The 144,179-nt window shown below is 30.1% G+C and overlaps 2 protein-coding genes across 2 annotated transcripts; one reads left to right on the top strand and one right to left on the bottom strand.

Annotated features, from left to right (window-relative positions):
• The first annotated feature begins 30,733 nt into the window (after positions 1-30,733).
• LOC121118546 (protein O-mannosyl-transferase TMTC1) lies at positions 30,734-85,851 on the top strand. Its single transcript, XM_040713124.2, has 13 exons — positions 30,734-31,233; positions 34,247-34,424; positions 43,565-43,638; positions 43,702-43,897; positions 44,071-44,174; positions 48,328-48,532; positions 49,591-49,724; positions 64,846-65,019; positions 66,885-66,998; positions 67,052-67,195; positions 77,534-77,801; positions 77,869-78,156; positions 84,544-85,851. The coding sequence occupies exons 1-13, from the start codon at positions 30,890-30,892 to the stop codon at positions 84,760-84,762; spliced, it is 2,442 nt and encodes an 813-aa protein (XP_040569058.1). The 5' UTR covers positions 30,734-30,889; the 3' UTR covers positions 84,763-85,851.
• Positions 85,852-96,950: 11,099 nt separating this feature from the next.
• On the bottom strand, positions 96,951-119,867 carry LOC121119060 (SET domain-containing protein SmydA-8). Its single transcript, XM_040713671.2, has 6 exons — positions 119,550-119,867; positions 113,560-113,781; positions 101,169-101,299; positions 100,977-101,105; positions 98,989-99,262; positions 96,951-97,760 (listed from the first exon to the last, which is right to left on the bottom strand). The coding sequence occupies exons 1-6, from the start codon at positions 119,817-119,819 to the stop codon at positions 97,551-97,553; spliced, it is 1,236 nt and encodes a 411-aa protein (XP_040569605.1). The 5' UTR covers positions 119,820-119,867; the 3' UTR covers positions 96,951-97,550.
• Between the last annotated feature and the right edge of the window lie 24,312 nt (positions 119,868-144,179).

Here is a 144,179-nt window from a genome sequence, read left to right as displayed (position 1 = left end):
AATTTATATGATGATTCATGTTAAAGTTGGATCTAATAGTTTGAAATTCTTTATTAACTTATGAATCATTATCAGTAATAACCATCATCTTTTAAAAGTAAACATAAAGATTAATTAAAAATCGATTACAGTATAACTTCACTAAAAGTAGATCACAGTATAACTTAACTAAAAGTAGATCAGAATATACACAATTATTACTTGTATCACACAGAATAAAACCATTTATTGTGCAAATGTGGTGAGCCAATTAGAAATGCAGCTAGAAGGATTTTTTCCCAAAAAAAGTGCAGGATGGATTTGTATTCTTCAACTAATTATCTTCCATTTCTCTGAATAAATTATTCTGATTAGCCCTACACAATATATATATTTTAGCCCCACAGAGGCCCAATTTTTCTTAATTAAAGATTGCAAAAATTTACGGTCACAATAAAATTTAAAAAAACAACAACATGTGGTATCACTGTCATATATGTGCCGTCTATATTGAACATGAATGAAGATAAAGAAAAAATCCCAACTAATTGTTTTACTTTAATTTTTGATAACGTAATTATACGATCCTCGCGAGTCGATGATATAATTTAATGATAAACAGAGCTTTTGAGTTGCTAATCTTCAATGAAACACTTAATTTGGACATCTTTGTTAAAGGGACTTATCCTCTTCACTTTATATCATTTGATGTTCGTAGTCGATATTAAAGAGTGGGAAGCTCTTTTGACTATTGTATACTTGAAATACAAATAATAATACGAATGTCTTGACTATTTTTCTCTGCCTTTTGCACATGCCTTCCAATATTTCCAATGAATCCTCTGAATCCCATCACTTCAATTTCTGCTCTTTGATATTTATTGATTATTATTGAGAGGAATATCAAATATGAGTTAGGATCTATGCCCCAAATTGTCTTTCGAGGATGAGGAGGACGGTGATTCCTTAGTTCTAAGCATGCAATAAGTGTTTATTGAAGCTGCTAATAAGATGTTTTTGTATTCATAATTTCCTTCATGTCCTCAATGTTGTAGCATTGAATGTTTATATTATATTTTTATTTATGACGGAAGGGTTTTTTCCCACTCATGTATGATATAAATTACATTACGGACGGAATGAAGTAAAAATACGAAGTTAAAGGGTTGTTAAAAGAATGGATGGTACGAGAAGATGTAGACTGTGAGTTACTTTATTTCAGTAATTTCAAGAAGCAAATGACGATACTTTGGATCTTATTAGGTAATACATCTATTTAATCATCCCTTTGATGAAATGCGTTCTTTACCATAAACTCAATTAATATATACTACTTGTGAGTCCTCCATCTTTGGGATGAGGAAAATTAATATTGAATATAGTTTATGATTATTGAGGATTCAGATTTCCCTATGTTTGTAAAGAGTCCAAACTGATTCGATAAACCTGTACAATAGGATACATTTGGAGATTTCGGTTTTGAGTCCATAACTTTCATTTCAATGTGGAATAGAAAGGGTTTTAATTTTTGCGCATATTAAAAGATTTAAAAAAACAAAAAAAAATATTAAATTCTATTTAACTATATATTAATGATTTACGTATGAATTTTTTGGCACTAGGATAACTACCATGGGGGAAATTGCCAGTGGACGATTGCCCTGAAGAAAATTGCCAGTGTTTTCTTGAAACTTTATGATGAATAATAACACATTATAAATTTTCTTAATATTATTTATGAAAAATATCTCAAAATATTTGTTTGTTACATCACCCAAGGGAGTATCTATTGTTATTAGTATTATTGGAATACGATTTCCTAGCAAATTTTTTAAATTAAATCCAATCTTCTAAGAAATGGATCAAAAGGTTGTAAGGAGGGGGATACATAGTTTACACTTCCCTGAGCATCGAGGTACCCTTCTAATATCCCAAAATACACTTCCGCCCACATATTGCACAGGTGAATTGCTGGGCCTCGAAACAGTTTAAAATCCACCGCCACTGCGTTTCTAAGCACCAAGGAACCCTTCTAACATGTTATAACATACTTTGGCAAACAGGCTGTGCAGGTGAACTGATATAATGTTGGAAAAATTAAGCTTGGTTTGAAAGTCGGGCTAGCTTCGGAGTCACATTTTTTTTTCTTTGCGCCCATTATGACACCTCTAAATAACAGCACAATTAGCATTTGCCTATATTATCTATGCCAATGTTCAACCTTTCCATTAAATAAGGTAACTCAGAAACAATAGGTCGGTTCAGCTATTTTTTAAAGGAGGGAGTCGAGGTTGCCTAGAATAAAAATACCGCCTCTATTTTGAGGATATTAAAAAAAAATCGGAGAAATTGGACACCATTTAAAAAAAATGGTGAGTATCATTTTAAGAACCCTGGGATTGCCTGTTTGCTTCTAAGGCCACACGTGTTTAATCTTTAAAAAAAATCATAATGATTATATTGCATATGCCATGATGGAGAGTTAAAAAAAATGTCAACAATATCTGCGTGACTTTTTTTCTTAGTGTGCTAAAGAGAAGAGTCGTATTTTTTTAGCCTCTTGTGATTTATTTCAATTAAAGTGGTTTTAAAACAGTTATATTGTCCGGAAGGGCGTCAATAATAGTGCTCTTAATACCTAGTATCAAAATGGTAGCTCCTAAATCGGCTTTGGACATGGAAAACGACCGAAATGATAAGTCATCATACTCTCAGGTAACGAAGAGCGATCACGATACTTTTAAGAGAAAGAATAATCGGGAATGGAGAAGAAGACAGATTAATACGTGGGCGAGAGAAGGGAGTGAGCGAGTGAGTAAAGGAATTTTTGTATTTGAATTCACAGACGACAATATGACATTACTCTGAATATGATTATAATAGCTCAAATCCTCATCGAGATAGGTATTGAGTCAGAAGATATGATATCATATTCTAAATTTTGGAATTATGGAGAAATAGTAAATGAAGTTAAAAATATCAAAGAAACAATTGAAAAGATTGATGACAAGGGAAACTGCTTCAAGATTAAATGTTTTGACAAGAGGAAGAATGAAGGACAAGTGGTGGCGGGAGTGAAAGATTAAGAGCTTATTAAATCTGCGACATGATTAAAAAACAACTTTTATGATTCCGAATGCAGCCAGGATCCCAAACCTAGAAGAGGCCAAATCAATGGCTGACTGTTTATGTGAAGGGGGGAACCCCGAGATGCAAAGAGTATGAAGGGGGTTTTGCAACAAAAGTTTTTAAAGAGCCTTTTAGATCGATGAATATAATTGTAAAAATTAAAACTATGATTGTTATTACTCAATTTCTAGACATTGGAGGGAGATTAGTGAAGGTAGAACGTAGTCTAATTCAAAAGCAATGCTCCTATTGTACAGAAATCGGGCATAAGGTTAATTAATGTAGAGGTAAAAAAGATGGGCTCCCCTAGAGTTTGCCCTGAAAAATATTTAGAAAACCTCAAAAAGGTTTATAAGACGAAGAAAAAAAAATGGAACAAATGCTTCCCGTTAATAAATAGCTTCATCATATCGTCTTTTTCATATATTCAAGGAAAATGTCGAAGAACACACATTTTGAGAGAATATACATATGGAAATTGGCAACCTCTCAAGGAATTATCCCTACGAAATCTAGCTTCTTGTGGATAAAACCCCTTAGGATATTATTGGATTTATGTTCAAATTTGAAGGAAAGAATGAGGTGCTTAAGAATATTAGCTTTAATTTAGCCAAACCTCTCTTTTCCCAGGATTCTTGTGGTCCTATTTAGTAATTTACAACGTTTGAAAACTAACTTAATAATACTCCAAGGAGTGCTATATATATATGGAGAGTGCACTTCTATTCAGAAAAAAAAATAGGTTGACATAAACAATAATTTTTAGTATATCTACGTGGCGTTTGATTGGATAAAAGATTATAGTAGAGGTTCCTGAATAATAATCATAATGGTGTCTAATTGTAGCAGAGATAATAATAATATTTTTCCTCTCAGAATAAGGCTACAACGGATCATCTCACTTTATTTTTATGACAACTCCGTTTTAATAAATATTAACAAATATATGAGGATATGAATATTACCAATTATATTTAAAAGGTCATAGCGGAGGCCAATCAGAGTCACATTAATTAATAAAAGGCTCTAAATTAAAGCTAATATTCTTAAGCACCTCATTCTTTCCTTCAAATTTGAACATAAATCCAATAATAGACTAAATACTTATATAAACTTTTTGGCCGTTAATATTTATTAAGTAAATAAATGAAAGGGGGATTTCTCAATAACTTAATTTTTACTCAAGTATCATTTTTAGTTGACTCATCACATATTCCTAAAATTTCAAAAAAAAAAAAATGTTCTGACACCATAATACATGTTTCTGAAGTAAACTTATTATAAAATATATAATAGTATAATTTAAGATTTATATATGTACATGAAATGATATCATTTAAAAAATCAAACATTTTAAATTGAATAGGAATTGTTACAAATGTTAAGCCATCCTCTGTGATACATTATAGAAATTCCATTATTCTCCGAAATTTCTCTAAATGTAGAAATAAAAATAATATATCATATCGTGGGAGAGAGGAGGCTCAGATGACGATTTACGTTAGGTCTTTTACGGATTATTTTAAGTCAAACACCTAATTTGTGCACTCTACAAAGGGTAAATTAAAATAAACTCCATCTGACCTAGGAAATGTTATTGAATTCCATTTATATTAAGTAGTATAAATCTCTCCCATGTAGAATGAATTCAAGAAAATTCTTTTTCTTTTGAGTTAATAGAATATGGCAATGCCTTGCAGAGATAGTATGGTTACCCTGTACAAAATTTGTTTCCAAGATGTTCAAAGATATTTAATATTATAGGACATGGATTTTGCTTCTCAGTATTACCGTTTCTTCCAGGAATGATTTTAATAATTGCTTATTTTGACATTTTGCACATGATAATAAATTATCCATGGACCGTTGTCTTCTGAGCTTCATCACTCTTTATTATAAATCCATTAACAATTTAATGACTAATAACAGGGTTGAATACAAGTCTATGTATATCAAAGTGTAAAAACTTTTAGCATTATTTACTAAAAATTTGTTATATTATTGTATAAAATTGATGTTTTATATAGTTACATTTTTTTAAGTACATAGGTTGATTATGAGCTTTTAATCAAATAATAAATTCATTCTTCAAATTATTAATTCCAAGAAATTGGGTCAGTTAAAAAATTCACAAAATTTACATCACTGTATATTTATAAACAAATGTATATTTATATATATAATATTGGGAAAAGAGTTGCCTTACAGAAATATCATTAATAAATACAGGGTAGGACATCAAAACGTGGACTCCAGAGATGGATTTAGAAATAAATCAATAATTTATATTTTTGATAATAGGCAAAAAATAGTGCTATAAAACATGTAGACAAAGTTTTGCAAAACTTTTTTCAACAATATGGCTACCTTAATTATAAATCCCAGCCTTTACACATCACCTGAACGCCATGTAGGAGTTGATGAAAAACTCATCTGTCAAGTTGTCCTATGCAACCACAATGGACGATTCAGTGAGTCCACATTTGGGTCTGAGGTCCAATTAGTTTACCTCTCCAAAGTTCCCCATATAAAATAGTAAAGTGGGTTCAAATCTGGCGAGGAAGGGAGCCATACCTCCTGGGATCAGAATCGAGCCATGTTATCTTAGCAGAAGTTTTGGCACATGGTGGACGTGTTAGAGGGGGCGCCGTCCCGACTCAATTAGTTACCCAAGGTTAGTTTGTCTTCAGCCATGGAAAGATGGTGTACCTAAGCACCTTATAGTAGGCCTCCTGGCCGATGTTTTTTCCAACCTTTGCTGAAAGTTTGCTGATTGTCTTTACATATTGAAATCCATCCAAGACTGAGATACCACAGCTCCAAATACTGATCGTATTGATGGTATCGTTATGCTGCTTGAGCAAAAATTTGAAAGAAAATGCTTTTATTTGCTTGTCGTCATGATCTTCATTGATTGATTTTAAAAAGGGTTTTTGAAGTGAAAATCAAACATGTATTAACAACTCCAAATATTCCTCTCTTTCAAAAATTAAAAGATTATTCGAAAAATATAGATTCCTTCAAAATAAACTCATTATAGTCATTAGTACAAAGTAACCCATCAGTTTCGGGAATTGAAGATTTATTAGAATATTATCGCAGTGAGCTATAAAAAGAAAGTGTGAGAGATGATTAAATGGAGCTCATACAGCTATGTATTATATATTTTTAGGTGGAGACAATGATAGAAAAAAAAAAAATTAAGATTAGATGGCTAGAGCAATATCTCTCTGAAAATATCTTTATTAATTTCACAGCTTAAAATAAATAAATATAGCGTTATTACAAGGTTAATAGAAATATAATTAACCTGTTTGTTTATTTATTGTAACCAAATACGTTTAGCTATGGCTTCAATGTATTTCAATAGTCAGAGCACTATATAATTATTTATGCTTGTTAAAGCTAACGAAATAATTAACGAAACAAAATCAAAAGCTAACGAAATAATTAACGAAACAAAATCAAAAGCTACCTCAAAGAAACTTACTCATCATTTATGTTATTGACAAAATAAGGTACTGTCCTTTCATTCTTCAATGATGATGTCAATCAAGAAGCTAAAGAATTATAGTCGTAAATTTGGCATATGAAGATATCTCGGGACATGGCAAAATATATGTTGCATCGAATGGAGCATTTGATAGTTCTTTGTTTGATACGTGATTTTTTAAAATCTAGAGATAACTTTATTTATTGTATCATTGACAACTCGTCTATCATTATATGAAATTTGATTTTAGATATAAAAAAAAATATTACTTCATATCGATGAAAAGCATGAGACCGTTTTTCTGTTTCAAAATTGATGAATATTTTCTTCGTGAAGCTCAATCTTTATAGTAATTCGACTAGACTGAAGCCCCAAATAAATTGTCACTGTTTCGAATAGTTAATGATATGGCTGAGATATACTTCAAAAGTTTACAAAAGACTTCCATGGTTTAATTACAGTGGATGATGAACAAAATCAATTTCTACTACGTTTCGTTCATAAATACAAAAAGATATATCCTGATTTTATGTAATATAAAACACTTCAAAGAAAATATATCTAATAACATTAATTTATTGCGTTATTAAGTAAAGTTAATCCTAATATATGAAATAGAGTCCTATTATTTATCCATTCTGAAAGGTAAACTCAACATTATCAGTTTATATTTAGTAGATCAGAATCCAAAGAAATTAAAGAAAACAATCCCCTCAAGTCCATAAGGGCCCATGTAAGAGATATCAGGTTTACACACCAGACTGTCTAGAGAGCTATCAAAAAAGTGGGTGGAAAGAGCCTTGTGAGGGTGGAGAAGCCACTTTTGACACCAACAATGAAAGAAATCCATCTCATCTGTTGCAAGGATTTTTTGAAATAGTCTTTTCAGTTCTTTTCAACATTTTTTTGAAACTTTTGTTCTCCCTACACCCCATATATCAACACCTTTTGGGTGCATGTCGAGGGGAAGGCCTGCAGTATCCATCATCCAAACACAGAGGCAAATCAAAGCCAGACTCAGCCAGTACTGGGACGCCACGATACTGGACTACATCCGCAGAAGAAGCCAGGCCTTCCGTCGCTGCCTGGAAGTCATCATTGCCACTAAAGGCAGCTACATTAATGATTAAGAAAGTTTAAACACAAATCTAATTATAGAATTATGTTTGTTGAAGTTCTATTGTTAAAATGTTAAATTATATCTAGTTGAGTTTTCAAATTCAATGGGTTCATATTTTAATGGACCACTCGGTTTATGAATAAAAAAATTGATTTTTATAGAAATTATAATAAAAAACATTATCAGAACGAATACGTTTATTATGTTTTTTTAAAGCCGAAAAGCATATTGTGAATTTAAAATATACATTTTTTAAATCAAAGTAAAAATTTAACTTAAATGCATAACTATTTTCATGTTCTGAGTAAAAAAACAAAAAGGCACAAAAAGGGCGAATAAATGAATAATTTATTTACAAATGCTTAATACTTACAGATTGTAATACTTTTGTCCATAATTTTTCTTTATTTTCTCATTTTTTATAAGGAAATCCAAAAGTAGTACCAAGCTGCAGACTTTTAAGTAACATGTACTTTGATATATTCAACTCTATATCAAATTTATTTCCTATCCATAACTTTTTGTTCGTCAATGATGCTTAATTGAAAACTATAAAAAAATCACATTACTTCAAAGTAACTAAGAAAAAAGAACCGAATAATTCTTTAATAATGGTAAATAAATATTTAAAGCGCAATAGATATTTATAACGAAAAGTATTTGATCGATTTCGTAGAAAATAATAACCGACGCAATTGATCCAGTTTATTTATGCTTAATACTTATGCTTAAATGATAAAAAAATATTAACTAAAATTTTATAGTATACTTATGCTTAAATTAACTATAGAATGATAAAAAAATATTAACTAAAATTTTATAATATTCAAATAATGAATATGTATATATGTGTATTTTAAACGTACCAAACTGTAAGGGCTGTACCGAATCGAACTGCAGTACAACCTCGTACCGTACCAGCCCTAATATAAATATATACATATACAAAAATACCTTTTCTTGATATTTTACAAACTTGAAATTTCTTGACTTTTCCTAAATAAACCTAAAGATTAGGGATAGTTAATTTTTTTAAAAGTTAAAACCAAAACGGCCAATTTGAACTGTAAAACGACACGAGGGTTTTGTCTAAAGGTCAACTCTAAATTTTTAATTATCTGAAAATAGTCATATAGTTACTATTCAAAATCATTAATTATGTTATGATAATTATTGTTTATTATTAGTTATTTGTATCATTTGACATTTACTGTATATGGTACCTATATTAATTATGTATGTATACTTAAAATAATAAGTAAGCTAATGGGAAATAAACTAGCAAAACAGCTAATCGTATTATCACATGACTATCAAAAATTGAAATATAATGATTAAAATGTGTACACTTTCATTTAAAAAAATGATCATATCTATCATATTTATTTCAATTTCACATAAGAAATTATTACGAAATAAGATTACAAAATATACTTGGCAAATTCATAATAAAATAAACCTTCTGAGAGAATATATTAATTCATATATTGTATAACATGATTATCGGATGTGGCAGGAAAATATAAAAAAATAATAATAATTGATAACGGATTACCGTACCCTAGAGATATAATAATTACATTGAACATGTAAATATGATGACATGGAAGGAGATATGATAAAACTACAAATAGTAGAGAGCGGAAGAGTATTATTAGAAAGCTCAAGTATTCCTTTCAACTTTATATATATTCTCATTAATTCTCAATAATAATAATAATATATTAGCCCATATTATTAAACAGTTTTGATTCAGACATATATTCTAAGCACGGTCTGACTCATTTATGGCAACAGTGTTGACAAATCAACGTAATGTCCATTTAGTACTAACCTTTAAAGAGTACGTGTCAGATTTCATTCTGATAGTTAGCTTCCAGGTAGCTGGTGTCCTTTTAGGTTCTCCAGTTTTGTAAACGACTTGTCAACTCAACTGACGACCTCTAGATTCAGGCTTGTAGTGGTGGAACCATATTTTATCCATTGTCACACAAAACCTTAATAAATCCTTCTTATTATGCTTCAATATCTTGAAACCAGGCTCTGAACCGTCGATGTGTGGTTGTTTCTAGTATGGTGTGAGCAAATGCGCCAAATGTCCTAATTTGTATGTAAAATTGCAGAAACACTATCTTCTAATATGTTCAATGTACCTGTTAGCTCATGTAACTTCACTTGAAAGTCTTTTAAAACTATTTTGAGGACATTTTGTGTGGTTTCCAAAACAATTGCCAATTTTGGGCAAGGTGAGGGTTTAAGATCATTGGTGATTGTAAGACTGCGTTTGAATTCAGTATACCAGGCACTAATAGTTGATTTAATAGCTGCAGAGTCCACATAATGTTCATGAAGCCACTGTTTGGCTTAATAATATTAATTTAAAAAAAATCAAAAACAGTGTTTGATCAACGCAAGAACTTTCTCTCTATCCATTGTCATCAGAATTAAACTAAAACGACATTCACTTCTAAACTAACGCTCAAAATGCAATTCATTTTTGATAAGTACTGTTTGAAAAGTTAATAATAACCGGAAAGTACTGTGAATAATATTGAAATCAAAGTGTCAGGCCAGTGACTTACTGAGTGATGTGGTTCATGTATATACTATTAATTCAAAAACATAATTTTTTCTTCTACGTCCAATGAACTAAAAAAATATATGAAAAACATTCAAAACTTTATTTAATTAGATTTGACGTATCTATATTATATACATATATGGCGTAGCATAGAATGTATCTTAATATATTTTTTTGTGCTCATTTCAGTGTTAAAAGGCAATATAAAATAAATTCAATTAAATGATGTTTTGATGTGCTTTCATTTTATATGTAAAGCATTTATATTATATATGAAAGATTGTTTGGCTTTCTAAAAATTATTTCTTATTTAATATGTGTAAATTAAGTTTATTTTTTATCATCATCAAATATTAGTAGAAATGCTCTATGTGCATTGAAAGAGATATCTATTGTAGATTAATCTATCTATATATGCTATGGTAGAAAAATATATGTCTTATTAAGGAACTTTGTGGAAAATTGTAACTCTCCTTTAAGAAAGTTGTAAGAATCTATGCTCATTATTTTTTTATATCCCCCCTCCCCCAAAAAAAGCTTAACAACCTAATAAATCATCAGAATAAAAACAAATTTATATGGAGATGAAAAAGCTAAAATAATTGTAATATTGTATTTGATTAAAAAACTCTATTTTATTTATTATTAATATACTGTTAATCAAAAATCTCTTTAATTAATGATGAAAGTCTTTTTTTTATTCTTTCTTCTAATTTAATTGAGTTGCTTAGTAAGGCATTCATTATAAATGTTGTATACTAGTATTGACGTATACGAGCAAACTTTCTGTATATTTTTTGAAATAATTTAATATTGTAATAGTAATCAAAATTATGTTTAAAAAAGTAAATAGGAGTTTTTTCAAAATCCATTTGTTCTTTTGTGTCATTGTGATATATGAAATATTTGCCCATGCTTGATATTTATTCATGTTCAAAATTACTTCCAATTTGAACGAAATTTTGTGAACAAGGGTATTAAAAAAAAATTATGCTAATCAAAAGAGATTTTTAATGTAGTTAAGATTGTGGAGGATATAAATGATTATAAGTAATCATAATAATAAGGAAAAACCTCACTTAATTCCTTATCATGAGAGTTTGATATTTGTAAAATAATTATCACAAAAATATGCAGTAAAAATAAGTGGGATGTAGAAAGATACAGAAAGATATAGGAGGAGACAGAGGGAAGGAAATAAATATAGAAAACGTGAAAGAAAAGGAGGTTTTATTTTGGGTCAAAAACAGGATCTTAATAACCCCTGAAGCCAAAAAAACCCTTAGAACACGCTTGCTTATTTATACATCTACTTGATACATTTGTGACTGATCTGTTCTACCATTTCGGAGTCCATATGTGATAACACAAAAAAACGGACTTATAAATATGACATGAAATTGTTTTTGGGACCTTCAGAAGCCCAAAAAGGGGCTAGCCACAACACTGATCCACACACAGATTTTGTACCACTAGTGATGTAAACAAGCCAAATTTTTACGAAGCCCGACCTTTTAGCTTGGTATGAATGCTTGAAAAACCCATACCAATAACAATAATACATAATTGTAATTATTTGAGTACAGAAAGAGAAATTGTTCGGCTCCAAAATAATGAAAAAGGTATTCTGAGTCTCTTATTCCATTTTCTAATGAGGATGAGTAGAAAAAATTAAAGACACAGATTGGATGCACCTTAAATGATGTCTAATCTTTTTCGTTATTAGAACTGTTATTTGAACCCCAAGGATTTAACCATTTTCCTCGCTTTGATCAAATTGGGAAAAATATACTTAGAACAGAACTAGCCAGATCTTCAGGACTCCAGGGGAAAAGTGAACAGAGAAAGAATTCATGAAAAACGACATAAATACAAGGGAAAGTAATTAGTTATTTCATCTTTTCGTTTTTTCATTCAGAGAGCACTAATTAATATATATATATATATACTTGGAGAGTGGAGGATCTTCAGGAATCTACAATATATAGTTTTGTGTCTGTGCTTATTTATTTGGTCTAATCCAGTCTTAGGACAGGTCTTTAAGACTGTTGACCCTTTGGACTGTCAGTTAAACAATAAGTTATATTTTTGACTAGGCAAAATTATATTAATAATTATTAAAAGATTGTTATTACTTAGGTTCTCATTTTCAATCTTCATCTTAGGTTCAAAAATAATGAAATTCATTTCTAATCAAATATTTGAAGAACTGTTGCAATCCTCAACATCAGTTTTCTTATGCACTTCATCTTCCCTAAGTTATAAAATTGTTATCATAGTGAGGAAATCAAAAATAACGTGGATATCTTAGCTAATATTCTAATATTCAAACAAGTGATTGGAAAGAAAATAGATTTAAAAGAACCCTCTAGATATCATCGGTTACATATGTAATAAATATTCACATTGTATGAAGAAAAAAAACTGAATAGTCAAATTGAAACAAAGTATGAGCATCTAATTTAAAAATAATTATAAATTTACGACAAATTATTGATCCACAACTTTCTTGTATCTTTTGAAAAGGTAACCATTTTTTAGACAAAAAGCCCGACTACTTTTTATCCGTGACGGACCTATTTTTATAATGCACTGGTATGTATATTTGACATTCCCATTATGATTTTTTTGCAACTATTGGCTATTTGTAAATAATAATTTAATTATTACCTTAAAAAAGTAAAGAGAACGTCTCCAAGACTTTCGAAATAGTTATCCTGTCAAGTTGCTAATTTTAAGTTAATCAGCAACAAGAAGTAAAAAACATGTTCCTCTTCTACTGAGTGTCCACTCTTTCCCTTGAGTCCTTCATATAAAACTAATAAACACTATTAAGAAGTATTATTTCATGCATGACGTCATTATTAACCGAAAAGACTGAATAAATGGTTATGCCACTAAGAATTGAGGCATTTCGGGGGATTCACCTTCAAAAACAGATATGCCTAGTCATCTTACTATTTATTAATATTTTGCTAAATAAATTTCAAAAACAAGGCGATATTTGGAAGTCCTAGCCAATGCTTTTGAATATTTTAACAGTCTTTTCACTAACCAAGACAAGTAACAGGCATATTTACTATTCTAGGTTTTACGCATTGTTGACTCTGGACGATGCAACAATTGTCTCCACCCTCACTTTGGGATTTTGACTTCCTCATGATTTATATCATGATTCAATTTCTTTAATTCAAAATTTTTTTAAATGTTCAAGAAATATTGATCGTATTAATTGCAATAAGTTATCAAACAGAACGGGGCATACTTGGCTTAAATTGGATGATTTTAACATTTCTTATAAAGAAATTAATTAAAGCAAAAAATTCAAAATTAATTTTTCCCTCACCTATTATTTGCATATATTAAAATCTCATACGGTACAATGAGAAATTATAAGCCCGAAACAAGACGCTCAAATAGTCTATTAGAGAAACAATATTAAATTTTAAAAAAACATCATGAATATAACCATTTTTCTTAACGGCATCCATAAATTTTTTTTTATATTCTTTGGATGTCTCTTTAAGTTAATATGCCACATAATAAAGTCAATTGTAATTGTGATAAATATATTGCTGTTAAGTGAAAAGTATCCAATCCAAAAAAAATCTCTTCAAAGTGATATTTATCTGTTAACATGTTGGGTCTTATATCATTCCTTTTTTCAGGAGAAAATAATGTTCAAAACAATTTAGCAAAAAAAGATTTACTAAAATACCATATATATTATGCAAAACAAGCTTTAAATCAAAAACAACTTAGTTAAATAAAAATACAATGAAATTTCGACTGACGCTAGAGAATGTAAAAATAAATAATATTCTTTATTTAACCTGATAGTTTTTTAAAGAGATTTAATTATAAACCTTTAACAAAAAAATTAAATCTTTCTAAGACAATATTTACTTCTGCATTTTGTTCGATTATTTTTTTTTTTTATGTCAAAAACACAGTCAGAATCTATCCAATTAAGAATTTTAAATAAAAATTTACATAAACCTAGTTAAAGTGTGGGATGTTTGTTTTTTATATCAAAGAATAATTTATCGAAGGAAAGATTCCACATTATGAAATGTAATTATCTACCTATATATTTATCGAATTATATATTTGTTTGCTTTATACACCATAAATCTATGAAACTCCCCAAAAATTCCTATCTTATACATATATCGATAAATTTATTAAAGCCACTGTTATTTATGTCTTTTTGTTTTAGACAACGTTTTGCCAAGTAAGTCTCTTACTAGATGCGTCTGGAGTTTAAAAAAATTATGTATTTTTAGCATTGAAAAGTCGTTGATAGTAAAAAATGACAATGAAAATGTCAACAACATTAATTCTTAAAATTATATATTTAACTTCAAAATTATATCCCTAAAATAATTGATTTACTTTTATATAAAATATATTATATTGAATAATATTTGATGTGAAACTATTGTATGATATTGCAAAAAGGTTAAGACAATTACTATTTTGAACAACTTGGGTGTCTTAACTTTGTCCAATCAAGGTGATTTTTTAAAATCTTTATGGCATTGACTATGATTTTAATTACATATCTTTACAATTTCACTAATATGTATTAATATTTACTTCCAATTTAAGGGCGAGGAAATTTGGAAAAAATGATAAAATACTATAAAAAATACATTTTTGTATTTAATTTACGGAACTATTTGTTGTACTAGATATCTTTTTCAGAAACATTTGTAAGTCTGTTCCTAAAATAATGCATATATTTGAATCTAGGGAAATTTAAAAAAAAAAAAATCTCTATGAATTGGTAAGAACCTGTGGATGGGAATGCAATACTTGACTACATGACGAACTAATCAATTAGAGAGAAACTAGATTTTATGGGAGAGATTTTTCGTAAAAACCACTTTTTTTACATTTAGTGAAGAATTGGAAATGAGGAAAATTATTATATTAATAGGAGGAAATTTGGCCCGAGTGATAAATTTTTTTATTACGTGAAAGGGAGGAAAAATAAAAGAATTCCATAATTATTTATAGCAGAAAAAAATAAAAACACTTCATTTGGTTGATTGAGAGAAAGATCTAACGACTATAATTAAAATACCATCCAATAGATGTTTTGAGGAATCTCCGGAATTTAGGGTTTGATTTTTCCTTATATTAGTTAAAATATCGATTTATTACGAGCCCTCTCCCGCTTGGTAGTACTCAGGAAAGTTCTATTGAAGAAAAGATTCAATTCTTTTGTGAGAACAATATAGAGACATCCAACCACTTTCTAATTGAGTGTAAAACAATTACAACAAACTATTTAAGTTTGTTGTAAGTTTGTTAAATTTGTTCAACTTGATTTTAAGACCAAAATATTTTTTTATAAATATATTGGTCTTGGCTCACGCATCCATCTTACTATCTAATTTAGGCTTCCAGCAACTAATGTCCGTTCGCAAACATAAAAAATGCTTCCCGTTAAAAAATTTTACTACGAAGAAAAGATCATTGCTGAAACTGAGGACTATTTTGAGGTATAAGAAAAAAGCAACTTATGAAAGTAGTATTGAAATGTTAGAGCAGCCCTGGAATTATTATCTTGCTCTTGATGGAGATTATATTAATGAATAAAGCCATTTTAGAACCAAAAAAAATGTTAAGCCATGGACTTTTCAGCCCATATGTTGTTAGGTTCATGTACAGTATACACAAAGAAGCAAAGCGTTATTTGTCAAAATTGAAGAACTTATTGGCCAACAGCCTCAACCTAATGTATACTTATATCAAATATAGAAACTTGTCCTAATTAATTTTTAGTATTTGCATAATTTATCAAATATGGGTTAATGGTAAAAAAAAAGTAACTCATCATTTCTTTTCATTCTAGAATTTTTTTATTATGATTAATTTTCATTAATACTCTTTTAATTTATGACACATAGAAATGATGATTAAGAAAGATACATCTTTAGTAAAAGAAAGAAAGCGATAAGGGAAGAAAAAAAGACATACTACATCATAAAGGTAGATTAAGAAGCTCAATTTATCAATTTGATCTCTTAACGAGAAGTTGCTCAGCATCCTTTGATAAATACGTTTGTATGTTCATATTATATGCCTATATATGGTATATATATAATTAATTATGTAAGATCGTTGTAGGTAATTGGTATCTCTATATTTGATTGCCATAGTTACGTCTTTTCTCCGATACATTTCACATTTAATGTAACATATTAGTTATTTCATGATGGAAGAAATATTACCAAAACAAACAAATTATGAAGGGAGACATCATTTCATAGATTACCTTAAATGCAGAAATGAAGATATTTTTTGTCTTCAGGATCAAACAATTAATAGATTTTTTTTAAATGGTCGGAAGGTTTTAGCAAATACGACCCAAAATAATTTAAACCCTATAGAAATTCTGTTGATAACAAATGAGGGACGTAGACTATGATTAGAAAATAGCCTGGCATACTTTATGCTAAAAGTTTCGGGTATCGAAAAAATTATTGTAGCAAACATTTATGGTCCTAATATAGACAGAGCGAAATCTTATAAATAAATCTACAACACCCAATGCAACTTAGGAATGTCAAAATAATAAATATAGGGGATTAAATTTATTATTAATAAAACTCTGATTCTCTCAAGTATGAAGGAGAATACAACTTAAAATCTAGGGATGTATGAGAGTTTTTGATGGATGATTTCGGAATTGTTGATACAACTAAATTCTGGGAGAAGGACAGCTTAGTTGTTACGTGGTCAATTTGTAAAAATTTACAAACTCCTATTAACACCAACTCTTTATTGTGTATTCATTTTATCAGAAAATTGCTGGGAGAAAGCTGATTCTCATTTAAATGTGGAAAAGTGGACACACAATTACACATTTCACGGATTGTGTTAAAGAATGGATTTCAGGAGACATGGTACAAAGATTTTAGAGAATTTGGATTTACTAGAAAAGTTTTTTTTTTTTTTTTGAAGGAGGCAGAAGTGCAGCTATCGGAATAAATTTTTTGAGACAGATTAAAAAAAAAAAGTTATAGTTGGTAAAATGGATGAACGAATAAAGCCCATAGATATACTGAAGAGTCGTTTTGTGTTTTATTTCCTGTCAATCAATTATTAAAAAAAAAAGAAGAACTTTGCTTTTTAATGGACGCATAGATTCTACAAAGCTTTATGGTTTGCCTGTAGTACCGGGTATAAAAAGTTCAAGAAGAAAATCATTCTAATGAGGAAGTGCAAACGCCTTTATTAATGTTGTCACTGTACCTAGTTACATTGGTATGAAAGAGTATATAATATAAATATATAAGAAAAAACTACGACTATACATAATAAATAAAATAGGAGTTAGCCAAACTTAAAAGATATTCTCCGAATGGTGACGTGACAGTATGAAAAACATTGGCTGAAAGGTCAGCTTCTTAACAAAGAAAATACTTTTTTTTGTTCAAAATTTTTTTTTTTTCTCTAAAACAAAATCCTTTATTCAGTTATGTGTATATGGAGAGCTATTTATAAAATAATAAGTAAGTTTTAAGTTTGTGGATAAAAATTCTCTCATAGAGCGTTGATAAAATAGAAACACACACACAAAAAAAATAACAACACAAATACTAAAAACACGCACAAATACACCGGCACTCACACATAACCACAGCAGAGGAAAACCGGGTAGTCTGAAAAGGAATAATAAAAAAATCCGGAAAAAGAAAAGAGATAAAAGACACAGAAAAAGAAAAAAACAAGGAAATAATATCACAGCCTAATTGTTGAAGTTGATAAAAATAAGATTGCCTGTACTTTATTTAATTCAAAATCCCTAGGAGCTCCCATTAATTATTACTACATCATACCATAGAGATCAATGCTTGGAGTGGAATAATTACATTGATTGGCCACACGAAGTTTCCCTCAAAATTGGGTTTTTTTAAATTATTTATTTATTAATGATTTTATTCATTTTATGGAGTGAAGTAACTATAACTTTTTCTAGCCATTGCTTAGCTTTTACAATAAATTTAAAATCAAATCACCAAATTGTCATGAAAATTAGGTTGCTGTCTATTAAAGGTTGGTACTAACTGAAAATGAGGTGAATTTAAAAAAAAAAAAGCGTTATCTATATGTAAAGCAGGGGACTTTTTTTTATGTGTTACAATAGGACGGTTTATATTTCAACTTTTCCTTATTTTCGTGTAAGACTATTTCGGAAAAGGAGTGATATATTAAGGAAATAGCCTATGCAAAATTTCATTTTTTTACAATGTCATCTTTAGGTAGCAGCTCCGAGTATAACATAGCTCAAAGTTTCAAAGGAGACAAAAGTTATTTATTTCATCAATAAAAATAAAAATACAGTTTTAATCATTATTTTGCAAGTACTAATTATGATAGAATTTATTTTAGCCCATTTAAAGTCTTCTTCGAAAGCTATCTGATGGTGCAAAAAAGGAGAATAACATAAGAAAATTATGATCTTTATTTTCTTAAAATGGAAAAAAAAAGTACATTGTTCAGCCTCTGCTACTAATAAACAGAGCATTAGTCAACTCAAGAAATCCCGAGCGCAATCCCACTCAGTTACTAATTTTGTGAACGCTCCCTCGCTCGTTTTTTAAAACAATTAGCGCGCCCCTGCTCACGCTCAATTAAAACTGAACGGAGCTGGTTTTTTTCGCTCTTATACGAGTATTTGAATTTGACAACTCTTCTTTATGATTGTAATTACTTTCCTAAAATTTATTTATATTACTTATTCTTAAAAATGAAGAGAAATAAGATACAAGAATAAATTAAACTGAATGATATCAAATTATTTTTAAAAGTAAAAAAAAATCCCCAAAATTAAGATTCCCATGTTTTAACTATTAAATATTTGATTCATTGACAAAAGTTTTTTTTTCTTTTCAAAGTTTTCATCTTTTAAACTCTTACATCTATAATCAAACAAAAACCACCTGAAGAAAATATTCTCTCAACGGTAGCTGAGGATAGCAGTGTATAGATCAGAAGGTAACATTTATGCTTGATTAGATATAACAACAATCACGCCAAATATTCAAATATCTTTGAATAATCATTATTAAATTGATAGATTTCACATTACCGCATGTAAAAAAGATAATATTAAGCGTTAATGGGTAGTGGTTCCCTAACAGTGTATCTTGAAGCAATTTCAAGTGCACTGCACGATTTGTGATAGCCTGATGTTATTTGCAATATCTGATAATAATCCATATAGTTAGTTAAATTGAAATAGCTATGTAAATAAGTTTTTATTGTTTTTTCGTGTGCCCTGGGTACAAAATTTTGGGAACCACAGTTTGAGGGATAATGTTATTACAAGGTTTCGTGTATTATCATCTGGTGAAGCCCGATAATTAGTTTGAGCTTAAACACAGGGTTTTAAGTTTTTGAACTTATGTTTGCGTCAGATTTTTAGGTCTTATGTCAATTTACGTCATAAAAATATAAGAAAATTTTATTTTAGTTGGGAAAATTCGTTTAATAAGAAGAAAGATTTGTCTTCAAACGTAATCTCCACATACGAAAAAGCTGGCTGTGCATCTGAGGAAACTGATGTCTAATTCTTCTTTGAGTGGCCAGCTACATGAGTGGCAAACTTGTCCACAGCAGAGAGCCACATATCCAGGAATAATAAAAAGATTTTATTCTATTTTGAGACATAGCTTCAACTGTCTTTTCTTACAATTTTTCCAATTATTCTTTCACTCTAAATTTTTTTATATTACCTCATAAGACGTAGAAACAGAAACTGTAATATAAATTTATTTAAATGTGCGAAAATTTGAGCGATTATATCGCTCTTCTAAAATGCCGAGCTCACTCCCACTCGTAATTCAAAACAATGTACGCGCTGCCGTTTGAGAATTTTGAGCGGTGCAGGGAGTGCCGGTTAATTGATTATATATTCAGCTGAGAGACGGTAAAATGAGTGTGTTGTATAATTTGCTTGTACAAGTTCAAAATGTGTAATAAAAATATAGAATAAAAATGGAGGATAATTTGAAACAACTGCCACAAGGAATTATAATTAAATTTGTAATATATCTATTATCTATTAAGATCTATAAATCTTAAACCTGTGAAGCAAAAATTTCTTGCAATCGGTCGTTAAGAGTTACATAAAGTGTTTTGTTAAGAATAATTTGAATTAGTCATTTCTTTACTAGGATAATGATTATTCAATAATTAAATATTGGTACTAAAAAGTAAAATAAAACACTACATCATAGTTCATTTTTTTGATCAAGATATATTCCAAATATTTATATTGTTAGGAATGAACTTCTCCATATTTTGAAAACACAAACAAATTTGCTTTAATGGAGCTTACTTGGGATGACCTTTCCTCGCGAGGAACTTACTTCGGGATGAACCTACCTCGTGATGAACTTATTCAGGATGAACCTATCCTGAGATGAACTTGTCTTGGGTTGAATAGAGGAAAATGAATTTTCCGGGGGTAAAAAGAGCTCGTTGAACTTTCTGTACACAAAAACATTTGACTTCAATTCATAACACATAATTGTTCCAGGAGAATCACTCTACCATGCTCAAAATTTATTGGATATGATATAAAACGTTTACGGAGATGATCATATTTTATTTTGCTTTTGTTTTCTGAATGTACAATTATGATTAGGTATTTTACTTAAGAAGAAAAACAAAAAAGTTTGTTTTGAAGAAAAAAAATATTGACATAATTTACATACGTATAAAAATTATAGATGAATAATGGAAACAAATTTAAAATATGAATGTTCATCGCTAGAACATATATCATATTCAAATAATACACATGTATATCATGAACATGTTTGAATAAATATCCATCACAATATAAATAAATACACATTGTTCTTAGTAGATTTGGTAGAGCTCTTATTTGAAGAAAAGCTTTTTCTACCTATATTTGAATCCATATTTACCTACTTTTATATAAGAAAATACAATTCCTATGAAGTTTTCATATTTTATTATAAAATCTACGATTGTTTATTTTATAATAAAATATTACCTAATATGTATAAAAATGGAAAACTTTATTGCCACAAGACACAAACATTGTTCAATAGTAAGAAGAAAGCTTTTAACATTCACAATATCATTTGTTATTCTAAAAATATGTATACATATTCTCAATTGAAATAAAATTAATTGATACTCTATTAGTGAACCGGTATATTTTACACCCAGACATTTATTAAAATACTTATTATTCCCCCGATTCTACATTTCATAGACAAAAATTTTGAGTGTGAAAGAGAAAATATTTTTGAAGAGAGAACAGGTGTAATGTGTTTGTCTGTGATTTTATATTGTTTTCTCAAGGACATAAGCATCGGTGTTTGAATTTGTCTTACTGTAGTATGTTTCTATTGTTGGAGGAGTGTAGAACAACTTCGTTTTTGCGCTTTTACATCTTTGGAGGCCGCCATTGGGGATCAAACCCAATGAATGATATCTCTTCTTGGAGGTTTAGTGGTTATTGGTCAGAATTTTCCGATATTTACCTTTTAAAGATGGGGTTTTCTTCTAATGGAAATACAACGTCTAATTCGGATTATATATAAGCATTGAAAAAAAACTTGGATGCAAAAGCTAGACCTGTGGAAATGTATCTTAAGGACCTTCACACTGCCTCAGGTGTCCACAAGGTTCCCCAAATTTCCCTGTGAGATTAAATTCCCAAAGTTTCTCCGTCGAGGTGACTTCTGACTATGATATTTCTAATTAGTTTATTGTTTTTTTTTGTTAAAATTGATTTACCTGACCCAGATTTTTAAATGGTATCTTTTTATCATTACAAATTATGCATATATATTAAATAAAATAGTAACACAATACAAATTCTAAAGTAAATAAATATATATATATATATCATACGTTCATGGATCCTTTCTTCCCAGTCGTGAACTCTATAGGCGTAGTAGTATCAGGAAGATCAGGAGCTGTAGGTGCTTCTAGGAGAGGAGAGTCACGAAATTGTGGTGGAGGAAGAGGTACTAAATCAATTATATTGATGGAATCGTTGTGAAAGGACATTATAAGTTTTATATATTATATACGAGTGTTTTTCTTATTTTTAATGAAACAATTATTTCAAGAGCTAAACTAATTGTTGTTATTGTATCCATAAAATTATTCCGTGTAGGAGAATTTGCCATGAACATTTTTGTTAATATTGAGCGATTTACTTTTAATGATAAATACAACTTCTTTTAAAAGAGAAGTTAATTTTAAATATGCCATAATTTATTATATTATACAAAGGAATCTTCATGAAACTTTTGAAATTCAGCACCATAACTTTAAAATTGAAAGCATTTTTCGGTAATCTGATTTTCTATTATGTATTGATGAAAAATATATATTTGAAAAGGTTTAGTCTTCCAATGCCATTTTTGTAACCTCTAGTTATTTAGATATAAGATATTTTTAATATAAATTATATATTTGTAAAGGGATTAAGAAGTTTCAGTTTTAAAGTTATGGTGCTGAATTTCAAAATTTTAATTAAGATTCTAATTTTTTATCTTACTGTATATACTAGGAAACTCTCAATCCCTTAACAAATATATAATTTCTACATACGTTAAGATAAAAAATTAGAAACTTAAGAATATTAAATGAAAATGAAAAAATAAACATGCATGTGAAACTAAAAAGGACTGATCCAATTGTTCCAATTTCATATATTTATTTTCTGTTCTTCTAATTCTAATTTTACTATGGAAGAATAGAATCTCAGGCCAATCTATTGTTTTATATATCGGGATACATAGCCTCTTCCATCATTAAGTTTTTTCAAAATTAAAGATCGCGAACCTTTTTGATTTCTGAGAAACCAATAACTCATGGTGTGTGAATTTTCTGGCGAAGATCGAGATCGAGATAAATACATTACATGCTAGTCAGCTTTACAATATGATATTTTCAGCGAACATACTTGACGAATTTTATTGCCGTCGAAAATTCCAAGACGATGCCTTACAAAGCTAGTTGTCAATTTATTAGAAACGCGAGATTCCTATCATCCTATTGGGGGGAAGTGTAAAAAAACAACATCATTTTGCGAATTAAATTGTTCATGTTGGATTTAAACATTTTAATATATCTAGCAAAAATCTCATAAATGATGCTAATAGTAGCGTACAATCTGATTAAAAACAAAGGAATTCTCATGGTGCAAGTTCCATAAAAATTATCTTCTAAATTTTGAGCTTTCATTTTGTTTCGTAAAATAAAGGATTTACTTTAAAAAAAAATTGTTTTATTCAGATCTTAAAATAATAATATACTTTCATAATAATGTAAGGATAAATGAAAGAAAAACAGGATGAAATATAAATAGTTGGCTTTTAATTTTGAACGTCTGTATTAATGATTATTATATTATCTGTATTAATGTCATTAATTAGTATTTTTAAAATAAATAATAGTTAAATATAAGAACTGTTATGGTAAATATTGATTAATAATTTGTATTAGTGTGGACATCCTAAATCTTCATGGGGGTAATATTCCAATACGGTGATAAAGCAATGAAGTTTTTTTTTTGCAGATGATTAAGACTAACTAAGTTTCAAAATTGCAAGTCTACAGAAGTTAAGAGGTCACTTATAATTTTTTATCACATAATCACTTAGAACTCAACAATTCACAAAATCTATTTATACAAATAGTAGCAAAATATAATATGCATTGCAGACAAAAGTATCGAGAAAAAAGGGTGCATATTCATTGAGAGTCTGAGATTGAATTTTACTTTTTTCCAAGGGATTTCTGCATTATATACATCAAGGAAACTGAAGGATTCTTAACAATTAAATATTTTCTCAGAATAAGAGACGAAAAAAAGTCAACTTTGGAAGGAACAGGATTCAAGAGTTTCAACGAAGGAGCTGTGGATGAGAAATAAAAATCTTTGTTCCTCACTGGGTAATTCATTCGGGAACTATTTCTTATTGTGGAACTCTCCAGTTCTAAATAACTATTTATATGTAATATCAGAATAGAATATGCATAGTAGACCAAAATATCGAGAAAAGAGAAGCACATTATCTTTACGAGTCTAGAATTATCTTGCACTTGTTTTCCAATGACAAAAGAGACTCAGTAGTAATAAAGAAGTATACAATGATTCCGTAGAGGATCTGGAGGAATTTATGTATAGGACAATGATTAACGAGAACTGAAGTCACTATCACAGACCTTGAAATGAAGAGGCACTTGCAACAATCAACGATCCTTCCATTAAAGGATACAAGATCCACCGACCAAGTGAAGCACTTGTTCAAGGGATCTCACCTTAAGAGTCGAGATCCCTTGAATAGAGTATCAGAAGACAGAAGAGTGTGAATAGATATTGATAGGAACAATAAGGATGGATGGACGCAGATCCAAACTCCTCACTTCTCTCACCTCCCTCCTTCTGCTTTAAGTCCCCCTTCATATAGTCTGAGGGCAAACATTTTACATAAATTCATCTGGCAAGCTAATATGACGATGAGTACGAACTAGTTGTTCTATTCAAATAATCTACTGTCTCGATATAATACGAAAACGGACTATATGGAGACAGAAAAATATACAAATATATATTAATGAGGGGAAAAAGTTTACATCCTAGTTTCAGATATCTACTGTCATAATAAAATTTTTACTGCCGTGCAATGACTGTTGTTAAATATATAATAATGGTATACACTCCTTTTTTGATTTCCCTGCATTGACTGTATTTCGGGATTTTATTTTACTTGACTATAGCTACATGAGAGATTTTGAATCAAATTTTGCAAAGGCTCTTTTTCTGTTTGGTATTCGTACTCACTAGTCGCGTCGGTCGAAAGAAGAAAAAACCATCATTGCTGCTTTTGGAAACTGTACAGCTTTCATAGTTTTACTTATTACGGAGGATTCCCCAGCTGCATGATACTTCCATGAATGATGCTTCAGATCATATAAAATATTACACATCTTCTTTAATAAGATATGAAAAGACATTAAGAACCATCATCAATATGTATAACAGATTTAATATTTTGTCTCACTATGAGGCCTTTTAGCTATCATTTTGTAGTTGTTTATGTTAGGTAGTATGCTTCTAACATCTGTTGAGGTGTTTTTTATTTTATTTGTATAATTGATATATCTGTAAGATTTTAGAGGTCTAAAGAGAAAATTAATTTTAAGATATAATATTTATTTATGTTTTGTTCTAAACCAAAATTTTCTTTTAATCATTTTATAAATGTGTACATATTTTTTTTTTTTAGTGTGTGTGAATAAATAAAGACCTAGTTTGCCGGGAAACATTAAATATGACTTTATGCAACTCAATTTTAATTTTGATAATGCAAAGTTTAGGATTTATTCAAATATTTGCAATTTTTTATTTGGTTCAGTGAATTTAATTTTTTGATTTGCTTATAAGTTGTTTGATTGTTTTTCCTGTTGCTGTTTTAGATTTTTCTTTTTGAAATTTAATATTTTTATTATTAATGTTAAATTACAGGACTCGAAGATGAAATATGCGCCGTGTATTGTGTTTAGAAAACTAAGCATAGAATCCGAATTTGTAATATTTTTATTTTAAATAAAAGAACAAAGTCAATATTTTAGGTCATATGTCCTGAGGCTTACTCGATAAAATTGCCCTCAGCCTTGATCACGGTCTCTATCTGGCTACTGAAGCGGGAGCAGGTTCCTGGCCGTGGATACCAAGGGATCCTTGATTGAAGACACAAGACTTACCTTAGTTATGTGGGGGAGTCTATAGTTGTGTGCTTTAAGGTAACCCAAGACAAATAATCCATTAATATGGGTGGCTGCTGGGGGTCACTGGTGCTTGGTTACGAGGTGGTAGCTGTTTTTCTCAAGTTAGGCAAGAGATTGTTAGACACATGGCAGGTTTTAGAGTCCTACTGCAAAATCCGGGGGGGGGGTCCTCTGCCCATCTGGGTGATCTAGGTGGATGATTTGTCCTTGATCATTAATAAAACACACAACTATGGTGCATTTCTGTTCTTCCTCTCTTCAATAAATCTCCAGTAGCTACTACAATAATTTTTCATTGTGACATAATTAGACTGAATTAATCTGCTTTGTCTTTTAATTACGCAGGATTAAAAAAAAAAAGTTGATATGGTTACAAGGGAGGCCAAATAGAATGCGAATTTCATCTTAGAGTCCTATCTTGTTGTATCCCCAACTAATTTGATAAAATGTATCTATCATTTATCGATGTCTTTTATTTATTATCATATTGTAGGAGATTTAAATGAAAGGTTAGCAAGGCCACAGTCTGTTGTGTAAGAAATCCTTTGGTTGATGAAGACAAACCCCAAGAGAGGAAGATCTACCAAAGTGAAGCCTGAAGATATCATGGATGCTTTTAAGGTCAACCCAACGATGAAGATGTCAGAGTATCCTAAGTAGAAGAAGATCATCGGTCTACTGTAGGCAATGCTATAAGGCCTTAAAAAAAGGCTAGAGTAAGGCCACGATAAAAGACTCTTGAATGATCTGAAGCACCACAGCAAACGGGTAATTTTTTTCTCTGAGAAAAATACCTTAACCGTTGACCTCGTCTACAACAAATAAAATGATTGGGTGGTATGCTTTAGCATGGCTGACAGCAGCATCAGGATAGTCAGCAAGACCAAACAGCTCGTCCCATACTACTAATATTGTACGAGAGTAGTTGGGTAGTAACATGCGCTTCTTGTTATGTATTACCACTATTCCGTTTCTCCCCCTCTAAATCTTCTTACTATCTTAAGTAATTTTATAATATATGTACCGTGATAGCTTTATTTATCTATAAATACCCTGGCAGGCTAGATACTGCAGGGTAGTATGACGATGTAATAAGGACTTACGCACAATAATTCTCCTCAACGCCTTTCATTCTCTCTTTCCATAATACACAACACTTCTGGTCCAAGAACCTTTGGCCCCTCAGAGCTCAGATTTGAATACGCTGGATTACTCCATTTGGTAGCAAATTGAGAAGAAGGCCTGAAAAATTCGCCATTCCAATATTGATACCCTGAAGACCTCTGTTAAACAGCAGTGGAGGATCATGAAAAAGGACTACGTTGCCAATGTGTGCAAGGGGCTCGAGAAGCTGTTGGAGGCTGTCATTGATGATGATGGTGGACAGATTAATAATTAATTAGTGTACATTGTTATAGTACAAAATATTATAAAATAAAATTTTCTATGAACAACATCATCCTGATCAATGATGAGTATTATGATAACTACTTACCTACAAGTTGAGAAAATGGCATTTATCAGTAACGACAGAGAGGAAGATGGCTCTGTCAAAAAGGCCAAAGGGGACCCGAATGAGTTAAATAAAACAGCCAATACTAATCCCCTCAAGTCGTAGGGGCACATGCAAGAGATCTCAGGGGTTCACTCCAGACTGTAGAAAGAGCTATAAAAAAGTGGGTGGAAGGAGACCACTTTGGACGCCAGCAATGAAAGAAACCCATCTCCTCCATTGCAAGACTCTTTTCAGTTCTTTTAAACTCTTTTGTTGCAGCCTAGATGATATCATTACTGCTAAGGGCCGTTACATTAATGCTTAAGAGAGCACAGACACACATCTATGTATAGTACTAATTTTGTTGAAATTATTTTGTTAATTAGTAACTTATATTTTGTGAATTTTACAATTTCTAAGTGTTTTTATTTAGATTTGACCACTCATATATTCTTAATTTATATATATGAATATATACTTACTGTATCCAATTTATTTGGGAGGGTACTCGGAGTCTATCAATCTTCTTCATATCCATAAATGGTGTAGGTGAATAGTGCCAACGCAAAAAAATATTTGAAACTTCGATAATTAGTTTGTTAATTACAAATAAATTTGTATGATAGCAACTAATTAAATTTAAAATATTCATACCATCGATAATCTGTAACTAATCAAATATTTTTTTATTCCCAGTAACTATTTTAGAAAAAAAAGTAATTGAAAGTTGTGTAAAATAATTGTAAAATTATTTAATTTGTTCATTAATGTATTTAGTTAGTGTTGTGTCAGCCTTTATTGATTAGTTGTTGCTCCCACGTTTTTACACATAGAGACATTGAATAAAAACAATCATTGTTTTTTTTTTGGTTTTAATTGTCCTTTGGTCCCGTAATTAAAAATAAAAAGGTTAAAATATTTGTTAAATACTACAACAAGTTTTAATTTCTCCACTTTTTGTTATATCCATGAAATTTTTGTGAGATGTAAAACTTCTTAAGAAATCAAAAATTAAATAAATATGAATAGTGTGACAACACTCAATTTTTCATTTGTATAAAGAAATAAATTAATTTTAAAAAGGCTATATATTTCATACACTTTTGATGACCCATTTCAATACGTATGAATTTCGCTATAAAGATTTAATGTCATAAACATAAAGTAAGAACAGCAATGTGTCAAATGAAAAATACTTATTTAAAAATATACAAACCAACATTGCAGATATGATAATATCATTAAAAGTTTATATGCAATACAATTATAACTACACTTATATTCTTATCTGAATGCAATAAGAGTAGTTGGATATATCTTAATATTCTTTCAATTGTTATTTTATAGATGGTTTTTATGCTATATCTGGGTTGTTAACTCAAAAACAATCTTGAACAAAAATCAAAAAATAAAGATTTGTCCAATTTATTTTATATAAGATATTTAATAGACAATTATTAGCTTTATACTTTAATTTCTGGTATAAATTGAGATACACGACTTTTTACAATATTTTAAAACTTGCATTTAATATATAATACTTTATCTGGTACTCTATAAAAAAACAACCACGTAATTTTCTAGCTAGGTATTTCATTGTAACAATGATTTTTTCCTACTTACTTGCCACTATAAACATCCTTTTTATAATGCTGATAGTGAACTGGATAAAAAATCCAAAGAAACGTTTTTAGTAACATTATAATCAGTTGAACTATTATAATAATTACGACATTTAAATTTTGCATCATTTTTTAAGGTTTTTCTATTTATTTTGAAAGAGTAAATACAAACAAACCTGCTAAAAATGCGTGTATAAATATAAGACATGTAGAAAAAATAATCAAAACAGTTAATTAAAGTCACTAAAACTTGATTTAAAAAAAGCAAAACTATTGGCTATTTTATAAATCTGGGGATGTAATATATCCTAGTTTGCTTACGAAAAGTTAAGGAACAATTTGCAACACATCTAAAGGATTAATCAAAGCAATTTGAAAATATAAGCTGTTGATATTTTGTCAAATAATTTTTGAGAAAAAAGGATTCCAGTTAACTTATGTGTTTTGTTGGGTTAAAATTATTAGATCACTTATTACTTATGATACTGTTAATTTATAAATAAATGATTAAGGTTCATCTTCTTTGTATATTTAATTAAATGTGTATTTCAGTAGGTTTTAATTAAGATGAAAATAGAAAAACGATATAGCGAGTAGATGTGTGTGTACACAATCAAAAAGAAGGCAATAACTGTACAGAGTGGTCTAGATAAATAGTCGAAATCTTTAAAGGCTTATAACGAACGGTTTAAATGGGGTAACCTCATATTTTTTTATTATTTGAAAGCTACATTTAATGACATTAAATTATATATAATGAGATCATCCACCCCTTGTGATATACTTGGCCACACAGTACTGGAAGCTTTGGAAGGACCGGCCAGCCTTGTACGGATCAGATTAACCAATGTACTGGTTACTGTTTTCTAGTTTTAATTTACATTTCCTGGATGGATAGATGGAGTAGCCCAAGGAATAAATTATTCCTTCCAAAAATACTGTGCACCATCGCAGAAGGCCAAAAATGGGCAAGATTTCTTGGCCACAAAATGTTTCACCTTTGGAGCCAACAGTTTGACCTGCAAGCAGCAAAACCTGAACTGATGCGTTTTTTATCTCTGTTTGAGGTTCGAACATGAGGCCTGAGCCAAGTATCATTCGTCTATGAAGGCCATTACCCGTACAATTGCAAATATGGATCTGTACGAGGTTGCCCGGACCTGCCAAAGCTTTTGGTATCGTGTGTCCTAGGTTATCAAGAGAGACAGATATCATTTTATATGATTGAACGTAATTAAATGTAGCTTTCAAATAATAAAAAAGTATGGTCCTACCCCATATAGTTCGTTAGTTATATGCCCGTAAACATTTTCCCAATTTATCAGTACCACTCTGTAAAGGAGAAGGAGAAGAAATAGAGGGGGAAATGATACAAATAAGAGGGGGGAAGAAGAAAAGCAGAAGAGGAGAATGAAAAGCCCCTTGTCCATGATTTTTTTATTGGATGCTTACAAAAGCGCCTTTTCACGACGTAATTTCTTATCCCGGTTTTTTTTCTCGCATCCTTTGAGTGTGTGAGTTTTTTAGTTCTGTTTCCAACATCTCTTAATACAGATGTACATAATAGCAGTAAGAGTTAACGAAACTTGAGTTATATACATTTATGATAGACTATGTATTGATATAAATATATGTGGTTCATACTCTTGTATCATTTCCCAACGCTATGTACTACACAATGTGGTACTTACTACGATGCATAACATCCTCTCCACGCCGACGAAAGAAAAAGATTCGTCGTAAGTTCATTCGATCCTCCTCTTCATCTATTTGGGAAGGAGGGAAAAATTGGGAATCCGTCATCCCAATACTTTTGGCTCTTATTCCCTATCTAAACAGTTTAAAAGGGGATTTTGTTCATGATGATGTCCCTGCTATTGTCAAAAATCCAGACGTCAATGGAGGCAACGCTTTTTGGATACATGTTTTCAAAAATGACTTTTGGGGTTCATCTATCGAACATCCGCTTTCACACAAGTCCTATCGTCCTTTAACTATTTTGATTTTTAGGTAAGGTGTAACTCGGATTATTTTGCCTTAGTATATAAATAAGTGAGGTTTATACATCGATATTGATTCTATTTGTTTGAAATTGATGTTCCTTTTGAACTTTTAAAATCAAAATATACAATATTTATTACCATAAAATGCATTAAATGGTTGTTTTCTATTGAAAAAATGATGGAATTATGCTCTTGCTTCATATCATGATTAGTTTTTTTTTCTTTTGCACTGATTACATATTTTGTATCTAGTTCGAATTAATTAAATAGAAAGATTTTTTCAGTGTATACATTAAAATTTTAGCGCAAGATTCTATCCTTTTTACGACAGAAGACCAACCTTTAATATGCTTTTTATAGTAATACACTATAAGTCTAATTTATTCATGTAAAAAAGGTCAAATATCTTTTAGACAAAATGTCCTAAGATGAAATGGCTTCAGTAAAAATATCCTGAGGCTAAATTACCCAGCGACAATATATGGCGAGAGTTTAAAAAAATGACTTTTTGACTTTTTTTTTTAATGAACTTTTTAAATAATAATAAAAAACAAATATTATTTAATAATTTAATATCTCAATTTTTTTTGACAACAACTACTGCCTATTTTAAAAATCAAATATTAGTTAGATTATATCAAATTTACAGACTGAGTATTCTATTTTTATCCGACTCATATTTTCATCGGAGTAGAAGGACTGTCACACTAGCATGTTAAACCAAATTTTACTCAATTCCTCTTCTTCTTTAGCTTTTATAGATTACACGTAAAACTTTAGGGTGGGACCTAACTACTTTTGATTCCTCTTTTACATATTTTTGGTTCAGTTTACCGAGTATTATTAAGTTTTTTTTATGTGGCTCTTCACAATGGAAAAATATGAGTTTATCTATTGTCATTTTTGTAAGGATAACAATTACTGGAAAAGGCACTTGAATGCTACAAAGTGCCTTGTTAATATAGGCTATTAAACAATAATTGTTAGAATCATTATCCTATTATAGATAATACTTATTTAGGCAATAATAATACAATAGATAAAGCATTAAAAGTAATTTGTTCATTCGTACAAACCGAATATTTTTTGAAATAAATCTTATCAGAAAAATAACATTTATTTCTTGATTAAAATTTTAATGAACTACATTAAATATGTATATATGTATTTCTTTGAAGTAATCCTTCAAAGTCCTTCTCCCCCATAAAAATGAATCTGGTATTTTATTTCTCATTTATCGACACACCAGTTGAAAAACACCGGTGTAACCCAAAAATATAATTTATAAAGTGGTTCAGTGTCTGAAATTAAATTGAATTAAATTAAGATTATTGTGTGTAAAGATTTCTTTACCCAATTCAGAAATGTTGCAACAAAGTTTATTCAGCTAAAAAATTTAACTAATAATATGTTGTCAAAATAATTTTGAACATTTTTGCCTCCTTATTTACCTCATATTAACCCACCTTGTCGATTTGTTTATGCTTATGGTCAATGAGAGGCTAATGTAGTTTCCAAACTCAGTAAGAAATCCCTGATGGCTGCGTGGGCAAAAACTGAATGGGAGGTTGTGAGTTCTAGGTCCGCGGGTGTCCTACAATTTTGATTGAAACTATTTGCCTCGTGACATGTTGCCCTGAACCATTTTACTCTAGGACATTTAGCGTTAAAGCTATTTTGCCTCAAGATATAAATATTGACTTTGGTTAAAATTGATGTTCCCTTTGAGCTTTATTATCAATATATGTAAGGCTTATTATCAAGAAAATAATTAAATAGTTGTTTTCTGTTTGAAGAATGATGTAATTATGTCCAAATATAATTGTACCTAGTTGTCCATTAAAATATGAACACCAGAGGCTAGACCTTGACGAGTATTCGACGTCAAATTTATTTGTAATAAGTCAGTATACATATTATACATACTTTGATACATATTCTAATGTACAATCCATCATTTTTTGAGATATTTATTTTTATTTGTTTTTTCCACTTAATAAAGAAGCAGTTACGTAAAAATAAATTCATAAATAAATATTAAAGTTAAAGCTTCAGGGTAAGATAAAATCTCAATTTTAGTAAAATTTACAAAAAAAAAAAAATGTAAAACTGATAAAATCAATACTATCGGAGCTAAATATGTACGACATTCACAATAAAACTAAAATAATGGATAAAAATACTAAAAAAAGCCTCAAGTCAAAAATTTTTAATTGTCTTAAAATGATTTTCAATGGCTTGATAGAAAGTACTTCATTTTTATCCAAAAAAATTCCATGAATTATTCACTCAAGAGGGTACTTTCAGGAAAGTGCTAATGGTGCAATATAATTGTTCTCAGTCCCTGAGGATGTAACCCATTATTTTTTTGGTTATTTTTTTTAGCTATTAAGGCTTTAGAGTTTAGTAAAATAAAGTTTTAAGCCTTGGTTTCCGATGGAACTCCCAAACAAAACAAAACTTGTACCATTAGCAGCGTTAGTATTAGTATCTTTTAATCCTTTGATATTTAGCTTTACCAAGCATATTGAAATATAAACAGCGGGAAAATCCATGAAAGCATGTAGAGTGTTAATAAAAAGTTTACAACAATTCTTGCAATGCATAAGCAGCCCTATAATTCGAGTGGAGATTTGGAATTGTGGGGTAAACTTTTTGCCATCCTTTCATTTGTTTGATCGGACACTAATTAAGTACCGTTATTTAATAGAGGGTTATTTTTATTTCATATAAACTTATTAAAAAAAATATTTAATAAAAGAATCACTCAACTCTAATGTACACAAATTGTTTAAATAGGTATACACTACATCATATTTACTATTGTAGTCTGTTACTGGGGCAATCAACTATGTAGTTAAAAATATTTCAACACTATGATATTATTTTTTTTTCCCTCACTATTAGTATCATCAATATTTATTAAAATGAGTATTAATACAAAATTAATTAAATAATACTCGAAAAATGATTCAAATGATATTAAAAATCATGGACTAATTTTCGATTTTTTTTTACAGATTTTGCTATTGGTTTGGAGAAGGCTCTCCTTGGCCGTTTCATGTTGTTAATATTTTTTTACATCTTTCTTCAACACATTGGTTATCCATTATTTGTACTTCAGTACTTCATTTGAAACGTGGAACTCAATTCGTGATAGTGACACTCTTTGCTTTACATCCCATTCATACAGAAACAGTAAGTTCTTGGTTAATTTTCCCCCATATTAAAATAATATTTTGATAAAGATAGTGAAAAAAATGTACGAGAACATAAACTACGGATTATTTTATGTACATATTATAAATAAATTTACATAAGAGGCTTAAATCTATCGATAAAATAGTATAAGTTAAAAAAAAAAGAATACAATTAAGTCGTTCCTGGAAATACATATAAAATAATATATTTGACAACATTGATAGATAAATAAAAGTTATACATATATTATACAGGGTGACCAGCATCACTTTCTTTTTCCAACAACTAGTAAAACAAGTCTTATTGATCACAAAATTGTATTTTTGTTTCATAATGATTGTAGACATTTAAAGTTTTGTTCTACACCTGTTTGAAAATCATCAGATAGGTGACGTTCCCTATTGTTGAATAAACCAAACTGTGGTATTTTAATACCTGGGGTATAAAATGTTGTTTTTCCGAAACAAATACAATTTCAATTATTTCATTTGAACAAATCGGACTAATTTAGGATTCTAATATGAGACCACATCGAATGGCACCACTTTTATCTCTGTAGCAGTAGCATTGTGAGTCAATTAGTTTGTGTACAAAGATTTTGCAAATTTCAAATTATGAATAAAATTTTAAAAATCGTTTTTTGGTAATATTTATTGTCGTAGCAAACATATGTTCTTCACTATTCATAATTACGACTGACTGTATTTAGGGGAAACTTTAGAATCTCCATCAAGAATGGAACCGTCCCTACCGTCCAAAAATGATGTTCTGTTTCTGCACCCTGTATATGTATTTGTAGATAATTTTATGTCTCTAAATTAACTTGATTGCAATTCCCATATTATAATAAATCTTCTTCAAATTTAAATTAATTGTAAAAGATTGTATTCAAAAGGAACTTGTTAGAAGAACAATACTTTGGATCTAAACTTGATAATTATTCTAATTAGTAGAGAGTAAATTTAGTGTTCTTTCATTTAATAAAGAATATAATTTTTTTATTATCTCACTTGAATGAAATACTCAAAAATAACCAAATTGAAGATATTAAGATAATTAATTATTTATATATAACAGACTTTGATCAATTTAAATGGTAATTTTTCAATTGTTAACATGTTGGCCTGGAACAAATTAACTTGAAATGTAAATGTTTAAAGTGCAACCAAAGAAATTTATAGGACTAAACTTTTGATATAGTTTTGGTTTATTGGTATTCTATATTCATTACTTTATTTTATTTATGGAAAAAATGGAACACAAATCGTTTGACAGAAATTATAATTATTTTTTTAGTAAATGCTATCAATTTTTTTTAGTGTTAAAATGACCCGTTCACTACCATTAATTTTATTTTTAAAAAGCTTCCCTGATTTCTTTAACACTAAATAAATTTGAAAAGTGTCAAGTCAGGTTATAAATGTACAATTATTCAGATTTTAATTGTATCTGCACAAGTCTCCCATATTTTCATTTTTAAATACGTTATTGAATTTGTTTATAAATTGAAGATTTGGATATTCCTATTGAAATTTTTAATTTCCATATATACATATAAGGTCATATTATCAAATAAGTGAAAAGGATGTCGAGTAATATTAGACAAATATCTTTGAAGGAAACTTCGATGATTATTTTCAAAACAATCTTTTTATAGCAATAAAATATAAATATAAAAGAGACTTTATCAAAAATTTGGCTAATGAATAATTTTTTGACTATTAATCCAATGTACTCTGATAGAGTAGATTGGCTATCATGGCGTTTTATTAGACCAGCTTTAAGCATCCATTAGAGAAAATAAATACTATTCCACTCTACAACTGGTAAAGGAATAGTGCTTAGACATGAATGACTCTGATATCGAACTTCAATTATACTTAGAGTCCAACATGGACTTACCCTCAAAACTCCCTAACAAATCATCCATGTTACAACACTCCGCCATTCATCTGCACACCCTAAGAATGTAATAATAACTGCTCAGATTGTCAACTATAAAAAAAAAAAAAACTTCTACTCGTATAAGGTTATATTTTCTACAAATCTAATATATGCTCACCTATGTAGTCAATCCAAACCTTAATAGAAAAAAGAAAGGCTTCAAATCAATCCTTATAAGAGAAGAGAATAATATTAATTTACATACATATATCTCTATGTAAAAAATATATATATACAGCTATAAAGGGTGAATTACAATTCCTTCATTAAAAATGTAAATGAGGAATTAGATAAATATTAATTTCGAGATCACACATATGTCTACGTATGAATCCTATTTAAATGGATTCCGTAACAATGTATTTTTATTTTTCTTATAATCCATATGTTGTTCTCACCTTTGAATGTATATTTTTTGTGATGTGTTGACAAAAAAAACAGTTTTGAACAAAAATCAAGAAATAAGAAATGTTCAATTTATTTTTTATATATCACATACATATATGTACAGGGCTGGGCAGCAAAACGTGGGCTTGAGAGGTGGCTTTAGAAATACTTGAAAATTTTGTATAATTTTTATAACAAAACTTGTGAACAAGGCCTTGGCAAACTCTCTCACTCTATATGGTCATCTTAAGCATCAATCGCATCCTTTAGACGACGCTGGAAGGCCGTACAGGAGTAGATAACAAATTCCCAGACAAGTTGTCCACTGTTGCAACCTTCAGTGAATCCGCATTTGGGTCTGCAGTTTCGTTGGTTTCCCTCTCTAAAATGCTTTACACAGCAAAGTCCAGCGGGTTCAAATCTGGCGAGGAAGGAAGCCACAACTCTTTGTTTCTTTACATCTAAAGCATCCTGTCCTTTTTTACCTCTATTTTAAAGTGGCGTGGGGTCCTTATTGATTTGGACAATACCAAGTCGCCCTTCACGGCTCTCCTGATGGTCTTATTAACCACGGAAAAGTCGTTGGAGAGGCGATGCATCTATTTAGTGGGTTCCTTCTTGATCTTCTTCTCCTAGCTGGATAAGAACTCCTGAACCCTCTTTAAATTGTGCCCTCCTTCTTTCCTGGAAAGGTTTTTTCCATCATTCTTCATCTTGGCCTACTTAAAAACCAAGCACTTCACAATATCAGCATCTAGGAGTTCTGAGATGCACTGCCTTTTGTCTATATGCTCAATGAGATTACGAAATGTTTATTTTAGTTTATTTATGCACAAAAAATGGCTGAACCAGAATGTAAAGAAATATTCACTTAAACTTCCTATATTAATGAGAAAATTAACATTAATAAACAATCTATATTTTTCTTAATACATACTAAAATACATCTTTTGATCAATTTATTGGACAATGTGAGATACCAAATAGTTTTGAGTATAGATTTACGACTTTATTGTATGTAAAATATTTTTTTGGGTCCCGATATAGCCTTTCAAGTAGGATCTATGGATTTAAAGTTACTTCATTGTGACAATGCTTTTTTCTAATATATGTGCAACTATTTGTAGTCAAAAATGACCAATAACTTGTCAAAAATATAATTGTAATTTTTTTTTTTCCAATCATTTTAGCCTACTATTGTGTTGAAGGCCACATATGCACGTTAAATTATTTAAATTTATCATTACATACTTATAGAAAAGCGAATAACATAGCCATTAAAAAAATAGAAATATATATTAGTAATAAATTTTTTAATCCTATTGGTATTAAAATCTAAGTCTTTATCTAACTGATAATAATATATTGCCTGCATATATTTATCATGCCAAAAACTGCAACTTCATATGCAAGTAATTTATATACATAAAATGGTCGATGAGAGAAACTATTCTTTAGAAATAGTTTTGCATTTTATAATGGCATAAATAAAAACAATCATAAAATATAAATTATTAGTTGAAAAAGTTAACTTTTTTTTTTGTTGAGAAAATCTTAAAAATGTCAATGCTTGCATATATATTTTTTTAGAATAAAGGAGACTTTTGTTGTAGAGATACACTGATGAAGGGATAACTCGTTGTTAATCCGCCTAATCAGCCATATTTCCCATTAATTGCTAATTAATTTAAGAAAAAAACAAAAAAACTGTTCATATTGTAAACTACAAAAAAGGATTTGGATTTACAAATCTAATGATTTGGGATGTGAATATTGGCTAAATTACGGTGAGCGTAAATTTAAGAAAAAGTGTTTTTAGTAAGATATAGATTGTTTATTAATTAACCATCCCTATATTGAAAATTATAGCGTATCAGCGGGCGTGGAGTACAAAAGTGATCTTTGACCGCAAATATGTCGTCTCCCAATGTTATCGTTCGTGATGTGAGTCTTGTGAATTTTATAGCTGCCCCATTTTTTTTTGGAATTGGTAATCTGATAAAGTAATTTTTTTCCTTAGGTGTTGCCATATTTATTTAATTCCTGTGTAGTAAACTTCCTTCCTACATAGATTCAATTATATTCAAAACCTGATTGAACATTTGTGTCTGTGTTTAAAAAAGACAGAGCGTAAGCCTGAGCATTTGTTATGGAGTTATAATTGTAAGTCCTTGTTGGACTCAGAGTAGCATGGGAGATTGACATTGGAGTAATTATTAATCTTCCCTTATCACAACTAATCGTAACTGATCTCATTTATACATTCCTTGGGAGATTGACATTGGAGTAATTATTGCCAATGTCCTTGTTTGTTTCCATCTCCTGCTCTTCCCTTATCACAACTAATCTTAACTGATCTCATTTATACATTCCTTGGGAGATTGACATTGGAGTAATTATTGCCAATGTCCTTGTTTATTTCCATCTCCTGCTCTTCCCTTATCACAACTAATCGTAACTGATCTCATCCATACATTCCTCAAATTGTCAGAGTTACTATCTTGAATTTAGGATAAATTGATCATCTTTCACAAAATTTTCATCACGGGTTATAATTTGTTTTGAACATTTTCTTAGGTTTCTTACATTCACTGCAAATTAGCCAATCCCTACTAATGATTAATAGTCAGATAGCAGATCAATGAGTTTATTATAAACGCTATTCAATATGATATATTTTACTGCCAAAACACGAGTAAGCAAAAACAAGTCTATACTATATTTTTATTCTTCAATTAAATTTAATTTCTTTCTTTTAACAACTTGCTCAAAATAATCCGTCGAAATCCCTTCTAATTTTTCTTTATGTCATAAAAACTATCAGTCATACTTAGGCAAGGATAATTCTAATATAGTCTCATAAATAAAATGAAGGTTAAAAACATTAGATAACATCATACACATAAATGTAATTTGGACCAAAAGTTCATAATTGATCCAAATTACTATTTCTTAAGTACGGATATTTAAACCAATATAAGTGTTAAAATACCCACATAAAGTATTTTAATATTTAAAATTACTTTATCGTTTGAAACTTACCGTTCATAGCCAATAAAACTTCTATTAAGAGCTTTTTGTTTTCTTGTCAATTGATAATAGTATAAACATTGCAGACATAAATTTCAATGGGTTAATATAAACTTTAATTAAGTCTGACGACAAGTAAATATGTAACTCATCTACAATTTCCAAATATTGTCTTAAGTCTCATATTTCCATTTTGTGAATAAGGAAACTTCTGGAATATATTAATATCATCTTCTTCTTTTCTCTCACACAGCCTACAAATACATCTATCCTTACTTTTCACATATTATTTTTAGATAATAAATTTGTGATGCGATCATAATTTTCCAATCAAAGGGCATTGAATGCATCATGGCATTTTTGTTAATCCTCCATCTCTTTCTGAATCGGAATTGATCATTTTCTTGATTTTTGTACAAAATTGTTTATGTGTTGACAAATCACATATAATAATTTATAATAGTCAAAAATACCCCACTAAAAAACAAAATAATAATTTGTTTCAATGATGAGTAGGAGCCTCTTTGTGCCTAGATATTTATTAATAAATATTGCCAAAAATGTGTATCTAAAAATTATATTTCTTAAGATATTAAATTTCTTTAACTATCCAATTTTTGAATGCACATCCAGAAAAAAGAAAGGCATGGCTTTCTTTTATACTATAATTTCGAGTTTTGCACTTATGCATCAACTTACATAACCATTAATGTTCAAGTAGAAACCATAAGACTTAGTTAATTACAAAAATCTACTTGATTCTACTTTCAAGAAGTTTTATGTTGTATACATAACATATATGTATGTAGGTATATTTGAGAAAGAATTTAGTTCTACAGGGTGTACTCTAAACACTGGTAAAAAATTAACTTGAATGTAAACTCTTAAAAATGAAGAGAACTATCATTCTAAAAAAATTTGAAATAAATTATTGGCTAATTATCAACCAATTTTTGCTGAAATATTTGTTTTTCATTTTTCAAATACAAGAGAAAAGAAAATAAAGAGAATCAAAAAATCCCTCAGTTTGTTAAAGTCTGACATCCCTTTTAACATAGTTTTAGTCTATAAATAAAAAAGTTATATGTGACTATATATTTTACAGTATTTAGGGTCCACCATTTATATATATATATCTATTTAATATAAGGATTGATGATGCCCTAAACTTTATAAAATCAGATAGAAACATACTTATGTTACATATCTTTACTCCTTTTTTTAAGAAAATGATTGATAAATAAAAGGGAAAAAGTCATTCAAGCAAAATGCTTTTGAATGGCCCATTTCCGACTTCTATTTTTAGGGGATTTTTCCTTATATTTTGTTCGTACTTTCGCTCAATTTCTTTTCTTTTTTCGTGTTTTCCCCTCTTTTTTCTCTTACAAATATATTTGAGAATGATTCATCTTACTTTATCATCAATATAAATGGGCTGGCATTTCTTCGTTTCTTTAGTGTGTTTTTTTTTTTTTTTTTTGGAAATGGTATCTATTTTTTTATATTCGTTTTATATTAGTTTTCATTCTTTTTTCCCCATCCCATATACAATTAAAACTAAACGTTTTCACTGCAGTAAATTTGAAATTTCTATATATGTACAGTAAAAACAAAGAGCATTTGATTCCTTGCCATTTTTGTAAGTTTGCACACTGCAAAAAGAAACCATCGGTTTACAACTTTAAAGGTAGTTTATTTTTACAGTGAGATACATTATAAGAACAAAAAAAAGTGTTTTGAGAAAGAAAAATGCAAGAGTATAACCCCAAAAATAACCTGCCATCAAGCATGACGGTGGAAACAATAGACTTTGTAGAGATTTCTCTGCTAAAGTGACCATGCAAACTTTACTGTATTAATAAAACATTGGCTTCAATTTTAAATGAACAGTAAATAATATAAAGATGACAAAATAAATTGAGGTTTGAATATTTTATTATAACTCTAATAACTATGAATCGCTTCATACTCATATTTTTCTGATTTATGTTTTCATGAGTGAGTTTTGTGCCTTATCTATTTTCCTCTACACGCAAACACGTTTTTTTTCTTTCTTTCAAAATTGGATTTTTGAATTTATTTATTCGCTTTATGGAGCAGAGCTCCAATAAAACTTTTCAAGGCATTGCTTAGCTTGATTGGTATTTTTTCCTAGCAAGAAGCAGTGTAAAACTAAAACATTTTTTTGATCCATTGTTTTATGAATAACAAAAGTACCGTCACTCAGCCTAAAGAACAGATAGTCATTAAATTTTGAAAGCTGTGTTTTAAAGGTCGGTACTAACTAAAAAAGATGAGAATTAAAAAAAAAAAAAAATGGTGCCATCCATGTGTGAAGCAAGATACTTTTTAACCCATTTGTTAAATATTGAATCAAACTTGGCTACATTGGTATTGGTTGTTGTATCAATTTTACTAGTGAATAATTTGGCGTAGATGTTGTTTGATGGAGAGGTGTGTGATGAAAAAAGGATATTATCTACCACCGGTACAAACAATTTCTCAAGATTATTAGTTAGTCCATGTCAGCCTTGACACAAAACACAATTTAGGCTAACCATAGTAACATCAAATTAATTAATTTTATTATTAAATAATTTTTACGGTCTATATGAAATGTAGCTGCGGGATGTTCTTGGCCCGCTGGCAGTCTGGTGATAATCCCTGAAATACAGTATGCGTAAGCAAATTGTACCATTTTTGATTTTAAGATTTAAATCAACTCCATCAAGAACAACATGTACTTAGTATCGGGAGTATTGTTCAATAATGATTATACTTTTTAATATCAACAATGTGCATATATTGTATTTCTTCTGCATCCACAATGGCCTCCAGTCTGGTCCTGAATTTCTTGAAGACCTTGATGACGTAATCAGTGTAAATATCATCCTACTCCTTTCCAACGGAGACCTCGAAGGAATAAAAATTTCAGCGTAAGACTTTGCAGGCCTTGCTCTCCACGAAGCCTCACATTCCATAGTCCAGTGGCAAGCTGTCTGATGATGACAAAGTCCACAAGCTTGTATACCATAAATCTATGTGATTTTCATTCTACAAAGCTTGTGTTGTACATAACAATTTGACCACAGCTTCATGACTGCATTCCTGATAGCACCTTCGCTGATGTTAAGTCTTCAATGACAACCATATTGTGACTTCCACTTCATATTTTCCTGAAGTGACTTTTGCTGGTGTTACTGAGTCTACTGATGGACAAGCTCCACAGATTAATCCACAATGTCTACAAGCTCCTTCATACAGGGGGGGGGGATAAGATCTGCAAATCCATGTTTTGTTTTTTGCCTCCATTGTCGTTGTTTGTTGACGTATTGCAACCAATAACACAGTGTATGAAAGTTTATAAATTAAAGAAAAAATCTTATAAATAAACTAACATCGATAGCAAGTAATGATGTCAACTCGTACCGCGCCAATTATACTTCCATAAAGCCATCATTACTTGCTATCGATGTTGGATTACTTATAAAATTAGATCATGTTAAGAAACAATTAAGAATTTTATTAGAATAACTAGATATCCAAATCAAAACTTTGTTTTACCTATTGTAATGATATATAATCATATAAAAAGGAAAGAAAACAAATTGCAAGTTTTTTTTATCTCTCTAAGTAAATAGGAAAGAACTTATCAAAGTATAAGTCTTAAAGGTAAAATGGGATATAATTAAAAGTTATATGTAATGAAATTAAACAGGTATTTTCTTTCTTTAATAACACTATTCAATAATTATCTTTCTTCTATTATTAAAAAGGTATCTGGGATCGTTGGTTGTGCGGATTTGCTCTCTGCCAATTTTCTTCTTATTTCATTCATTACTTATACAAGGTAAGCAACATTTAATGCCTTTTAAATAAATATTAATGATATTTTTAATATATTAAATTTCAGAAGTTCAACCACAAATTTCCCAGAAGAAAAGATATCTTGGAGAACTATTAGCCTTATAAGTGCAATATTGTCTCTGTTGTCCAAAGAGACGGGTATATCCGCTCTAGTAATCAATTTAACATTTACTATTTTTCGTGAGGCTTCCATTAAATCCCCATCAATATCTCCAAAACGGATACCAATTGACATTTTTTCTGTGAGTTTCATTTTCTACATATTCATAATTTAAAAATGTTTGGATTTGAGTGCGAACTACGAGTATTTTAATTTTTGTATCCTTGATAAAAATTGTTAAAATAAAAACTCTAAACGACTCCAATTATCTCTCCCAGGTTATCCTTTGAATTATCAACTTTTATTCTTTTCCAGTTTGTTTGTCTTCTGGTATCAAGATTGGCAATTCAGAAGCAATCTTTACCAGAGTTTTCTGAGCCTGATAATCCCGCTGCATTCCATCCTGACTCAACAACAAGGTAAAATTACAATATAAAAATTTTAAGATTACCCAAACATATGTGCATCATAAAAGAACGTAACTAATAGTTATTATTATATTCAATTCTATAAAGGAAGTTAAGAAACATTTGGTACTTCTGTAGGAGATACTAGTGTTTAATGATACCTTAACAAAATTGTTATTTCAATATTTTTCGATAATATTTTAGACTATTTTTTGATCAGTATTAATTTATTCTGCCACACAAATAGTGACAATGTATCAACATTATAAGTATCAAAAATACAAAAAAAAAAAAAAGAAGAACAATCTGATAAATTATTCACGAACAATAAAATTATTTAAATGTCCCAAACCCAATATCATTAAAATTTCTAAATAATTTCTTGCTATGTTTATTTAGATTTACATTTGCTGTGCCTTGATTGTATAGAAGCGTTACATATGTTTATTACTACTGCATGCAATTATAGCTTACTTTTGGATGTGAGGACAAAGAAATCCTCACTTTCCAATGGGTTTCCAAAAATGATGCCTAATTTTGCCGCCAGTGTATCATATATTGGCCGGTATATTTTACAAATATATATCCATATATAAACTAAATTTATATGAGAGCTGTCTGCAGGTTTTTTGTTTTGTTGAGTAAGTGGAGAATGTGCTTGTATAGAAATATGTTTTTACTAAAACACAATTTTCCTGGGATGTTGATGCCACCATAAAGAGGGCACCCAAGGAGGAGGGCGCCGACAGGAAGGTCAGGGACACCGACTTTGTCGACAAGGATGCTACCTGGATGTTATGGAGAAGGTGGTTCTGCCCTGGATCCAAGGGGTGGCCGGAGACAGGCCCTGGGTATGGCAACAGGACTCAGCACCCTGCCATGTGTCCAAAATCTCCATGCAGTGGTTAACCGAGAACTATTATGACGTCGTAACCAAGGATTTGTGGCCTCCTACCTCTCCCGACCTTAATCCTTTGGACAATTTTGTCTGGGGCTATGTCGAGAGACATACCAACAGACATCCCCATAGCACCAAGGCCAGCCTGATGGACTCCATCAAGGAGGTATTCGGCAACATGGACAATGAGATGGTCAGAAGAGCCTGCAGCCGGTTCAGAGGCCGTATTGAGGCCGTTATTGATGCCAACGGTGATTATATCGAATGAATGCCTACTCTATACCTATATGCTCGTCATAGTTTTGATTTTCAATAAAAAGTTAAAAAATGTATATTTTGTGTTGTTTTTTGTAGAAAAATATTTTGGCGACAATTTGATCCCCGCTATTTCTCTTCCTGTCTTATTCTATTTGAGCATAGAATATCTCATTTTTATTTATGCAACCGTAAGAGACAGAATATAGGCTATTATAAGAGATATCCATAAATCTAAGTAAAAGTTTCAGATAATCTCTATTTTTTTTAAATAAGTAGTAAAAAGGCAGTTAAAAATGGATTGTCCCTTAATTATCGACTGTAAATGACCTTATTAAGTAAATAGCAATGTCGACTACGTATCTTTCCGCTAACCTCAATAGAAAAGGGATCTCTCTTTACATAAAAATATTTATTCATCAGTTTTGCATCTGCTAATTAGGAATTACTTTCTGATTCGAACTTAAAAGTAAGACTGCCCAACATCTGCTACTCATAACCTTATTATTCATTTATGACGTTAACCCCCTATCGTTTAGTAGCTGTACTTCTCAATAACAATAATAAAAAAGTTTTATTAGTTAAAAAGTTCAGGGGTTAGATGCTTTGGGGAGTGAAATGCTAGGTGTTGAAAGGATGAAAGATCCTTGCTTGTCGGTAAAATTACTAGAGGTAGTTGTCTAGGGCGGTAGGTCTCTTATTTTCATCTGCAATACATTTACAGCTCCCTTGTATGCTTTATCAGTTGTAAATATAAAAACTATTAATGTTGATTTATTGAGCTTGAACTAAATCTTATAAGGCTGTGAACATATTATAACAAAATAAAGAATATTTAATAAATAGTATTCCAAAAGATGTAATTTGGTTAACAACGAAATCAATTTGGGCCTTTCAACTTTCCTTGTTTGAGGGAAAGGTTGAATGACAGAATAAACATTGCTATGTGATGATTTTTCAATGGTTTTACGGCAGAACATTCTTAAAAGTCGTGAGATTATTAAGGCTGTAAGCAACAATTTTTTTAATCAAATCAATAAATTATGCAAATAACCCAATGAAATATAAAATAAAACTTTTTTCTATCAAAAAAGTTGAATTCAAACGCAACAGCTGGTACATTTGTTCAAGAATATAAAACACTATAATAGTATCAAAGTTAGAGAATAAAAGTAAAAAATTTATAAACTAAAAAAAAAAGCAGAGTTATATACACATTTACTTTTGTTTTTTGACGAATTTTAAATTTTATAATCTTATGGAATTTTATTTATTTTATAAAAAGTACATACAAATATATTTAGCAATCATTCGAATAAAAAAAAAGTCTAGGAGATTAAATCTTTAATCATTATTCAATGAAACACTTATATATTTTTTTAAAGTAAACTTTTAAATTTCATTTATTTAACCGTTAAAAAATAAATTTCTTACCTTGCTTTTTTTACTTATCTATCCATTTTTAATATATGTTTATATGAAAAGAATTGCCTTAAGGTTTTTAAAAATTTGTGCCCGGAGAGAACATAATATATATTTACATACATGTATACTAAAATATATTATAATTGTTTCCTATAGAACAAATATTAAATGAACAGTACAACAAATAAATAGAAAGCTTTCAAATATATTAATTATTTATAATATGACAGTATGTATTTTATAATGTATCTAAGGAAGGAAATGTAAATCTATCTAATGAATATTCTTGAATGATTGTATGGGTACATTGTATAAGTTTGCTCATACCCATTTTGAAATTGGAGACAGACACAGTGAAAAGTTGAAGTTCAATAATGGCAAAACTATATACGATAAGGAAAATGACTCGGAATCTATCAGTAGACTAAGGGATTACACCAGTGGAGATCCCATTTTATTATATAAGGCACAACGACTTGTTCTTCTATCTTAGCTTGATACCTCAGTCCACGGATCAACACTGAGTCCCCCCAAAATATATCATAAGAAACAAACTCACCGCCTTTTACACATAATGAGACCTTCCCTGTACTTTCATGATCCTCTCAAGTGCTAATTATCCAAATATCTTGAAAAAGTCTCACTTTTGAATTGAGACGAAATATTTTTTGTATCACGTTTACGAGACAAAAAGGCAAAAAAGTTTTGAATATTTCGTTTCACTTAAACAAATATTTTCCTGAAATATTAGCTTGAACCAAATTAAGACGAATCTAAATGTAACAGAATAAGACAAAATTATCAATGATTTCGAGTAATCTTGCATCGACCACTCTAAAATTGACCTAAATAATGTCACTTCTTGATGACGTATTTAAAAATGGCGTAAGTACTCTCTCGTAACAGTTTTGCAAATTAAGAAAAACTACAAATTTATTTGTTTCATCCCCCTTGAAAATAAAAGAGAAGGAGAGTACATGACTGAATACACTTTGGAAGAACACCCCCGTTCAAATAAATGCTCTCCCTAAATCCGAGAACAAGAACATTCTAATGAAGTAAAATAACAACCAGAATTGTCTTTATTATACAACGGAAAGTTGCAAATTAATTTCCGAATAGTTTTTTTATGCAGTTTTTTTCAGATTTGTCTTTAGTGTTCGAGAGGTTAACGTCAATAGAAAACTTCAATGCAGATTAATATGATTTTTAGATATTTTAATAATATTAATTACCATTAATTTTTTCCAGTGTTGTTCAATACGACAGTTCTAAGTCAGTTCTAGATCAAGAAGCAATTTTAGTAAAATTATTATTATACTTTTAAACTTCAAATATGATTATATTGAATTTTTCATCTAAATTTGATAAATTAGCATAATTTAAAATTGTTCACAAAGTAAATAAAGCTCAAATACATGTCAAAGATTTAAAAAATATATATTTCAATGATATATATCACAAATTATATTTTTTTATCATGTGTCCCTCAAGAATATATTTAGATTTTTATTACCCATATATATGAGCATACAAGTATAAATTTAATATAGTACAATATTTATTATTTTTTTCTTTATTTTATAGGCTATATACGTTTCTTTATCTACCGGTTCATAATTTTTGGTTGTTATTGTGTCCCGCTTACTTGTCCTACGATTGGCAAATGGGAACCATACCACTAATTAAAAGTATTTTGGATTTTCGAAACATTCTTTCCATTATTTTCTATGGAGGAATAACTAGATTAATACTTTTATCCACAGTCCAAGAGAATGAAATCGGAAAAATGGTGAATATATATTATTATAAGTTTATTATTAGAGTTGTGAAAATGGAATAAATCCTGCCAAGTGTAAATTTAATATGTATACCGGGTGGTTCATCAAAATTTTAAGACTTACTAATTCCATAATACCTGTAGGTTGTGTGACATGACTATTTTAAGAAAAACGTAACTTTTATTAAATCAAGAAGAGACAATTCAAAACCAATTTGTAATATGTTGAAATACTAAATTTAGCTATATTTTTATCGAATATGTCTTCTTGTAAAAATAATAACAACCTTGACACGTTGCAAAACTATTTGGCAGTTCTTGACGATAAAGACCGTGTCCACAGCGTACCACACTTTCATAATGATAAAACAAATTTGAATGGAAGGTGCGGGAGAAATTTTCCCCCCCAAGACATCCAAAGCTCCAAAGCCTGGGGAGTTAGGGATGGAGGAGGGCCCCATGGAATCATGCTAGAAGTCAGCCATATTGTAGCTCCAGAAGTTTTTGGTTATTCCTAGCTGTATCACTATAAAACAACCTTCCCATCCTGAATGGGCTTCTTGATGCTGTAGAAAATCATGATATATATATCAAAGGTCTCTTTGTAGTGTTTTGGCGCTGACACCGCCGCGTTGCATTTTTGTTCTTAATCATACTTTTTTACACTTAGAGACATGGGATAAAAACAAAATTTGTTATTTTGTTTTAGGTGTGGGTTTGTTACGTAATTAAATCTCGAAATAAAAAATTACTGGGATAAAATCGTCAATAAATGTTGCTGCAAGTTTTGAGTCCGCACTCTGTATATATATATATATATTTGTTGTTAACCTGCAAAATTTTGTGCTCTTTTTAATTATTCCTTCCAATTTTGACCATTCAAAGATATCAGCAAGCAAGGAGGGCTATAGTTTATAGAAATTCCAGTTAGACAATAAATCGTTTCTTAAATTTACCAAATTATTATGACATGCACCAGATTTCTTACTATTTTCACGTCTCTAATGATTATATTACAAGCAAATGTATTTTTAGTATCCATATACAACATTTATTTTGATATATTTAAGGGAATCAAGGCCAATAACAATAACAGACCAGTGCTCACTGGAATGCTCTTTTTGATTCTACCATTCTTACCAGCAACAAATATATTTTTCCCAGTTGGTTTCGTGATAGCTGAACGAATACTTTATTTACCAAGGTAAGAGAAAAAAGTTGAAATATTATTTAACAATGTTCATCCCATACTTTTGTGTATTTAAAACTTTTCATTTGGTATGTGTCTACAACTATTTGAGTGAGTTTCCTCTTTGATGATCATTCTCTTCGTGTGGAATATTTGATTACAATGAATTTAGCTTATTTTCTTTCAATATATTTGTCTTAGTTTTGTTTGCTTTCCGCTCAAAATGGTTACCAATTTAATATTATCTTTTTCTCTCTTCGATGAGCATCTAAGTACTTTACTCTTGAATTTCTAATTAGTGATTTATTACCGTACATAAATAACATTATTATCGTCATAGTTGGATTCTTGGAATTGATTAATTTTTATATATATACTGTAGATAGTCCAGTATTTAACCTATCTTTTAATATAATACGTCAACAAACTAGTAACATAAGTGTTTATACTGTCTTTACCCAAAATAGGCCAATAGTTTCATCTTGAACACATTAGTCTTTTCCTTATAACATAGGGTTCATAACCAGATTTTTTATAAGATGATATGTTATTTATGCTGACGAATCTGTTCGCCATTCGTTCTAAAGTAATATTTGGTAGCTTTCAAAGATGTATTTATGCATTTATTCATGTCAAATACAGAATAAAACAACGAAATCTACAAGGGTACTCTGAAAAGTTTCCGACCGCAACGTGAAGTGGCAGTACTCCTATATAAAAGCTGTAATATCCATCAAAAATCTGTTAACAGTTACTCACCAAAGTTTTAGCGGACGCACAGTTTTTATGTAACAGTCGTTTGAGTGTTTTTGTAAAAAAGGAAAAAATCGAGTATTCCTTTGTTGGTGCAATTTAGGCGCTATTAGTACGAGTTTTAGTTCCATTTCATGAATTTCGATAAAACTTGGATACAACATTATACACCCGAAACAAAAATACAATAAAAACAGTGGACTGCAAAGATTTTCGTCAAATGAAGGGTTTATGTTGAAAATAAATAAAAATTTTTAGAGAAAATGACTAGTATCTATTTTAGGTCGGAAACAACCCTCGTATCTACTTTAAATTAACATTAAATTGTTATTCCTTAAGATTGATTCAGAATTGAAAATCTGAGCTGCAAATACACTTATTGAGAATATCTTTCCTTCTATGAAGCCTCCGTTGGCCTAATGACTGTCGTGATTTGGGTCTTGAACAGCATGTAGTGCCAAAAAATTAAAGCCCGATCTAAATTCTTGCTTTTCTGAACAATTGAGTCGATTAAGGACTTCTTGATCATCAATATTCAGATCGTAGTTCACAAATATAATTACAACGGCGTACCTTCATTCATAGTCTCAAAATGGAATACCCTTGGAATACAATGACGGTTTTTTCACAACTATGTAACATTTATATGTTAACTATCTGACGAAATAAATGGTACATCCTATTTGTCACCTAGTAATTTGAACGGAAATACTTGTTGCATACAAAGTTTCAAAATTACACAAAACCCAGATTTCCGTTCAACAACTGTCTATAACAATATATGCCAGTAGTAGAACTCATTTGTTGTCCAAAAGCAGTGGAGAACATGTTAAAATCCGAGCCCAGTTATATATTATGATTTGGAGGTCAGATCAGAGACTCTGAGTAGAATAAAGACTGGATCGTCCATTAAAAAGGTTGCTAGTGAAATGGATATACCAAATCAAACTGTTTAGAGTTGGTGATTTAGATTCAAGAAAGGTAAAACAAGACTGGAAAGGATAGAAAAAAATTGTTAGTACCAAAACAAAAACTATTATTTTCAAATCTTTGGAAAACAAGGCATTAAAGCTCCAGAAAATTGGCTTTTTATTTAGCACATATTGGCGAAATGTGATCCATGGACATTGTTAACAGATATCCTTACAAAACTCTTGGTTTCAAGTCCTTCAAAAGGAAAAAAAATCCCAGAATGACTCAAAAAAAACATTCGTGAAAGGCATGAGTTCTAGAAAACGTTCAGAAACTGTCTCCTAAAGACTGGAAAAATGTTTTCTTTAGTGATGAGCAACCATTTTCCTGTTTTTTATCCAAAACAAGCAGATAGATCGAATTTGGTCAAGAAACCATGAAAATGTGATGCCTGTTGAAAATGTCAATAAATCTCAAGGACCAAAAGTCTGAGAAGCATTGCCAGCTTCTGGGCTCTCTGATCTTCAAATAATGCCTCAAACCATTCGCTTGACTTCTCATAGCTATGTCTTAGATATATTGGAAGATCATTTTGAACTAATTTTGACCAGAACAAAATCTACTGACACATTTTTATCAAGAAATCACAAGAGGTCTAACATGAATCAGTCATGGCTCAAAGCCCAAAATCTTCAGATTGAGGGAAGGGTGTGTACCCATATATCAACCCAATTAAAAATCTTATGTCTATTTGTAAAGACAGGTTTGATAGTCTGTCTTCTGCTCCAGGAAATTTGAAAGAGTTGGAGAATATTCTAAAGAGACAGTGGAACAAGATCCTTTGGAGACTCTTCAAAGTATGATTAATGCTCGTGTAGATGCTATATTTCGTAGCAAAGGCTCTAAGCATGTAAGGTCAATAGAAATATATGTTTTTTGTACTGAATCATCTGTATTTATACAATGTACCATTTATTTTGAGACATTGTGTATGTTTCCCAAAAAAAAAATCTCAATTTTGTAATCATAAATGCCAGAAAATCTGAAGCGTCGAATTTGTTGTTACAGTTTGTATACTTGTTATACGTTTTTTTCTTATATGGCAATATTGACAAATATTTACTTCATCTGCAGCAAGTGTATTACCGTATATTATTAATTGTATTCTAACAACATTTAGTTAAAGTTTTCGTTATCAATTACGTGAAGACGATTTGCAATTTTATTATTCTTTGTCTTTTCTTTTCATGATCAAAACAGTTATTGTAGTCTTAAATATCAGGCCGTGTTACCACCAAAATGAAAATGAACCTTTTATTCTTGAAATTGTCTTTATTTACTTTTCCATAATTATTAATCCTCTCAACCTTGATACCTAAAAGTCGAATGAAAATTTGTTAAGTTGTAAACATATCCTTAGCAATAAAAATTCTAAGAGACGGGATAATATTACGTAATTGACTAACTACTTATTAATTTTGGGTTTTTTTTATTCGACTTTTTATAAATAAGGTTGATAGATACAATGAAGAAGAACTAAAGGGTGGCCCATATATGTAAATTGGAAAATCTTTAAAGGTTTATAACGAACAAACTAGATGAAGTAGAACCATATTTTGTTATTATTATTAGAAACCTTAATTTAATTACATAACATTATTGATATTGAGATCTGCTTCTCTTGATAATATCGGCCACGCGGCGCTGGAAGCTTTTACAGGCTTAGGGTGACCTCGAGCAGATCCAGCTTTGCCATTGGAATGTTAATTCCTTTAGGGCACAGGCCTTATATTCGACCCTCCCCCAGAGATAGAAATCGGATGGGTCCAGGTCCGGGCTGTTTGCCAGCCAAAAATCCGGGCAGCAAAAGTGAGGACATTTTTTAGCCAAGACAATCTGTATTTTTGTTACTTTGTGGGCCGGTGCACTGTATTGTTGGGCTACTCCATCCATCTAGGTAATCCTCAAGCACATTAAGGCACAGGTATGCCTTCTCTGTTTCACCCTTCTTTAAGAAGTGAGGGGGAATGAGATGACATCCAGGATCATGGTTTGGCTGACTTCCTCGACTTCATCATGGCTTTGACCTCAGAAGGGTCTGAACAGATCATTTGTAGTTCCTGCGGTCGGATGAGCAGTCAACCATTGATATTTTCTTGACTGAAAACAATCCAAAGACTCCTCTAGTTGCTTTAATCGAGTTAATGATTTTTTAAACCCTTATCTTACTGTTGGTCTTACTGTCCTTAATTAGGAGATGTTTGACAGGTCTAATCCTAGAGATATATCCCAGGTCAACACTGGTGGCTCTCTTGATGGTTGTCTTGCTAACGCTACTGGTCTTTGCAAGCTTGGCATCGATTGACTTTTTGAGACACGCCACGAACCTAAGTACAGGTTTTTCTCAGCTCTAACCTTGATATGTTTGCTCTGGGTCTTCCTATATACGTCAAATCCATCACAAATCTGGTAAACTGTACTTTGTGATTGTTTGAGACGCTTGATAATCCCATTCGGACTGAATCTCGTGCGAAACAAATCGCATTAAAAGGTTCTTCTGGTCTGCTCCATCTCTAACTGTTGACTGATTAAAAAAAAATAATAATATCAAACTTATCTATTTGGAACTAAAGAAATTTTTATCACATAACTTATAGAAGCTGGTATACAAATAAGGGATTGAAATTGTTCCCAGTTATCTGAACCACATTGAAAGGGGATATTGTATGCACTTTAAATCATAAAATCGAGTTTCATTCTGTTTCTATTAATGTCATCTTCTTTTTTTTGTATATTAAAGGGACGATTTAAAAAATATTTCATGTTCTTTAGTAAAGGAGTCAAAATTGGTTGTTTTTTTTTGGTCAAAATTATAAGAAGCAGTAATTATAATCGTTTGGAAGGCTAACATTCTTGTCCTGTTTTCATTAATATTTTTTTTGAAATTAATAACATCTGCACATTAAATGAAAAAGCCAAATTAATTGAAAAGTCTAATTGTATACATTCTAACTGTTGATATTTAAATGTTAATTCATAACATGTAATTATTTAATAATCTTTAATTAATAATATAAAGACAATATACGCAAAGATCTTTCAAAATACAAATTAAATATTTAGTAAGTAATTTTATTTCTTTTACCTCTAAATAAATGTAGCATTTTATTCATAAAATTAATCTATAGTACTAAATGAAATAAAATATATAAATAAAAGCCGAGAGATCATTGAAAGTAATAATTTTTGATTTGAAGTTGGAATCCTTGTCAAATACTAATACCAAATAGAAAACATATTTATTAAACATCTGTAAAAGTCGAAGATTATTGGATTTTTGCATGGAAATATAGATTTTACAGTAAATTTGAAGAAATCTATTGAGTATTCTTTCTGATATTTATAAAATAAATCAATAATTTTCTTCAAATAACGTCTCTAATATTAGATTTATAACTTTTCAAAAAACACTTGGTTATAGCACCAGTGATCAGCATAGGCCAGCAATCGGGGTTAGTTATGGAATATATTAAAAACATGTTGGAGGTACTTCCCACAACGGTTTATCGGCTTCTGATCGCCAAAAAGATCCCGACAACATTGAAGATGACGTCATGCAAGAATAAAGACAAATAATGGTGATAAAGGAATTCGTTGGGAATTCTTTCATTTATTTTTAAAAAAAACAAGACGGCCTTGTCCCATCAAGTGTGGACTTTCTGGACTATGATGTAGTTGAGATAGCCATAAATAAGTTAGGAATCCCAGTATATGATCTGTCCCACGTCAGCTCTGAACTGGGGCCTGGAAGGGGCTTTATTGGAGTTAAGCACCCGATTGATATACTGAACAAATTCAAAAACTTAAAACGTCCTTTTGAATATAAAAATAGAAACTGTCTTTTGAAATTGACATAAAAGGTCTGCAAAAAGCGATTGAGTTCCACTCCACAAAATGTTTTCGCGTAAAGGCGCTTAGGATTGTAGGTCGTGTGTCGAACTCTGAAGTTTCGAACACATTGCGTTTATTCACAGAGAAAGTTAAGGAGGTGGGTTTTGTGAGGTCGGAGTCAAACCACGAAAGTCTAAATCAACACTCTGCACTTAAAGCATCAAACTTTTCACTTGGATCTGACTCCGTTGTATTTGACGTGACAGGAGAGCCTTCCAATATCCCTTCCCTAATCCCAGTAAGAAGTCTGATCATCAAACTCGATTTTACAGGAAGGAGAAAACAATGTTCCAATTTCTTCAAATTCAGACATACTCTTTCTACTTGTAGAAATAATTCGATCAGCATAAAAGAATACCAAAATCTTCTCATTGGCTCAGTAATAAGGTCATATGCTCAAGCTGTTAAAATGTTAGATTTAGATACTTCCCCTGCTGTGAAGAAGACTTCCATTGAGTCCCCTCATATTAGAAAGGAGATTAAAGATTTGGCTCCTTTTCAACCTGAAATAGATTTACTATCGTCTAAGAATTCAATACTTCGAATAGAGAGTGAAACATCTCTTCCCACACATAGTGAGGAGGAGGGTCTTTTTCAGAGATCCAGATCTTCGAATTCCGATAATACCGTATGCTCCGCTGCCGAACAAACTGTGGCAAAACAAAACAAGATAAACGTAGGCCACACTGTAAAAACCCACATAGAGGTGACAAAAAATGTGTCTTCTCAAGACAAGAAGATGGCAGAATTATCCCCTGTTCCATCACAGAATAATAGTAAAAAAGAAAATAGATTTCCTTAAAGTTACAAGGTCAATAAAATAGAACCGGCTAGCCATATGCAACCTTCAACTCTACCCCAGAACCCTACATCAGTCCCTGAATTGCTCCTCACGAGCCTTTGCTCTCTGAATGTCACTGAAGAACATGATGGTCCGCAAGGGAGCCTACGAACAGATAATGAAGTTCTAAAAGCTCCTCCGACAAATAAGACAATTTTTACACCAACTAGAAGAAATTCCCTCGCTCGAAAAAAAGGAAGACCTTTAAGAAAACAGTATTTAAGTTTTAAACTTATTTTTTGAGTTTTATTATTTTAAAACAATAATTTTAATATGAGTTCATTAATGACCTTTAATGTTAACTCAATATTTTCCATTAACAGAGCTGTAAAAATTTTCAACTTTATCAAAGTTCTTTCCTATCCAGATGTCGTAATTTTGGTTGACAGGAGACTGGAAACTACGAAAAGTCATTCTCCATCTTTTAGCAACGTCTTACTTGCACTTCTACGCCAAGGCAAATAGAAAAACGTCCCACTCTTCAAGGGGAGTAGTAGTCCTTGTTAAGAACGCTCTTGATCCCCGAGTTGTATTTTCAGAACCAGAGGGTAATTATATCGTACTAGATATCGCATTTCTGGAAAAAAGAATGATACTCTACGCAATATATGGACCCAATTACGATTCAACTTCTTGGTTTTCCAAAGTAGTAGAAAAGTATCCCCCTACAAAAGGTAACAAATATATCTTAGCTGGAGACCTAAACATCACAAGAAAATCATGCAGAGACGCGCTTGGATACAAAGGATCCCATAATATTAAAAATGCTAAAATCTTGGAAAAGTAGTCATAGATTTAAATCTTAACCCTGCCGGGCTAGTTTTTACAGTGCCTCACCAAAAATGACATATGATGGAAGAACAAAATCTGATAATAAAATACATGGAAGACTAGACTATATTTTCATACCCCAGAATATAACAAACCTGCTGAAACAATTTAGGGGTTTGCCTTCTTACGTTTAAGACCATAATCCCATTCTAACATCTAAAAAGTCCTTTAAAAGTCCAACATGGCCCAAAAAATCCTTCTGGAAACTTAACGTCTTCCTCTTGGAATCAAGGGAGATCTGTAATGAAATTTTAAAATTAATACAAAATATAAGATCAAAACTGGAGTTAGGGGAAATAACGTCGTGGGACGCCTTAAAGAAAATTGAAAACAATCGAAAGTAATTTTTGCCCAGAAGGGATTAGAAAAGGCTAAAGATACAAATAACATTCTGGACCAAATAGAAGCATTGAACAACAAAACTGCAGATTCATACTCCAAGTTAGAAAGTTTGCTAGCATATGAAAGAAAGGGTTTAATGATAAGGTGTAAAACCAACCTGGTGGACCTCAACATTCGAGGGAAGTCTTCTTTCAAATATTTGGAAGACCTTCGACACAGGAAAGAAATGCCATCTTTAAGGATGCGAACAGGGTGAATAACTGAAGATCCCATTGAAATAGCTGAAGAAGCCTGTAATTTTTATTTTAAGTTATATGGCTACCCTGAGTGTTCTACGGACTCTCTGTGCGTATTTTGTTACAATTGGCGACACATAAAAGATCCTTTAAATAGATATCATCTTTATAACGCTCCTTGGGACCTAAATATGGAGAGACAAATAATCAAATTAGTTATAAATTTAAAGGCATGGACGACCGGATCTCTTGCATTGATACTAAAGAAAAATCGCTCGGGGGAAGAAATAAAAAATTACAGACCCAAATCTATTCTAAATATCTCCTACAAAATCCTTACGGGTGTTTTAAATAATAGAATGGTCAAATTCCTCCCGCAATTCATATCTTCAGCCCAAAAAGGTTTTATTAAATTAAGGCTCCTAGAAGATATTCCTTGCTCAATCCAAGATGCTATTGACTGTTCGGAAAATGAAGACTTTGCAGCACTTATGTTGTTATGACTTTGTGGAAGTATTTGATACTGTCTCCCATAAATTCATAATTGGGCACCTATATAAATATGGACTTCCGGATGGATTTATTATAAAAATATCGGCCACACTGAAGAATTCTTCATCGAAAATGGAAATATCAGGTACCAAAAAAAGTTTTATATCCATCAAGGAGCACGACAAGGAGATCCTCCTTCTCCAACTCTCTTTATAATTGCCATAAACGACATTTATGAGAAAATCCATAGTGCCCCTAGAATTAAGGGAATAAAAATAGGTAATTTATCGATGAAATGTCTTTTATACACAAACGACCTGACACTGTTCTGTAAAGGAACTTGAGAGGAAGTGCTAGAATCACTTGAGACTTCTATTGAAACAATACTAGGGTTCGGAAAAATATCAGGACTATCTATAAATATAGGAAAAACACAAATACTTACCAACTGTGAGGACCATCTGAAGTTACATTTACAAAATATTGAATTCACCCAGTCAACATAACTTCTTGGAATGATAAAGTATCCACTAAGGCGAAGATTGCTACCATTAGAAATGAAGACTATATAAAAGAAAAATTGGAGAGAAGTGTCCAATTTTATAAGAGACATAAATATTCTTCCTAAAGTTTTTCACCTTATGAGATATGTACCATATTCTCAGGTATTGTGTGAAGAAGTTTATAATATACGAAACGACCTAGTATGGGGACAACCTCGTGCATATGTTTCAAAAAACCGCATTAACACCCCCATCAAAAGTTGGGGACTCGGTTCGACAAACGTAGAAGCAATGTGGAAGACGCTGAATCTATCATGACTCAAAAGATTAAAAAAATGCAACAGTTTCTGGGGTGAAGAATTAAATATGTATTTGAGCTTATTAAAGAATACAATTTTAATGAGCGGATCTCTGCAGGTCCACTGAAAGTTTTCAAAGCCGTAAATAGATGTGGACAGTACTGGAAAGAGATGGGTTCATCGTGGAGATCAGTTATAAACTACGTGCTCCCACTTTTGGGGACTGACAACTTTAAGACTCGTCTGAGAAGTCGTGACGAGTATTTCGAAAACCATGGGATAACGTCTCTCCGTAAGCTGCACTCAAATAGCATCGTTTTGAAAAATTCCATACTTTTGCTAGGGCCAAAACACTTTTCCAGATCCAAAAAGCGGGTAAGAACTCTGGCATATATTGAACATTCTTTCCACAGTCCAGGAATTATTTCACTCGGAATCTGAAGCTGCGTGTCCACCTTGATTAAATTCAATGTCTACTTCTCAAGTGGAGTTTTCAAATACACTGTTGACAAATAGGCAATAGCGTCCATCCAATGGTTTGTTTCTTTCAATCTCTATCTCCGAGAATATATCATTGGGAGATTTACTCGTTTGTGATCCTCTTTGAAGGGGGTGGGCGAGAGAAGAAAAAAATTTATCCTCTTGTTAAGGTTATTACGTATTTAAATATTTTAGATTCCGAAACGAATATTTATTTCAATTTATATATAGTAATATTATAGACGTTATTATTTAATATATAATATATATATGTATAAGGGGAAAAAATAAGCCTTTTTATATTTAAAAAAGTATAGTAATATAAATGGGAATCATAATTACATAGTAATGTAGCAAATATATTTATTATTTTTTTGGGTGAGTGGTCTTCCTGCAATTTGCCCGTTTGGATAAGGGGTCAGGGTTCATTTGACCAAGTGTTCTATAACCTTATAATTATAGTATGAACAATGAATCTAGGCATTCATTGTCCAATAAATTAAACAAATCAAATTAATAATATAAATAAAGATATAAAGTACTTATAAGCAAATCAGACTAAATAGTTCCAGACACGAGTTCACTTTATGAACAGCACACATTCTAAAATTGTGTAAATTAATTTAATTTATAATCCTACTTTTAAAAATAAAGTCAATTGGTCAAAGAAATCATTTGTTCCAAATACCTTTTTTATTGTTAATGATAAATCGAATTAACATAATTTTTAGGCCTACGATAAAGGTTCAAGTTCCATAACTCATTCTAGTAGCAGCAGTACTTGAGATTGATTATGAACTTGTAATTAGGGTCTCTCAGATCAAATCCGGCTTTGGAGTATTTATGTTCTACAGTAATGACGGACAATTTTGGTTTCAAAGAATCTGTATCGATAATTTTGATTCCAAGAACCAACACGCTCTGTATCGCCAATTGTTATGAATGTCAATAACAAATTGAAATTTTTTCGAGTAACATTGGTTTTCTTTTTACTTTATCTATTGCTACATTAATTGATATATTTTTACGGTCGAATTGTGTAATTTATTCCAAGCTAATTCATTGAATAAATTATATTGTTATTAGTTGCCAAATTATAGAGATAATTAAAAGCTTGAAGCTATTATATATTAGAAGGCAGGAGGTTAACGAATGACACTGTACTGTATATAAATCAGAAAATGAAATTATGCAAAAGGTTTTTGAACATAATCTATTTTTTTAATATATACATCTACCTAAAAAAAACTACATTATGTTTCTAGTTTATTACTTATTGCATTTGGTTCTTACGTTTATTCAAACCTTGCATTAAAAAAACCTTTGAACACTAATATTATTTTCATCAAAAGTTAAATTAAAAATCCATTTCATTTAAAAAGTCAATTTTTCTTTCATGTGTTATAGAAATATGGAAAAAGAACTTCTCCTTCAGAAATGTGTTCACATGCTCTTATTGACTATTTATGTGATATCAATAACAAACTACGTTCATTAATCGTGCAATTTTACACATAATATCCTTATCTTTGTATACATTATCCTCTGCTTCTACTATATATATTTACTCTCATTTCTTTAAGTAGAAATTAATGGCCTTAAAAATAGAGAGGAATCCTCCCTTAAATAGCAAAGGATATACTGTATGTGACATATATTAATTATACTATCATTTTTTTTAATTTTTTACTCTGTAGTGTCAAAAATGCTTTTTTTTTCCCTTGCTTCCTCTTTTTTTTTTTTTGTAAATTATGTTTTTACTACTTTGAAAACTCAGAGCATGCCAATAAACTTAATATCCCAACTTTACTCCATGAAAAAAAAAAAAAAAAAAACTATTAATTATTTTAATGACACACAATTTGAATGAAAAAAAAGTTCACTGCTATTTTGTATGTAATACTGCCAACTTTTTCCATAAAAAGTATTTTATTTGTAAGTAGAAGACTAGCCCCATATTGATCCTTGATTCAATGGGATACAACTAGTTGCATTATCTTGGTATGCCAGCAAATCTTCTGTTTTCGATACTAAGATTTAAATCAAATTCATGTAAAACAACATGTACATACCGGTTGGTCCATAGAAACCTGAACACTGACAAATTTAATAAGTAATTAAGGTTCAGTGATTAAAATTAATTTAGATTTCGATGTTGTAAGGTATAAACAATTTGTTACAAAATAAAACAAACCTGAACTCTCTAGCTTGATTAAAAGTTGAGAAAATGACACTTGAACGGGATTGACGAATTTACATTCGTGTACTACATGCAGTTTGGCGTCTCAAAGACAATTCTCTACGCCGTCAACAAGTACAAATGTTGGATAAGAAGATAAGCTATGTTAAAAAGGCAAAACTGGATCAGAGGAGTTAAAGAAAACAGCCAAGTCAATCCCTTGAAGTTCCTGAGGGTTTATGCAAGAGATCCTGAAGGTTTCAAAACAGAATGTCCAGAGAGCTATCAAGAAAGTGGGTATAAAGAGCCTTGTGAGTGTAGGGAGGCCACTTTTGATACCAGCAATAGAAGAAACCCCTCTCCTTTGTTGCAAGACCTTATTGAATGAGTCTTTTGAATTCTTCTTTGACGCTTTTAGCTCCCACCTACAGACCTGATGCCAATCTTCAAGATGTTTGTCGAGGGGAAGGCCTGTAGTGCCTGTTTTCCAAACACCGAGGCCCTCAAAGTCACCGTCAGTCGTCACTGGGACGCCATAACAGAGGACTACATCTGCAGTGGGTTCAAGGGATTCTGCCACGGCCTGGAAACCATCACTGCCACTAAGGTGACTACATTTATAATTAAGAGAGGTCATACACACATCTATTACTTTTGTTAAAATTATATTCTTAATGAATAAATTATTATATCTTGTTGAAGTATAAAAGTCAAAGTGTTCAAATTTTAATAAACAACATGGTTATTGGACATATCAGGCAACTCCTTCTCAAGGGGAGGCCTACAGAGAATCAACATTTCGTTGGGGGACTTTCCAGGATTTGCTCTCCACAGAGATCCCTATTCAGTCTGATGATGAGGGGGAGGAAAAGGGAGTACATAAATATTTGAGGTTTTTCTTGCAACAAGCTTTAGTTGTTATGGTTTTATCGACATATGCTGAGTCTTGTAGTCAACCCATGCTTTATTACCTTTTTCATCATCTCTTTGTACTCCAATTTTAAAACCCACACCGGTCAAGAAGTCTTTAGTGACAGTTTATTGTGTTCTCCACTTTTTGTCTTACTTGAGAGCTCTTGCAGAGTTAATCAGCCTTCTAATCATACTGACAAGCTCAACATAGAAATTCACAATGTCTGCAACCACTTTCATAGAGTGATGGGCGTGGAGAAGATCTGCAATCCGTGGTCTTTTTGTCTGGATTGTAGTTGTTTGTTCAGGTATTGCAACAAATAATACAGTATATGAAAGCTGATAAACTTCAAAATATTTTTTTAATAATCGATTGAAAGTTATAACTGCTCTATGGAGCTCTTATTGTTGAGATACGATTTGCTTCGGGACAATGTACAAATTAAATTTTCTATGTATTCAAATCTTGAAAAATAAACTGTAAAACCACTCATATATAGGTAGATGAGTGTTTCCAAAATTGTCATCGGTATAAAATACTTTAAAATAATTTTGAACCAAAATCCAAAATAAATATGTTGTCCATGACATGAACTTAAAGGGGTTTCCATGGGATTTTTGTCTAGCTCAGATATTGCATAAGGCTTTTAAAAATGCAATTTCCATATTTTTGACTACCTCAGATACTTTGGGGATTTCATCATATATTTTTATGAAGTCGATAGTACAGGTTACGCTTAAGTGTTACCTCACTTAAACAAAAATATACACTGTATTTTGTTGTCAGCTGTCTATGTTTCTACTGCTATGTTTCTACTGCTTCAACAGCCTCAGCAGTTTTTGGCACGTTTTTGATTCATTCATCCTTTTACCATTTAACATTTGCATATTTAAGTTAATACAAATTAGTAAATAAAAAGCAAAAACTTGTAACACAAAACAAATAGATTTGAAATGTTAAAAGTGCTTCAACTTTCTCAAAGGGAGGATCTTGTATCTTCTGAAAAAATATATTTTCCTATTTCATATTTATTGGATTCTCTAAGGAAAGCTTTACGGAGTAAACTCTAAACTTTTTTTTAATGCTCATTTTATTGGTCAGATGTAGATGCTCTAATTCAGTCTAAGTAAACACTGAAGTGTTAAATTTACTTCATATGACCTAGGAATCTTCATTGAAGTCCAAATTCATAAAGTATAATTTATTTTCTATGCATATTGAGTTAATAGAATAATTTCTACCAAGCGCGTTGTCCATTGAGTTATGTCGTCCGATATAACTTTATATTCTTCATTTTGTTCACCATGTGGTATACAGTTAAATTGTATTTCACCAGCGAAATATGTTTCATTTGATCAAATTACAAGTATCAGTTTTTGAAAATGTAGAGGAGGTTCTTTTTTTTCAATGTGGCCTTAAAACGAAAGTCCATGTTTTTTTCCAAATTAAAATATATCCTAAACTCTCTACGGTACCACCCTAACTTCTTCTGTTGTTTAGTACTAAGAAACAACATGTAATTAATCATTTATTTTTGGTAACCAAAAGAACATATTTTGTCTTTTACCCCCTTTCCAAATAAATAGATATAGGTTTTTTGAAGGTTGATTGGTTGGATTCGAATAAGCTCTTTTTATACTGTGAACAACTTTGAACAATTATTCAATAATAAATCCATAGTCGAGAAGAATTTGCTCTCTACTAATTAACCTTTATTTCCTGTTTCTGTTCGGAGGAAAAATTGGGTGAGACAATAAAGGTAATGCCTTTTCTAATTTCAATTTTGTAGGTATACTAGTTAGTATCACTTTAAATCCGTCAGTGTCTAAGCACCACTATAGTGCCCGTGTACGTAATATAAATCACACCTCCTCTAGATATTTATAAAGGTATCTACCAATAATAAATGCCATAAAATACTTTTAAAAACAAAAAAGTATAACACAAAAGATCTGTTGTTAATGGTTATAACTAAGAGAACAAGGGAAGGGAAATTAAAAGTATGAACATACATAAAAAGAAAATATAATTGGATAACAAATAAAAAAAAATTGGCAATCGAAATTTTTTCTCAATGTTTTATTTGAGTACATTTTGTTTTTTCATGGCTATGAAAAAGCTACAATATATAAATAAGTTGCAAAGAAGGATTCTAATAAGATTCTTTAAAATACTCACTATGTTTTTGTAGTTACCAGATGTCTACATTTCTTTATCCTCTCTTCTTTTCAATAGAGCTTATAGATGAAATCCTCTCATAGCTTTAGAACGACAAAAAAGAGTAAAAAAATATATCCTTTCTTGAAAAAAAAAAAAAAAAAAAATTAAGAACACTTGAATTTATAGTACATATTGTATTCGTTATAACATTTATTTATCAATATAATTTCATTTTCTTTACCAGTATTGGATTCTCCATACTCATTGGTATTGGATTTGAACGTGTATACTCCGTCCTTAAAAGGTTCAGCTTTCCAAAGTACTTTCTTCACGTCTCCCTTATACTATTATGCTTTTGTTTTACTTCAAAAACTGTCAGACGTAATTACGACTGGACTTCACGAGAGTCCCTTTTCAAGTGAGTATCCATATTAATGCATTTTCTTAATAAATTGTAAAGAATTGTATACAAGGTGCAGAATCCAAACTTATAACTTTTTATAACTTATATCAGTTGGGAAAATGTGCCATATAGAAACTATTTTAGAGACAAACGGCTTAATTAAAACATATAGAGGAATGCTAAAGGTAGAGCTTTTATGCTAGGTATATCTCCCTATTTTCCTTCAATGCCACATCTAGACGAGGTTGAAGTTCCAGTTAAGGTGTTAAGGATGAACTGATCAGAATGGTTGTCCTACTTAATGGTCATAGAGGACACCTCACTGGGGCATGAAGTCCTATTGGTATTGGACTCTAATACACCCAACACAGTATAATTCAATTGATTAAGATCCGCCTATAATTGGGCTAGAAGTTAGAAGGGCAAAAATTGGCTATATTCCGGGCAAAAAACTCTTGAACTTTTATTTTATCCACCACGTTTGAAAAAGCGGTGGACCACTTCCGGACTTTCTTTCAACACCTTAAACTTCATACAATGCCTTTTTGATATTGCTAATTGTAGCCCAAGACATGTCAATAATATTTTTATTTGTTTTTGGGCCACTTGTGGGCGGAGCAATTTAGTCATACGTTTTTTGTTTGTTTTTGTTTAGACATTTTCTACTTAATTTTAACTTCAGTTGTATAAACAAAAATCGGAATATCGGAACTTTAAAATGGTCCTTAAAGCAACCTCTTATGATGAGTATTAATGGGGATAAAGAGCTTTAAATTAAATTCTATGTTTAGGTTTTGCATCTTGTAGAAATGTAGACTTTGGTAACATGAGATTTTTTGTTGATTTTGTTAAAAACACTTCTGTAAAATAATTTATTAAACACTGAAATAAAAGGGTAATTAATTTAAAGACGTATAAAATATGGGTTTCAATCTACAATTTGATCAATTGAAGTAGTAACATTAAAAAACTCAAATTGGAATAAAAGGTAATCATTATGTTGTTGTTTTTTTGTAGACAAGTACAACAAAATATATTTTACTTAAGTCATTTTATTATAAAAATCAAACTACACATTTATTATATCCTTAATTGTTACAATTAAACTATCTAAGAAGGAGGTTTTTGTACATCTAAATTTATATAAAGTACTCTAAGATTTGGGAACGATGAAAAATTAATTTTCACTTCAACATAACAATATTTTATGCTTCAAATATATTACTGAACTCAAATGATTCCATATTTTGCCTGTCTCCCTCCATTGATAGAAATGCTTTCCCTTCTACAGAAAAAACAGATCCTTTCTTGATATGTTTTTTGTGTAATTACTATGAAGAGAAAGAGTACTTATACTTGAACTAATTATTAACTGTGTAGTAGTGATCTTCATGCTCTTTCGTGCAATCTCTCTATCTATCTGGCAAAAAAAAACCAAAAAAAAAAAAAAAAAACCCGTCTTCCTAGACTTTTTTTTACTAAACCTCGTCTCAAGCATCTATTTTTCAATTCTCTAATTAATCTTAAGTAACTGTTTCCTTACACATATTCTCCTTTTTATATATTATATTCTGCTAAAATTCTCTCCCTTTTGAGTCTTCCAAAAAAGTAAAAATTTTATGTCATTAAATACTTCTGCTACAAAATTTATTTATTCTTAATCAATCTTAACTAGTTGGTAAGTGATAGATTTTCTTATTAAATAAATATTATATAATTCAAATTGAACAAAGATAATTATTCGTTTATTTTTCTTGAATATTAGTTATGCCGAGTTTAACTTCTCAAACATAGCCGTCGTTTTTATCTAATGAATAAAAAAAAAATTAGTTAGTTTACATAGAAGCATAATCTAATTTAAAAAAATTATATTTATGTAGATCTGGTTTGATAAACTCTCCACGGAATGCTAAAGTTCATTATAATTTTGCAAACGTAAAGAGAGAGTCAGGAGACATAATATCTGCTGTATATCACTACAAAGAGGCACTTAGGTATGAATTTAAAGTCTTTATTCATTGAGTTTTTTACTAATAATTTTTTATAGGCTATGGCCAAGATATGTACCAGCTCATAACAATTTGGCAACTATACTAAGTGATGAAAAACAAGTTGAGTATCATTTGCGAGAGGCACTTGAAGTAAACCCAAGACATCCAAATTCTCTTTACAATCTTGCGGCACTTCTTCGGTGAGTTTATAAAGATTTTTTTTTAATCTGTATTATTTATTGACATAAATATTAGAAAACATACTTTAATTATTTATAAAATTATGCTAAATTTTTACATGGAATATGGTTTCCCAAAATAATAAGTTTAATTAAGAAATAAGATGTCATATATATTTGATATGTAAAAAAGCTGAAATTGAACCAACTGATCTACTGAATAACTGCATAAGAATATAAAACTTAAAAGTCATAATAAATTGGGTATACACTGCTGAAAGTTTTTAAGTGTCAAGCCTATCCTTAACGTCAGCCAAACGAAGTGTTTAAAATAAACCTTTTTATCATGAGGCATCGAAATTTAATATACATATAATATGAATATAAAAAGTATGGTTCGTCTCAATGATTAATTCCTGGTGAATGGTAGTTTAATGTATTGACAAGGGATTTGGACGGGCATTCCTTTGTGTGTGAATTCATTCCAAAGTTACGCGTCTGTTCCTTATCTTCATTCACCTCCAGAGAATGGAGGAGGACTAGGCCCATATCTTTTTTTACTAAATTTCCTCATTCGATAGCACCTAATGGTAGAGTTCCACGTCTTTGAGGATTTTGGTAGTCGGTGGAATATCTTGAAGATTACCCCTGGGGATTGAATCCGGTTGAAATAGTGTTGTGAAGAAAAAAGAACTGAATGAAGCCCCCATTTTGTTATACTCCCAACACACAAAAAAATCATATTAAATATAATTAAAAAATCTGACAATATATTACAGACCAATGTAAGTGTATTGAAGAACAGTTTGAATATTTTCAACTTTAAAAATTCATATTTCTATTAAAATGTTATTTTCATATTTTGTGGAAAAAATATGACCATTATAATTATAATAGTCTTGAATTTAATATTGTTTCCTATTTCTGATGAAGTAAAAATCTATTTTTTTTTATGTTAGAGCCTTAAAATCTATTTTTTTATATGGAGAAAAAAATTTGAATAAATTTGAGATGTTAAAAATATTCATTATATATCAAAAGGTTTGTGCTCTTAAATTCCTTTAATGTAAATATTCCTTCTTTTGCTAATCATTTTTTATTTTAATCAATCAAGATCAATAAGAATGTAATAGTTACTATTTTTTTTTTTAAAAACCTCCATCAAAGAGAACCAAAATATTGAAAAATCGATAATAACTTTTGAATTTTTCGAAAAAAGCAACCAAAAACAAGGTGGTCGAATAAAAAAGAGAAAGTCGGATCATATATATTAATGAACATCGAGTGAGTTTTTTATCATCCCGTTTGTTTAGGGTGGGCAAACTGCTGTTGATATTTTTATTCAATTCCTAAGAAGTGAACTTCCTTTTCTACTAAATAGAACATATCATTGATGTAAACGATACTGGACTGAAAATTTGTGAGTGCTCATAAAAGACGGAAAGTAAAGGATTTTGTGCCTATTTATAAGTTTCATGCTTAATTAGACTCAGAGTAGAATTGAAGATCGACGTCAGAGTAATTCTTGCTTATTTCCTTCTCCCCCTCTTTTCTTGTCAAAGCTCATTGTAGCTGATCGATTGAAACGCCATGGCAGCTAAGCTAGAAACTTTAAGGGTGATCATCTTGATCTTTGCTTTTTATTTTTTAATATGCCAAAAATGTTCCGGATTGACATCACTGGTTATGCACAATGGTGTATTATATGTGTCCCGACGATATGTAAAAGTAAAAGAACCAGAACATTATTGGATTAGGATAAGTTTTGGGAGGAGAGCAGCTTATCTGTCATGACGTTGTATTAAATGAACTGTAAGCAGGAAATAAATACAACCCCCACACCGTATCTAGCAGTAATTTAGGGGGGAATTACAGCTACTCAGTTACAGTGACTCAACTGGGCCGTTCTAGCTCCACTCAAAATTGGACCTTATGCATTTGACCAGTGTTGCTCAGGAAACCATAATTCCAATCTTAGTGGTTTGATTAAAAAAAAATTTCAAAGCATCTGAAATCAAGGGAAAATCGGTCTAAGACTGAATATGAACACTACTAGATACGCTCACACGAGTATAATACCTAAATATAACTGAGAAGGAAACACAATTTCAACTTAATCATCATTCATGCACAAGAACAATTGACAAGAACTTATAAAACATTGGATTCAAATATTGAAAGAAATAGTTTAGAGGAGTGTTTCATAATGACTAGAGTAGATTTGCTTGGCGTTGTCCGGTACTTTAAGAAATTAAAATTACATAAGAACTTGTCTGCTTAAAATAATGACCGTAAAATTTTAAGAATTATTCTCATGTTGGTTTTATTAGTATGAGTATACTAACATAAATAGATTATATAGGGCACTCTTCTTTCAAGCGAAGAAAAAGTGGTTGCTTTATTCTGGGTATTGTAGTCTCACACCCCGCTTCTCTCTGCATCAAGCACCCTCATAATATCCCATAATACACCCCGGCTCTCAGGTTGTACAGGTGAAGTATTGGAAAAAATACAGTTTAAACTCTAACGCCGTCGCGTTTCTATGCACCAAGGAACCTTTCTAATATAATAATAATACACCCCAACCCACAAGTTTTGCAGGCGAACTTCTGGGCCCCAGTGAATTTAAATTTATTCGTCGCCCCTTCCTTGAGCACTAAGGAACTTTGTAATATCTAAAAAATACACCCCAATTCTTAGGTTGCACAGATGAAGTACTGAGTACCAAGACAGTTTAAACTGCGCCTCTGACGCATTTCTAAGCATCAAGAGCCACTCTAATAATCCATAGTACACCGCAGCCCATGATTTGTGTAGATTAACTACTGGGCCCAAGGCAGGTTAAATTCTTCCACTGCCGCTTCATTGAACATCAAGAAACACTCCGAATTTCCCAAAATACACACCGGGTCTCAGGTTGTACAGGTACTTGACCGAAATAGAGTTTAAACTCTACAACCATCCTTTTAATATGCTATAATATACCCCAACCCACGAGTTCTGTAGTTGAACTGCTGGCCCCAAGTCAGAATAAATTTATGAGCCACCACTTCCCTGAGCATCAAGGGATCTCCTTATACCACAATCTACATCCTGAGGCCCAGGTTGTGGAGGTGAATTACTGGGCCTCAAGGCAGTTTAAACTGCACCACCTCTCTACTTCTATACACCAATAACCTATGTTAGAATACACTACTACCCATTGTTTTCATGACAGCTAAACTCATCTCCTCCCAAAAAAAATTCAAATTATCAGGGTGACCGTATTAATTTTCTTTTTTATATTTTAACAATTCGGGAATAAATGAATGAATTTTTGTATAACATAATTTTTTTTTTTTTTTAATAATATTCTACGGTACAAAAATATATCCTCATATTGTCCAGGCATACCAAAATAAATAATAGGGCTTTGTATTTTAATTTTGATGAGGACGTAGGCTCTCTTTTGTAGTTTATTTTTTAATAGTGTCACCTACGCCATCTGAAGGTCCCTTGCCGTGACTTGTGGCAAAAAATGTAACTGATCAGAGAATTGAAAATCCTCTTGGTGAAACGTAAGGGTTCAAGTAGGCTTTGCAGTTTTTATATTGGCCCACACACCAATCAGAAAAGTAACATATTATTTTCATAAGACTCAATAGTTCTTTTATATGATTATAGTCGTTTCTTGTATTGATGTACGGGTATAGTGCAAAATTGGTTGCACAATCTACCATTATTTTTATAATAGTAAGCTGTACCAATTTTCTGAAAAGGTATATTGCTTTGCCTTTTGTTGTTTTATTCCAATGAACTTAATTTACATCTATCAGTGGATAATTATCGACCTGTAATATATTTTCATTATAATCAATACTCATCAAAAGTAAAAAAAATAGCAAGAAGGTTCTATGTTTAAATTACACCTTGTCGATTCTGGTGGTTGAAGGGAAGCGAATTTTGAAAATTCAATGCTCCAATTTGGGCATGTATCTTTAAATCTCCAATAAAGTTCTCGTAATTTTTTTAGAATTTATCGATTTTGTATGTACTTCTTACCAGTAGGCTCTCGTATTACAACATAATCTTGTGTACCAGATAAAACTCAACTTGAATCATCAAAACGATAAAATTCGACCACTTTGTTTATTAAATCCGGTTCAAGTGGGTTGATCTCCTTTGGATTACGAGATGACAACATACATGTTTCATTGAATAATTTCTTAGTCTAAACTGCCATTCCTTGTGAACAACTGAAATTCTGCATCATTACTTTGATGCACATAGTCTTTGCAAAAATTGATAAAACCTGAGTTTTCTGTTTATTATTTGTAACTTCATTGTGTTGCTTGAATCATTCAATCACTTTAGGCATGTAGTATTCATCGCATAATGTAACTTTTTACATATTTTCCTCGGGAGAAGCAATAAATAAGTCCAGTTTTCCTTTTATGGATTCCAGTACTTTCTTCGCTCTGATAATGCATATATTTTTGATTTATCAGTTTTTTGTTGTTCAAATGAACTTTCCCTTGAAAGAGTCAGTGACTGATTTAAAGTATCCATTTCAATATTTTCTCCAAAATTTTATCATCAGTAAATACGTGTTCAATTTCTGTTGCTATTTGGAGAAAGACTCATTTCTGTTTCTGTTGGTTGATATAAGAGAATCTGTTTATTGAGTGTTTTCCTACATCCAGTGCAAAATCTATCAATTGACTGTAATAACGAAAAAAACTGCAATAAAACGGGCCTTGAAACATCCCCAAGATCTGTTCCGTAATACTTCTTTTTGTGTGCTTTTATAGGAACTTATGAACATAAAAATACTGATCCAAGACATTAGGCCCATCTTTGAGCGGGCCTAGAACGGTCCAGGTGAGTCACAGAACCCTTATATTTCACATACTCTCTTATTTAACATAGAAACACCGTTTCGCCAAAAATATTCTTAATTGGTAATGATCTTGCCGTGATAGTGTGTACACTTGACGTGGAATGACCTACTTTTAATTTTTGTTCATCCAAGATCTTATTTACTCCTAAAAATAAGACACACTTTAAATCACAAAGTCTCTTTATGTTTAAGGGGAGAGTTATTGAGTTTTGAAGATTATAACATGCAAAGTACACACATGATAGATGTGGTAATTTACAAAAAAAAAATATAAACACTTTTTTTGAAACTGGGGTTAACTTGATAATAAATCTTGTTCTTAATGCAAACACGAAAATAAGTACATTTTTTTGAAATTCTAAACATTATTACAAAGATATTCCCTTTTTTGATGTACAAATCTAGCTCCTTTAGAAAATTCTTTTAGAAGTGAGTATACAAAAGTTTCTTATTTGAGTAATGAAATTATATTATATATACAACGTTTGATCTACTTTGTAAAGTAATACAAATTAAAAAGTACATTTAATTACAAAGTAGTGTATTTATGATGGTAGCTCTATAAATTGCATTTAATTAAAAGATTAGATAACATAAGTCAACAAAGAAATCAATGAATCTAATAATTGTTTTTCAAATATATGTCCCATAAATTCCAGTATTTCTTTTTTCTCATTATGTGAGATTCTTGAATTTTCCATTTTTTTTTTTTTTTTGTAATTTTTTCTCATTGAATATATTTTAGACAATGAGTATGAACAAAAGGTGATGACAATGAAAATCAACTTATGAATATCCTACAATATAAAAGTATTAAAATTAATGAGCTAATTAAATAATGTAAAACTGGTGTAAAACTCTTCAATTTATGACGTTAATTTCTCTTAACAACATACTAAAAACAATATTCTTCTACGTAGAATAGGATCAAAGTGAACCCGATATTCTAAAGGTAATCACATCAAGACTATTGTCCCAGAAGCTACCTACTTATTTTTGAATTTTTGGAGAAAAAGTGGAATATCTCTCATAGGTAATATAATTATTTCCCACAAATCTTGCCTACAAATGGTTACAATATTATCTGGATTTGAAGTTATGAGAGCTTTGGCACTTAACAGAGTAAAATGTGGTGCTCGACTATTTTAGTATGATTTTCTCGTTGAATGACCGAGTAAAATTGGGGTCTTCATTTCCCTAATGTTGTGTCATATACATTAAAATTTGAACACTTTGATTTTTAAAATTCAACTAGATATAATTTATTTTACCAGAATTTCAAAAAAATGAATACTATAAATAGAAGTGTATCTGAACTCTTTTAATAATTAATTGAGCCGCCCCTAATTAGCAATGATGGCTTCCAGGTGGCGGCGGAAGGCCTGTCACTCGCTGCAGATGTAGTCCTCTGTCATGGTGTCCCAGTACTAGCTGACCGTGGCTTTGAGGGCCTTAGTGTTTGGATGACTGCATTTCCCGAGACATATACTAAAAAGGTGTAGTCGGGGGGGGGGCATCAGGGCTGTAGGGGGAAAAAGTGTCAAAAAAGAGTACTAAAAACATAAAAGACTAATTCAGACATCATCCAAAGGAGCCCTGCAACGAAGAAGATGGGGTTCTTTCATTGCTGATATGAAAAAAGTTCCACTCTCACAAGGCTATTTTCAACCTCTTTTTTGAGGTTTCTTGCATTGGTCTGGCCTGTTTCCATTAACTCTGCCAAGTCCAGTTTGGATCTTTTTGACAGATCCTTTCTTCCTTTACAACGTTTAGTACTTGCTGATTGCGTAAACTTTGGTACTAGAGACGACGTTCAACTGCTTGAAGTAGGCAAATATAAATTCGTCAATCCCGTTAAAGTATCGTTTTCTCGTCTTGGCTGTAAGCTTAGGTTTTTTTTTTGTAACTATTTGATTATACTTTTATTTATCGAAATATGAATGAAATTAAATCACTTAACATTAATTAATTATTGAATATAATAAGTCCTCAGATTTCTATGAACCATCCCGTATAAATGTAGGCACAAAGTAAATGAATGAATGCTGAAAACTATTAAAGAACTTCACGTAGTTTTTGAAAGCACTATTAATAAACTGGTAACATGGGATAATCTTGAATTGTGAAATGAATTTATTTGATTGCACTAATCAGAAGAAGGGATTACCTTATTCTTATTAGCCAAGTCTATGTCAGCTCTAAAGCTTTTAAAAATATTTTTCACACCTTGGGTGTCTTCCAACTATAGACGTAACCTTCATTTCTGTATGCCAAGGCCTCGGATGTTTTTTTTTTTCCAAATCTCATCAGGGGGACACCCAATTATTTTCTCAATTTAATAAGAAAAGACAGTTTAATAGAATGAAGGATTTGTCAAAAGAGTATAATATCTTTCTAAATCACTTGAACTCAAAACTGAGGACTATCGATGCTCACACATGAACACATTTTGAAAAATAAATAAATAATGGTAGTAGCAATGAAAAGTCTAAGATTGACGTTAACCACTCATGCATTGATCCGATGCACCAGTTTTTAATTGTAAATTTAGCAGAACTAATGATTTTTTGTAACTTTTTATAGCAATTATTTAAATATTAAAAATTTAAAAACGGCAAAAATGTGGAAATAAGGCATTACAATTTGATAAACTATGAAAATTATTATATCAATCTCAAATATATTTTCCCATTAATCAAATCAATTTTTTTTAAAGCAGACCCTCTAAAACCGTTTACTTAAAAAAATGAATTATCAATTATTTCCACTTCTAATAAGTTCTTTTTTACTTTAAAAATAATGGAAAACAGTTGTGTTTTCCATCCTGAAACAAAAAATAAAAAAAATAATTAGTTGCTAGAACTTCACATTTCTTTCCATAATTAAATAAATACTTGTGTGTATATCCTTAATTAAAATTTTGGAGATCAACGACTATGTATTTTGGGTCGCTCTCTGAAATAATTATTTAAAAAATTTTTCTTCGAAAAACTATTTTATTCAAGGTTGGAGGGGGAAACAGTGAGAAGTAGAGAAAAAAAGAGAGCGAGCCACTTGTTGTTTATGGTTGTGGTGGGTGATAACTAATATATATGTGTTTTTATGTTTAAAATGAATTAAAATTTGTGGTGAAGCATAAAATTTTTTGAAAAAGGAATTAATTTTTGTTACTGCTATTTGAAAAAAAAAATATTTTTATAAAATTTCTTAAAAGATATGTTGGTTTTACAAATAATACAAATCAAATATGGAGTGGTTATTAGCTAGTGATATATTGAATCAAGTTTGTAAAAACTTATTTGGCAATAGTCTTCTTTTTAAAAAATAGTATTTATATTATTTAGTTGTTGACAAAATGGGAGTTTTTTCTAACCCATTTTAAAATAATTTAAGAAATATACCTCAAATTTGATCAATACGTAGTGGTATAAAATTAAATTTATGATAACATTTAATACGTTGAAACTAAAAAATATATTTTTCAAAAAACAAAAGTTGTACTCTTGTATGTACCAACATACATCATTAATCAATAAGGATGTTCCATGAAGGAAATGTGTGATTTCAAAATGTGCCCATGAAATACAAATTGAGTATTCCGTGAGTTGGTACTATTTAACTGAATTCAGTGAAGCATCAGTTCTTTTTCAAAAAAATTACAAATTGTAGAGGAAAAATCTCTAAGAAATGGCAATGATTCAACTTAAGAACAATCTACCATGCGTTTTGGACCACCAACTCATTTTTTAATTATACGGAGTGAATTGAAATTGACGAATAAGAGCTGAACCTCTAGGTTAGGGAAAAATTTCAGCGGAAAGACATTTAACGAAACGGTTGGATGGACTAAGTCTCCAAAGATCTGACATCGATACAAAAACAATGTAAAAAAACCATTTTACTACATCTAAGCAAAAATGGTTCCGCTACATAATCGCTACCACATCAAATTGCGAATAAATCAAATAATGAGGATATGAGTATAAATTGCAAATTCTATAGTGAGAAAATTGAAAAGTTAACACACATTCTCTACGAGTGTAATTAGATATCTTCTTTGGTACGAATGTGTGAACTAAATATAAAATCAAATCTACAAGTCTTAACGTCAAAAACTGATTGGGCAGTGGCCATGGATCCGAATCTTCCACGGGATTTCAAGGTGGAGGCCATCAGAAAAGTGTAGTTAATAATATATTTTTGCAGAAGTAACAAGAACCCCATTCATACAATTTTGGAAAGTGTAATCGAGAAAGAACTCGACGTTTTTGTAAATTTCTCCGACAATGGTCGTTAATTAAAATAGCTATGATTTTTAGTGTCGTTTTTCCAATTATTGTTTTTTCCTTCACTCTTGTCTAATATGCGTAGGGAATATATTAAATTTAGTTAGAATATTTGTTTTATGTAATAAAGTATGCCCCTTGGGCTCTAAAAAAGGAAAAAAAAGAGACTTTAATATATGGAAAGCACTGTATAAAATGAATTAAACCTCGCAGGTGTTTAGTTCAACTCATATTAAAAATGAGAAAACAACTACTTTTTTTAAATTTAAAAAAATGTTGGATGAGGTTCGTCAACGAGCTAAAATACTGCCTGGCTCATGAAAAGATTAAAACTTTCTTTTTCTCGACCAGTTGTTATTATTTTTTATTCTTGAGGAAATAATATATAAGTATTGTGTGATTAGCTACGTCTGAGTGTGCTCATAAAAACGGAGGATAATGTTATCTTCTATATTATTAAAGAAAAATTTGTATATTAGTTGACGCCTTATAACTCTGGGTTATGCTGGGTATTACCGCTAGTATGTAAAAATTACATAAAAATATTAATATTTTATAAAGGGAATCATTTCGAAATTTTATGATTTGGAAACTATAACTTAATACTAATAATGAAATGTAGAATAAAATAGTAATGTTTTTCCTTCTATTAGAAATAGTAATAATAATTTTTTTATTTTTTTTGGCATTTTTTGATATTTTATAATTTTTTTTTTTTCGTTTACAGTCCATCAAGTTTAATATCTTAAATTGAAATACCCTTTTCTTTGCCAACATAATTTCTATAAATTGTATAAAGGCATTGGTTTACCTAAGTTTATTTTTGATGTAGATAAAATAACCATTATATTAATCAATTTACAGATTGTACAAAGAACAAAAATTGAATATTTTTCCTTTGCTTTCTCAAACATATAACTTTTTGGCGGAGTTTTGTCTCTTTTTAATATAATTATGACAGAAAAAGAGGTTTTTTTTTTGTAGCATAATGAATTATAAATTAATTAAGTCTACTTTCTTTTCTACATTTTTTACACTACATACAATTCCAAGTAAAATTAATTATCAACATGTTTTAATGAATACAGTGATTTATTACCTTATAATTGAAGTGAACACACTTTTCAAAATGAATGTATATGTTGAAAGGTCAAGAAAATATATTTTATAAGAGGTCATAAACTTTAATCATAGGAATCAGGATAATTGTGAAGGAGCAATCCCGTTGTTAGAGCGCTGCATCGAAGCCAATCATTATGATCAAGTTGCATACACTCTCTTATTTGATTGCCTACGTGAAACAAAGCGTATTGACTCGAGTTTTATAACTGAAAGACCAAACCGATCAAGAACGTCTCATGATGATTACTCCCGAGACGTGAAACTTCGTCAGGATTTAGTTCCAAAGGAAGCAGCACGAAGTGTATCATCCGAGAAAAATATTGACTTTCTATCTCAAATGGTATGTTTTTATATTTATTTTATTTACCTTCCTTTATTTTAAGTATATTTACTTTTTAAACAAATAGGCTGAAATTTACATAAGCCTTACAAAGTATTCAAAGGCAGCGACGGCACTTTATTGGATCCTAGACATTGATCCATTTCATAAGTTGAGTCTATACCAACTATCTCAAGTCTATTTGGAACAAAATCGTAAGGAAGAGGCTCTTAAAATTATTGATCGTGCAGATCATTTATGTTCGTATGGAGAGGACCTGTGTTTTGACATTTATTGCCAAAAACTATGCACAAGAATTCTTATACAAAAAGGAGATGTATATCGAAGCAATCGAGCTTACAAGGATGCTATAAAGGTAAGAATACATGTACTATACATATAGGTGCAGAAAATGTGATATGCCAGTATGTTAAAAAAGAAAACACCAAAAATAACTTATTAACCCTTACAATTTATAAAATGTTACTGAAAAAAAGGAAACATTATACAAATTCTTGTACGTATCTAGCAATGACTCTAATGTCAATTTTACTCTGAGTACATTATGGACTTACACTTATCAATTTCCCGCTTTACTCTTTGTCTTTCTTGGGTTGGTTAATTCATATTAAGATATTATCTTCTCTAAGAATAATTGGATTGGAAAACAAAAATATTAACAAAATAATAAACATAGTTCATTTCCCATACATTTTAGGTAAAATATGATAAAAATATACATAACTAGAGTGGCAACCCACGGCTTGTATTTGTATGAATAAATTACGAAAACCATAATTTGTATGAAATCAAGAAATAACAACTAAAAACCAAATTGTGATATGTTTAGATACTACATTTATTTCAATGTCTTGTTTGATAACAATAAGATCATAGCCACGGCATAAACATATTAGCAACTCTTGAAGATGAAGGCTGTGTCCTAGGCGTACGACACTGTCATTTTGGCAGATTGTAGCAAATCTAAATTTGAATGAAAGTTGTGCCATACATTCTTCTCTAAGACACCCAAAACTGCAAAGTCCAGGTGGTTAAGGTTAGGTCCAGAAGTCAGTGATATTGTTGCTGCTGAAGTTTTCGTTCTTCTTGTGTGTATGGGTTTCTAATATATTTCTTGATGTCGTAGGCAGTCCAGATGGAGATGCCAACTGTATCTGCAGCATTCTTGGAACTGACATCTGTGTGAAATAAAAATTGCACAAGCTTTGCTTTTTTTTGTTGCCCTGACATTTTTACACTTACAGACACGGGATAAAAAATAAAACTATTATGTTTTTGTTCAAGTGTCGTTTGGTTGCGTAATGAAACTTAGAAATTAAGAATAATGGTGATAAAATCGTAATGAATTGCAAATCTACCAATGTTTGTGTCCTAAATCTGTAAACATACATATATGAATATGTAATTCTAATTTTTTGTAATATTGCTGTTAGCTATTTTATTTGTGTTCCTACCATATCATATAAAATGCATTAAAGAATGATACTAGAAAAAACAAAGCAATTTTCCTACATATACCTATTTATATAAGTATGCAAAATAGATACTTGCGAATATATTTATTCCATTGCATACTAAAGGCTATTCTACATATATAATACATTTGTATGAAAGTGTGAAAGCACTTAAGATTTTTATGGGCAAATGAATCTACATATGAGGCCCGTCAATACAAAATTAAGTTAGAATGTTTTTTCTCAAAATCAAATGTGGATTACATTTGTATTATTTGACAAATTATGATGATCAATTTTAATGATCAAACTTTTCTTATAAACCTTTTTGGTGTGTCGCAAAATGCATTTTAGGTAGCCAAAATGAATAATCACAATCAAATAATGATAAATTAATTGAGTTTTATTTGAAAGAGGCAATATTAGGGTCAATTTAAGTCTCTTAAATCAAATAAAGGTTATAAACTATAGTAAACATTCTGAAGTATCTTAACTCATCCCAAAAATTTGATATATTCGAACCTTCTTCAGTGGATATCTTTTTTATAAAACGATTAGTGAACAAACAATAATTACGTCAATTAAATTTTGTATCATTCTTGAACTATTCCATCCATTTTGTAATCGTGAATATTAATATAAATGCTGAAAATACTTGTATGAATATACAATATCAAGATTAAGTGCATCCTTGTTTAAAAAGAATATTAATAACATGAGTTTGTTATTGCATAATTTGTTATTCTTATGGTAAAATTATTAAATTTGCATTCTTTACAATTTTATATAATATATTCATTACTTTATGCGAATTTTTGGGTAATCAAAATAGTACTCCTGAGTGATGATGAGATTGCGTTTATTATATAAATTAAGAGCTGCAATATTAAAATTTTATAGCTACCATAGTACCCTTCAGTCCTTACATTAAAAAAAAACCCAGAATCCATGAAGTCCAAAGTAAAAACAAAATACAATCATTAAGCGAAACAGTTAATTAAGTTCACTAAACCTGAATTGAAAAATGCTTAATATACAAATAAATCCTCAACAAGGTATTCTCAACATAAATAAAAAATACAATGAAATATAATGTTTCAAAAACATATTAAAAAGTATTTACGAAATTAGAACCATTCTATTTTGAATGAATAATATCCCGGTTCAATAACAAAAGGATAAATAAAGTACAAAAATATGGAAAGATTGACTCAATGGCTCCAGAAAACTTTATTTTAAACTTTTATTTCCTGTAATAGATTCTAAAAATATTTAAAATGGAGAGATGTTTATAATCAAAGCACAACTTAGAACTGTCGATCAGAGCTATTAATAACATGCGTCAACATCAACAAACGAGCTTAAAAGATTAACAGGAAACATTACCGATTTTATTTTTCATGCGGGGGTCACTTTCTTTACTTGTGCTGTTAATTTCCTACAACAAGACCTGCCAATTCCCTCCTTAATAGAAATTCGTTAATTAGAAAAAAAATCGAAACGAAGTTTGTTAGTGGCAATGCGCTGGAAGAACCTTCATATAGAAGAAAAAGCAATCAAACTTAAAATAATTCATTCGAACCCCTTTACTAAAGGTTCAGATAAGTTGTTTCGATACAAGTTGCCAACATCCTCAATATAGACCAACAAATTTAACAAAACAGGCGTCAATATTTTTTCTGGAAAGAAGCTGTAGAATCTTCGTTCTATTTTTTTTAACTTTTTTGATAGAGTGAGTCGATTGATAGTAGAAAGTATAATTACTGGTAGATTGGTCTAGGTCTCAAGCCTTCATATTGGTTCATTGCTCTTAGAATGAGAGGAGACAATGACTTGAAAGTGGGGTCGATAATAGTAAGACTGACGATAATTTATTGATGCAGATCAAAAAGGACTCCTCTTCCTATAGGTCTGAACACAACAATTGTTAGATATATGGTATAAATTGACTTTTTAACTACATATACTAAAAATCATACTTTTCTTATATAAAGGAGACTTCTCCTTATCTTTTATAATTTAAAAAAATCTTTTATATGTTTTTAAATAACTTTCTTTTTTGTAATTTTAAACATCAATTATACAATTTAAAAAAAAGAGATGTAAAGAATTGAAATATTAAATATATATACATTTATATAAATCATTAACTCGTTAAATCGAAGTTAAATTATTTTAAATTTTACAAATATACTACATACAATAATGTTTATAATTTTTGTCAATTAGAAACGGAAAAATAAATTAAGAGAGAAAGAGTTTATGTGCGTAGGCTCAATAATCTGTCGATCCTAAAGAAAGCAATACATCTAATATATATGTGGACATCAAACACAATTTAATTTTTTTTTATGTCCTTCTTCAATGTGGTTTGTAGCTGACATAATGAAACAGCTAAGCTTCTTTCCTCCAAAACATTTTTTTAAATTGTCGGGGTTACTATGTTGTTGTTTTTTAACATAACCAAAGTACACACAATTTTCATCCATAACTATAATGTTTATTTATATTTAATCGGTGCAAAAAAAAATTGAATTTTCTGATTTTTGTACAAGGTTTGTGTTATCTTGACGGACTTTTCCAATACATGCAAAATATTATCGACTATGAAGGGACTGACAATATGATAACTATCCTTTGATTGGATTTAATAAGAGTTCTATTCTTCAAACTCAATCATAATGAAAATATGGGATTGGAAATTAGAAATAATAGAAAACGAAGGAACTTCTGTATAAAAAAATAGGTTTTTATTTTACCAAAATATTTTTTTACCTGATAATTGCTTTTAGAGCACTCTTTCAAGTTTTATCCGCTGAAAATGAAGTTTTCCAATCAGCTCCATGATTAATTGCTTAAATCATCACAATGAACAATGGGATAGATTCCTGTCTGCGAGTTCATGATTCGTTACTTTTTAACAAAAACTAATTCTTCTCTTTCGTAATTGTTTTGTAATGAAGCATTATTTTTATTTTATTTGCAAACCTCTATTAGCAAGGTTTCGTGTCTAGTGTCTATCCAGATGTTAAGTAATCTATAATTATGCATACAAACATAAATTTAAATAACAACATAATTTAGCAAATTCAATTCTTGATATATAATAGAATGTATTATATCAATTGACTCATATCAATCCCCATTTTTTTTTTAAAGAAATGCTTATAAACACGAATGTATAATGTGTAATCCCATTTTGATATCAATCTTCTTTCAATTCTATATACTCGTATATATCTTAATACACATATAAACATGTTTATAGTATTTGATCCATTTGCATATTTTGAGAAATTCTAAAGATAAAACACACACAAACAGATATTTTTTGAAAGTTTCTGTTCAGTTTTCTAATAATCCTTTAAAAGGTACTAGTTGTGAATATAAATTCCACTTATTTTTATCTATTTTATGCAAAAAAAAATATGGGAGAAAGAGTCTATAATATTAAACTATACATATACTAGTATTGTGTTCCTATAATTAAAGTACAGTTATTTCACTGTTTGAAACATTTAAATATTATATTAGTGAGCATTTGTCTGTAATTAGTTCGAAAGTAAAACATCGGTTGTAGTTAAAAGCCTTTTTTTTTCTAAAGAATGATATTCATAAGATATGAATATACTTTTGTTGGTAACTTGAAGGTTTGAAAAATTTGAAGAATGGTTTTAGTAACTAAAAAAAAACCTTTTTGTGATATATTCTCAGCTATAACCCTTAAACACTAGAACGGCTGGTGATGTCAAATTTGTTATAGCAAATAAGTAAATAAACTATTTTCTCAATTGTGCGACATCTAACCACTTTCTATTTGAGTATAAAATAATGAGTAATATATGGAACCACTTATCCCGGGATTTTTTTAAAAATTCAACTTGATTTTAACACTAAACGATTTATTTTTTGTTTATATGTGCCATTTGGCGTAGAATATAAATTTTATTGCTACTAAAGTTCAGCATATATTTATAAATTAAGAAGTAAGAACAACCCACTGTCTCCCTGTTAAGTCGTATATATTTAAAATGATTATAATTATATTGAAAAATATAGTCTCCTGTACAAAAAAAAACAAAAAACTATCTTCTCGATTAAAACTATTATTTTTCTTATTTCACTGATTACTTCCACTCAAATTGACCCAGTGTACTTTGATATTTATAAAGAAATATACTAATTAGTGAAGTACAAGATACGGCAACATAACTTCCTTCTTTTTATTGCTTAGCAATCAGCCTGTAGATGTAGTAGTATTAGAAAGACGATAGAGAGTGTTGCCGTCTTGGGGCAAAATAATGCTACTCCCTGAACGATAATATTATTTTATTAAAAAAATATAAGTGTATGTTACTCACGTAGAGCGCAATGTGAAAATTGTGCAAATCATGCCCCATTTTTTAAACAACAAGCTACAGACTTCCACACCATCTTGCAGATAATATACATTCTTTAGTTGATTCATGCCCTATTTGATTTTTCTTAGAGACTGGTACATTTTTCTTCTTAATATATGATTCAAATATACGTACATAATGGCTTGATTGATTGTTACTAAATGAAAAATGCGTATGTACATAAATAAGCAAAGCACAAAATTGATTTAAACAGTGCATTGATAATTGTAAGATACCTACAATGAAAAAAGACTAGATATATTGAATTCCTTACTCCGAAATGTGACGTTACATTTAATTTTTTTTAAAGTGGTATAACATGAAATATCAATTAGTGCAATCTTGTAACAAGTAACAAATGATCTCATTTGAATGTGCACAATTTTTAATTTGTTACCTATTTTAATGTATTTAGAGTCGTCCTTAGCAAGGCATTTAATTCCTATTATTGAATTACTCATATCGATCAATGTCATCTACTACGTAGGTATGGGTAATAACAACATTATGCTGGTTGACTCCATTAAAAGATTATATATCATGCATTAAGATATATACATAAATGCATGTAAGCTAACCAATAATTAACATATTAATCTGCTGGCGGTTTTTTTCTTTGTTTAAAAATAAGTTTTACAAAACCGTACATAAATCATTTAATTTTTTCCTTCTACATAAACGAAATCCCTCACGTCATTCTTCGTCAGCTAAAAAAACAATTCAAAGTGCAAACAATAAAAAAATAAAAATTATCCTTTTCTTTTATTTTTTTCAACTGAATCAGCAAAAAAAAAAAAAAGTTACATCATATTATGAACAACAGTTATGACAGAAAGTTTAAAAACCGATTTGAGTCATTTTTTTTACTAAAAATATTTTCTCTTTCAGCATTACACACTTGCCTTAGAAAGATCCCCATCAGAGCCATCTCTACTTTTAAGTCTTGGAGCTCTACATCACACCCTTGGAGAATGGGAGTCCGCGTGGAAACGCTACAGGGAGTGTCTTCAACTGGATCCCCGTAATACTGATTTACTCAGCAATATGGAAAAATTGCTTCGAGCTCAAAATATGTCTGAAGAGAGGCATAACTCAACTTTTAACTAAAGGGGATTTAATTTCATGGGTAAAGGGAGGGAGAAGGAACTATAAACGATGATAAGACTTAATACATAAGTATATAAATAAAGTTATATTTTATTCATGATGTCTATATTTTTTCTTTCTTTTTTGAATATTGAAAAAATTGTTGCTTTTTTTTTTTAAATTACATTTTTTATGTAATTGTCTTTCAAATGAATTATTGAATGTTACAATTTTGAATTATCGGACAGAAAAATATTTTCAAATTTTTATACAGGAAAAAATTGTTTTTATTCCTTTGGTAATTTATATGCGGACCAAATCCTAATAAGCATACGCCATTTCTATTTAATTCTGGCTTTAATTTACGAAGTAGTTTGTTTTGTACCATAGTCATTAAAAATGAATTGATTGGTTTATTAAAAATACTTTTGAAAGCTTTTTTGAAAAAAAATAATAGCCATAATTATAAGTGAAATGATTATTTTTGTTTTTTTTTTAAATTTAAGTAAGCCAGAAAATTAAACTATGTATATAAAAACTTGTTTTATTGTTGTTTTTCGATTATTTCTGTTCATTAAAGATCTTATATACATATTATTTATAAAATGAACATAGTTCTACAATAGCTCAAAAATTATTATAAAAACATATTGTAAGTAGAGCATTTGAAAAGTTTATATTCAAAAAATTTAGTTTATATAATTGATTTAAAAAAATTAATTCAAACATATTCTTTGGATACATTCTTTATAGCAATATTTATTAGATACAATTGATTTTCATATTGCAATTCAATAAATACAAGGACTCGTTCCTTGTGTACTTAACTTATTTTTGCTTAATTGTATGCTAAAATTTATGATATTTTAGTATGTATAGTTAAATTACTTAAAGTAGAAATAATCTTAAAGAATGTTACCGTCCTTATGATTTTTTTAAGGAAAGTCTTTTTTATTTGAAAAAAAAACAAACAAATATTTATGATTACAATTTATTAAGAATATAATTATTATTATAGTTTGTGCTTATCTTATGTTAGTTGTTTCCATTAAGTTATTAAAGTTTTTATAGAATCAAATTATTACAAAATATAAATATCCTAGTCCTTTATTTAATTTTTTAAGGTTTTTATTTTACAATATATAATATAAAAAATGCATCATAATAATTGAGGAATTACATTTGGTAAAAATGTTAATAAGCATTGTATTTTAAAATTAGTTCTCAGAGGCAAAGACCTCTTTAGTTACAAAAGTACATTAAAAATCTATACAATAAATAAACATTAAAAAAAAAGACAAACAAAAACCCCAACAACAAAGAAAAACATAAAATAACCAAAAAAATCAATAATCCAAAACTAAGAATCTAGGAATTACCAATTTTTATGTACATATACTGAATATCTTGATAATGTTATTTAAATTTGTAATTTATTTGAATGAGTTTTCCGGAAAATGCAGTATAATATCCTGCGCTTAATCGAATGTTAGTGTTAAGCATTTTCAATTCAAAAGCCATGTATTTTGACGCTGACACAATTTAAACTCCATTCCATCCGTTGGTTTCTTCAAGGTCAACTTTTTTGCAATATAAGACTTCGAGTTAAGTATGCCAAACCCGATTGCTTTAGCCTTTTTCGAAGGAATTAACTTATTTTTTTGGGATATTGTTTGGTAAGGTGTTTATATGACCTTCTAAGTTCCATTCCCCAAACTTCCTCAATAACAGCAAAAAAGGACACTAAGCAAAATTATGAAGAACAGAGTTAAAAACTTTATTACAGTCTTTGCAATACTCATTAAATATTATACAATCCGTAGCCACTTGGAATTGGGTAGTGAATTTCCTGCCATTATCAATTCCTTAAGTTGAATTCATTATATGGCTTGTTCAATTTTCCTCCAAATTTAGAAAACGAAGATATTTTCTACAAATCGTGATGGCTTCAGTTAATACTTTTTTAAATGAAACCATTTTCCTAGGCCAGCATTCAGCTGCGGTCCTTTGCAAAGGAAATCAAAATTTCCTTTCGAGAAAATATCATCACATTTAACATCATGAATTAAAGTAGTATTATTATCCAACATGTCCCTTTCCTATCGGATTTTCATGGTTTTTAAAGAAATAAAGAAAGTTCTAGTCAAAAACCACATCGTTTAACCACAAAATTGTATGAGCTGCCTAATAAAAGAAAAAGTCGAACCCCCTCGAAATGTATCATTTCAGTCCCAAACAAAATCCACTTCCAAATCTACTCGAGGAAATACAAGACCTCCAACCAACACCCGGGTTCACAATTAAGTTTAGAAAAGTCTTCTTGTAAATTTTAGGCCAGATAGTAGAAATCGTGGTGAGTCTACCAATAAGTTGTTTCTTTTTAATAACGGAATATACGATTTATAAAATAACTTTTGAACCCAACTTTTATCCTCCTTAATTTAGTGTTCTCCGATTATCGGAGACGAAGTAGCTTTATACAAGATCCATGGAATTACATAGTGTTGTATAAGTCGATCCTTTTTTGTAAGCTAAAACTTGTCCACTGTTCTAATTTTGTATAGATCAAACTGTTAAGGGAAGTCCAGTTTCCCAATGGTACTCTGTGTCTGTCCTACTTAATCCCAAAAACTTCTAAGCTTGTCGTTTTAGCAATCTCAATTTCGGTGTAAGATATTGCAGTCCACTTACTTATTACCAGTATTTCATTATATCCTTGTTAACTGCAAGGCCAGACTTGTTCTCTAACTTCTTTAAGCAGCCTTAGATAGAGAATTTCAACCCTTCGAATAAGTTGCTTCTCCGATGTAGCCTCCACCATAAGAGACACATAATCTCCAAACATATCAATTATTTTCCCGCTGGATCTTAGTTGAATACCTAAGCCGGCCTTATTTCCTTTCAATAATATTACTAAGTTCTTCAATTACCGTAACGAAAAGTAAAGGAGAAATCCGGCACCCTGTCGGTAACTTCTCTTCAATTCAATTGATTTACTCTCTAACCCGCGAATAGATATTGTTGAAGATCCATTAAAAAGTAGATCCCTAATCGGGTTATAAAATATCTTGGCTAATATTATCTTAACAGTCTTCATTATAAAAACGTGCCTGATATCATCAATAGCTATAACCGCACCGTACATTTGACGTCCATTTAACAATTCTAGTGCTTCCTGAATTTCCTAAAAAACATCAATTATTCTCCTCGCACTAAGAACACCTTTTTGTTCGAGACTGCACTTCATATTTAAAATTGGCTCAATGTGCGTGCCTAAAAATCTAACAACAATTCTATATGATTCATTAAGCACCGTTATAGGCCTCCAATGACTGAAGTCCGTTCCGTTATCTAATTTGGAATAAGAGCAATTCTTCCCTTAGTCAACCCTTGTGGAAGACGGTCGCGTTTCTCCATAGATTTACCAAAACACGTTAAATAAGGCACCATTTCCTTATTTTCCACGAAGTAAACTTTTCCAATGATTCCATCAGATCTACAAGCCTTATCAGATTTAAATTTCTTATACATAAAATTTCCAATTGTGCCCTCTGAGAAAATTGATCCCTGTGTCTCCTTGCAAGGGGGAAGTTTTTTTTATCCCCTCCTACAATATTTTGAAAACACTCATGAAAATAGTTCAAGATATCCTATTTTTTACCAGTCTTTCTCCATCCACCATTATTAACTTAAGCCCTGTTGCTGGAGGACGAAATTTTTTTCCAGCTTTTTATAACGAAGACTGAAGTTACATTCATGTTCAATTTTCTTATTCTTCTCTCCATCAACTATAGCATCAATTCTAAAAGTATTGATCTTATCTGCCGTATATACCATGACAAAAGGAGAACCTTGTGTCAGAAATAACATCAAGTTATCATTGAATTTTCTGCTTGCTTCTCTTCTTCGTTTGAGGAAATTTCTGGTAGTCACTTGAATAGTATTACTAAGTCGCAAAGATACCTAATAAGCAGATAATGGTCAATCAAAATTTACTTTCACCCTACGTTGAAGACTTTCTTGAAAATCTTAATCAGTCCAAGATCCAGCAAGGCATTTTGAATTGTTTCATTTTATAATCATGTTTGAAATCCCATTTAAGATTTTGTGGTCAGATAAGGGCTCTGGGAGGTATATGCGTTCGTTGTTTTATCAATAAAACTAGATGAAGCCAAAAATAAATTTATTCTTGAAGTCTTGCTTACTGTTCTTCATGATATATTTTCATTTGGTGAAATTTTTCTTAATAGATCAACCATATTCATCTCCAACGTTAACTTCTTTAAAATTTTCAAGTTTGGACTACTAATCTTATTTAAATCCACATTAATATCATACACAATAGCAAGAGGACAAGGATTTCCCTTATGATAATTTATTATAGCTTGAAGAAAATTCAACTCTCTCTCACTCGGACCATACGCGTTGATTAAAAAGAAGTCTGATGTTGCCGAAGTAATTAAGATCTTATTCACTTTTTCCGTAAAATTTTTGAACACAATTTGGGACATTTAATCATCTTGAAATAAAAGTAAGGACTCCAAGTTTTACAACAGTCAGTTTAGAAATAGCTAAAACAACTAGGTAGGAAAGAACTACAGGTTTTTCCACATCAAGAGGAAACTCATCCATGATGGGTGATTTTGCAGCCTTTTTTGGTCTAATCAATTTATCATTAGTCACTCCTTCCAATAGGGAACTTATTAATTGCAAAGTTTTTCTAATCTCCCTCTTCGGACTTGAGACCAATTTGTAGTCAATAGAAGTGAAAGACACATCTATATCTTCTATTGACACTTTAAGTTCTTAAGGCTCCGTTAAGCTTGCTCAATGTAGCCTGATCTATATTATGGACTTCAGATAGATTATTTAATAGGGGATCCTAATGAACCCCATCGACTGCACCTTTTGAATTTATGTCAAAGGGAAGACCTGCAGTTCCGTCATCCAAACAACGAGGACCTCCAAGCCACTTTCAGCCAGCATCCGGACGCCATCACTGATGACTAAACCCGCAGTGGATTCCAGGTTCTTCTGCCGCTGTCTGGAAGCCATCATGCCGCTATGCATTTATAAACACTTTTATAATGTACGACTTCTTAATTTTCAATACATTTATATAGAAACAACCCCCCTCCTTTTAACTACTTTTATGGAGATAATTAAAATTTTCTTCAAGCTGATTAGTTATATTATGTCTTAAAATGTTCAAATAACTTAGTAGCATTTATTTGAATTATAAACAACCAGCAAACTATATTACACAAGGTTTTTTCCTATAGCATATCTTTAAAGGATTCATACTAACGAGTCAACTCATGCAGTCAAAATACTTTCAAATCATAATAATAGACTTAATTAATGTATATTGAAAAAAAGAGATGGAGAATAAATAAAGAGGCATAGTAATTTACAAAATATAATTTTATAAAATTTGTAAATTAGTTATAATAGATAAAAAAAAAAGTCCAAATCAATGTATCAAGTTATTATATATGAATATATTTCGTTTATTTTTGGTGGAGCAACAGGCAAAGTATAACTATGTCTTATTGCCCTATTGTTCGTATCGTTTTTTGTGGATTTTATGGAGTATGAGTTCATAGTTCTACTCTACTTCTTTGCTCAATTTCAAACTTACGTTTATTTATCAAATCAGTAATATACAATAAATAATTGATGAAGTTAAAAACTAGAATTTGACTTTTCTTACACATAATTAATCTTGAAATATATAATTATTCTCCTGAACTTAATCTGTGTAGGTCTTATTTGCAATTACTCCAAGACACGAAAATAAACATCATGTATACAGACTTCAATTTTTTTTTTTTTTTTTTTTGGTGAGATGGAGTACTTGTAATACGTTTATTGATACTTAGTCATTGTAACTCTTTCTGGCCAATTTAGGGAACACCAAATAAAAATATATCAGTAAATATGGTTTAATATAAATTTCTTTAAATAACATTAATTATGGCAAATAAAATCAAGATCTAATGGATTTAAAAGGGATAATAAAGTAGCAATATTGTTATTATTTATCACAAAATGAGATCAAAATTGTGTGTAAACTTACACTATACTTTGGATTTCTGTTCCAATATGTTAAATATAAATATATTTTAAAATATATTGTTGATAATGCCAATTAATATTTGTTGATTAATCATATAATTCCCAACAATAAATTCATAGAAGGTTATGTATCACGAGGCTTAATTTTATTATATAGGAAGGAAGTGGGAATGCACCTAGCTAAATAGAGAGTGTTTAAACTCAGGCCTGTATTTTTGAAAAAAAGGAGAGGGTGAATAAATAAAGAAGCGCAGTAATTTACAAAAGATAAACATCATGTTCATAAATTGGTTGACTGGACTACATGGTAACATATACAAGTATAAAGCAAATAAATAGGCAAATTTCAATTGAATAAATACTTGTATTTCAAAAATTGAAGCCAAAAGAGAATTCAGGCCGTGTATGTAGCCACAAATTAGTGTTTAATAATTAAAACACGCGTCTCTTAGAAATTTTGACTAATTTTACTGTTATAATGAATAGATATATTATAATTGGAAGTGATATGCGATGCTCCTCCACGAAGAAATGTGTGACACGGGGCTAAGAAAAGGCAAGGAGTAAACTTTAATATATTTAATAGTTCCTTCGATTGACGACTTTGAATTAGGTTCCTTCGCCTATTTGGCAGAAGAATGGTATATGTTGACTCATAAAAAAAGGGTTATTGGTCTTTTTACATAAAGTCCCAATCCTCTATGTTAAAATGAAATTTTTGGTATTTTTACTAGATGCAAAATTTGGACGAAATGGAGATAGCTACAGCGTTACGACCTAATATAAAAGTTTTTTTATAAAAGAATTTTACTCTTTATAGCTGGCGGATCCGGGCTAATACTGTTTGGTTTCCATCTGGAAATTATAAAACCGGTTAAAGACCCTATAATTTATGTTGGAGCGGACTAATTCGGTCCTTCAAAAAGCTCAGTGGAGATTGGTATCATAGAAAAATTCGCTGGAGATCAGTCCAAAGGAAAAAATGATATAGTCCGGTCTAAAGGAAAACATCAGTCTTATTCTAACTGGTGAAGCCAAATATTAGGCTGCTACCCAAAGGGCCTAGGTTGCTGAGTCCGGCTTGTAATTAATAGTTATAACTAGGAACATTTCAAAGCACTCAATCAAACATGATCATAAGCAATAAAACAAAAACAGAAATGGACAATAATGTACTTTAGGCCTGAGTTCGTAGAGAGAAAAAGGGTAGTACGGCACTGTCCTCCTTTTATATGTTTTTGAGTCAACCCATTATTATTATTACTTGACTTAACACCAAATTTTTAATTAATTTATGTTATTTAAGAAAATCACGTGACTTATTGTTGAAGTATTTTTGGTAACAATAAAGTAGCTAAGTTAATACCACTATATTTTTAATGTTTAAAAATAATGCAAAAAAAAAAAACAGGTATATATTTCAGTGCATTTTTAAACACGTATTATCTCGCATACAATTTTTATGCCTTGAAGAAAATGTCAAAAAGTGTTATATAGCAACTTCTTTTGAATCAAACAAGCTATAAATTATTAAATTCTACGAGATTAAATATAAAGATTATAACTTTATAATATTTTCATATTGATGAAAATAAAATAAATTGTGGAATGTTTTACTATAAACCTTGTTTGGCAAACTTCAGACATGAATTCACACATGTCCATCATCCAATAATTTTTTCGATGGTGGTATTTGTTGACCTATTAATGGTCAGTCATCTATTAATCGTTTCAACCAGGCCTCCTAATAAAAAGAGTAGGCCCCTCAATAACAAAACCATGTTTATTACACTGTACTATAATAAGGTGGAGCTTATTTTTTTAATTTTCGAAATATGAAGTTCTCAGGGTGTCAAAATGTTTCTTTTATTATATAGATATCATTGAATAACTTTGAAATTTTTTTGAAAAATAAATGTAGAAGCTCAACTTCTTATGGAACACTTCATAATGTCTACATAACTTGTGAACTCAATTTCAGCATCTAGGAGATCTGAGATGCGTTGTCTTTTGGCTTTTTGGTCACTCATAATTACGAGATGACGAAATGTTTATTAATTTTTTTTATACACAAAAGATATCAAAATCAGAATGTACAAAAATAGACACTAAGCCTTCCATTATTGATAAAAAAATTAACATTAATTATCATTCCAAGTTTTGCTCTCAATCAGGTAAGAAAAATCTTAATCATAGGGACGCCCCTGAGAGTGCATAATAACCTTTCTTGCTATTTATTTTTATCTATAAAAAGTATTAAAATACCAATAAAAATCGTAATACATATAGTAACAATCTAAAAAAAAATTATTTATATTAAGTTTATGACAAAAATGTATTTCTTTTAATTTATAAAAAAATACAATTTTGCTTAAATTATTTTTAAACATGTATTAGAAAGCCCAACATCGTAAAAAATTTCTTTTTGTCTCTTTATAGTATTTCCTTTCTAATAGAAACTGCATTTAATGCCTTTGCATTGATATGTCCATAGAAAATGTATTTAAGTTTTTTTTTTTTTCAATACACATTATGACATAATTATATAATGTATTTTACTTTATTCAATAGAAAGAAGTCTTGTACGCTATATCACAAAAAAATATCTTTTAAACTGACCTGGCATATATAATATAGTATTTCTGAACAGAAATGAGACCTAAAATTTACTGTAAAATATATAATTAATTCCCTAAAAATAGTTTTAAAATGACAAATTATTAAAAATTTCGTTCTATAAGAAAAAAACTATATTTACAAAATAGTTAAATTTTTGGTGGAACAATGGGCAAGGTAGAACTGTGCCTCATTGCCCTATGGACCCATCCCTATTGCCTTTATCATTTTTTGGAGTCAGCTTTTTTAAGGAAAATGGGTACTTATGCAATGGGGGAAAGGATGGGTTCTTTATCCTATCACCAGATTGGCTAATTTTTACTCTGCCTTATCATTTGATTGGCCTAAAAGGTCAAAGATTGGATAGAAAATTATATTTTATGATGAGTCTGAGAATAAATCAAGGAGTTGATAAAAAATTAAATAAATATCTATGTGAGGCTATTGTGGGCAAAAGTCATTATACTGCATGTCCGAGTTGAGTTTCAAGTCTTTGCTTAGGAATCCAAGTGAATGAATATTTTTATCTAGTCCAGTTCATGCCCTGACAAAATAAAAATCATTTTAAGAAAGTACCTGAAGCTATATATAGTAAAATAATTGATATGAGATAATATAATTGAAAATAGGGGATCGAGTCAAAGTCTCCATCTCTGGTTTGAGTTGCACAGTATTAAAGCAATCCTCAAGACTTTCAAAAATGAGCAAAACTGGATGCTAAGAATCAAATTAAATTTGATATCGGAACATGTCAACTTGGATTAACTAGTTTCTAATTTAGTTGAAGAGGATGGAAAGACGCCTTGGAGTAACTTGAGATTTCAGTCTGATGTTTTAGAGGTTATTATTTACCTCTATTATTTTTAACTCGAATATAGAAAGCAATCAATATACTTATTTTGGATTTACATATATCTATGTATAAATAATCTTGATTAGAATGATAATTTTTAATGTATAATGAACCAACATTGCACTTTGTTATATTTTTTTAGATATTTAAGTCATAATATAATATATATTTGTAGAAGTAATTGTTGTAATTTTGGGATGATTAAATAAATAACCCGTGTAAAAGTTAAATGTACTTAGTAAATATGTTTTTTGAAAAATATGATTATTTTTTAGATCTTCATTGTCACTCTCAATCTTAGGTTCAAAAATAGTCTTGTCAATTTCTAATCAAATATTTAAAGAACTGTTTAAATTCTCATAATCACTCTCCTGGTGCACTTCATCTTTCTGAATTATGAAATTGTATGCATAGTGTGGAAATCAAAAATAAGGACGAGATCAATCTTTGCTTATATTATAATATCAAAACAAGCGATCTAATAAACTAAATTTGTAATTAACCACAGCTCATGGATTATAAAATAAATAATTATAATTCTAACTTATTGAAAAAAAATATATAGGTTAAATAAATAAATTAAAATGAATTTCAATATAAAAAAATAAATTTAAAAGTAACATCTGGATATCATCATTCATGTATTATATATTCATATTCTATGAAGAAAAAATCATTGTAAATTTGATAAGAAGTATGAGTCAAGAGTAAGAAACTAAAAATTTCTTAGAAATGTACAATAAATGATTAAAATATTGATAGTTGTTTCCATTGCACAAGAGATTAGAGGTTTCTGATACATATAGCATTTAGATTTCTATAAATTGTATAAAGATAAATTCTTGATAAATATTGTTGCCTGTTGTCATTGCCTTTTTTTAAAGCTACAATGTAGGTAGTCCTCAATAAAATTATTTTGACTTTTGTGGGAAGAAATGTGGATCACTTTCCTAAAAGCTCCTCGAAATTAATTGTATGCAAAAACACTATTTAAGGTGATCATTCGTTTAAGTCACCCTATGGGTTTTTTAAAAATTAATTCACCATCCTTATATATAGTACTAGAGGGATTGGAGAATTAAACATTTGAAACCCACTAATCTAGGAGCATACATCAGTTAATATTTCCCTAACGTCTAGCATGATTAATTGAAGCGGATCACTCTGGAGATTCTTCATTCTATTCATTGGCTAAGATTAAAAATCTATAGAAAGGAAGAAACAAAGGATCAGATATTGGATATTATATTTATATATAAATACTTATAGGGTTGGATTTAGGATATCTCACCTTTTTATTCCGGAGATGAAGTCAGTCAGAGGCACGGATATGACTCTATTAACACCACCTTCAAGGAGCATCTGCGCAGTAAACGATCCTTCTATTAAAGATGATTAAATATAGAGAGTGATTTCCATAGAGGCAATATCCCTTGAACATGAAGTTGAAGGGAGGGTCTGAAGCAGATTGGATTGAATATCCGATTGGAAAAATGTGAATTCTTAGGAAACAGGAAAGATTGCTCTATGTGGATCTATATATCCGAATGCTTCGTACGAAATATCAATCCAATTAACTGTGAATGGAATGTCCTTCAACTTAGTTCCTACTCTTTTCTTCTCTTCGTTCAATCCCCTTCTTCAGTTGAATAATTCGCATTTCGTACCAACAAGGATGAAGAAGTTTTGTGAATGAATAAAGCAGTGATCAACAACATCCTCCCTTTCACTAGGCAAGTGATGCACAAAAGTGTTGCAATTGGGGAAAAGGGCAGAGTTTATACAACAAAATTTGAAAAAGACAAAAGGGGAATAATGTCATGGTGAAGAGGCAAAGTAGAGCCATTATTTCATAGTTGTATTTTGCTACTTACTTTGCCCGATGCTCCACCAAAACTGGAACTAATATATATATTAATACCAACCAGGAGTTATCAGTTGTATTTCGTACAAATAAATATTTTGCAGGATTTAAAAAAAAAAAATTTCCTGTAATGTTAACAAGTTCCACATTTTTTTAAATCTCCTTCTCCAAATATCTACTGTTTAAATGACACCCTTAGCTTGAAATAAACTTTTTTCTTTTTCTATGTAATTTAAACCCATCAGTTGCAGATTCATGTGAGTCTCCTTGTTCTAGATCAAAATGGGTTGATAAACTACTTGTACAGTCTAAATAGCATGCTGAGTTTGATATTAAAAAAAGAGTGGATTACAAATTTATTAAATTAAACATTTTAATGTTGAGTGATTCCTTGAAATAAATTTGTGGATAATGTTGAAGGTGTATCTTCTCTCAAATAATTAAATGGTGAATATAAAAATGTTGGAGAATCTTTAGACAAAGTGATGGATGTAGGAGTAGAAGTGAACCTAGGCAAGAAATCGTTATCTTGAGTAAAAAGAATATTTATTAATTCTTTGTTGGATACTTCGTTTAATTTTTATAGATTTAAAAAGAATTGCTTTTTTTTTTTCAATACAAGAAAGCAAAGGAACGACATTCTTCATAAAATATTTTATTAATTCGAATGATATTACTTTTCTGTAGAATATACTCTTCAGGAATCGAGACTGGCTTTTCTTGACTAAAATATTTAATGAGTTCACAGAAAAAGTTTGTGAACTATGAGACCATTCTTTTGCGTGTATAACTCCTTAATACTGTTGTTAAAATTTAATGTTCAATCAACCAAATAATTTTATTCTATATATTTTCTAAATAATGAGCTCAATTCTGGAAAATGATCATAACAAATATTGCGAACTGGAGTAAAGTGTCTCATTTAAAAAAATGTAAATGTTTTTGATTTCATCGTTATCTATTTATAAAATAGGTTTTTTTTTTGTAAGATATGACAAATTACAAATCAGTATTACAATCTAAAAAGTACATATCAAAATATTGTGTCCTTAATCATGGCAGCACTCCGGGTATAAGAATATACTTGAAATTTATAAAATATCTATGTATATCAATATTTTCTCAATAGTTTTTGAGCTTTCTATAGCTTTTCTTTTCATTTCTTTCAAATTCTTCCCTGATTCTTCTATTGAAAGTTTTATTATAACATCCTTAAGCCCTGCAAGTATTCTTTTAAACGTGTTTTGTACGTAGATCTTATCTTTTTCGTTCATGTCATCTAGCTTTGTTTGTACTAAAAATGCCTCCGCTTGAAGTTTTTCGAATTCAGTTGCAGTTTTCCAATCCGTATCTCCAGGATCTACCTTCATCATTACATTTATAAACTCCGTGCAATATTCAATTTTCTTTTTTTATGAGATCATTTGACATTTGAGAATAATAGTATTTAGGTCCGTTTCCATAGAGTGAGATCAAATTCGATTTTATTTTCATCATAAGATAATGAGACGAAGCAAATAGTTGAGATGATTTAGATGACAATATAGACTCATAAAATTCAATCAATTCGCAGCATTTATTCAGTTTGGATTCAGTTTTTGTTAATTTCTGATAAAAATAAAATAAGGTTTAGTTAAATTATTACAAATATGACACCATACACCATAAATAAGTAAGAATGAATTTTCTTAAAAGAGATTGTGAATTATTTTTATATTCTTGAATGAATTACTTTTGATTTATATCAATACAACCAAAAAATATACGTTCAAGTCGGCAATAGTTCTCAGGCATGATTAAAAATTAAACAAAAGATTGATTATACAGGGTGGTGCAACATAATTTCCTTTTTTTATAATACATGAAAATCAGACTGTAGAAGTTGTTGTCGAGTGGTTATTGATTAGAATATTCTGCAATTTTATCGTAAAATCCTTAGACAACGGTGATCTTGTGCATCTAAATTTATATATCAGACTGATACTTTTGCTGTTATATAATTTTTCCCACTTGATATAGACTTGTATAAAAATAACAAATATCTTTATGCTCAAGACTCAACTTAAAATTTAAAAAAAATCAAAAAATAATCACTTGGTCAATATATTATATGAATACACCCAAACAAAAAATGTTTGGATGTCTCCTGTGATTGTTTAGAGAAGAAACATGTTCTCTTTTCCAATGTTCTACCATATAAATTATCCAAGGTTGGGAATTTGATAACCACTCTCCCCTCTCATATGATGTCACACTAAAATTCTAAAAATTTAATACAAGTGAAAAACTATTCTATCAACTAATCATCCACAGATATAACAAAAAATATGTGTTAAGTCAAATTTACTTTCAAAAAATATCTGAATATCCTTCTTTAATCATCTAAATGAAAAGTTATTTAAAGAGGAAACAAATGGAAAAAATCACAGGTTTTAAAAACCGATGTTAGGTTATTCAATATATGGATAATGGAGGATGTCACCTATATTATAAAAATGTGTAAAACAAAACTTTCATTGTTTACTATCATATGAAGCAAAAATGAAACTTTTTTATTCACAAAACTTGCTTTATTGCCTTTTAGAAAAAAGAAGTTATGTTGTTATATCCTTTATTTGAAAGCTATATTGTAACCAATATATCCTAAATTTAAGACCAAAAAATATCCTTAAACTATAGTTAACATTCGTGAATATAAAAATACTAATTAATCAAAATGGACCTATGAAATTGTAGGGTTTCTGAATAAAAATATGACATGTGAATTTTTTTCTTTCTTGATATTAACTTTTGGGGTTGATAAGTCCTTTTTTTCTTTAACAACATGAATACTCACCTTTAAAAGCTCCATTTCAAAATCCCAAACATCCTTTGTTGAATAAACTGCTTCTTTACATACATCACATTTCCAATCAAAGGGTCTCAAAAGACCCCCATCTTCTTTTGGACAAACTAGTGCGTTTAAATCAGATCCACACTCTGTGGGATCATTACATCTCATACAATCACAATCAAAAAACCAGGTCTTATTAAAGTGATATTTTCTTTCAATAATCCCTGTAAAAAGTGAGTTATAGCCAATTTTGATTTCCGTCCCCTCTTTCAGATATCTATAAAAGAAAGGAAAATAACTTTTGAGATATTATACTAAAATAATTTGAATACAGTAAAATTTGTCACTATTTAAAAAGTTCGTAATTTAGAGTAATCTCTATTTTTGAAAAAATAGTAAAATGATGCGTTCATCCAAAATGTTTTGGCTTCACTCTAAGTCCATTCAAAACTCTCCAGGACCATTTCAAAGAGTTTAAACTAACTCTTTTATAAACAGGCTGAGGATTAAAAAATAGAATCTTTTTTTGAGGCACTCTAGCCTCAGTTATGCTAGTTTGACAATTTTGTACTTTGCGCGTTTCGAAAGAACTGACAAAAAACTATAATTTGATTATTTTTTTGCTTTTGTATGATCAAAATATTCCAAACAACAAGAAAAACGGCGATCTCCTCTGCACATGAGTCTATCTCTGACCAGAAGATCTTCACTATGGACACTGTTCCAAGCTATAGAAATGATCGCTTCTAGTCTGAATCAAGAGCTCATGTCAAGGGAACCTTCAGGGTCCAACATCCAGCTCAGGTCATGACCCTCGGCGTCCGACAGCGGCAAGATGCCTCCCTACTTCTTCAAGGCAAACGAAAAAGTCAACATGGATGTCTACTACAAGGTCCCCAGGTATCATGACTTGTCATGGTTGTAGATCACTTTCCCTAGGTACAACTATGTGTTTACCCAAGATGGCGGGCCGGCACACACGTCCAAGAAGGTGCAGCATTTATGAAGGGAGAACATGGATGCCTTCTGCCCGGCAGGCTTCTGGCTTGCAGACTTCTTGCCTTTGTCCTCACTCAACGTTAACCCCCTGGACTTTGAAGTTATTTTATAATAACTACTAATAACTAATAAGCAAAATCTACTTAAATACTGGGGGAGAACCAACCATTTACACAGTTTACATGTATCTTCAAACTGTCAGCTATTTCACCATTCCTTTATGTCAACCTCTGCTTTTACTATGCGACTAATTTCTCATATAAAGAGACACAGTACCGATCAATATATTTCAAAACGTGCAGTTGTTATTTAACAGTCATTTTAGTAAGTTGATGAAAGCGTTTTTGTGAAGAAAAAAATCGGATTTTTTATTTTTATTATTCAACATAGTATCCTTGTAACTCTATACACTTCCCCCAGCGATGATTCCATCTCTCTAACCTGTTTTTGTCTTCGCTGGGAGAAGTGTGTAAAGTTAAAGGGAGTTTATATCGAAAAATAAAACAAAAATTACGAAAAAAAATTAGCAGAAACACTCACATCAACTAACTCAAACAATTGTTCCATAATAACTGTGGGGCAGTTCTCAAGCTCCGCCATAGAGGGCCTAGTTACGCTACTGGGAACTGCGTTGATTTTGGGATTATTTTTTTTAAGATAACGGTGGATAGTATTATTTTCATCTATGATTGTGACCCTGATGCTTGTGTTTCACTGTGATAACATTATTAGCTCTTTGAAACAATTGCAAATATGGTATTTTATTGATACCATGTAGCACCAAATTTTTTTAAATCACTGACTTACAACCTCAATATTCTGAATTGTAAAATCTGTACATTTTTAGTTGGTCCCCCATACATATAAATGATAACAAAGATCATTTAAATAATCCTACTTAATTACCTTATTTGATTTACTTATACATAATGTGATCATTTAAAGGTAAATTCGTTGCATTTTTTGTAAAGAATAAAAATATGTATACTTACATTTGTGCTCGAATTATCATGTTATTATCATCATCATGTATACAACGCGAGTTGCTAACACATGAATTATTTATTAATGCCATAGTTGGATAAATTGCTCGGTATTCAGTTGTTTGAATTCCATTAATCCTATAGATGCAGAAAAATTACAAACACTTAAAAAATGCAAATGTAGAGCCAGTGAGTCCTTACCTAATTAATCCTAAGACTCTATGGATTTCTTGCTTTGAAAATAAATTATTTAATTTCAAATCATTTATTATATAAGATTCCACGTTTTCTTCAAAGTATTTTAATGTTTCTTTCTCCAACTTTCTCTTATCCTAAAATATAAAATACGATATTGTTCATACATCTATGATGAAAACATATTTTATTTTTATATTTGGATTAGACTATTCACATTTTTTTCTGTTTCTTTTATCTAAAGTGATATATTATTTATCTTGAAAGAACGTTGGAATATCTAAACTTTCAAAAAGCTTTCTTAAATATTTATATTTGTCTGTGTGAGGCTGAAGTTTCATTAACTTTTATATTTTTAGATATGAAGTATTCGTTGTTTTCAAATTATAAACGTATTATTTCAAATCTCAATAATAGTATCATTATCATTGATGAGAATCATTTGTTTCACTGTGTGTTAAAAATAGAAATTGGACATGGTCAGTCTGTTTTTGAAGAATATTTGGTTGGAGAGACGCTTAGTTGTCATATGGTACATTAAATTTGCTTCGAGCAGCTATGAGATGAATGAAATGGGATGTGCTCACGGTAGATCCTAGAGAAGGAAGTATATATTGTTATGTATACGGACTTCAAATAAGATTTGTAGGTTAGATTGAGTAAATGAAATACTATAATGTTTCATTATACTTCATCAGTGCAACTCCAGCTGACCAATTGCAAGAATATAAAAAAAAAAAGAAACTCTGCGTATCCACCAATGATTTAGGGAGGAATTACTACGACATCGATCCTCAATTTTACTTCAAATCCAACAAGGACTTACAACTCTGCAACTAATCCTCACAGTTACTCTTGGTTTTTTATGCACTCTTAATTGTTTTATACTTATCGTTCAAGAATTAAAGTACAATGATGACAGCTTTGGAAAATAAAAAACATACACTCAGGTAGCAACAAAAAAAACCTGGCTGGCTTTTCCATTATCTATTATTTTCATCTATGATCGTTTAGCATGACGTATATATATATAGGTTTGTAAAAATCTGATTTTTCTGTTAAATTCGTTCCTAAAACTGTTGAAAGATGTTTAATTTTCCTTGATTTATAAATTATATATTTTAAATTTCTGCCCACTTTTCAGGAAATGAATATTTTAAGTCGAATTTTATTTTGATTCAAAAAAAAAAAAAAGTTTGAGCTGAAATAAGTGTACGACAATTCAAATTTTGGAGAATATTTATATAGTCAAAAGTGCAATACTGAATTTTTATTAAATAATCGTTTAGTTTTATAAATAAATATTTATAATTAAAAATTTAAGTATACATATTGTAAGTGAAATTAGCTTCTTTTAATATAATTTTTTTTTTTTTATGAAAACATTGAAGTCAAAAGAATTTAATGAAAAAACAAAAAACAATTTATCATTAATTTAAGTTAGGTTTTTGAAATTTTGTTCAAATAAAATAACTTCAATTTCAAATTCCTTTGATATTTTAGTGAGTAACACTTTAGAACTTTGGAACCAATATAAAAATAGAAAATTGGACATAAAATATGGATTTCCTCCAAAACATCTTTGTCAGTTTTTTTAAATCTTTTAAAAAATAAGAATAAATATTAAATATTTTTCAAAAGTTTTATGAACAATTTCGATTCATTTTAAGGATGGTCCAACTTACTAAACAACTAAAAGTGTAAATCTTTCAAAGTATAAAGACCTTTAATTTATGAATAAGTGAAAGTTATTAGATATTTTCATAACAACTTGAAGTCACTATTTTAAGGTCATAACATTTTTTTTGATAATATGGATCTTTTTTCATATTATATATAAAGGTACGTTATATTAAGTTTGGGGATTTTAAATGCCGATCAAGTTTACACCTCAATTTCTTGGCAAATCTGAAAACTAAATTTCTGAAAGTGTGCTCATCTAAAAAAAAAAATCAAAATCCTGGAGAATAACTCCGAATATAAACGTCGTGTGGTCATTTTTTTGTACCTCCGTACCGGATGCACAGATAATGATGCTAAAAAGCTAAATTGATTTTACCAGATCTTGGGTTATATTGGTGCAGTTTGTCCAATTCAGGTAATTGAAACTCAATTTATTGAGGAAAAACCAAAATTTTTAAAAACTTTTATATTTTGGGCAAAAGAAATGTGGCCTCTTAGCTTCCCGGAACTGAACCCTTTCGACTACTATTTGTGGTATATCTTGATAGAGAGAGTCTATTCTTTTGACTCCTTGTGGGCTGTTTATTCTTGAGGCTATGGCCAACATGGACAAAGAGTTCCTGAACAAGGCCTGTGCTAGGTTCAGGAACAGATTTTTAGGCTGTGGTTGAAGCTGAAGGTAGTTGTATTGAATGAAGCTTAACTATTGACCCCTTCATGTGAGAACATAAGATTTGAGAATTGATGAATTAATTTTTGGAAATACAAAGTTAAATACATCATCCTTAAATTTTCCAGATTTAAAATCCCCATCCTGTACTTATTATATATGGTTAATTCATAGTTTTCTTAAGCTGTTTTCATTATTATTTCATTCCTAAGGAGTGGACATCTAATTATGAGTAACTGCATTGAGTTTGCTCATGAAAAATAGAGAATAACACAGGGTTTATTGGGGAGTTATCTTCTATATTAATATAACAAATATACAGTGTGCGAGGTAACATTGTGGACTTAACTTTAAATCAATTTGGATTTATTTTCGGTCAATATTTTAAAATACTAGGCTGTATTATTAAAAATAGGGGCTATTAAGAATAATAAGCAAAAAAATAACTTTCAAAAATGCTTACTATTGTTATCCTGAAGTACAAAGACAATAGGTGGTTGATGTTCTCCACACACAAGTGAGCGTCAAAGTGATCATGAACCTCTGAGAGTGCTTCCAGAGTCTTGTTTACGAAATAACAAGCATGACAGATTCAGGTCAGAGCCTTGATATGCCCCTTGGAAGTGTTAAACGATGGAAATTGGGATCATGGAGGACGTGGATACCGCTATTATCAGAAGTCCAGTCAAGTCATTCAAGAAGCATACCAATGCTATCAATGTCAGTTGTTGGACTATGAGGAGGTATGTGAAGGATTTGGGGATTGTCTCTTATGTACGACTACATCAGCAACTGCTTTCAACTGCAATCAAGGCCAACGGGATCAAAGGAGGTCAGAAACTGTTGACTTGGTTAAAGCATAATGGATCAATTTGGTCACCCTCCCTACGAGGCTAATCCCTATCTACTATACTACTTGGAGTGTAATCAAGAATAGAACCGGTCCTACCCCTCAAGGAAATGACCCCAAGGCCTCTGTCGGGTAGTCGTGGGCGTCCATATCCTAGGCATTCGTCGTGAAGTGCTGCGGCACCTTTAGGGCCAGTTGGGATGGTAATCATAAATTTAACCACCCTTAGCGGTAATTTTGACTTCCAGGAAGTGGCAAAATCCCAGACAATCCGCTTAAGATGTATTCTTCTGTCACGGGATCCTAGTGCTGGCAGACAGTGGCTTTAGAGGCCTCTGTGTTTGGATATGTATCCAAAAGGTGTAGTCAAAGAGGTTGGCATAAAAAATTTAGGGGCTACAAAATTGATACGAGCTCAAAAAACTCATTTAAAAGAGTCTTGCAATGGTGGAGATAGGTTGCTTTCATTGCTGGTAGTAAAACTGGTCTCTACACCCTCAATAGTCTCTTTTCACCCACTTTTCAGAAAATTGAAAATACAGTGTTGTAATGCTAAGGCTTCCAATTGGATGTACAAAATGCATCGGTTTGTGATATTTCTTCTTTAAAATTAAAAATTGACGTTTGATGAACAAGAAGAGAACAAATTGGAAAAATTGGTCAGAAAATGACATGTATTTCATTTCAATATCATTTTTTCAAATTTATATGCAAACGAATCCCATACATATTTCTACAAACTTTATTTTATTTACGAACCCAATATTTCATTTTAAGTTCCTTTTTTTTCACCTGAAAAGAAAGAAATTGCAATTTTGACCAATTTTTTATTTTGCCACTTACTTTTTTGATTTTAAATAAATTTAGAAAACTTATTTATTTTTATAGTTGTTTTTTAAGACACCGTTTATTTTTGGACTGATAATTTAACACCTTTTTTAGTCTGATTGAGCTTCCAAAACATTTTTTGTGTTTTGAGTATGGAATAATACCCCCTATATGCCCCCCAATAATCGTCCTCCGTCTTAAGCTGACCAGGCTCCAAAGAGACACCCATAAATTTTCATTCTTCCAGGTCCAACATTCTGGGCATCTATTAAGGACACTGACAAACTATTTTTTTTTGTATACAGATGATATATGTATAAGAACATAAATTGGAGTTTAGTACATTTGATAGATTCATTTTGTAATCTATAATAAGACAAAAATGAAAAGTGGTCCTTCAAATCCCTTCATCTCTTATCTCGAAACTTGTAAGAAACGAATGAGAGAAAGTTTATGAAGTAGAATTCTTTGTTATATTCACTTATTGGTAAAGTCCCTTATTTCCCTTCTTCTAACTTTACAATATTAACCCTTATTGCGATAATAATCTGTTTCATGAATCATGATCCTCCTTAAATTTTTATTATTGACATAATTATTACTCTATTCAAAGAGGGAAAGAAAATCCTCCTTGAGTAAGCTATACATTATGTTCTATTCATATTTTCCCCTTAAAAAACTATTTGTTGAGGGAATGTGGAATAATTCTGTGGATCATTAGTTGAACTAATGAATATATGGTATATAGAGAGGAACTCAATGCTTGATGTAGCATCACTAAATTACGAAAAACGTAATTTTGAGAGAAATAACAAAATAAAACTCAAAACCCATTTGTGAAATATTTAAATACTACATTTAGTTATTATTTTTATTCAATAAGTCCACCTTCACAAGCAATAACAGCCTGGGCACACCAGTGAACACATGGGCAGCTCTTCACGATGAAGGCCGAGTCTATGATGTACCACACTTTATTGGTGGTAACACATAGCAAAAGTTCGGTAGATTTTCTTCTCCAAGACACTCAGAACTGCAAAGTTCAGGCGATTGAGGTCAGAAATGGATTAGGGCCATATGGAGGCAGGCCAGAAATAGCCATATTGTTGCTGTTGAAGCTATGTTCTTCTTGGATGTATGGGGGCACTATCATCAGTAAGGAGGATAAGATTGCGTACGCGTTGGCTTTTTGTTGTTGATAAGACAAAATGAAAACTTGCTTAGTTTTGTTTTATCTTTCCTTTGGTTTACTAATGAAATCTCGTAATGAATAATAAGAGGGATATACTTTTAAATATATACCCCTGTAAGGTTAGGGTCCCCACTCTGTACATACCAAATATATATTTAAAAAAATAATCTATGAAATAAAATTATATCTTAAATTTTGAAAGACTTGCTGATACAATGATTTGGACTAGAACTAAAGTTGTAGAAAATATGACCTGGCAGTATGCAAAATAAATGCTAACAATTGTAACAATAGCCCTGAAAATTTGAAGAATCTTTGGGAAAAGAGCAGCTTAGCTTTTTATTATGTGAAATTATATTTGTTTTGAACAGCTTTGAGAAGAAGTGAATAAATTATAATCTTACACCGTATCTGGTAAGGGCGAAGAAAGTTATTGCTATGATTTCAGTCTTTATTCTATAGTTAGTTCAAACTGCTATTAAAACAATCGTTAAAAAAAATGATGATAATTGCTTAATTAATTAGATAAAAAGCGAAGAAAATTTTAATGAAGAGAAAGAGTCAATCAATTAATTAATGATTCAGGCTTGATGGACAATGCAAATTAATCAATCTTTTGGATGGAATTTGTTGGAGTTTCTATGTAACTTATCAAGCCCTGATCGACAGTTCTCTATCCCAAGGTAGTCGCTGACCTTATAAATATCAAAAAAAGACTGTCATTGGAATAGTTAAATAGATAATTGCAGAATTATATATATTATTATTATTTTTTCGCCAAAGGGCCTATTTGGCAAAATGGCAACAAGGTTTTCAGCAAAGTGTCTAAGAACCGTAAACTCTGAAAATTTTAACTTTTTACAGTTAAATAGTTAATAATTCCTTATGCTATATTATATAACTTTTTATATTATTTCTACGAAATTCCGCATAAAAATTTAGTACAAACAATATTTTATATACTTTCAAAACAATTAAGTCTAAATTATATGAAATAATTTTTAATTTCTCAATCTGTTCAAACATAAAAAAAAATTATTTACGTTTCATTAATCAAGATAAAAGGATTTGTAATTTTTATAAACGTAATGTTAATTGAATAATGAAGGTAATTATGCATATGTCTATCTTAAATGTACATTCTGTTATAGTTAGATACTACAAAGAGTCATCAATTATCTCTAATAATTGTTAAAAAAGAAAATTAAAGAAGTTGAGTAGAACTTTTTTAAGCAAAATTAATTATACGGAGTGAAAATATAACTTTTTTTTCAAATTATTTGATAGAATGAAATATATTTATACAAAATGAATATTTCAATAGATAGATTATTATCCAAAATGATATTCAAGACTATTAATTTGATTGGATAAAAACACAAATTCCCATATTTTCTGACTCAGAAATCATGTTTTTAAATATAAAAACGCTAAAAATAATTTTGAAAATAGAAAAAACATATTCAATATTGTTTAAAATCTATTTTTGAACATTGCTATATATTAAGATTTTTATCGTTTTTAAGTAAGTTTTTTCTTATTCAAAAGGATGTTGTTCCATTTCGAAATTAAATATTAAATATATTATAGAAAATATGAACAACGACCGGTTTGCCCAAAAATTCAAAAGTTGACTACCTGGGATTATTATCTATTTTCTAATGATAAGAGGGTTACTTTTTTATTTTTATATAAAAATTTTTTCTAATAACAATTTAAAAAACGGTTTTATATTTAACAGAGAATCAATAGGTTTTTTGACTATACTTTATAATTGCTGACAAAATCTTTACCATTATACCGTATTTTATAAATATGGTTGCCCATAGCGTATTTTAACCTTCAGGACACGTCCCTTTATTTAAAAAATAAAATGATAAAAAAAAAATTACGTTTGCACTTTTAATTTTCAAAGTTGATGAAATCGACGTAAAACAATATAAGAAATGCAATATAACTTCTAAATTAGTAAAAACTGTCTATTTTATAAATAATTTTAACTTGATTGTAAAAATTACCAAAACTAAAATCAGTTTAAATAAGTTAATTATTTTAAAAAGATTCATACGACAATTAAATAAATGAAAGAAAAGGTATAGAGGGTCATTTAAAAGTAAGAAATAATATTTTTGAATCATTGTAAGAAAAGTTATAGCCCATTAAATTGGTGGGACGCTTGTATCCCTATTGTGCCGAAAGGGTAAATACCAAAAATATCGAATGCTGAATTCTTCAGATAAGTAATATACGTAGGTGGCCTCTATGCACCACCAGGAATGTTATATATAGTATTTTCTTTTTAAACAACTGCCTATGAATAAATTTGGAAATATTCCGAAAATTAATTATTATACGTAAATTCGGAATCTCATAAATGGTTTTTTGCTCCTACTCAATAAATGTACTAGTACAATTTATTTCTTATAGTTAAAAAAAGAATACAAGTTTTGTTTTAACTTATGTACCAAATCAAACATCATCCCTGGGAAAGGGTTCTCTATATTAACTTTTATTGTAATATTTTTCGAATTGGTCAGATAGAAATGCACTGATTACGTATAAGTAAACAAAATAGTTTTACAATTACTCCATCGCGCCTAGGAATTGTCTTTAAAGTCCTCACATATTAACTATATTTCTTTATCTACGAACAACCGAGACATAAACCTACCTATACTGAGTTCCAGAAAATAATTTATACAAAGTGCGTTTACCATTGAACTTTGTCGATACATATAGTTTAACAAAAAGAAAAATTATATTAAGTAAAGTTATAATTGAGAAAAAATTCTTTAAAAATATAATGCTACTGAGACTTGAAATGATGTAATACTTCATATATGAAAGATAAGTCTAAGAATATGTAATAAAATCGTTTCTATTAATGTTATGTTCCGAGTTCTTTTAGTTTTTTATATTGCTCTAAATTTTACAAATAAATATCAACCTGATTATTGATCTTCATTCAAAGAGAAATTTCCAAGTATCCAAGTTTCGAAAAAATTGTATATTTTTTAGCACACATAGCTATGTTTGTTAGGACGATATTGTATTTTTATTTTACTTCGATATTTACGAGTGCATAATAAAAGACATAAAGTGTGATTATTGGTCTATGTCGTTTATGTATCATATAATAATATTATTTTTATAAAAACAGTAAATGCTATTTACTTAATTCGATTTAATATATATATATATATACTGGGTGGTCCAAATAAATTGGAGAAATCTTTAGAACCTTATAACGAACTAACTGGATTTGGTACGACCATAAATTTTTATTATTTGAAAGCTCCATTTAATTAAATTGAATTATTAATATAGACATCCCCCTCTCTTGATAAATTCGGCCACACGGCGACTGAAGCTTTGACAGGGCCAGGTGACCCTATGCCGATTTAGCTTTGCCATTACACTAGTAATTACTTCTTCAGGCCCTCCACAGACGAATGATATTTGATCCTATCCAGGGATAGAAATCGATTTGGTTTATGTCTAGGCTGTTTGCAGCCTAAAAATCCTTGCTCGAAAAGTGGACATTTTGTACCCAAGACATCTCGCACTTTTTAGGCTTTTTGGGCTGGTCTTTTACTTCTTGGAAGGTGTACTTATTCTGGACTGGTAAATAACATGATTATCTGATTTAAATCTTGTGAATTTTTCGTCTGTGTTTTTTTTTAATTTGTAAAATTAATAATGAATTTTCTTTTCTTTAGCAGTTGTCATTGTTCTGGTCATAAAAGTAAGCCTGAGGATTTGCTGCGTAGTTATAATTGTAAGTCCTTGTTACTCTTGTCAATGTCCTTGTTTATTTCCTTTTCCCTGCTCCCCCACCCCCTTTTGTCACAGCTGATTGAGACTGATTTCCTTTAAAAATTACTCAAATTGTCTGGGTTACCATGTTGACATTCGTCTTCTTCTCTGAACAAGCCCAATTATAAAGATGATTTTCATCACTGATAGATGGGTGATGTGTACTTAGAGAAGAAGAGAGAGGGGTGGAAAAGAGGATGACTGACTTGAGTATATCACTGTTCACCTCATCATTACTTGTTTGTATTATATAATATTACCAAAAACTAAGAACCTCTCTCTCTCTCTCTAACAATGACAATATAATAAACAGGATTGGATAATGCAGATTTGATATTTACAAATTTGTACCACTTAGAAACAATATATGGCTTTAATTACAGTTATTAATTTAATTACAAAGGCTATTCAAGTTGTTTCTATATAAGAAAAAAACAAACTTAACAAAAGATGTTTGATTAACTACCATTACTGCATCGTAATTATACCTTTTCTATCATACAAAGGCATTCATAGAAAATAAATATATTTATTTTTATTACAGCAGTAATATTCGTAACATATTTGAGGAATTATGGAGGAAATGGGTAGGAATAAGGGAAATGTTCCATTAAATATTCAGACCATGCTTGAGTTTGGATTGTCATACACATATATGTATATATATATACATATTTTATATTCGGAATATACATGAAAAATCGATTGTCTTCTTGCACCAAGGGATTATTTTTATTATGGCTCTTTATTTTCATTTGTGGATTCAATATTTTCTCATTATTATATATAGAATTGTTTGAAAATGATTTTAGTTGCATGAAGAGTAAAAGAATTAATAGTTTTACAAATGGCCTTATTAACAACTTAATTTATTTTAAGAGTGGCCCTTCAAAACGATTCTCCATTTTATATATGTACACATTTTGCTGCTTTATTAAAGCAAGGGATACTTTATACATGGAACGCACACTCCTTTTTCCCTTTCTTTCTTTTTTTACCAATTAAAGGCAATTTTTTATATTAGTAGAAAAGTTATAAAATGAAAAAGGTAATTGAGTTATAGCAATTGTGTATGAATGACTCAAAATTAAAATAACTTTTTTCATTAATCATTATTCTGATAACATAAAGTAAATATTTTAATTACTAAAGACATTAATTACACAATTGTTTTAGATCTTCTCATTTGATAAATATTCTTCTAAAAATAAAGTGAAATATCACCTACTCGTATGTCAAAATAAAAGAAATCGAAAACTGACATTGCAACCCTAACAATTTGAAGAATGTAATAGAGAAGAGAAGCTTAGCTGTGATGATTTTTCATTAAACTAGCTGCGAGTAGCTAAGAGAGCAAGGAAATTCACACAAATACCACTCCCTAGGTAATGTTTTGAGTTGAAATTCTTGTAGGAGAAAAAAGAGTGCAAAGAGAAGGTGGGAGCAAACATATGGTACACCTGAATTAAGATTGATATTATTATGAATTTTTAAAACAATTTACACCAAAGATTTTTCTTTCAGAGGGAGATGCAAATACCAAAACAGCCTATTAAATAATGAACAAAAAGAAGAAAAAACACACGAAACAACAGTTTTTCTTTCCCTAATTTTTAAAAGTATTTTTTTTAATCACACACTACTCAACCATATACTACAAGAAACATATAAGCAAAAACTCCAGTTCATTTGTTACAAATAGGGTAGAAAAATTGAGGCATATTTTTATTGAAAAAAAAAAAAGAAGTATTTATTATATTGAAATAGTCAAACATAGATCTAAATAAATCAATCAGGCATGTGAAATCCATGAATCACAGTTTTTATGAAATTATTTAATTTAAAAAAACAACCATCACTAACCTTTTGATTAGGTAAAGGTAAACATTTGACTATATGAATCTAATAAATGAGTGTTTTTTTGTACTTTTTTCATAAAAATATGACAAATGGCTTTATGAACATATGTTATGTCATTGTAGTAGTTTCATTAGTTCTTCCACCCCATTTGTAACGGGTGCGCGTAAGCCTTTGTTTACAGGTTTATAACATTATATGATTCAAACCAAGCAATGTTGATGTACTTTAAGTTTAACAAAGACTCAACTTGTTAACTTCCCAACAAATTTTGGAGATTACTCTTTCATGAGCACACATACGAATAGTTACTTTCTATTAGGGAGAGAGCCAAGTACATAGGTACTTATACTTAGTGTCCTTAAGTCCTATAATTTAGTACTTATACTTAAGTATTCATCAATCACGAGTTACCTGCTTTGAAAAGTAGTACATATGAATACTTAAGCACTCATAAGTACTTTTCATCTACATCACTAATGATTTATTGAAGGATAAATTACACTTCAGTCGGGCATTATCACAAGATGGAACTCTTATCTTATAGATATATGCTCTTCATTTGCACAATAAATTGTTTTAATGTAAGGAATTTTGAAGTTAACTTGCAGGCTTATACATATATAGGTATATTAACTTAATTAATGGGATTGGGAGAAAAAAAAATGCTTTTTAGTACTTGGCCTTAAATATAATTCATGTACTTTTAAATTACTTAAAAGTCTAAAAAAAAGCCTATTACTTGTACTTAAAATTTCTATGAAGTACATGTAATAACGTAAGTACATTTAAATGTATTTGTTTTATCTCTGCTCTATATTTAGATGTTCTAACTTCAAGAGTTAAACAATAAGGAAATCAGTTTTGGAGGATAAAAAAATACAATGTTGATTGTCTTCTAGAAAACAATATCGCGCGTGATAAGAAATATTTAATTCAACTCTAAAAATTGATATTACTTGGTTAAAGAAAGGTAAATAAAAAATAATTACCTCTTCCGTGCAATAGAAAAGTCCCAACCTTCACACATAGATGGCACTATTTTTATTAACCTCATTTTCAGTTAGTACTAGCCTTCAAAATTTTACGACAATCTGATATTTAGTTTATAAATTATTGTACTAAGTTTTATATACAATAAAAAGGGACTAAAAACAATTTCGTTTAAAAAAAAAATAAATTATAATGCTTTTTGATGAAAAAAAATACCGTTTAAGCTAAGCAATGGCTTAAAGAGTGTTATGGGGACTACACTTCATAAACAAAATTTAATAATAATAATAATAATTTTATAAAATCCAATTTTGAACGGTAATAAACGTGTTTTCTTTGTTAAGCCTAGGACTGTTTAGCACATGTGTTAAGGAGAATTCCCTTGTTAAAGAATGGTGCTACAATCAATAAAATGACAAATACATGTAACTTAAAAATGAACAAAGTTTTAGAAGGCTAGATGAAATAAACATATACGAATTAATTAATAAATATAATATTTACTTACAGAATGATCTTCTAATCTTTGTAAGCGTGACCAAGAGTTCGGATACAAGTCACGTTGAAGTAAAGCTCTGAGTGGCATTAAGGACTCATAAAATTTGTTTTGATCTTCATAAACAGGGCTTGCTTCAGATAATAACTTACATTCACTCATAGAATGTAAGATAAGAGTATGGCAAGATGGACTACAGAAATAAGGTACTTTACATCTTGAGCATGGATATTCCTAAATGGGATTCTTCAATAAAATTTGCCAAGATGGGCATAGAGTTTTTAATTGAATTTTTTTTTTGTATTTTTGTCAGAGACATTAAGTATTTTATTAATTAATTAATGAAATTGACATACATTATGATTAAACGTATGATAATAAAACTATCAACTAATATAATTCAATTTAGACATATATGAAGCAAATTTTCAGCTATTTATTTTTACATAACACTTTCAAATATTTTAATTTCACATTGAAATTATCTGATGAATATCATATCTGAACTAATGTTTTAACATTTTGGCATAATTATCTTTTTAGATACTTCCTACTAATTCTATATACAAATACAATAAAAACAGAATAATTTAAAAACGAAAGCCTGTATTATTTTCTCATAGTATTAAAGTATCTATAGATTGTTAAAATCTCCCTTTACTCTACTGGGTGTTAATTGCCCCAGAGACTAAAATATTTATTTTTATATATTGTGCAAATCATATTTTTGAAATACTTTCTATATAAATTCTTGTTAATTTGTAATTTACTTGTCGTGTCTATTTTTGAGTGAATGTTACTTTCTTTTAATTCTGACTAATATTCAATTCCAAAGTTACTAAGCAAGGTTTAGGTGAGTTTTTTATGCTTTTCTATTATTCATCTACTCCTATGATTGATTTGAAAAAATGAGCTCTCGGACATAACATAAAAAAAACCGTCAAACGTACAAAAACAAAAAGAGATCTGAGGGCTTGATGAAATTGCAACCAGTTAATGTATATTTAGATTTAAAAAATTCCCTTATTGGCTCAACGTTATTATTGTCGTAAATTGTAGAAATACTTTTAGTTTGTTAATAAATTCAGTTAAATTCTAATCTTCTACGGGTTAAGAACCAATAATAAATGTGGTTTTTGGCCGTCAGGCTAAAATGCTGTTGCATAGTGTTGTGAAGGTCCTTATTTAGGACTGAAGACTCCAGTCCTGTCTAGTTCAGTCCTGCTTACAAGTCTTAAAAACTTATAAAGGCTGTCCTTGATGACGTCGCTCAACTTTATTTCTAGTTTCTAATCAATTCTAACACTGTCAGTCCTAAGGTTCGACTAAAGGACCAGTCCTAATTCTGGACTGAATAAATAAGGATCAATAGTCACTGGAAGATTTTTCCTGTCTTATTTACAGTTTAGTTGATGACATGGGTGGAATTTCAAGTCAAGATTTCAAACTTCCGTTATTTTTCTTACAAATGGTGTTCGGAAGAACACGCTATCCACCCCAAATATTGGACCCAGTTGCATTTCCTTGGTATCAATCTCGGGAGTCCAAAAAATAAAACTTATCCTTCAGCAGGACAGAGTCCCTGCACATACCAGCAGACAAACTCAAGAGTGGTCGCAGACTAATATGGAATTTCGGTCAAATACCTTTTGGCCTACTCCTAGCTTAAATATGAACCCTTTCAAATATTTCGTTTTGGGTCATCTAGAGTCGAAAGTAAGAACAGTACGATATATAAATAATGAACCTCTTAAAACTATTATTCAGCGGTAATGGGACGCATTACCTGAATCCTTAGTGAATAAATCATATAAATCCTTTTCAAAAACACTCCAAGCAGTGATCGACAAAGGAAGTGGTTTTATTGAGTGAATTTTATTATTTTTTTTACCTTTTCAAGAATATAAAAATAAATTATATTAAGTTTTTCCCCTAAAATGCCTTAGTTTTGTACTATAGGTAATGGATCTTGTCAATGCAGTTCTGAACAACCCATTATCAGATAAATTTATACTTGAACTCATTTTTTTCGGGATTAAAATGGGTCTCTCACTTGAATTGCTTTGTAATTCACTTTTTCAATTCCCATTATAATAAAGAAGTTTGTTTTACCAAATCAAGTCTTAAACTTTACGTTTCAAACTCAAAGATTTCTTCGAGATCAGTTATCTCTGAAGTTACTGCCAATTTTGATGAAACTACTTCAACTTTTCTCCCGAGCACTTCGAGTTTGTCGAGAAATATACAATATTGGGGTAAAATCCCAAAGTACCTCTGGAACCTACTAGACGGCGTTCATAAATAATTTCTCTCGAATATACCATCCTAGTCAATGACGAGTAGTTTTTGCTAATCGACAGTATTTAATTCGATGAGGTTTTTACATTGACTTTTGGACCGGAAAGTGGGATAATTACAAGCAATGGGCTTTCAACGGAATTTTTGAAGTTGAAGATTGTTAAATTCTAAATGAGAAGATATATATATGTATATACATAATATAATATATATACCAGACGGTGAAATTTCCTCAAACAAGGATCGACACAACATTAATTATTTATGTACTGTCTGCAATGATTATACTTTTTACATAATTAATTAAATTTGATCTGCAATATGGAAATATACGAATATTTACATAACGTAGGTAGCTATATGTACTGCACGTTGCATGAAATGATATCAAATCTCCTTAAATAATAATATTATATATATATATGTACATTAGAATGGTTTGATTTTCGACTTTTTTCGAATTTCTATAACGGCCAGGACAAAAAGTTTCATACGGTTTGACAATTACCTATGCAAAATTACATTGTCCTACGAAGTCATAATAAGTTTGCACATCTCGATCAATTTATAAGAAAAGTAAAAACATTTTACTTATTGGATATAACCGCTAAAACTACATTTATAGATAATTTGTAAATCATATTCCAAACTGTAAAAAGATGAAAATTTATTTCCTTAAGTTGTCAAATGAAAAAAAGAAAAGAAAAAAAAGTTAGGAAAAATTTGATTATCTATGTATAGCGCGCATGCATATGCTAATATTTTTTTCTCTTTTTGCTCTAAAGGGTAACTTTAGAAAAAAACTTTTTCAATATTTTTCATAGTTTAGAATAATGTTTATCATAATTAGTTTCAAAAATAATCATAAATATAGCATATTAATCTTTATTAAAGAAATAAATAACTTTTATCTCCTTTCAAACTTTAAGTGTTCCCTAAAAATGACATCGTAGGACAATGAAATTTTGCTCAGGTTATTTTCTTACATCATGATCAATTTTCCGAAGTAGCCGTAAACTAAAACGAAAAAAGTTGAAAAACAAACCACCCTACTGTACATACATACTATGTATACTGAAAATGAATTTATAAATTTAAGTACAATTTATAAATATATATATACACATAGGTATACATATTTTGTAAACCTACATTATTTTAAACATATTTAAAGGTTTAGTAAGATGATATAAAAATACTGGCGTACCTCATGAAAGAAAAATAAATTTCCTCAGATGGGTATGTGTACATACTTGAATAAAAGAAAATAAGGTCTAATCTCTTCTATGTAAATATTATTTACATATAATATGTAAGTATGAATTTCAATGAAGTTCAAATACCACTTTAAGCTTTATCATAAAATAAAAGTATGAATATAAGACTTTATTGTTGTACCTAAAGCTACACCCCGCCCCCCCCCCAACAAAAAAAAAAGTGTACAATTTTAGAGAGTTTGAGAGGAAATAAAATTTCATAATTTTGATTTTGGGTTTTTTTAGGCCTTCCAAAGGGGTCATGAGGGTTAAAAGTGTCAAAATACTCATTCAAAAGATTTTTGAATGGAAAAAATAGTTTTCTTTCAATGCTGGCACCAAAAGTGGCCTCTCCACATTCACAAGCCTTTTTGATAGCTCTCTAGACAATCTGGATTGAAACTCCAAGATCTCTTGTATGGAGCTTGTTGACTAAAGAGGATCGACCTGTGCTCTTTTCTTTCACTCCTCCGGGTCCAGTTTGGCTTTCTCTCCAACGTTTTGGACTTTCTGGCGGAGTAAATAGGGGTCCTAAAGGCGCCCAACTGTTCGGAGTTGCGCTAATGGAAATTCGTCAATCACATTCAAATGTATTTTCTCAACTTGTTGCTTAGGTTTGTTTTGTTCGTAACCAGTTATTTATCCTTTAACATATCGAAATATGAATTTATTTCAATCACTCAACTCTAATCTATTATTGAATTAATAAGTGTTAAGTTTTCAATAAAGGTTTCTCTCTTTCTAAAATTTTTGATTTTAAATGAATATTTTGATAATTTTTTCTTAATCGCCAATGCTTTTTGGTATGCTCCATAACATTAAACTTCATTATATTAAATGCTTTATTGATATTAATTATGCCCTGTTTAATTATTGTTCAATTAAAATTAAAGCCAATGTTTCAGAATTGTGGTCTGCAAGATGATCCATTTGTCTCATTTTGCCTAATACCCCAAAAACTGTTTAATCTTCTCGTTCCAGAGTTAAAAAACAAAAAAAAATAGATAAATGATGTGATTAGAATATGAATATTGGAAGGCAAGATTAAAAATAAGATACTTTAAAATAAAAAAATTATATTTGAATACATTTTAAATTATAAAAACATTTGTGTTTATGATGAATTGTGAAATGAAATATATTTGCAAATATGCTGTAAGGACACATTTGTACAAAGAAAAATAATTGTCATAAATATTAATATACATTTAAAATTTATATATATTAAAACTGGTACGGTACGTGGTTATACTTCAGTTCAGTTCGGTACATTTTAATAGTCAGTGAGCTACTTTAATATATTATCACACATTGAATGTTGGGATATTATAAAGTTTGGGTAGTTATTTTTTTTTATCATTCCTTATTTGTTGTTAATTACTATTTAAAAAATGGATGGCTATATTGTGACTGCTAAGTCGTCTTATTTAATACCAGAAAAAGTAGTGAAGCTCATCATTTTGCAAAAAAACAAAAACTTATCAATTCTGAATCAATAGTATCGTCCACCCGTTCATTTTGAAGTACTCAAAGCATAGCGAGAAGGCCCCTTTAACGCAATGTAAGGAGATTTACGTTAATTTTATTTCATTGCACTTATAAAATTATTTTCCTTTTAGCATTGGCTGCTTAAGAGCTTTAACAATATTATTTTTGGTGGTTATTAGTAGTTATGCAGAATATAAGTTATGCTGGGATTCAAAAATGGAGAAACAAAAAAATAATATGCTCACTTTGACAACTTGTAGAATGTTTGAATCGGCTTACCTGTCATGACAATTTATTATAGCAGCTCCAAGCAGCCGTGAGAGCAAGGAAATAACATAAATCCTAATCCGTATAAAACAAGACATATTTGCATGAATTACTCTAATAAGGATCTACAATTCTACTCTGAGTCAAACCAAGACTCCCGATAAACTCACATTGTTATTCTACATATTAATGAGTAAAAACATTAGTTATTACTTAGATGTTCTGTCTTCAATAATAATGAGAATAGATTTTGAAAATAAATCATCCTGTTTAAAAATGATTTCCCTGCTTTCAAGGACATATTTTATGTATATATCACTGGTTATTATTGCCAATAAATTATTAAAATTATGAGCAGTTTTTTAATATATAAAAAAATATTTGGATCATTTTTTTTCTCACACAAAAGTCATTTGAGTGCTATATCTGCTATATTGAACATATTATATACATTGTTTTTGGTATACAGAACGATTCATGATGGATATCACTTAATTTATCATTTTTTTTTTTTTTGCAAATAAGCATTAAATAAATGCACAAACATTTATAAAAGTAACCCATTACTTTTAACTTTATATTTTATTTACCAAAAATAATTTATTATTTTGGTTTCGTGACCAGAATGCCTGTCAATCACAAATTGAAAAGTACGCACAAATAAAAAACTCTATGCCACATTAAAAAAAAAACCTTTTCAATTTTCTTATGGCAAGAAATACAAAAACCAATTTTAGCAGAGATAGGCCTATGATGATCCCTCAAAATAAGTTCCATTGGTTCAACATCTCGAGTGGTAACCAAGGATTGCCCAAATCCATTTTTCCGTACCATTTTGAATGGGTAGCAGTATTTGTCATAGGCATGCAATTTTAGATGAGCAGAAGAACATGACCAAGCACCACATTTCTGGTTACATTCTAAAACTCCTGGAGAGGAACACAAAAAACACGGAGAGGTCATAACAATAATAATATTCACACATCCAACAAAAACTAACTTAACATAAGAATAAAAATATTACTTCTCAATATTTTGGGACTGATGCCAAAACATTGGATGAGGCGGTATTTGGCTGAAGAAAATGTGTACCGGCCTGTACAAACAATAGTAGACATACAAGTGTAAATCTAATAAACTTCATTTATAAATACATGCATTATGTATAATAGGGTGGCTTGTTTTTCAACTTTTATCTATTTAGGTTACCACTAATTCCGAAAAATTTTCATGTTGTCAGAAAATAACCTATGCAAGGCCCATCGTCCTAAAATGTCATCTTTTGGTAGTACATCTAGGTCAAAATTGGAAAGGATAAATAAAAAATTATTTGTTTGGACAATAAATATTAAAATACAATATAATTCATCATTCATAAACATTTATTCATTATCGTAGACATTGTTCTCATCTGTAAGAAAAATAACTCAAGTTATTTCTGATGCTACACAATGAAGCAAAAAGGATGCACATTTTATACGGATCATCAAATTTTCCTGATTTATTTCTCTTTTTTTTTCCAAATGATAAGTTTGAAAAAAACTTTCAAGCACTTTATATAAAAAATATAATGTCCATAATTTTTCTATACAAAAAACTAAAAATGTCTTCTTTGTATTTATTTTACGAACTAAAGAGTTTTTGTCTGTTTCAAAATTAAATTGAGATGTGCAACGTAAAGATAATCTCATAGAACAATGGAATTTTGCATATGTAATGGTCATCTACTATCAAAACTTTTCTGCCCTAGGTATAATTTAAATTTAAAAAATATATTGGTATACAAACCTTACCTAATTTTCATTTCCTTTTAGTATAATTTTGTTCTTTTCTTGTATCAAATAAAGTTATACACCTCACTTGATCAATAGTGGAAAACATTTTAAACAAAATTTAATTTTTGCAAAAATTAGAAACTATAATTTATTCACAAAATTAATATAACATCAACGTGAATATTAATAACATATTTATTTTTTATGCACATTTAATTAAGTACCTACATAACTAAATGTAGGTAAAAATGAGTAAAATTTCATTAAAAAAGCTAAATATATATTTTTGTTCATTAATTTTGTTATCTGCCTACATAAATCACTATGTTTAAAGGTGTATAAAAAATGTGCCCTAATAAGCGGAAGGGACTTTTGTTGTCGCAATCTAAACATATTTTTATTTTAACCTCCACCAATGAGGTTGAACAGAGGTTATATTTTTGCCCCTGTTTGTTTGTTAGTCTGTTTGTAAGTTACAAAGGTTACGGCTAAAGTAACGAATCTTTTTTTAATCAAACTCGGTACTTCAATTGTATATGCTCACAGTAAGCGGCCATTAAATTTTCAGAGGTTAAGGCAAAGTTCAAATTATTACAAACTTCAAAATGTATAATTGATTATAACTTTGGAACAACTTCAGATACATAACTTAATTTAATTTTAAGAGAATGTTATGTTAGCTACCGAGTACTCATTCTAGTCTAAAACTGTTATAATTATTATTTAGGTCTTGAGATGAGAACATCAAAGTATTAAGTAATTACTAGTGGGTGTATTCTTGAAAGACTGAAAGTAACAATAATGGTTTTCTGGGGAGTTATATGGGCAAGTCCTTGTTTGACAGATGATTGACAACGTAGATATTCCAGCATATAAAGGGAGCGTGGATCAAATTGTCGCCAAAATATTTTTCTACAAAAAACAACACAAAATATACATTTTGTAACTTTTTTTATTGAAAATCAAAACTATGACGAGCATATAGGTATAGAGTAGGCATTCATTCGATATAATCACCGTTGACATTAAAAACGGTCTCAATACGGCCTCTGAACCGGCTGCAGGTTCTTCTGACCATCTCATTGTCCATGTTGCCGAATACCTCCTTGATGGAGTCTATCAGGCTGGCCTTGGTGCTATGGGGATGTCTGTTGGTTTGTCTCTCGACATAGCCCCTGGCAAAATAGTCCAAAGGATTAAGGTCGGGAGAGTTAGGAGGCCACAAATCCTTGGTTACTACGTCATAACAGTTCTCGGTTCACCACTGCATGGAGATTTTGCCCACATGGCAGGGTGCTGAGTCCTGTTGCCACACCCAGGGCCTGTCTCCAGCCTTCATGGACCTGGAAGGGTCATCCTCAACAATCTTCTTCACCTTGTCGACAAAGTCGGCGTCCCTGACCTTCCTGTCGGCCCCCTCCTCCTTGGGTGCCCTCTTTATGGTGGCATCAACATCCCAGGTGTCCTCTAGCTTCTTACAGATACGCTGAACAGTCCGTAAATTCCCTCCTAAGGTTGAAGCAATCGTTGAATTGGAGATTTCACCTCCATTATTAACCAATGCCATGACCATGGCGGACCTCGAAAGCTTATAGCTCTTTATCTCCTCATATGATGACGGCATGATGCTAACTGAACTACGTATTGTCAGCTCACGAGAATAGCTTTCCTATTTGGTAACCGGTTTTTATTTGATAATGTCGTCTTCAAGTTATAAAGGTTTAAAGTAGGCGAAAATTTGATCCCCGCTCTCTGTATGTACTTGCTATAAACTTACGGAGTTGGACATGTGTTAATTGCCCTTATCTCACGTCTGCTTGTATCTGATCTAATAAAATGTCATGACATCTAAAGTAACCATCTCCCAAAAAATCTTCAAATTGTCAGGATTACCACGTTACTTATCGATTACAATTTTTAACTACCACCAGGATGTATTTAATTCACCATTGTATATATTTATGTACATAGGTGGAAAATGGAAAAGGGCCCGCTATTTGTGGCTACTAAATGAATATATGTTATTTTCCAAAGCTAATATAATTATTCTTGAACAGAAAAACCTATAAGTATAAAGCAATCACTAGAACATGGGAGACAAAAAGTAACAATGAGTATTTGTTTTGAAGGTATAAGTGTAAGTCCTTGTTGGTCTCGAAGTAGAATTGAGGATCTACAATGGAGTAATTCATTTCTTGATACAAAGTGAGGATTTTATTTTTTCCTTCATTTCATAGTTGGTTGCAGCTAATTTAATTAAACGTCATCGCAGCTAAGCCATTGTCCTCCCAAACATTCATAACGGCGTTCATATTATTTGATATAGTGTTGTAAATCGTGTGAATTTTTTAGCTGGTATGTTTTTTTTTAGAATTGGTAATCTGAAGACATTAGCTGTTCTCATCATTAGTTAATACCTGAGAAGTTATTTTTCCTTGCTAAATAAATTCAATTATATTCCAAACTTGATTAATTATTCGTGTTTTCTCCTAAAAGACGAAGCGTAACCCTGAGGATTTGTTAAAGAGTTTTAATGGTAAATCCTTGTTGCACACAGAGTAGAATTGAGGATATGTATAAAGTTATAATGCAATACGTATCAAACTTCCAAGTAGTATTTGCGGTTATTGATTGACTATATGCACCATAAACAAATATGAAGAATATAATTGATTTGAAAATATAAGGGGTGGGAGTTTTAAATCCGGAACAATTCTAGACCTCTTAGGAACCCTGAGATCTATGTTGATGAAATTAATTTATATTCAACTGATCAAAATATATCAGATAAAATACAAAATCCTTAAGATGTCCTCTGAATACTTGCTGCTATTATTGTGTGCCTCCGTACCAGTTGCACACCTAATGAGATTATTGAATGCCCAAATCAACTGCTTACGATGTTGCCAAGGCTTTGAAGGAGTCTGATAGGTTAAAAATACTTTCACAGGAGACTCATAATTGTTTTGAGATAAACAAATGCACTCCAGACTTCCTGAAGGCCCTGCAGGACATGATCGACAAAACTAGCATCACCATGAGGAAGCTGTCCGTCAGGATATACCTGGGGAATGCTGGAAGGTCATATGTATTTCAGCAAGATGGGACTCCGCCCCGCAATTGCCATCTTTTACAAAATCGGTGTAAAGATAATTTGGATATATTTTTGGACAAGGAAATGTAGTGTCCTAGCTTGCTGTATCTGAACCCCTTGGACGACTATGTGTTGGGTGTCTTGGACAGAGAGTCCTAAAAGCGTGCACATAACACTGTTGACTAAGTGCATACTTCATTTGTTGAGGTAGTGGCTACATGGACAATGAGTTACTCATCAAGGCTTGTGCCAGGTTCATGGTAAGGTTGGAGGCTGTTATTCAAGCTAGGGGTGATTGGTTTAAGTGGTTCACTTCACTAATGATCCCTAAATGAACCCTTTATTTATTAAAATTCCTCGTCCTGTAAATATGTACTTTTTGATCAGTCTATAAAATTCCTTTTTTAGTTTCGGATAATAACCAAACAACATTATCAATTATAAATCGATTTGTATGTACAATATGAATTAACGACTTGAAATGAAATATGAAAAATACTGCATTCACAGCTCTTTATTGTTGTAGAATTAGATTAAAACATTACTGTATAATTATTAAAACCTGTGAATTATTTTAATTGTCAAAGATTCCAATATCTTTCAACGTCTATTTACTTATATTTTTACAAATATTTAAAGAAGGAAATTCTATTGTGATCTAGTTAGTTAAGTTACTGATTATTTTATTATGAATACTAGAATATCAATAACTTGAACGGTATAATCCCAAAAATCTAATTAATAATCCAAATATCCTACTTTTTCATTGCTTCAGCAATTTTTTTGTATAAAAATATGCAAGTTTTTTGGTAAGTAATTCGTCATATTACATATTAACTCACTAAGACTGAAAGTTTAAAAAAATGCAAATTTTAGCACCACCATCTATTGAAGTCATAATTTTTCAAATTAAAAATAGATTTTTTTTGTCTCAAAATTTGTACACATATATTTTTCGATTATTGCTTAACAATCAAATATTTACAAAAAAAAGTATGGTTGAAAAAAAATTACAGAAAATACTTTTTAATTATTGTCCGAATAAGAAAAAATTTTTAAAGCTTCCCTATTATAAAAATGATATTTAAAAAAAAAATTGAGTTACAAGTCTGAAAATTTGTACAAATATCCCCTTTTTTTGTTTATTTAGATGTTGGATAAAATTAAAATAAGCTTGCCTATAAAAATCTCGTTACACCAAGTTTAAAATATAAGGAGCACCATTTTTGAACTTATTCTAATGAATATATGTAGTGCAAGTAATTATATTCAATTATATCTTAAAAAAATATATTCAAATTAGACATTATCTAGGTCATCATGCCCATCTTTTGAAAAAAAAGGTTCAAATAAATTAATTATTAACGAAGATATTTAATAATTGAACTGGATAATAATGGTTGAGAAAATTATACAATTCGGTTGCAACAAAGAGGAGTAAGATCATGATATATAAAATCATGCTGAGAATCCTAGAATATCCACTTCAGCCTGTTCAGTCTTGCTTCAATTGATATATTATATTATTCAAACTCTACACAAAATGTACTAATATCTGGGAGTTCTGTCAAATTGATGTTCTTCGCTTGTTCAGGGACTTCCTTGACAGTTTTTACTGAGTCCATGAGTTGTTTTTACTTATGTACATATGTACAGTGTGCGAGGTAAAATAGTGTACTTGACTTTTAATTAATCTAGATATCTTAACTGTCAATATTTTAAAATACTAGATTGTGTTATTAAAAGAAAGGACACACCCAGTTAATAAGTAAACAAAGTTTCAATAACAACAGTCCTCAGCATGGAGGCGAAAAGACAAAAGGTGTCGAATTTGATCCTGTATCGATGAGATAAAATAGTCACGATTTGATAATAAAAAAATGTTATAGCATATGACTCAAAAGTCCTGGACGTCAAATATAGCTTTTGTTACTTTTTTTAATTCATTTTCTTTCATTTTTCTTTTTTAGACGTTACAAACCTTCACAAGACAGTTGTCAAATTTATGCATGTATGTAAATTAATTTAGAATTTTTTATTTTTTCTGTGTTTTGAATTAAGGAACATTAAAAATTATTGATCTATGCTATTAATTTATTTTGCACCATTTTTCCGTACCTTCCTTTAGAATTTATGGTAATCACAATTATTGAAAATGGTAATAAAAAAAATAAGTAGAACAATCCGATATTTTTATTTTTTAAATGACTTTTATCGATCCTTTACTTCACTATATACAATAATTTACATTTGTTGTATACAGGGTTTGTCAGTAAAAAGTAGATTGTTAATTATTTTTAAATTTCTAATTAATAAAAAAAAAGTGTAGTTATTATTTTTTTTTTTTTACATTTTGGTTCAGCCATCTTTTATGCATACAAAAACTATAATATAAATTTTGTTATCTCGTCATCATGAGTGAGTAATAAACCAAAAGGCAATGCATTTCAGATCTCCTAGATGCTGAAGTTGAGGTGGCAAGGAGTATGGACATTATGAAATTTTCCAGGAGCTTGATTTTCAAGGTGGCCAAGATGAATAAAGATTAAGAAGACCTCTCCAGTAATGCAAGAAGTGAACAACACAATTTAAAGAGGGATCCTGAATTCCTGTCTAGCTTGAAGAAAAAAATCAAGGATGGCCCCACCAAATCGATGAATCGCCTCCCAAAAACCTCTCCTTGGCTACTAAGACCATCAGGAGGCCCGTGAAGGGTGACTTGGAGTTGTCCTTATACACGAAGATCCCATGCTAACTTCTGGAAGAGGTAATGGCGTCAGGAGGCTCGAAAGTTACAAAGTAAAACAGATATAGCCCCCTTCGTCACAAGATTTAAAGTCGCTCGACTTTGCTGTGTGAAGAGGAGAAATCAAAAGGAAGTCCATACCCAAATTTGGACTCAATAAAGGACGCCGTAGTGGCTGCGAGGGGCAACTTGTCTGATGAGTTTTTCATCAAGTTCTAAAGGCCTATCGGTGAAATGTATAGGCTGTGATGGATGCTGAAGATGGACATATTGAGGGACTAAGTTTGCAAAGGCCTTGTTTACAAGTTTTGTTTATTTTTTTTTTGTTATTATTGGAGCATTTTTAAAGCAATCGCTTGAGTCTTTTTTGCAGCCCGACCCTTTACATATTTTCTACATTGTAGCAGAGGGAAAATTAATTTAAACAAAATTACATTGTTATATTTTACGTTAATTTATCGTATAATAAGTGGAATATTTAAATTATAAATATAAATGATAATAATTAATGAACAAAGTTTAAATATGCATTGAAAATATCTTCGAACTAAAATTTGCTGTTTTCATATTACAACAATATTATATTTATTCGTAAAAAACTATACGTCCTTATCCAAAATAAGAATTTATTATTTTCTTTTTTTCCCCACAACAAAGTTTTTATTCCATAATTAACTTATAACATATATAACAATCTCCAATTATTATTATATTACAATTGGATAACAATAGGGCCGTCCATATGACAATTAATTGAAAGAGGGTTGAAGAGATGGCACAGAAACAATAAAACTCCTAAATCATGATGGATGACTAGTTAGTCTCAATGGTGTCAAGTAACTCAGAAAAGTTGAAGATAGAAGCATTGATAGAAATAACACAGACTATCATGTATGTAGAAAGAGCTAATAAAAGGCTATTATCTTAAGAGATATGATCACGAGATCAACATCACCGACGAAAAGTTTTGTAAAGAATGGAATACTAATGCAATATATATAACGAATAAGAAGGGTATCACGTCTGCTGAATGAAGGGAAGGAGCAACAGATAATAATTAAGTGTTGAAATTCGTGTATTTTGAATTGAATTAAATGTTAATTATTATTTAATTATCTATGACATTGGTGTTGAATGATAATGTACTAAGTACTACTTTTAATTTATAACGTTTATTATGTGGAAATATATTTATGTTTTTAATGTTAAAAAATAATGATTTTAAATAAACAAACTAAAAAATATACAAACATTATCCGTATGATGGTCGGACAGTCTGTAGCTTCTTGTTAAAAATAGTATTTCAAAATATAGTGCATACATAGAAAAACTTTTAGAGCGCCCTCTATGTGAGTAACATACACCTATATTATATATTTAATAATATTATCTTTCAAGCAGTATTTTTTGCATCTTTGCTTACAAACTAATATAGGTAAACAACAATCACGCCCTATTATATTTTAATGTTTGATATTTATGTATTTTAGAGACTTTGAGACTCTCGACAAATATGTCAGTTTGGAATCAAGACTGTCCGCGGTGTTATACTTTGACGGGAAGGCAGGCTTGGTTTTTGGAACATTTTAAAAGTTTTTTGGACAAAAATTGAAAAATTCAATTTTTTGGAAAAAAAATAAAACAATTAAATTTCAAATATTAAATTTTGTGGGGGGAAAAAAAAAATCCAATATTAAATTTTATCCAAAAAAATTTCCAAAATTCAAAGCTATTCAGAAAGAAACATTATATTTGTTGTAAAATTTTTTTAAGATCCACAGTTTTATTCTCAAAAATCAACTGCTACTCACAAAACAATATTTGTTTTGGGAAAAAAGTTCTAATATTAAGTTTTTTGCAAAAAAATTCAAAAATACACAGATGTTCACCAAAATTTCAAATATTAATTTTTTGTAAACAAAATTTCATATTAATTTATTGAAAGAAATAAAAAAAAATATTAATTTATTAAAAGAAATAAAAAAAAATATTAACTTTTCTAGCAATAAACAAAAATTCCTTAATTTGAGGATTTGCTACAGCCCTCCAGCCCCCTGTGGACGCCCTTGTGAATATAACTATATGATAAAACTAACTCTATTTTTGCTATAACATTGATTAAAAAATAGTAAAAGTTTATTTTGTATTTTATTCCTCTAAACAAAAAAATAACCATCATACGAAAAAAAAAAAAAAAAAAGAGTCATTCATGGACGTGTTTTTAGCCGTTCATGAAGGTAATCATTCCTTAAAGTCAACTAATTAGTTTTATGGAAAACAAAATAAATTAAATATTCATAATAATTGAAAAATATCAAACTTATATAATATAAAAATAAATTAGCACAAGAACTTAAGAAATAAAAGGTTGAATTTTTTGAAGAGTTTAATTTACAGTTTTGTAGCCCAAAATTATAAATTTGTAAAATAGGATGTTTTATTTAGTATAAATGAGTGACAAAATTATATTTAGTAATAATATATTTATTTACATTTGGTATCAAAAAATGAGATTTGAGTAGTAAAAATGAAGATAAACATCAAAATCCATGCGCGTAATACGAGGTACCATACGCTAATATTTATTCATTGGCAGCATTTCGGAACTAATTTACTCATACCATGAGTCAAGTCAGAGAAAAATTATGAAATATTATTGCTAAATATATGTTTTATTTATAATACTTAAAAAATAAAAATGATGTAACTGGATTCCAATTGATAATTTTAATGAGACAACACTAACATTTCCTTGTTTTGACATTTTACAAATTTTCAAATCAAAAAACATTTGTTAAGGTTAATTTTTTTTGGTCCTTTGATGACTATTTTCTTGTTTAGAGGAATAAAATGCAAAATCATTCGGCAATACCGAATTCCCAACTTTTGCCATTTAGGTACATGCCAATATATCTGTAAATTTATATATAAGAGAATGTGTGCGTGCGCGCGCGCGTGTGTGTGTGTATACTTTATACGTTCCCACACCATTGAACCTAGGAGTTACATGTGTTTGAGTTTGGACAAGCTAAGACGAGGGTGTCAATTTTTGGGGATGTCATATACGGGGGGCTTATCCTATACTCAAACTCCAAAAGCCGTTTTTTTGCAGCTCAAGTAGACTAGATAGGGTTTAGAGTTATTTATCAATGAGTGATAGGCGTTTCAAAGAACAACTATACGAATAGCCACGTTTTTTAAATTTATTCAAAATCAAAAAAGTGATGTGCTAAAGAAAAGAAATCGGCGAAAGTTGCTATTTTGTTTATTTCAGGAGCAAAAAAAAAAAATGGACTTCCAATGAAATGTGGGATTAGTAAATGGAACAAAGTTTTTAGAAATTTGTCTGGAGATTCGTTTGTTTATAAATTTGCCGAATAAAATTTATGTTTAACTGAAATATCTATCATTTTCTGAATAATTATCGATTTTTTTCATTTTCTCTGTATTTTTTTTTCCATTGTTTCATCAAGCGTCAATTTTCAGTTTAAAAAAAAACAAAAGATACACAAAAAATGTCGAAACAATATTTAAATGGAGGATTTTCAATTTCTGGAAGATTTTATTAAATAATATTTGCAAAAATGAACCAGTTATTGAGTGTTATTGTTTCAACATTATTCTTTAAAACGTTTTTGTTTTTGCAATAACAAAATAAAAATATTTGTAGGTTTGTGTTTATTTTACAATTCCAATAAATGATATTAAGTATATTTTTTCCATAATTAGTGCGAAAAAAGTTTTTTACAATTTTCTTCGCAAATTTCGATTTGAAATTTTTTTGAACTAAATAAAAAATTGACTTTTCATATAGACATTTCTTTAGATTTTGGTATGTTATTTGAAGTTTATAAGACATGTTTTTTTTTTCATCATAATACTACTAAGGTTACAATATATATATATATGTATATTTTTTTTTTTTTGGGGGGGGGGAGTTGCGATGATGAGACTTTGTAGATTACTTTACTTAACCTGATGGATATGGTGTGAAGAATACAAGATAATTAGAATTATCAGGATCTTTTTCGACAACAACGAAACATTCCTATATAATTATTGGTATATACAAGTATTTTCTGAATATTTTTTTTTAATTTTCGTAATTAATTTGACCATTTTCAATGTGATTTCCCTCTCCCTCCCTAGCCCGAGAAACGCGAGGTAATCCTTAGCTTTAGTCTTTTTTTGTTGTTTTCGTTTCCTGTATCAAATCCAAAACGGTCAAACAGCTCCGTCTGAAATTGGCGTAAAAAATAACCAAGCACAATGCTGTTTCTTTTTTTACGAGCACGAATATATCGAGGACATGCGTCTTCACAAACATGAACTGTGGCTTTGGTAAAATTTACTGTTTGACCCGGAGATCCTTTGAAGATTCCAGAAAATTCACTGTTGAGAACATCGATTTCGCTATGTTTCCCCTTAACTGTGGAGCACAGTGGAGCCAAATTGTTCAGTCTTAGGAGATCTAAATCTAAACAAGAACGAAATCCTAAAATAGGATGGCCAATATTAGTACATATAAAATTTAGTTTCAATTCTTTATCCCCATTCAGTGAAACAGGGAGACACACGGAACCTATTGTGGGTACTTTCCTACCTCCAAAAACCTCTATATAAGAATTATATTTGAGAGAAGAGACAGCCGGAATCATATGACCTGGGATACGGTTAGTGTGAGCTCCTAAGTAAAGAAAAAAATTGATTTTTTCTCCACATACGAGCAACCAAGCATACTCTCGAATATTGTGGAAACTGTAGGTATATGGGGCGCCTTACAAGAGCTCTGGAAATGGTTCTTCTTCCCACATATCGAACATACTTTTCCTAGTGAAACATAAACATTTCTTGTTGTTACAAAATAACTTAGATAAATGCACTTTACATGGGGTTATCTGTAATAAATGAAGTTCTTATTTGACTTAATTAATCAATTTCATTGTTGGCGGAATGAATTAGCACTTTTAATCAATATTCTATCATTTGAGTTACTGGATTCATTAGAATTATACAGAAGGTTCACATGATGGCACTGGGGTACTTGACCACTTCCAATTCCCTCCAAAATTGTGATTGAGAACGGAATATACTTCCTGCAAATTCTATTTTTCACACTTTTAACTAAAAATTAACCTTGAAAATTCAATCAAAATGATAAAAACAAAATTTAAAATGTTCAAATGACAAATTGCTGTTCGATTTGGAGTTAATTTGTTCAACATCTCTGTTATTAAAATACTATGATATCACGGTATTAATTTCATTTCTATATCTATTGAAATTTCCTTTATATTTATCTTAATACAACGCCGTTAATTTCTTCGGAATTATTATGACTGTTGCACTGAACCTCGACTTTATATTATCATATTCTATAAAAAAAACAATTAAATAAATAATGATGTTGTATTTAACTTCTTTTTATGTATAAATAATCTTCATTTTTTCTGAAATTGATACTTTAAGCTTCCTATAAGTAAGTGCCTTCCATTTTTGAACACATTAAAAATATGTCATGATTCAACCGTCAAATAAAACCAATATGAAAGATAATTCCCTGATTTTAATATTATTTTTACCCCCTCAAAACAAAATGCACTCTTATGAAATATAAATCTATATTTGTAATTCACAAGATAGGTATGAATATTACAAGAAATATTTCTACTCGTTCATTATATATTCATGAGCTTCTTCAACCTCAATAAATGTCTACAATTCCTACAAGATATTATCAGTTTTTATATTTAAACACTTTTTGGAAAATAATATTATCTTGACTTGATTTTTATTTAATAGAAGAATTTGACAATTTACATTTTAGTTTTCATTCTGAAGTTTCATAATATGTTGGAAATATATATATAAATATAATAAAATCATAAAGATATTAGTTATCCATTTTTTTATATTAAAGTTACTCTGATTCGAACAAACTAAAAAGTTTTTTTACGTCTTATTTGACTCCTTTTACTATTCGCTCTGTTTACTTTTTTATGTGGAGGAAAGTCAAATACATTCTTAATAATCTTTATATTATTTAATATCACATGTCAAGCAAAGTTTATATTTATATTGCTTTTCTCAATTTTCAGACGTGAAAATAAGATATACATATATATATGTTAATAAAAACTTGTAATAATCCATGTTTATCTATATTTTTTATCCTTATCATAATGTTATTCCCTCATCTCTCTGCTCACATTTCAAAATTTATTACTTAACATCAAAGGAATGAAGAAAAATAATAATAATAAGGTTTGAAAAATCCCCATACATAAAAAATATGTATACTTTTTATTGGTAACTAAGTTAAATAAATTCGAATACTAATAGATTTCAAGTTCATTTAGTCTTAAAAAAGTTATATATTTCATTTGAACTTTTATAGTTAATCCTGTTGAACATATTATAATAGACATTACAAAAAAAAATTGATTTTTATGGAATCATGAAAATACAACGCAAAAACAATTTGTTATATGTACACTATATTTACTCATATTTTTATTCAACATTTCCTCCTTCACAAGCATTAACAGCCTTGACACGCCAACGAACAGATTGACAGCTTTTGTCAATCAATGTTTGTTAATCAACTTATCATTTGACATAAAGTCAATTACCACCCGATATAGGCAAGAATAAACAAAACTACTGCAGCATCCATATTACTGTTTTTTGGTCTCCCTCCATGTGTCCCTTCTGCGGCACCATCCCCAGCCCCTGAGCTTTGAAGTATGGCCGGCTTAGAGAAGAATGTCTGACACACATCTTAACCAAACTTGGATTCGCTCTGAGCTGCCATAATGACAGCGGGGTGTGTCATGGATACAAGTTAAGAGTCAAGAGCTGCCAATCTGTTCCTCGGTGTGTCGACGCTGTTATTGATTGTGAAGGACAACATAATGAATAAAAAATAATAAAGTACTTAAATATATACCTATTTGGTTTTGAATTACTTTTTCTTAGGTCAATAAAAATTACGTAAAGTCATGCTATGCAAGTTTTGGGTCTCCACTCTGTACTCTCAAGTAAAGTTAGTTTCACAGAGTGTATTTTCTTTATAATGCTATAAATTTGATTTGATACATTTGCTGATTCTTCCCATTTCTATTAATGAGCTCATTTCAAACTGCAACAATTAATTAGATCTATGAGGTTATGTCTTAAGAGTTTCTCCTTTATTGCTTTTCTTGTTAAATATAAGGAAAATATGTAATTAATACAGAAATACGTATTTTAAAAGATTGGATTTTGTACGTTTTGCAACTTTCTAATTCTACAAGCAGATTCAATCTTCATACTGCAGACAAATTTTATTAAAAAAAATAAGAAATACTTTTTTATGGACAAAAGTTATTCAAATTCTATAAAAGACATGGTTACGTACATTTTATCAGTGTGATATTTCAATTATTCTAATTCTTATAATTAAATATTCATTTGATTCTAATGAACAAAATTTGATCTCTTGTTAATAGAATGTATAATAAAAATCGAAATGACAAAGTTATGAACACTAATAAAAAGGGTTGGGATTTTAAATCCAGAATAAGTTTAGACCTTAACACTAAAATCAATGAAAGTGTCAGATTCAAACGACAAAACTGTATAAGAACAAATACGAAATTAATGATATGCCTTCCTAATACGAAAAAATGTGCAGCTACTATTGTGCTGGGTGCACGTCCAAGGAGATTATTGAGTTTACACAGCTACCCAAATCAACTTTTCACGATATTTCCAAAGGCATTAAAGGAGTCTGGTGAGACAGAAACACCTGCAACCAAGATTCGCAATCGTTCTGAGAGGAAAAATGCGGACTCCAGACTCGAACATGATTTGGGCAATACAAATGTGACCTCCTAGCTCACCATATCTGAATTCCGAGAATTTTGTGTGTAGGACGTCTTCTAGAGAGAGTCCAATAAACTTGGACATATCACTGTTGAGTCCTAGCGGGCTTTCATTATCGAGGCAGTGACCAACATTGACAAGGAGTATACCATCAAGACCTGGGCCAGGTTGGAATCTCTGGTTCAAGCTGGAGGTGTTTGGTTCGAGTGATTGACTTCAAAGCAAAATATTTTGAATTGATGAATTTATTTTAGGAAATTTATTGTAATATACATTATCCTTAAAATCCTCATCATGTTTGTATTTTTCTATTTCTAACAAGTTTTTACAAGTTCTGCCTCAGAACTTTAATGGAATCTGTATCTATTAGTGTTGCATAGTTAGTGATTTTCAATGGTGATTAGTACCACCCAAGATTGAGCTGTGACTCATTTTCTGAATTTACAACTCTGGAGTAATTTTTTTCATATTCATTAACTTTCGTTGTGTAACAGCTGAGTAAAATGGCAAAAAATAAAAATTTCCCCAAAAAGAGAGCTTAAATATATGGTCTTTTGATTTGTAATCCAAGAAACTATTTTGATTATATATAAATTTATACTCAAGCTTATATTTTTTAATTAATTCATTCCAGAAAAGGAAAACAAAATCTTTCAAAAAAAAATAGAATAATAATTAGCAAAAAATACGTATATGTATAAATTTAATAAATATACTTTGTTAATTACACACTTTACTGCAAAAATATATCAAACATGACAGGCGAAAAATAAGTTCATTTACTTTGCTGCTGAAAAAAGAGTAAGTTACGAATTTGTTTTAATTAATCTTGAATGAATCTGTTTGTGATGAGACAAATAGTGTTATATTCATAGAGCTATCAGTGTATAACTACATTTATTTTTGTAAGTATTAATATTCTTAATTTTTTCATTCTATAAAATGAATGGAATGCCTATTAAAATTATTGCACTAAGTAACATAACATATAATAGCCAACTCTTTCGATATAGTTACAGCAACGACTCGCTGTTAGCGATAAATAAAGACACTATAGTGGAGGATATTTGATCTTTAGCCAATTTTATGTGTTTGACAACCTTGTTAATATTTTTTGTAAGATTGAGGTAGGGAGACTGGTCAGGCCTCTCGATGAACTTAATCATAGATAACTTAACAACTAGATAAACTTTTTTTTCTCTCTTGAGAGGCAATACAAATTTCGATGTTTTCCTTGTAAAAACAGGAAAAAAATAATTGCCCCAATTAATAGTATGATGCAAAATGCCGATTTACGGTCCAAAAAAACAAAAAAACTTGCAGCAGGAATGTGCGAAAGCTTAAAAGTATTTGGGTGATCCCAATTGAAATTCTAGATTTTCATTAAATAATTTGGGGAAATCAATTTGACGTCCTATTTTTGATGTAGTTAAATTCTTAATCTTTCACCCAGTTTAAAAAAAAGATCAATAAGTTGCTTTGTTCAATCGCATTACTTGCAGAAAAATTAGTCCTCTCAAGATCTACACTGACATCACAAAAAATGTGTTATGGAATAAATAAAAGGTATGATGGACGTTATTTAATTTATGTATCTACTATTTTGTAAGATTTCTTATTAAATATTTTGATGCAAAGTATGTACATAAATTAAAATCTGAAATGAGCACCTTCAATCTCTATTACTGCAATGTACTTTATCTATTTTTTTTTTTCAATTCTATGTATGTAAAAGTAAAATTTTTGTACCATACTTGATTCTGTAATTTTCTAAAAAGTTGATGCTGAAGAAAGTTGTCTTGTTTTTATTGAAATATCATTTTAGATGACAGATTTTGATGATATTCAAAAGATAAATTGGTCATATCTTCCTTAATGTTGAAAATATATATAAGATATATTTATATATAAGATAAAACAGGTTTAAAAGGAAAATATTAAATTTTATATTAATAGTTAGTTAGCCAATTATGTCATTCTCTCTAATAATTGGACTATAAAAAAAAGTTAAAATCCAGAAAAGTCAATTCAAATCCATCAAATCAAATTTGAAAACAAAAATATTGAACAAAAGATAATCTTACAAAAAGAAAATAACATCGTATTGAACATATCATTGAGACACAACAATTTTCAACGGATCATTTATAAAAATAAACAGATAACAAGTCAAAAATTGAATCAGCGTTTCTTCATTACGTCATTATTTTGAATTTTTGGACCATTATATATTTAGAAGCTATGTTGATATTCTTGCATTGGCAATCATTATTTGAGTTTATCAGTTCAAACCTAAAATCACAAATTGTGGACAACAGTATAAAGAATACCTGACATAAATATACAGAAATTATCAATGATACGACTGACAAAATACAAAATCGTATTCTTTTGAATAATTATCAATCATATGTCATATACTTGTTATTTTCTATTTCTTCTTTTAGGTGAGGTAACGATTAAATAGTAAAAAAATTATCATACCTTAAAAAACAATAATAAAATAATATGTTTAAATCATGTTATACAAGTTATAAACGCATAAACCAGGGATTTTCTACAGTGCATTTTGTAACAATAACAGCATAAGAATAAAAGAGCTAAAAAAATTATAAAAATATGATTGAGAGATCATAAAATTAGATCAAAAATTTCAAGACTTCAATAATTGTGGTGATATATGTATTTCAACTAATTAAGTATCCATTTCATACCTGCTGTATGGGGTGGATAGGTTCATCTAATTATAATAAATTCAGAAGTTGTTGGACTCAAAATCGAGTTGATTAACATGCTACTAAATTATAAAGTGGAAGATAAAAGGATTTCCTTGACCAGTCTAGACACGAATTATAAAATAAAAGCTTAGAATTAACGAATAAATTACAGTCATTATAATTATAATATTTTTCAATAAAAATAATCAAGCTTCAATGACTTTTATAATGTGTATATTATTTACTGTCCCAATGCCTTGGCCCCTAAGATGATCTCTTCTTATAATTTTGGCTAACTGCCTAAAACATTGAGAACCCCTGACATTAACTACATGTGTTGTAAAATTAGACTATCAACGTTTGATAATCTTTAATTTAATTTAAAAATCACACATCCTTTTGTGACTAATGCTTTGTATCTAATTTTTGTCAGTTTGATAAGAATTTTTGTTCCAGAAGCCATCTACTTTCTTATTTCGGAAAAATTCTGTTAAGTTTTCTTTCATATTTATTGTGTTATTTTCCTTCTTTTTTATTGCTGCTATATGTATAGTAAGTATCACAAAAAAAAAATTACTGCAGTGTCATCAATCATACTGAAAAATATAGCTACTTGCAATCATCCTCAAATTTCTGAAGCATTTTGTTATTTGCATATGTGTTTTTACATGGAAAAAATGAATAAAAGTAGTATGATCGAAATTTTGACTGCAAAAAATAAAATCTACATTAACCACCTTTTGTTAGTGAACTGGGATATTAAACACGCCTACTCTTATATAAATACTTCTTATCCTTTGAGTCTACATTCTATTTTCAAAGCTTTCCCGTATGCTCCTTAAAAATTCAATCTGACTATATACAATTCTTTATTTATTCATTAGTTATATTAACTTGCTTGGATTTATTAGTATATTTAAGCATTTTTAATTGAGGTTTAGGAATTTAATTAATTGTTTTGCTTAAAAGTTGTTTCTTTGTTTTTCCTTTGATTTCTTAGATTCATCTTGTTTGATTCCTGAAATTCGCATAAACCAATGAATGTTTTATATTACAAACCAAAATGTAATGTTTTTAATATATCTTAGGAATAACAAATAATATTTTGTAAAAAAATACAAACTCATGTTGCAAAGAGTACTTTTGGCATCATAATTTATATTTACGAGTACAAAATGAATGTGCAATACTTATCATATGATACAAAATTTAAATGAATTAATTATTAATATGGGTCAACTGTTTATTAAGTAACAAAATACGTTTCTTGTTATGGGTTTCTTACACATTTTCTAACCCCATTATAAAAATGTTGCCCACTAACTGAAGGTTAAAGAAGGTAACGATATTTCTTAGTATTGGACAAATATTAACAGTGATTGACAGAGGTAGGAAAAAGTCCGCATAATGCAATGCCAAGTTAAGTTTCCGGTTTTTTACTACAAGTAAGGATGGATTAATTATTCGGCAACTATTCAATAATCGACTTACACTACTTCTTTTCTAATTAATCCATAATCCGTAAAATGGTGGTAATTAAGTTTATTTAGACGAGATTGAAGGATAGCATTCATAATAAATGTAAGTATATATTCTTTAAGAGACTAGCCCATGTTAATGGTAAGGCAGCATGTGCAGTGGCATGTATCCACCTATTACAATAGCTACCTATTAGGTGACTAATTGAAATAATTTGAAAGACTAAGATAATGCTTTCTTTGACATTTTACAATATTATGAGTATTACTAGCATTTATACAGGGCTAGTTTTCACTGTATTAAGTATTGATTATGAAAATGAATACATAATTGGCGGATTAGCAAATTCCAATTAATGATTTATTAGTTCATAGTTTATCCTTGCTCCATACTCACTATTCCAAGTTCTTGAATATTTTCAAAGTGTCTAGCTCGAGTCTTTGTGTACAGGTTGAGTTTTTAGATTTCATTCTAGTTTAATTTAACCTATTAAAGGTGAGAAAGAGTGGCATCGTTTTTTTTAAGGTATTAATGTTACAATATAGAACATCAAAAATATATCATAATAAATCGGAAAATTATATTTGGTAAAAATAAGAATTGTAGTTTAAATTAATTCCCAAACACAACGACCTCCTTATTTACAAAAGTACACTAAAAAGCTATACAATAAATGAACATTAAAATGACTAACAAAAACCCAAATAACAAATATGTTATTACATATGGAATCGAATAGATTATTCTTAAATTTAGCAAGTAGACGTATAAAATAACTAAACATATTTATATGATATACTTTTGAGGATCTGAGGTCATCAAGATAAATGTTTTAACCGAAATATAACCTCCTTTTCCTTACCTCTGTGTCTTTCTTTTCTACTCCCGTTGTCTCTTTCAACATCCCTCTCTCTATCTCTTTTTTCTACCTTCATTCGGTGTTTATACTCTGATATTTAGTAAGTAGACGTATAAAATGATATATTTTTGAGCATCTGAGGCATTTAGATACAGTTTTTAGCTGAAATATAACCTCCTTTTCCTTACCTCTTTCCTCTTCTCTTCTCTCGTTGTCTCTTTCTACATCCCTCTCTCTGTCTCTTTTCTTCTACCTTCATTCGGTGGTTATATTCCCTCTATTCAGCCCTACAATATGTAATTATGTAACGGTAGTCATGATTTTTGGGGCTAAGCCCCCCTCTCCCCTCCCCATGATTCAACCTAGCAACGCCCTTGGTGATAATTATACAAGACAGCCAGAATTTTTTTGGAAAAATCTCTTTTTATAAAAGAAATCGTTTGTTAAATTTATTTAAAGACCGCTGAGACCCCAATAGGACACGGGTTAGCTCCTAACAACACCCCACTACACTGGAACTCAATCCAGTATCAGCTGGTAGAGTTCATCTATGAGTTTCTAACTTTATTATAATACAATAAATTATAATTACACAAAATATTAAAAATACTCAATATTTGCTCCTCCATTGTTATTTTCCTTTCCACAGATTCCATAGCAAATTCAGCCATTTCCTGCATTGTATAGCCACTGTCATGGATAAGATGAAATTGTATTTCTCATCTTCTTCATAGAGTCGACAGATCGGGCTCAGGGTTTTACCAATCTTAAAAAGATGTTTATTAAGTTGTATGTGGCTACTAACCATACCAACTATACTTGAGATTTAATGTCTCTTGTCAATGTATACTTAAACAACAAGGAAGGGAAGGCTGCCATGTGTAACGACATAAAGAGATGCAAATAAAAGAAAGGGGAAAAAAGGAGAAGAAAAGATAGAATCGTGAATATTGTATTTGTAGATAGTCAGTGTGTGAAGTGTAAAATAACATTTTGTTGGTTTGCTCCTCTAACTTATTGATTATTTAGATTAATCTACTGGTATATGGACCTGCATCTACCCATTGTTCCTTCAAATGTATTCATTTTCATTTGGATATCCTAGCCACACACCTACAGCCTTGAACATGATGTTCAGGGATATGGTCAATTTATCCGCATGATCGCATGCCTTACTCGGTTGATCTTACCTCAAATTATGTAAGTTCCTTCCATTATAGAGATGACTTTTTGCATTAAGATCAGTGACAATCACTTTTAACTTTGTGAAACATCGCTCATTGCTCAATAACAATTATTAATAATATCAGTCAAGGTCCATCCTTGACAAACAAATTGATTATCTCCAGCACACTCATCTGATTGGAATTCCATTTATGATAATGAATTCGTGCTGTACACTCCATACAGACTATTAGTTACTAATCATCCTAGACTCTTCAAGCCTTGCTCTCGAGTTCCTGACTACTTGTGAGTCATTTATGTAATTAGACAATGTGAATGTCATTTAAATTTGAAACTAAATGAGTCTGCATTACTAAATTGTTTATCACCTTATTGAAATGTTACCATTGTCTAGACCAAGGATCTCCACATAATTAAATTTATTACAGATTTTAATAAATGTTTCCTATAATATATATTTTTTTAAATTTTATATCTTATTTTTGTTCTAGTATTTCTAGTCATAAAAATTAACAATTAAGAAAATTTCAGATATTCTCCCCTTTGAAAATAAATTGTTATTTCCTATTTGTTCCCCACTTAAATTTGATTCCTTCGATTTAATTTTTCTGTTGCTTTCTTCTTATTTTTATGTATATTATCATTGACATCCAGAAAAAAATTTGGCCACATAATTAAATATTGTACTTCTAATATGGAGCATGTATTAGTGAAAGCAATACTCATCATCACATTTCGATTCCAGAATGTCAAAAGCATAAGCGTTATCTGCTAATATTTTCATAAAAACTTTATAATATTTTTTTTAGATTTTCTTTGAAGAAGTGATGTCTTTTAAAATTGACATATTTTTTTTAATTTCCAAAATATTTCAAATGTACAAATTAAAAATATCATATCAGATGAATGAGTGAGTCCACCTTCATCAATTCGATTGAAAAGAGTCTGCTTTCATATGTTTTATCCCTTTCATTTGTAAACAAATTTAAATTAAATTTTTCCCCTTGACTGTAAAGATATTTGAAATGATCAATATCTTCAATATAATTTGAATCATTCTGAATAAAATTCAAGAGCACAATAAGGAATAGACTATAACTTGTACATTCAGTAATATGTCGCATTTTTGAATACAATTGTATATTGGTAATCATATGCAAATAGGCGTGAACTGGAAGCTCATTATTTTTGTACCTAAACTAAAAAAATCTTAAACACTTAAACGGAATTATACTCTAAATTGTAAAATCCCTTAACAAATTTGAATTGACAATTTAAACTAAGGTTTCTTCCTTGGGATAAAAACTTATTTCACAGCAGTCTATCAAACTACTAATTGCAAAATCAGTAGATTTTCCTTTTGTAAAGGCATATCGTTATTGCAAAACCATGTTACATTTCTCATAGATTCTTCATTGTAATTTTCAGAGCCCCATTTGGTAACGTGATTGGTCGAAAGGCTTTTGGGTCGCAGTAGTCCTTTTTTCCCTGTTTAGGAATTAATATTACTTGGGCTTCTTTCCAAATTTTTGGAGTTTAGCCAGTGTTGTAAACTGCATTGTAAGGACCTGTCAAGCGCTCCAGCATGTAGTCAGGAATATTTTTGTATGCTTTTGCAGGAATTTTGTCCATTCCAGGCAGTCCAACATCGAAATAATCTTCACAATGTTCAGGCCCTTGTTCACGAACTTGTTCTTGACAGCTGCTTACATCACAATCCATTGAATATGGAAAATTCGTCCTGAGAATCAGTTTCCAGCTCTTGTTTTCGCTCTCAAGGTCATTCCAAACGCCAAAAAGAACGTTTTGGGGTTTGCTGCTACCTTCATTAACCTGGATATGTCTTTAAGACCTTCAATTCTGCTAATCCACTCTCTAAAGGTATTCCGCTTACCCTTGACTATCATAATTTTTTTAAAGTTATTTTTCGGCTCTATATTCCACAATCAGTTTTTTTCGTTCAAGATACTCCATTTTCCGTCTTTGTTCTCTGAGTTTGTCATTCCACCATGGATTTTTTTCCTGACGATTCTAGATTTTATAATGCAGGATTTTCGTAAGCTGACACTAGATGGTGACTCCAGCGAATTGTAATCGTTAGACCAATTATTGATTCTCCCATGCGACCCACTAACGTTGGTACATCCTACATTTTGAAGGCCTAGATTATGTGTCGCCATAACCTCTTCAAGCTTCTCACCCTGAGGGTTAGTTATTGCATCTCTCCAATGTGAACTTCGAACATTAAAGTCGCCAGCTATCGACAAAGGCTTATGATTCTTATTGCAGTATTCAATAAGAGGTCTTATTTGTCCACAAACGTTCTATAATGTTATGTCGGCATAATAGCTCGCAACAATTAGGTCCTTGTTGTTGTTGGTTTTCAACGTACATAGTAGAAGATCCCTCGGGCAAAACTTAGGAATCTGTGAAGACACAAGGTTTGGTGAGACCAAAATGGCCACCTTTGGATTAGGCCTATGAATTACTACAAAAGCAGATAGCCCTATAAAATTAACAACATTCGATCCACCCCTGATTAATGGTGGTTCAGTTCCCATTATCAAACTGCTATCCCTACACAGTAGTCTTTGATTGAATTCAGCAGTGCACGCAGTCCTTTTCCTCATATTTATTTGAAACACCTCACCATTTCCCAAGTGGGGAATTTTATGTCGCTATTTAAGTCATTGGAATCTATAGAGAGGTCGTTCTTTGATCTTTAGTGGATTTCTTAATTTATTCATTTGATATGAGTTCAATAATTTATTTCTTTGAACTGCTTAGAAATTCAACAACTTCGTCAAATATACTATGTTCCTTCTCTTTGACTTTTTTTTCACCTGCAACCGAACTAAAGTTTTTACTTGCAATTTTTTTGTGGTAGTTCTGGTTCATACTACTCAGCTCAGTATTATCCTAGAGTGTAACAATTTTCTCTTCCTCGTTACTTTACTATCTTTTCCCTTTCACGTTGTTGTTGTTGTTGTATCCCTCCTCAGTTACAGAGTCCTCACCAATCGTTATTTTTTCATGGTGATGAGGGTTTTTTGCTTACGCTATCTCTGTGTAGTTCATATCAACATTCTCATCACTGCTGTGACTATCGTTCCATTTTGAATTCCTTTTTCCCTATTATTTTTCTGTTCAGTCTTTTTATTGATTATTTCTTCATTGGAGATATTTACCGTGAAGGAACTATTTTCATTAGTTTTAAGTATTTTTTAAATCCACCTCTTGTAATTTTTATAACCTTTTAGCTGTTGATTATATATATTCTTTCCATAAGCAAATGCAACATTGCTCGATGGCAATTTTCAAATTACATATGAAAGATCCTACCGTTTATTAGAAGGAATGTTGGAATTTTTTTAGGTTTATTGAAGAGCTCAGTTGGTTTTGAAGATTGAGGTACTTTTAAGGTCCATTATCTTATCAGGCTAATGCTGAGCTACTTTAGTTCCTTCAAATTTAACAAAAGGAGGTAAATAATTTGCTACTTCATCATAAGATACCGTGCTCCATGCATTCTTCAATTTGATATTGAATTTTCGGTATCTTTGCATAAGAGATTACCTTCTTTGCCTTTTAACTCTGCCGTG

This window comes from Lepeophtheirus salmonis, chromosome 5 (assembly GCF_016086655.4).
Source record: "Lepeophtheirus salmonis chromosome 5, UVic_Lsal_1.4, whole genome shotgun sequence".
NCBI classification, from domain to species: Eukaryota; Metazoa; Arthropoda; class Copepoda; order Siphonostomatoida; family Caligidae; genus Lepeophtheirus; species Lepeophtheirus salmonis.
The sequence above is the reverse complement of the archived record's forward strand: the minus strand, read 5'-3'. Positions and strand labels throughout refer to the sequence as shown.

Bases quoted from the DNA above. Each gene is read 5' to 3' on its own strand.
- LOC121118546 (XM_040713124.2), top strand. From the start codon at position 30,890: ATGTACTACACAATGTGGTACTTACTACGATGCATAACATCCTCTCCA. The intron at 48,533-49,590 runs GTGAATATATAT...GATATATTTAAG, and splicing joins AGAATGAAATCGGAAAAATG to GGAATCAAGGCCAATAACAA. The intron at 49,725-64,845 runs GTAAGAGAAAAA...TTTCTTTACCAG, and splicing joins CGAATACTTTATTTACCAAG to TATTGGATTCTCCATACTCA.
- LOC121119060 (XM_040713671.2), bottom strand. From the start codon at position 119,819: ATGACCTCTCCGTGTTTTTTGTGTTCCTCTCCAGGAGTTTTAGAATGT. The intron at 113,782-119,549 runs GTTTTTTTTTTA...AATCCCATTTAG, and splicing joins GCCATAAGAAAATTGAAAAG to GAATATCCATGCTCAAGATG. The intron at 99,263-100,976 runs GTAAGTATACAT...TTTCTTTTATAG, and splicing joins ATGATAATTCGAGCACAAAT to ATATCTGAAAGAGGGGACGG.